The sequence below is a fragment of the Hylobates moloch genome, unplaced genomic scaffold, assembly GCF_009828535.3.
Source record: "Hylobates moloch isolate HMO894 unplaced genomic scaffold, HMol_V3 SCAFFOLD_12, whole genome shotgun sequence".
Classification (NCBI taxonomy): Eukaryota; Metazoa; Chordata; class Mammalia; order Primates; family Hylobatidae; genus Hylobates; species Hylobates moloch.
Window position 1 is genome coordinate 63295838 of NW_026652287.1, and position 128064 is coordinate 63423901.

The window sequence follows — 128064 nt, forward strand, 5'->3', positions numbered from 1 at the left end:
GTAATCAGGAAAATGTTAGAGATGAGCTATGTCGTGTGCTGGCCTTACATTTCTTTCTCATGCAAACTTTTTGCTTTTCTTTACAACTGTAGTTAAGATTTGTCCTTTTCCCCGCTTTGAATAATTTAAACTCCAATCTCTGTCCTTCTGCTCCAATCTATACTTTCTTTAAGCCAGCTGCATGATTCTCCTGCTGGGACTTCACTTCACCATCTAGTCATGTTGGTCCTCCATTTTCTCTTTCCTAGTTTACTCCCTTGTTTAGGGTGAAAATATCTTCCAGGAGCTTCCTGAGAAAGATTGGGAGGAAATTTTTTGAGACGTTGTTTGTCTGAAAATGTCTAACCCTGTTTCCACTGGACTGATAATTTGATAAAAGTCTAGGTTAAATAGTGTTTTTTCCCCAGAGTGTTCAATGTCCTCCCACCTATGATCCTTTGACTGTGATCTGTTTGGCTTTTTTTTTCCTCTCTGGAAACCTCTAGAACTGATGTTCTGAAATATTATTACCATATTTTAACAATTGTGGAGCACGCTGCAGGCACCTCAAATTTCTTTCAGTTGTGGGGACATTTCTTTAATACTTTCTTCACTACTGGAGTTTCTGTTTTCTCTTTTTTGGAATTTCTGAATTTATCCTCTAATTTTCTTATATTTTCTCTTATTATCCACTTTTGTCTTTTATTCTACTTTCCAGAAGTTTTCCTTTTAGTTTGTCGTTTTTTAGAGACAAATTCTCAGCGGCTGGGCACGGTGGCTCATGCCTGTAATCCCAGCACTTTGGGAGGCCAAGGCGGGCGGATCACAAGGTCAGGAGATTGAGACCATCCTGGTTAATGCGGTGAAACCCCGTCTCTACTAAAAATACAAAAACTTAGCTGGGCGTGGTGGTGGGCACCTGTGGTCCTAGCTACTCAGAAGGCTGAGGCAGGAGGATGGCGTGAAACCGGGAGGCGGAGCTTGCAGTGAGCAGAGATTGAGCCACTGTACTCCAGCCTGGGCAACAGAGCGAGACTCCATCTCAAAAAAAAAAAAAAAAAGAGAGAGACAAATTCTGGCTCTGTCACTCAGGCTGGAGTGCAGTGGCACTATCATAGCCCACTGCAGCCTCAAACTCCTGGGCTCAAGCAATCCTCCTGCCTCAGCCTCCCAGATAGCTAGGACTGCAGGCTTGCACCACCATGCCCTGTTAATTTTTTAATAGAGATAGGGTTTCACTATGTTGCCCAGGCTGATCTCAAACTCCTGGCCTTAAGAGATCCTCCCACTTTGGTCCCCAGTGTGGTGGTGTTGGGTGATGGGACTTTTAAGAGGTGATTTGGTCATTAAGAGAGACTGATGCCATTCTCTTGAGACTGGGTTAATTCTGGAGGCAGTGAGTTCTCACTCTTTTGGGACTGGATTGGTTATTGCAAGGGCAGGCTGCTATAAAGTAAGGTTCCCCTTATGTTTTGCCCCTTTGACACACACCTGCTTCTCTTCTGCTTTTCCATCATGTTATGATGCAGCACTAGCCCCTCCTCTGAAGCCAACCAGATGCCACCCACTTGGTATTGGACTTCCCAGCCTCCAGAACCATGAGCTAAATACATTTCTGTTCACTATAAATTACCCAGTCTATAGTATTCTGTTATACCAACAAAAAATGGACTAAAACAATCACTGTCCATTTAGATTTACCCACACATTTATCATTTTCATTGCTTGTTATTCCATCTTACAGCTCATATTTTCCCTCTGATATTGCTTTTCTTTCTTCTGACCTAATTTTTTAAGAATTTCCTTTAGGGGGATATGTTTGTAACAAAGTATTTCAGTTTTTCTCTGCAAGTGTATTTAGTTCATCTTCATCCTTGAATGATTCTTGGGCCTGCAGCTTTAGACTGACATGTGTTTTCTCCCAGCACATCAAAGGTATTGTCCCATTGTCTTCTTGTTCCCATTTTTGCATTGAGAAATCAGTAGAAAGTCTAATTTTGTTTTCATATATGTAATCCATCCTTTATTTCCAGCCACTTTTAAGATTATGTCATTGTCTTGGGTATTCTGTGGTTTCTAGGTATGCTTTTTAAATTATTCTTTTAAAAAGTGAATTGAGGCCGGGCACGGTGGCTCATGCCTGCAATCCCAACACTTTGGGAGACCAAGGTAGGTGGATCACCTGAGGTCAGAAGTTTGAGACCAGCCTGGCCAACATGGTGAAACCCTGCCTCTACTAAAAATACAAAAATTAGCTGGGTGTGGTGGCACATGCCTGTAGTCCCAGCTACTCAGGAGGCTGAGACAGAAGAATTGCCTGAATCCAGGAGGTGGAGGCTGCAGTGAGCCGAGATCACGCCACTGCACTCCAGCCTGGGTGAGACAGAGTGAGACTCCGTCTCAAAAAAAAAAAAAAAAGTGAATTGAACTAATGTTTAATTTTATTTAATTCCTTTTTTATCTATTTTATTCTATTTATTTATTCTTTGGATTTGTTGGGCTTCCTAGACTACTAGCATTTTTCAGTGGCATATTCTTCATCTGATTTTTTTTTTTGAGACAGAGTCTTGCTCTGTCACCCTGGCTGGAGTACAGTGGCATGACCTTGGCTGACTGCAACCTCCACCTCCTGGGTTCAAGCCCTTCTTGTTCTTCAGCCTTCTGAGTAGCTGGGATTACAGGCATGCACCACCACAACTGGCTAATTTTTGTATTTTTAGTAGAGATGGAGTTTCACCATGTTGGCCAGGCTAGTCTCGAACTCCGGACCTCAAGTGATCCACCCGCCCTGGCCTCCCAAAGTGCTGGGATTACAGGTGTGAGCCACTGTGCCTGGCCTCTGAATTTTTTTTGTTTCGTTTTGTTTTGTTTTTTTGAGACAGAGTCTTGCTCTGTCACCCAGGCTGGAGTGCAGTGGCGCGATCTCGGCTCACTGCAAGCTCCACCTCCCGGGCTCACGCCATTCTCCTGCCTCAGCCTCCCGAGTAGCTGGGACTACAGGCGCCCGCCACGACGCCCAGCTAATTTTTTTGTATTTTTTATTAGAGATGGGGTTTCACCATGTTAGCCAGGATGGACTTGATCTCCTGACCTTGTGATCCACTTGCCTCGGCCTCCCAAAGTGCTGGGATTATAGGCGTGAGCCACCGCGCCCAGCCTGAATTTTTTTTAATGTTGCTTTTATCCTTTTTCTTTGATAACTTTGTTCAGTTTCTTTGTATACTCTTTCTTCTCTATCTTTTTAATGAAACTTTCCAAACACAGAAAAGTCAAAAGAACTATACAGCAAATATCTGTATACATACCACCTATGCCCTTAACATTTCACTGTACTTGCTCTATATGACTTTTTTATGTGTCTAAAGTGAGTTGCGGACATCAGGTTCCTACCCCTAAATCTGCCGGTTATGCGTTTCTCTTTTAGCTACCTTTGACTTGGGGGGAACTCTTCCTGTGCCAAGTAATTTGAAGACATTCGCACAGAGTAGGGGGAGGCTTTCGATTCTGCCTAGCAGGAAGCATCTCCAGTTTCCAGGAACGTTACTAATTTAGAGGAATATGTGTATGTGTGAGTTGCTTAAACTTCCTTTGCCCCAGCTGGCCAAGAACAGCAGCCGGAAAGCCACTTACAGTGCAGCAGCTCAGCCCCACCTCCTCCTGGCAAGCAGGCAGCATCCTGTCCAGACAACTGTGTGTTGATCCCTCCTCCAGTACTGCTTCCCTGACCCCAGATATCAATGGCAGCAAGTGCCAGGAAGGTTCCAGCAGCCAGGCTGTGTCTCTCACTCTTTGTGTTCCAAACAGGTGACTGCTGGTTTGCCTATCACAATGAGCCTCTTGTGCCTTGTAGGCTTAGTCTAAGATCAGAACCATGGGCATTCCTTCTTGGCTTCCTCCTGGACTCACTTGACTTTTCCTGTGTTGGTAGCTCTTCCTCCTCTGACCTTTCAGATACCCCCTAGTTATGCCAGAAGTGCAGAATGCATTTATGTTTCTGAATCCTCCTTGCTGGTCTGGTGTAATTCCTGAAAGAAGGCATACTGCAGTAATTTTACTTGTGATTCTTTTTGCTACTAGCAAGATCAACCAGGTATTTATTTATTTTTATTTTTTAGAAAATTTTAATATAATTTTAATGTTGTAGGGAGCATGAGGAATATGGAGAAGGGCAGGAAGACTTTTGTGGGTGATGTTGGTTAGCTTGATTGTGGTGGTGATTTCATGGATATATACAAATGTCAGTATCAAAGATCAAAATTGTATAATTTAAATATGTGCAGTGTATCATATATCAGTTATACTTCAATAAGCCTGTTAAAATAGTTTTAACAATGATGATATATTGCAACTTATCGTTAACATTTTATTTATTTTAAACTAATTGAGTTTTTACACATGAAATTGTACATGTAATTGAGTTTAAAATACATAAAATTTGAATGACAAGTTAAATTTTATAACATACATGCAGTAAAGTGCATAAATCTTAAATGCATAGTATAATTAATTTTTCATATGACTACCACTACCACTCAGATGAAAATATAGAATACTGGCTGGAAGCAAATGGCTCATACCTGTAATCTCAGCATTTTGGGAGACCAAAGCAGGAGGATCATGCATGGCCAGGTATTTGAGACCAGCCTAGGCAACATAGCGAGACCCCATCTCTATAAAAAATAAAAAGTAAAAATATTAGCCAGATGTGGTGGCACATACCTGTAGTCCCAGCTACTCGGGAAGCTGAAATGAGAGGATCAGTTGAGTCTGGGAGGTTGGGGTTACAGTGAGCTATGACTGTGTCACTTCACTCCAGCGTGGGCTACAGAGCAAGACCCTGTCTCTAAAAGAATAAAAAAAATATACAGAATACTTCCAACACTTCAGAAGATCCCTCGTGCCCTCCTAGTCATTATCCCCTGAGGGTAAGCACTATTCTGACCTCCATCCCCATGGATTAGTTCCGACTGTTCTTGAACTTTATATTAATGGAGATGCATTCATGCTGATACTTGTGGCAATAGTTTGCTCATTTTCGTTGCCATATAGTATTCCACTGTATGAATATATCACAATTTATTTATTCATTCTCTTGTTGATGGACATTAGGGTTGTTTCAAGGTTTTGGCTGTTATGGATAAAGCTGGAATGATCATTCTTATTCAGGACCTTTAATGGACATCTGTGGTCTTTTTACTTGAGTGTTGTAGTAAGTAGTATAATAGCCCCCCAAAAGATATGTCCACGTCCCAACCCTCGGAACCTGTGACAGTGACTTTACTTGGAAAAGGAGTCTTTGTACATGTAATTTTTTTTTTTTTAAGATGGAGTCTCACTCTGTTGCCCAGGCTGCAGTGTGGTGGTGCAATCTTGGCTCACTGCAACCTCTGCCTCCTGAGTTCAAGCAATTCTCCTGCCTTAGCCTCCCAAGTAGCTGGGATTACAGGCATGCACCACCACACCCAGCTAATTTTTTTTTTTTTTTTTTTTTTGTAGAGATGGGATTTCACCATGTTGGCCAGCCTTCACCATGTTGGCTAGGCTAGTCTCCAATTCCTGACCTCAGGTGATCTGCCCACCTCGGCCTCCCAAAGTGCTGGGATTGTGGGTGTGAGCCACCGCAAACAGCTTGTACATGTAATTAAATTAAGGATCCCAAGATAAGATCAGCTTGTATTATCTGAGTGGGCTGTAATGACAGGGGTCCTTGTAAGAGACACAGGGAGTAGGAAAAGGCCATGTGGAGACAGAGGTGAAGATGAGGGTTATGCAGCCCCAAGCTAAGGACTGTTTAGAGCCCACAGAAGCTGGAAGAGGCAGGGAAGGATTAGCGCCTTCAGAGGGAGCACGGCGCGGCTGACACCTTGACTTTGGCCTTCTGGTCTCTAGAACGCTGAGATAATATTCTGTTGTTTTAAGCCACAAAGTTTGGGATCATTTGTGACAGCAGCCAAAGGAAATTAATAATACAAAAGTTCACTTTATTAATACCCGTTTATATTTGTTTGTGATGTGCACGACACTCCAATGGAAATTTTAAAACTGTTTGGAGTACAGACTTTCCCAAGCCTGGCTAACTTTTTCTTCCTTCTCTGGGAACGGATGTTTTGCGCGGTGTACAGAAGTGTGGAGAGTGACCCCAATGTCCTTGTCGATGTGTGTCTGCAAATCTTACCTGTCACAGTGTGGGCACTCTGAGAGCCCTGTGTCCCCGCCGGAAGCATCTGTTCCTTATGCAGCCGGAGCGTACTCTGCTAGGGTAGCTAATTCCCCTCCTCCTGCCCCGCCTTTTTGCAGGTTCACAGGTGCAAGACTGGCTGTTTTCTGTTAATATTAACTATACTTGAATTTTCAAGGATTTTTTTTAAGAAAAAAATGTATAATGCCAATACAAAAAAAAAAACACACACAGGAAAAAAAATTAACCTTACTAAACTAAACCTGCCCTGATAGGAGGGTTCTTCTCACAAACCTGACTGCAGAGCAAAATGGAATTGTTCCAATTTCTCCCTTTGCAAACAGGCATGCATCAACTTCTCATTTTAACAACTTTGTTTCTTTCTCTTTCTTCTTTCTTTCTTTCATTCTTTCTTTCTTCCTCTCTCTTTTTTCGTTTTTCTTTTTTTTTTTTTTTTAGACAGTCTTGCTCTGTCACCCAGGCTGGAGTGTAGTGGTGTGATCTCGGCTCACTGCAACTTCCATCTCCTGGGTTCAAGTGATTTTCCTGCCTCAGCCTCCTGAGTAGCTGGGAATACAGGTGCATGCCACCACACCCAGCTAATTTTTTGTATTTTTAGTAGAGAGGGGGTTTCGCCATGTTGCCCAGGCTGCTCTTGAACTCCTGGCCTCAAGTGATCCACCCGCCTTAGCCTCCAAAAGTGCTGGGATTACAGGCATGAGCCACCACGCCCAGCCTTTAACAACTTTCTTAATAAGTGGTGTGGGAAAACACCCAGAGCTAAACAAAACCAACAGGGAGAAGTGACAAGCATTTGAGAATTCTTACATTTCTCTTAGCTGTATTCCCCCAGAATCTGGTTTCCAGCTTTTTTTTTTTTTAGTCTGGAGACAGGTTGGAGTGCAGTGGTGTGATCAGTGCTTACTGCAGCCTTGCCCTCATGGGCTTCAGCAATCTGCCTGCCTCAGCCTCCCAAGTAGATAGGTCCACAAGCATGTGCCATCAGCTTGGCTAATTTTTCTATTTTTTGCTGAAGATGAGGTCTTGCTATGTTGCCCAGGCTGGTCTCAAACTCCTGGGCTCAAGCAATCCTCCTGCCTCCGCCTCCCAAAGTGCAGAGATGATAGGCAGGAGCCATTCCAGCAACTCGTATGATGTGGTTGTTCAAACTGACCCTCTCGGGAACATTCAACAATAGCTAAAACAGTGAGTGGGCACTGGGTGTGTGCTCCAGCTCAGGCCATTACTTATCTGGTTAGATTCTCTCCAAACCCTTGAAGGTGGGGAATTTCCTTGCGGTGGGGGTTTTCCACGCTTTCCAGATGAGGGCTGTACGCTCATTGACTAGAGGCACCATGTCTAAGTGTCTGAGGCTTAATTCCCACTCTCTAGAAGAGCAGCTGACTATGTATATGTCAGTGGGAGAGGGGAGAGCCCAGAAAATCATTGCAGTTTATCACAGCCACCCCCATCCCCTCCATCACTGCAGAAACCGAGCCTCCACTATCTTGGAGTTTCCTTGAAGAGTTCCCAGTCTTGGTGAAATATGGGATGGATGGCCAGGCGCAGTGGTTCACGCCTGTTATCCCAGCACTTTGGAAGGCCAAGGTGGGTGGATCACTTTAGGTCAGGAGTCCAAGACCAGCCTGACCAACATGGTGAAACCTCATCTCTACTAAAAATACAAAAATTAGCCAGGTGTGGTGGCGCATGCCTGTAATCCCAGCTACTTGGGAGACTGACGTAGGAGAATCTCTTGAAGCCAGGAGGTGGAGCTTGCAGTGAGCCAAGACTGCGCCACTGCATTCCATCCTGGGCAACAGAGTGAGACTCTGTCTCAAAAATAAGAAGAAGAAGAAGAAGAAGAAGAAATATGGGATGGAATTTCCAGTGGATGTTAAAGATCCTTCCAAAACAGGTATTTTCTACAGAAAATGTTACATTTGGTCTGACAACGTCTTGCAAAAATGAACTCAAATGGTCAGAAATATTTGTTGCTCTAGGTTTTCAGAAGCAGAACGGGCATCCTTTCTTAGAATACATCCTGGGCCCCTCAGGGTGTTCAGGGTGGGAATAAAGTATATAAAATGAGAAGTCAAAATAGGGAAGAGGTACTAGGGAGGAAGCTGGGCAGAGGAAAGTAACCCTTGGGAGGCCCAAACTTTAATGCTCTGGTTCATAAAATGCAAAAAAAAAAAAAAAAAATCCATTCTCATCCCTCCTGTCCTGTTATTGTCAAGATGCTAGCTCCTTGGACAATTCAAGATACACCAAGCTTCCTCCCTGGATAGCCCCAAGTTTAAGGGCAGGAAATGGCCTTGGACTGGGTGTCTTTGCCGAGAGAACAGCAGCACTTTGATCCAAGATGTCCGAAAGACAAACAGAAGTTCATGAGAAACAGAGGCCCCAGCGTCACTTGGGGTGGCGGGAGGGACCTGTGCAGCTTGCGCCATGGACACCTCGTTAGTGCATAGGAGCACATCAGTTTTACAGAAACGGGGCTCCATCTAGCCCAAAGGGAGAACGCCCAGGCTGTGATCAAAGGATTGAGGGTAGGACATCAAAGGTTAGGGACTTTCCAGAGTGGAAAATATGGGAAGGGATTGGGTCAAAACCAGTCACACGTGGGGAAGAAACATTAAGCCTTACAGAGAATGTGGGCGAGATTTGGTAAGACGTCAAAACTTACCAGACCCAAGTGGGCATATTTAGGGGAAAACCAGAAGTCATAGTTCATTGGAAACAGACAGATACAGTCAACAAATCTTCATGTATCTGGGGAATGCAAATATCACGTTATTCCTTATTGTGTGTCAGAAATACACAAGCCCACACTGTGTTGAGTACCTGCGTGGGAGTGGGAGATGTTCAGGCCTGCACACAACTTATCTGCGCCTCAGCTCTTCTTGTGGAAAAATGCTATAGAAACAGCACAAGATCTGGACCATCCAACTCACCAGCCCATCCCAGCTGGAATTCAGTGGGCAGTCCCCTGACCCTGTTATTCCTCTGAATATGAGAAAGGCAGAGACAATAGAATAGGAGGGCGATGGTTTCAATCCACAGGGCTCTTTGGATGAGAAAACATGGGGGTGTTGTTAGGTAGCCCTGGTCTGCTTGAGATTTCATTTCTGGCCAGGCGCAGTGGCACATGCCTGTAATCCTGGCACTTTGGGAGGCTGACGTGGGTGGATCACTTGAGGTCAGGAGTTCCAGAGTAGCCTGGCCAACATGGTGAAACCCCATCTCTGCCCAAAATACCAAAATTAGCTATGTGTGGTGGTGCACGCCTGTAATCCCAGCTACTTGGGAGGCTGAGACAGGAAAATCACTTGAACCCACGAGGCAGAGGCTGCAGTGAGCTGAGATTGCGCCACTGTGACAGGCGTGGGCCATAGCACAGAGCCTGGTAACCACCATTCTATTCTCTGTTTCTATGTATTTGAGTTTTTTTCAGGTTCCACATATAAATGAGATCATGCAGTATTTGTCCTTCTGTGTCTGGCTTAGTTCACTTAGCGTAACATCCTCCAGATTCATCCAAATGGCAGGGTCTCCTCCTTTTTGAAGGCTGTATAGTATTCTTTTGTATTGTATACCAAGTATCTTTATCTATTCATCACTGATGGACACTTAAGGTGTTTCTATGTCTTGGCTATGGTGAATAATGCCACAACGAACCTAGTCCAAAATGGGAAGTCCTCAAATATCCATCAATGTTAAATCATTAAGTAAATAGTGGTATTTATTCACAATTTATTTCATAGGTGGAATGCTACACAATGGTAAAAATGAACAAAGTTTAGCCATACACAAAATGGTAGATGATTCACAATCATAATGGTAAATCAGAGCAGCTGGGCTGGGCACAGTGGCTCACACCAGTAATCTTTGGGAGGCTGAGGTGGGAGGATTGCTTGAGCCCAGGAGTTCAAGACCAGCCTGGGCAACATAGCGAGACTCTGTCTTTTAAAAAAATACAAAAATTAGGCAAGTGTAGAAGCACACCAGAGGCTTAGGTCGGAGGATTGCTTGAGTGCAGGAGTTCGAGGCTGCAGTGAGCTGTGATTGTGCCACTGAACTCCGGCCTGAGCAACAGGGCAAAACCCTGTTTCAAAAAACAAAAAAAGGAAGAAGAAGAAGAAGCCTAAACAAAAGAATTCTAAGTGTATTGTTCTATTTGTATGATGTTCAGAAACTGGCAAAACTAGAGCTTTTGGGAATATGCACTCAAGTGGTAAAACTCTAAAGAAAAGCAAAGGGGCTGGGCGCAGTGGCTGATGCCTGTAATCTCAGCACTTTGGGAGGCCAAGGCGGGTGGATCCCTTGAGGCCAGGAGTTCAAGACCAGCCTGGCCAACATGGTGAAACCCCGTCTCTACTAAAAATACAAAAATTAGCCGGGCGTAGTGGCATGTACCTGTAATCTCAGCTACTCAGGAGGCTGAGGCAGGAGAATCGCTTGAACCTGGGAGATGGAGGTTGCAGTGAGCCGAGATTGTGCCACTACACTCCAACCTGGGTGACAGAGCTAGACTCTGCCCATCCACCCCCCAAAAAAAGCAAAGGAAGGGGAGAGGGCAGTGCTTGTCTTCAAGGGGAAGAGTGTTTGGTGGGAAGACACTTGTGTTGTCTAGGGGTGCTGACCACATGCTTTTTCTTGATCTTAGTGGTGGTTGCAAGGTGTATACTTTATAATTACATATTAAGCTGTGCATTGATATTTTAGTCCCTTTTCTGTGTGTATCATCTGTCATAAAAAGGTTTTAAAAAACATGAAGCAACAAAGAAAAAATTGCTGATGGACACTTACGTGTCTTCACACAAGATATGAAAGAACTTTACAAGCAAAACTTAAAAAAAGAAATGAGATGGGATCTCACCATCTTGCCCAGGCTGGTCTCAAACTCCTGGGCTCAAGCAGTCCTCTGACCTCAGCCTCCCAAAGTCCTAGGATTACAGGTGTGAACCACCATGACCAGCACCCCCCACCAAAAAACAAAAAAACAAACAAAAAAAACAAACAAAAAAACCCTTTACTTTAAAAAATGCCTAAATGAGGCTGGGCGCAGTGGCTCACACCTGTCATCCCAGCACTTTGGGAGGCTGAAGCAGGCAGATCACGAGGTCAGGAGATCGAGACCATCCTGGCTAACACGGTGAAACCCCATCTCTACTAAAAATACAAAAAATTAGCCGGGCATGGTGGCGGGCGCCTGTAGTCCCAGCTACTCAGGAGGCTGAGGCAGGAAAATGGCATGAACCCGGGAGGTGGAGCTTGCAGTGAGCCGAGATCACGCCACTGCACTCCAGCCTGGGCGACAGACCAAGACTCCACCTCAAAAAAAAAAAAAAAACAAAAAAAAACCCTAATGTTTACACAACAGTGTGAATGTACTAAGTACTACTGAACTGCACATTTAAGAACGGTTACGATGGTAAATTTTGTCGTGTGTGTATTTTACCACAGGTTTTTTTTGTGTGTTTTTGTTTTGTTTTGTTTTTTGAGACAGTGTCTCACTGTCACCCAGGCTGGAGTGCAGTGGCCTGATCATAGCTCACTGCAGCCTCTACCTCCCAGGCTCAGTTAATCCTCCCACTTCAGCCTCTGGAGCAGCTGGGACTGCAAGTGCGTGCCACTATACCCAGCTAATTGTTTGTATTTTTTTAAAATGGGGTCTTGCTATGTTGTCCAGGCTGGTCTTGAACTGGCCTCAAGCCATCCTCCAACCTCAGCTTTTGAAAGTGCTGGGATTACAGGTGTGAGCCAACACACCTGGCCCCACAATTTTAAAAAATACCTGAACACACAGAGTGACATTAAAACATACCTAAATACTTGGAGAGTGACGCCACGTAGTCACTTTGGAAAACCCGGTATTGTAAAGATATCAATTGTTGGTTATAGTATAACAATGAAATTCTCACTGTCGATTTTCCTGGCTTTGGAGCTTGACTAGCTGACTCTGTGTAAGAAGAACAACATAAGAACACTTACTTTATCCAATATGAAGAGGTACTATAGAGCTAAGTAATTGAAACAATGTCAGTTTTTTTTTTTAGAGACAGTCTTGCTCTGTCACCCAGGCTGGAGTGCAGTGGTGGGAACACAGCTCACTGCAGCCTCAAGCCTGGCCTCAAGCAATCCTCCCACCTCAGCCTCCCAAGTAGCTGGGACCATAGGCATTCGCCTCCATGCCCTGCTAATTTTTTTTAATTTTGTAGAGATGGAGTTTCTCCATGTTGCCCAGGCTGTTCTTGAACTCCTGGCCTCAAGTGATCCTCCTACCTTGGCCTCCCAAAGTGCCGGGTTTACAGGCGTGAGCCACTGCACCTGGCTATAAGCAACACTTTATAGGGTTAGGGCTAGACAGTAGATCCACAGACTCAACCTGGGCACTCAGAGACAGACCCACAGACAAGGAAGGGGTGGCTGGACTATTGGTGGGCCCCTGGCTTACCCAGGAGCATTCATGACAGCTCCGTTCATCATAGCACAAAACTAGAAACAACCCAGTGTCCACAGGCAGGAAAAATGGATAAATGAACTGTGATGTGTTTCCACAATGGAGTATCATGCACGAGTGATATGGTTAGGCTTTGTGACCCCACCCAAATCTCCTATTGAATTGTAATTCCCAGGTGCTTAGGGAGAGACCTGGTGGGAAATGATTAGATTATGGAGGCAGTTTCCTCTATGCTGTTCCCGTGATAGTGAGTGAATTCTCCTGAGACCTGATGGTTTTAAAAATGGTAGTTTTTTCTGTGCTAACATGCACTCTCTCTCACCTGCCACCATATAAGACGTGCCTCCTTCCACTTCCACTTCCACCATGACTGTAAGTTTCCTGAGGTCTCCCCAGCCATGGGGAACTGTGAGTTAATTAAACCTCTTTTTTTTTTTCTAATAAATTACCCAGTCTCAGGTATGTCTTTATAACAGTGTGAAAATGGACTAATACAATCAGCAAAAATTGATGAAGTGTAGTTAACCTGCAGCCATGTGGATGAATCTTAGAAATAATGTGAATGAGAAAACCAAGTCACAGAAGATGACACGTTATGATTTTATTTTTAAAAGCTCAGCTAGGTGCAGTGACTCATGCCTGTAATCCCAGCACTTTGAGAGGTCAAGGCAGGCAGATCACCTAAGGTCAAGAGTTTGAGACCAGCCTAATCAACATGGAGAAACCCCGTCTCTACTAAAAATACAAAATTAGCCGGGCGCGGTGGTGCATGCCTTTAATCCCAGCTACTCAGGAGGCTGAGGCAGGAGAATCACTTGAACCCGGGAGGCGGAGGTTTCAGTGAGCCAAGATCACACCATTGTACTCCAGCCTGGGCAACAAGAGTGAAACTCTGTCTTAAATAAATAAATAAATGCTCAAAAGCAAGGAAAACTAAAAATCATATTGTTTAGAGATACATACCAATATGATAATAACTATTAAAAAAGTAAGGGACTGGGCTGGGCATGGTGGCTCACGCCTGTAATCTCAGCACTTTGGGAGGCTGAGGCAGGAAGATCACTTGAGCCCAGGAGTTTAAGATGAGCCTGGGCAATATGGCAAAACCCCATCTCTACAAAAAAAAGAAAAAAAAAAAAAGTAGCCAGGTGTGGTGGTGCATGCCTGTAATCCTAGCACTTTGGGAGGCTGAGGTAGGAGAATCCCTTGAGCCCAGGAGTTCAAGAGCAGCCTCAGCAACATGGCAAAACCCCACCTCTACAAAAAATTTTAAAAATAGCCACGTGTGGTGGTGTGTGCCTGTAATCTCATCACTTGGGGAAGCTGAAGCAGGAGAATCACTTGAGCCCAGGAGTTGAAGACCAGCCTGGGCAATATAGGGAGACCTCATCTCTACCAAAAATTTAAAAATTGGCCAAGTGTGGTGATATACACCTGTAGTCCCAGCTACTCAGGAGGCTGAGACAGGAGGATTGCTTGAGTCCAGGACTTGGAGGCTTCAATGAGTATGATGGCAGCCTGGGAGAGTGAAACCCTGTCTCTAATAAATAAATAATAAAATTAAATAAAAAAATAAAAATGTAAGGGAATGATAACCATCAAACAAAGGGCAACAGATACTTCTGAAAGGAAGACAAAAGTGGAATGGGGAGGGGCCCAAGGCAGTCACAGGGTACTTCCCAGTGATGTGCTGGTTCTCAGACTGAGTTGGTGGATAGAGTTAGGGGGTCGTTTTATTGTTATACACCTCATATCTTATAACATTTTATTGTTATACATTATAACCCACATCTATGGGTATATGTCAATTCTCATATAATAAAACTGGCACGGTGGCTCATACCTGTAATCCCACCACTTTTGGAGTTCGAGGTGGGAGGATCACTTGAGGTCAGGAGTTCGGGACCAGCCTGGCCAACATGGTGAAACCCCGTTTCTACTAAAAAAATTAGCCGGGCATGGTGATGCATGCCTGTAATCCCAGCTACTTGGGAGGCTGAAGCCGAGAATTGCTTGAACCTGGGCAGTAGAAGTTGCAGTGAGCTGAGATCGTGCCATTGCACTCCAGCCGGGCAACAGAGTGAGACTCCATCCCCCTCCCGAAAAAAAAAAAAAAAAAAAAAAAAGAAAAGAAACTGGAAAAGTAAAAGTTCCCAGACCTCAGCCTTGGGGAACGCCAGCTTTTACGGACCAGGGAGAGGGGCAAGAGTTGTGCACCAAACGAGATGGAGCTGCATGAGGTGGGAGAAGAAGAAACTGTGACATCACAGTGGCCAAGGGAGCCTTCCAGGAGGAAGAAGCCTCTCCCAGGGTCAGGGCCTCTAAGAGCAGCTGGGGAAGATGAGGACTGGAATTTGGATTTGGTCACCTGGGGGTGTTTTCTGAACTTAGAGGAACATTCTTGGGGAGTTGGAGTTGGGGGACGCCCCTATGATGCTTGCAGCGGCTGAGGACTCCAGACTTGCAGAGTCTGTCCTGAGACAGGTCAGACCTCGGCGGTGGGACGGGAAAGGGGGCCTCTCTGTCTAGGGACTTGCGCTCCGATGTAGTTGGAGGTGCTACACTGCGGCTGGCCACAGACCAACACGAGCAATGGACCACAAGAGGCCTGGGGTAGGTAGCCTTTCCTTCCTGTGCAGCCAAGAACGGAAGGATGAGAGGGGTTCCTTCTGCCTCCTCCTTGGTATGAGCACCTCCACCTCCATTCCCACTCTGTCCTTTCTCCCAGGAGCAGCTGGCCGGAGAGTAACACGACTCCAGCCGGACATGGTCATGACTATTCCAGCCTGCAAGGTCATGACTCTCTGGCCCAGCTAGGACTCCTGGGGGAAAGGAAGTGCCTGGTCTACCGCCCTTCCTCTGCAAGTCTGAACCCTGTGTGGACAGAAGGAGGAGGACCCCATAAGGTAGGGGTATTGGGGTACTCAGGTGCCTGGGAAGATCCAGGCCTGGCCTGTAGGGGTCAAGGTCTTTTCCAAAACAGGGGAAACCCTTTCTGGTTCCCGAAGGTCCTCCCTTCCCTATTCCCTGAACAGGTAGGTGCCAAGAAGCCCCTGTCTTGAGGACAGAGACTGCGGTCTGGCCTCCCGAGACGCAGGCAGCCTCTAACATCACAGCCGCAGCGCAGAAACTGGCCTGGCTTCCTCCCAGGCCCAGAAGGCCCCAGCTGGCCACCTCCCTTTGTTTGTCTTGGGAGGGGCGACTGCTAAGCAAACAGGGAAGGGGAATCCCGATTCTGCCTCTCTGTCTGTCCGGCCAGCCATTACCCAGGCCTGGGCCTCTGGTACCCACTGAGGCCAGGCTCCTTCCTGGCCCTTTGTGTGGAAGGGACACAGGGCAGGAGTGGGTACAGAGAACACCCAGGGCTTTCCAAAAAAAAAAATAGCCCAGGCCACCCACAGATGAGATAGGAGCTATGTGGTTCTGTAAACCTCAGCTCCAGCTACAGGCAAATGATATTAACTGAGCACTTACTGTGTTGGGGCCCTGGCCTAGCGACTTGCATGTCAGAGCCCTCCAGATACTGCCTGGCCACCCTACGGGGTCCTATCAGGATCTCGAGTTTCCAAAAGAGGACACAGGCTTGGGGTCATAAGGGAATGAGGTTAGCAGGGGTGGTAATCCCACCCAGATCTCTCTGACTCCCAGATCATACTTTTTTTTTTTCTGAGACAGGGTCTCCCTCTGTTGCCCAGGCTGGAGTGCAATGGCACAATCATAGCTCACTGCAGCCTCAAATTCCGGGATTCTCATGTGATCCTACCACCTCAGCCTCCCGAGTAGCCAGAGCTATAGGGACGTGCCACCATGCCTAGCTAATTTTTAACTTTTTGTAGAGATAGGGTCTTGCTATGCTGCCCAGACTGGTCTCAAACTCCTGGCTTCAAGTGATCCTTCTGCCTCAGCCTCCCAGAGAGCTGGGATTACAGGCATGAGCCACCGTGCCTGGCCCCCAACTGTGCTCTTAATCATAGCTCATTTCTCTTAGTGGAGCCACGGGGGAAGGTGGTAAGGGGGCTTAAGCAGGAACTCTACCCCCACCTCTCTTTTCTCTTTCCCAGAGACCACGCCGCTGTTCCAGACCCTCGCCATGGATGAGATCCTGCCCCTGATGCCTTGGGAGACCCTGTTGGTACAGGGCAGTCCCCAGGGCTCGCCTGACCTCCCAGCTGGGCAGAGGAAGCAACAGCCACAGGGTGACAGGGCCCAGGGCCTGGCCTCTGAGTCCTGGAAGCTCCTGGAGGTGCCCATCATTCACATAACGCCATCCAGTGATGGGGAGTCCCCCGCCTGCACCCCGATCCCCCGACGCCGGGAGCAGCTGAGGATGCCAGACCCGCAGAGTCTGTCCCAGGACAGGTCAGACCTGGGCAGTGGGACAGGAAAGAGGGTCTCTCTGTCTAGGGAGGGTTCTCTCTGTCTAGGGTGGGTTCCTTGTGGCTGCAGATCACAGCGCAACCTTAGCCCCACAGAGGGCTGACTCAAAGCCACGAAACAGATGCACAAACAAAAGGTAAAAACTGAGGGTGTGCATTGGGACAACCAGCTATTAGTGAGCCCAGCTGAGCTCTGCCTAGTAAGAGTGGCGGGGAAGCTGGGCACGGTGGCTCATGCCTGTAATCCCAGCACTTTGGGAGGCCGAAGCTGGTGGATCACCTGAGGTCGACAGTTTAAGACCAGCCTGGCCAACATGCTAAAACCCCATCTCGACTAAAAATACAAAATTAGCCAGCAATGGTGGTGGGTGCCTACATATAATCCAAGCTATTCAGGAGGCTGGGGCAGGCGGTTCGCTTGAACCTGGTAGGAGGAGGTTGCAGTGAGCCGAGATTGCACCACTGCTCTAGCCTGGGTGACAGAGCAAGACTCTGTCTCAAAAAAAAAAAAAAAAAAAGAGTGGATGGGTGGAGAGGGACCCCACCCAGTGTTTTTCAAACTATAGGTCAAGAACCGTTTAAGGGCCACAAAACTAATATAGTGAATTGCAATCAGCCCTTGTTTTTTGTGTTTTGTTTTTTTTTTCTTTTTGAGACAGCATCTCTCTCTGTCACCCAAGCTGAAGTGCAGTGGCACGATCTTGGCTCACTGCAACTTCCATCATTCCCCCCTCCACCCAGTAGCTGGGACCACAGATGTGCACCACCACACCCATCTATTTTTTTGTATTTTTAGTAGAGACGAGGTCTGACCATGTTGCCCAGGCTGGTTTTGAACTCCTGAGCTCAGGTGATGCACCCTCCTCGGCCTCCCAAAGTGCTGGGTTTGTGAGATGCGGCGCCCGGCCGCGATCAGCACTTTTTTATCCAAATCAGAAAATAGAATTGCAAATAACACTATGCGTGAGGCTTAATGAGGGTATGTGTGGTTTCTTACAACTTCTGTGGCATTACACGTATTTCTAAGTACGTGCTGGAAGCCCATGTGAAAGATATTTCCTGCTGTAGATCACAGGCCAAAAAAAAGAAGAAGAAAAACAAAGAAGTAAAGAAAGTTTAAACAAAACTTCTGCAAAGAAACACTACCTGCAATACAAGGAGACAGGAAATGGGAGGTTCAGGGCCATAGGCGGAAGAGGAAAGAACTCTACTGACCTTGAATAGAAGAAGTAGCCACTGTGGTTTCTTCCAACAAGGGATACTCGATAAGAGTTAAAGTTTATGAAGCAGAGCTTTGTGCATGGATGTGGAGAAATCACAGAAACAATGATGATGGGGGACAGCAAGTTGCAAATGAAACAGAGGGAGCCTAATTGTGTATCTTTTAAAAAAGACACTGGATAATAGGCGATAGTGTTGGTGGATGCCTCCTGATGTAGAAAAAGGACAGAAAAGTGCACAGGGGCCAGGCGTGCTGGCTCACGCCTGTAATCCCAGCACTTTGGGAGGCCAAGGCAGGCAGATCACCTGAGGTCGGGAGTTCCAGACTAGCCTGACCAACACGGTGAAACCCCATCTCTACTAAAAATACAAAAATTAGCCAGGCATGGTGGTGCATGCCTGTAATCCCAGCTATTCAGGAAGCTGGGGCAAGAGAATCACTTGAACCCAGGAGGTGGAGGGTGCAGTGAGCCAAGATCGAGCCACTGCACCACTGCAGCCTGAGCGACAGAGCAAGACCTTGTCTCAAACAAAAAAACAAAACAAAACAAAAAAACACAGGAAGGAAACACCAACTGCACGGCAGGCAGAAGGCTCCTTGGGGGAAGGGAAAGGAGGGATGGGGAGCTGGGCCTTTGGTTGTAAGTGTAATCATTTATTTCTTTTAAAAAAAGGACCTGAAGCAAAATGGCAAAATGTCCACATCTGTTCTATATAGGTACAGGGCACATAGAGGACCATTATACTTTTTTCCTTTTTTTTTTTTGAGATGGAGTCTTGCTCTGTTGTCCAGGCTGGAGCACAGCGGTACGATCCTGGCTCACTGCAACTTCCACCTCCCGGGTTCAAGCAATTCTCCTGCCTCAGCCTCCTGGGTACCTGGGATTACAGGGGCAAGCCACTACACCTGGCTAATTTTTTTTGTATTTTTAGTAGAGACAGGGTTTCACTATGTTGGCCAGGCTGGTCTTGAACTCCTGATAGGTGATCCACCCTCCTTGGCCTCCCAAAGTGCTGGGGTTACAGGTGTGAGCCAACGCGCCCAACCTGAAATAAATATTATTTAATTAAAAAAGTAAAAGCATTACACTAGAAGAAACAGACCAAAGAGAAATCTAAAGAGATCAGTTGGACAGAGGAAGGTGGTGGGAGGAGGGCCTCTCTTACATTGGCCGGTGGGAGGCAGCAAATGTCAGATGGGGGATGGGGGGTTTTAGAGGTGGGGGGTAGCATGAGAGGTAGGGCATGGCAAGGTGGGGGTGCTGTCCGTGCAGAGGGAATAGCCAGTGCAAAGGTCTTGGGGTAGGAGGCAGGAAGATGCCTGGTGAGTTAGAAGAACAGCGCGGGAAGGCTGGATGGAGGGTGTGAGCCAGGGGGAGATGAGGAGCTGAAATCAGAGAGCTGACAGAGGCCTTGGGTGCCAAGGTGAGGACTTTGCTTTTACCTGGAGTGAGGTACAGCTGGGGCAGGGCTCTGAGCCAGGAGGGTAGTTAACTGACTCAGGTGGTTCCAGGCTCTCTCTGGCTGCAGGTGAGAACAGACAGTAGGGGCAGGGATGGGAGCAGGGAGATCAGGCAGGAAACTGCTGGGATATCCAGGCAGGAGAGGATGGAGGCTGGGCCAGGGCGTGGGCAGCGGAGGAAGAAGAGTTTAGAATCTGGAGCGATTTGATTTTATAGGTGGAGCTCACAGAGTTTGTGACAGATTGGATGTGGTGTGAAGGAAAAGAGAGGGTCAGAAAAGACTGAAGTTCTGGGCCTGCCATTCATCAAAATGGAGAAGTCAGGTGGGGTTCTTTTGCCGGAGGAGGGGAAGGGTTGATGGAGAGGGATGGGAAGGGAGTTTTTTCAAAAGAGGCCGGGACAGCGTACCCTGGAGAGCGCTGGGGAGCCACAGCCCTGGAGCTGTGAGGTGGGACTCGCATTTCTGTGTGGTTGGGCCAGGAGTCCAGGACACCACCTGACTCTGACCTCTTGCAGACGGGGGGGGGGGGGGGGGGGGGGGGGGGGGGGGGGGGGACGCAGGTTATGGCGTCAGAGGAGGATCGAATCCAACTCTGCTGCCTACCTACCGGGTGACCCCAACAAGTCACTTCCCATCTTAGAGGCCGGGCTTCTCCTTCCGTAAAAGGACTGATTTTGCCCGTTCCTGCGCTGTCCCCGGGAAAAGCCCTTACCACCGAGTTAGTGGGACTCCCGGCACCGGGGTGATGAGCGCAAGGTCTCAGCACAGATAAGAGCCAGGGAGGCTGGATTCTGACTTGGTACTTGGCCTGGCTGACCAAGACTGGGAAGTCCCTAGAAACGGAGGCACGGGACCTCTTGGGACCAGGAACCCGGGCTCAGAGACTGGGAGAGGGAAGGAGGAGGCGGCCAACCGGCCCCACCCCTTCCCGCCAGCTTCGGACCCCCTCCGCTATACACACACCTCGGTTTCCCAGCATCTCCAGTCCTCCCCCACCTTCGCCCCGGCTCTCAGGTTCCTCCCTGGGAGGTCCAGGAGCTTCTGGCCAGGGGCATAGTAGTTGCTAGGGACCCTTTTTTAGGTACTAGGGGAGGGGGCTCCCCAACCTGCGGGCAGGCAGCTGTCTCCACGATGTTTGGTTTTAATAAAGTCTCTTTGTTTCCTTCTCTGTCTCTCTGCCCCTCTGTTTTCCCTTCTCTGTCCAGTCCCTCTCTCCCCAGCTTCTCCCTCCTTCTAGGCCTCTGCGGCCCCTCCCGGCCTTCCCTCCCGGGCGGGGGGCGGCGCCGTGACGCGGCGGGGCGGGGGAAGGAAGGGGGTGTCGCTGACGCCGCGGCGGCCTCCGGCGGCTCCGGCCTTTTGTGCGGGCGGCTGGGTCTGGTGGGGGCGGCGGCCGCGGAAGGCCAGGCCGGTGCCCTGCGGGGACGCCCAGCGCAGCCCAGCCCCGCGCAGCCCAGCCCTGCCCTGCGCCCGGGGCGCGCCCGCCGCGCCGCATCCATGTTCGAGTAAGGACCAGGCGACTAGAGCTCAGGGACCGGGCGCGCGGGGGAGGCCACCGGAGGGAGGGGGCGCCGCGGGCTTGGGGAGGGGGCGGCGCGGCAGCTGCAGAGGTCGGGGGCCTCTGCACGTGGCCCTAGCCGGGGCGATCGGGGTGGGGGCGGGGCAGGGGGCCCCCGGGCGAGGGGTGCAGCTGGGGGGTGGGGCGCGGACGCAGGACAGGGCCCGAGGTCTGGGTCGCCACTGCCGGCCCGCGACGCACTGGGTTGCGGGATTTGGCTGGGGGCCCGCGGGCTCATCTGGCGGGGAGGGCCTTCAGGCCTGGCACCCCTCTGCCTGGTAAGCGAGGGATGAGCGCGAGGCCGAACTGGGGCTCCGGCCTGGGATGGAGAGAGGATCCGGACCAGCCCAGGCCCACAGGCCGCAGAGCCCTGGGCCTGCCCGGAGCAGCCAGCCCCTTCCTGGCTGGGCCCCCTCCCACCGTCCTTGGCTGTTGCGGGTCTCGGGGCTGCCGGGGGTGGGGGCTTCCTGCGTCTCCCCAGGACCGCGTGCTTGAGATCATGGGGGGCGGGGGGTCCTGTGTGCTCGGAAAGGACTTCTTACTCCCCTTCCGGTCCAGGTGGGCGCATGTGCTTCCAACTGTGAATTGTCTTGCAAGTTTGTGTACGTGCGTCTGGGGCTGCTAGCCTGCAGCAGCTTTGGGCCTCTGATAGGGTTCCTGCGTGTAACTTAACCATTAATTCCGACCGCGGCTGTGTGTGTTACTGTTACCTGCGTGTGTCTGGGGCTCCAAGTCTGTGGCTGTGAGCAGGTGGTTGTGTGCGTGTTGTGTCTCATTCCATCTGTAGCTCCCTGTGCAAATATAAATTACCCCTGTGTGTCTGAGTGTGACGTTGGAGTGTGTGTACGTGTGTCTGGAGTTACTGTGTGTAGCAGCTCTGATCCTTCTTGGGCTGTGTGTGTTTTACCATTAATTCCATCTGTAGCTCCAAGCGTCGCTGTAAGTCACCAGTGTGCATCCCATTGTGACTTAGTGGTGTGTGTACAAGAGTGCCTGGGGCTCTGGGTTCTACCATGACCCTCTGTGCCTGCATATGCCTGTAATTTAGCTCTGAAACGCTCTTTTCTTTTTTTTCTTTCTTTTTTTTGAAATAGAGTCTGGCTCTGTCGCCCAGGCTCGTGCAGTGGCACGATCTTGGCCCACTTCAACCTCCTCCTCCTGGGTTCAAGCAATTCTCTTGCCTCAGCCTCCCGAGTAGCTGGGATTACAGGCGTGCGCCACCACGCCTGGCTAAGTTTCGTATTTTTAGTAGAGATGGGGTTTCACCATGTTGGCCAGGCTGATCTCGAACTCCTGACCTCAGGTGATCCACCTGCCTCAGCCTCCCAAAATGCTGAGATTACAGGCTTAAGCAACCGCACCTGGCTTGAAACTCTCATTTAGCTCTGTGTGCCAATGTAAGTTACATTTGTGACATTGTTGTGTGTCTGGGGCTCTGCGAGTGTGGCTGTAACTTAATCTGATTCCATCTTTGTGTGAACATTCCCTTGTGTATTCCTTTGTGACAGTGTTGAGTGGTGCCTAGGCCTCTCTGTGTACAGCTGAGACCCTCTGTGGTTTTGTGTGTGTGTGTGAACAGTGTGAGACCCCTTGTGGCTCTCTGTGGGCTTGGAACCCTCCCTTCTAAGACCCTGGGAGTACCCAGGGCACTTTGGAGGCAATAATCATAACTGACATTGTCCACCTGTTACAGTTAGTATAGCCTGTGCCACGCATTATTCCACTACCTGGCCACTGTGTCCTCGAGATCCACGCCCCGCTAGGCTGCATTATTCCCAAGTCCTGCTTGACTGTGTGAGCGTCAGGGCTCTCCACCAGCGACAGCCACTGACACCTCCACCCCTTGCCACTTTATTTTTTCTTTTCCTTTCTCTCTCTTTTTTAGACGCAGTCTCGCTCTGTAGCCCAGGCTGGAGTGTAGTGGCACGATCTCGGCTCACTGCAACCTCCGCCTCCTGGGTTCAAGCGATTCTTCTGCCTCAGCCTCCCGAGTAGCTGGGATTACAGGTGCGTGCCACCACACCTGGCTAATTTTTGTATTTTTAGTAGAGATGGGGTTTCACCATGTTGGCCAGGCTGGTCTCGAACTCCTGACTTCAGGTGATCCACCCGCCTCGGCCTCCCAAAGTGCTGGGATTACAGGTGTCAGCCACTGTGCCCACCCAGCCCCTTGCCATTTTAGAAGTAGCCTTTGCTCAGTCTTCCCTGCCAGACAGTGAACCCAGTGCGGGCACAGGAACAACTCAGTGGGGATGTGTTGGCTGACCGTGGGACCTGATTTACCTGGGACTATGTATGTGTCACCCGGGGTCTTTTGGGACCAGTCTTTCACTGTATGGCTGTCTTTGGCTCTTTGCTGAGACTTCCTCGTGGCTATGTATGTGAATATAATTTATCCGGGACTTTCTGTGGGTCGCTGTATGTTTCTGTGACCCTCTGCAGCTCTTTGTCTGTGTGCACACATGCATGTGTCTGGATAACTTTTCTGGGAAATTGCCATGTGACTGTAGCAGACTAGCAATGCTGCAGGTGTGTGTGTGTGTGTGTGTGTGTGTGTGTGTGTAATTACTCTGTGGCTCTCTGTAGCATACTTGTGATGCTGTTGCTCTGTGCGTGTGTCTGTGCATATGACACAGAGAGAGAGGAGACTCCTTGCAATTGTAGGGAAATGCAGTTTACCCCTGACACCTACTGTGTGGCAATCATTGAGTTTCCCTTTTATGCACACCTGTGGATGCATCTGCCCTTTTCTGACCAGAGGCAGCTCTGGGTCCATTGGGGCCTAGGAAGTTGGAGGTCAGGTGTCTGCGGAAGCAAAACAACATCCCTTCCGAGTCTCCTTACCCCTATAACAGTCCCCCAGGCTCCTCCCTTCACTCTGCCTTCAGCTAGCCTGGTTGGGCAGCCACAGGGCCCGCCCTTGAGTACTTCCTCTTTGCCCAGCCCTGGAGCAAAAACTGGGGGCATGGTCCTTGCCCTGTCTGTGTGCCTTGAGCCTCTGTTCAGGATTCCTGCCCCCAGGCCCTGCGCCTAGATCTGTGGCTGCGGGAAAGTAGGGCAGGTCTGTGTTTCAGGCTAGACGGCTGAGAAAAGCAGGCAGGGGAGGATGTGGTCCCTGCTACTTAAGAGTCCCTCCCTGCTCACCAGTGCCGTCTGGGTGAAGCCAAACTCCTGACTAGGGTCACCAGGCCTGTGCACCTCCGCTACTCCCCAAGCCCCACTGGCCACCTCACTCACGCTCAGACCTGCCAGGCTCAGTCCTGTCCCTGAGCTTGATGTTCTCCACCTGGAACAGCCTTCTCCCAGCCTTTGCCACATCTGTTCTTTGTCCTCAGGTGAACAAGTGGGCTTTGTTCAGGAAGGCTTTTGCTGACTCTTACTAAAGAAATTGGTTGGGCACGGTAGCTCATGCCTGTAATCCCAGCACTTTGGGATGCCAAGGTGGGAGGATCACTTGAGGTCAGGAGTTTGATACCAGCCTGGGCAACATAGCAAGACCCCATCTCTACAAAAAAAAAAGTTAAAAATCAGCTAGGCATGGTGATATGAGACTGTAGTCCCAGCTACCAGGGAAGCTAAGGCTGGAGGATCACTTGAGCGCAAGAGTTCGGGCCTGGAGTGACCTGGGAGGCTGAGGCTTGAGAATTGCTTGAGCCCAGGAGTTCAGAGCTGCAGTTAACCATGATTTTGCCACTGTACCGCAGCCTAGGTGACAGAGTGTGACCGTGTCTCTAAAAAAAAATTTAAAAAGCATCTCTGCCCCCTAGTTTTCCCATCCCTTACCTCTGTGGTCCTCAAACTTGAATGTGCGTCAGAATCTCTGGCCCCAGCCCAGTTCTGTTTCAGAAGGTTGGGAGTGGGTCCTGGACTCTGCCTTTTGAACACTTTCCAAGTCCTGCTTGCTGCTCTCTGGGGCCCATACTGAGCAGCATTGTTTTATGGCGTTCACCAGGGTCTGAGGTTGCCATCCCTGCTCACTTGTTTTCTTACTGACGGTCTATGTTTCCCTGTTTCAGCGTCAGGTCCCTGCAGGCAGGGGCTTGTATGGGCTTTGCTCACTTCCTTGTGGCGGGTGCAGGGTATTTAGAGGTGAAAGGCTGGAGTTGAGGGTCAGTCATGGAGGCTCCTAACATCAGGCGTAGTGCTTGTGAGGTCCCTGTCAGGGTCAGCAGAGCGTCATGGACAGTGGTGCACTGGGCTGGCAGCTGGGCTCTACACTCCATTTTAGTCCACCAGTCCCTGCCAGAGGGAAAGCAGCGTAGTTAAACCAGGTGCCCTCCAGGTACTGGGCTTTGTGGATCTCACCTCACCTCCATCTCTGTGCAACCCTAGGAGGTGGGCACTAATTCCCATCATACCCAAGAGGAAACTGAGGCACAGGATGGTTCAGACACTGGCTCAGGGTCACACGGAAAGGACGCGGCTGCACTTGACTGGAAGCTCCTTGGACTGTGGGGCCCACACTCCAGGCTGCTGCCCTGGAGACCTGCGGGGTCCAAGAAGTCGTGCACCTGCTGGAACCCAAGTTCTATGAGGGGCGGGGGAGGAGGGCCGATCATCCAGGCCATCCCCAACAGTATGTGCCCACGGAACACCTCCTGTGCGCCAGGCCCTGCTCTAGGTGATGGGGACACTCACATCGTGGGTGGGGGTGGGGAGAGAAGGATAAGAACTAGGGGGAAATACTGAAGGTCCCCGGAGGCAGCAGGCAGACGTGCTTTGCAGAAAGAAAGCAGGAAGGGGGATCAGGAGGGTGGGGTAGGGGGTGTTAAATAGGGAGGTAGGGAAGGTGTCCACTGAGCAGAGACCTGAGGGAGGTGGGGGGGGGCCTGTGGATGTGGATGTCTGGGAGGAAGGGCATTTTGAGCAGAGGCGCCGACCAAGGCAGGAGCTGGGAGAGGGAGTGCAGGGCTGATGACGGCAGAGAGGGACCACCCAGGAGGGCCCTGATGGACTCAGGTGATCCCAGGCTCCCTCCCACTACAGGTGTGGGCAGGGACGGGAACAGGGAGACCAGAGAGGAGGCTGCTAGGATGGCCCAGGGGAAAAGCAGTAGCCTGGGCCGCTGGCTGTTTAATTATTTTATTCATGTATTTTATTCCACAAATTTATTTTACAAGTGTTACATGAATGCCTACCCTGTGTCCTGTCCTGCATTGTGCTGGGGACAGAGCAGTGACCCACAGACCCGTGAGGGACTTGGACTTGTCATCAGACAGTGACAGCCCAGAGTAGTCCAGGATGGGAGCTGCCCAGGGGACTGTGGGGTCACGCATGAGCCAAAGTCCTAAAGGACAAATAAGGATTTGCTAGGCAAAGAAGAACTACGACCTGGACAGACAGAATGGCATATGTTAAGGCTTGGAGTTAAGAGAGACAACTTTGAGTTGCCCCAGGTGGTGGAGGGAATCCCACCTGCACCCCAGAATACATCGAGGCCCCCAAATGGGAATCCTGCCTTGAAATAAACCAAGCCTGTGGCCAGGTGCAGTGGCTCACACCTGTAATCTCCTAGCACTTTGGGAGGCTGAGGCAGGTGGATTGCCTGAGCTCAGGAGTTCGAGACCAGCCTGGGCAACATGGTGGAACCCTGTCTCTACTAAAATACGAAAAATTAGCTGGGCATAGTGATGGGTGCATGTAATCCCAGCTACTCGGGAGGCTGAGGCAGAAGAATCACTTGAACCTGGGAGGCGCAGGTTGCATTGAGCTGAGATAGTGCCACTGCACTCCAGCCTGGGCGACAGCGCGACTCTTTGTCTCTAAAAACGAAGGAAAAAAGAAATAAACCAGGCCCATATCCTATGGCAAGTGGTTTGCCACTTCGAGCTAGTTTCCTCCTCTGTAAAGCAGGGATGGTTAATCGTATCAAAGGCACCGGCTTGAGAAATAATACAGTTAATCATACGGAGAGCTTGACATAGTTCCTGATAAGGAGTCAACAAAGAATGTCCTTTTAAAGTTCCCGACACCATCCCCACAGTCCTTATTACAGTTCGTGTTCGCACAGTCAAGTTGGGAGTGTCCTGTTTGTTCAGTGTCTGCCTCCCCACCAGAAGGCTCATTCCCCAAGGGCAGGGGCCGTGTCCTGCGGGCTCTACTGATGCCAGCTCCAGCCAGCGTGCAGATTATTCCTTTAGCCTCTGGTGGTTATTGAGCATTCGCTATGTTACTAGAGTTTTGGGCTCTAGGGACCCCGTGGTAACCAAGATCTGAAGGTCACAGTCTGGGTAGACAGTAAACAAACAGTAAACAAGCAGGACACTCCAGATAGCCCAGGGTGTGGCAACAGAGGTGCCTGCCTTAGGCTGGATGACGGGGAAGGAGAGCATTTGAGCTGAAGGGGACAGAGCTGGTGATGCCGGGGCCATGGAAGGACATTGAGGCGGAGGGACTACAAGTGTGGAGGCCTTGGCATGGGAATGAGGTTGGAGAGCTTAGGGACAAAAGCAGGCTGGGATGGCCAGGGTGGAGGAAGGACAGGGAGAGGGAGGACGTGAGGTCAGCGAGGTTCCAGGGCCAAATCACCACACCAAGGTGAGGTCTTTGCTTTTACCTGGAGTGAGGTGCATCCAGGGCAGGGCTCAGACCTGACTCAGACGGTCACTGGCCCCCTCTGGTTGTAGGACACCAGGGAAGAGGCTGCCGGGGTGTCCAGGCTAGAGGTGATGGAGGCTGGAGCAGGGAGAAATGGGTATAATAAAAATAATGCATGCCGGGTGCGGTGGCTCACGTCTGTAATCCCAGAATTTTGGGAGGCCGAGGCGGGCAGATAACCTGAGGTCAGGAGTTCAAGACCAGCCTGGCCAACATGGTGAAATCCCGTCTCTACAAAAAATACAAAAATTAGCTGGGCATGATGGCGGGTGCCTGTAATCCCAGCTACAGGGGAAGCTGGGGCGGAAGAATCGCTTGAACCCGGGAGGTGGAGTTTGCAGTGAGTCGAGATCGTGCCATTGCACTCCAGCCTGGGCGACAGAGTGAGACGCCATCTCAAAAAAATAAAAATAATTGAAATAGAGCTGGGTGCAGTGGCTCACACCTGTAATACCAGCACTTTGGTAGTGTCCGAGGTGGGAGGATCACTTGAGGTCAGGAGTTTGAGAACAGCCTGGGCAACATAGCTAGACCCCATCTGTACAAAAGTTTTTTAAAAATAAAAAAGCTGTTGCAGTGGCGTGTACCTGTAGTCCCAGCTACCTTGGAGGCTGAGGCAGGAGGATCACTTGAGCCCGGGAGCTCGAGGCTGCAGTGAGCCATGATTGTGTCACTGCATTCCAGCCTGGGTGACAGAGCGAGCCCCTATCTATAAAAATAAAAATAAAAATAAATAATGGAAATAGATTTTGAAATGAGAGATGAAGAAAATAAAGAAATTAAGAAAGATGCTTAGGGTTTTAGCTCCAACAACTGAGTGGAAAGTCACTGTTCAATAAATATTTGTTGTATGAATTAGTAAGTTAATTTAAAAAATAGCAGGTATAGGCCAGGCATGGTGACTCACGCCTGTAATCCCAGCATTTTGGGAGGCTGAGGTGGGCAGATCACTTGAGGTCAGGAGTTCGAGACCAGCCTGGCCAACATAGTGAACCCCCATCTCTACTAAAAATACAAAAATTAGCCAGGTATGGTAGTGTGATCCTGTAATCCCAGCTACTCAGGAGGTTGAGGCAGGAGTATCTCTTGAACCCAGGAGGCGAAGGTTACATTGAGCTGAGATCACACCACTGCACTCTAGCCTGGGTGACGAGCGAGAGACTCTGTCTCAAAATAAAATAAAATAAAACATAGCAGGTGTCGTCGAGAGCTTGCTATGTGCCATGCTCTGTTAGAATTACTTTACATGGGCTGGGCATGGTGGCTCATGCCTGTAATCCCAGCATTTTGGGAGGCTGAGGCCGGAGGATTGCTTGAGGCCAGGATTTTGAGACCAGCTTGGGCAACTTAGGAAGACCCCGTCTCAAAAAAAACTAAAGTAGGCTGGGCACGGTGGCTCCCACCTATAATCCCAGCATTTGGGAGGCCAAGGTGGGCAGATCATGAGGTCAAGAGTTCGAGACCAGCCCGGCCAACATGGTGAAACCCCATCTACTAAAAATATAAAAGTTAGCCATTCATGGTGGCAGGAACCTGTAGTGCCAGCTACTCGGGAGGCTGGGAGAATCAGTTGAACCCAGGAGGCAGAGGTTGCAGTGAGCCGAGATCATGCCACTGACTCCAGCCTGGGCAACACAGCAAGACTCTGTCGCAAAAAATAAATAAAATAAAGTAAGATAAAGGAAGTGCTTTACATGTCCTGACTTGTTTAAGCCCCAAAACAACCAGATGAGGACATGTATTTATCATCCCCGGGTTACTGATGAAGTAACTGTAGCACAGAGACATTAAGGAGCATGTTCTGAGTCTCACTGCTGGGAAGAGGAACAGGATGGCTGGGTGGATGGGTGTGTATTCGGGGATCAATGGGTGGGCCTCTGAAAATAGGCCTGTCCCCGAACCCTAGCCTGTTTTTTCCAGTTAACACTTCCCTTCCTCTTCCTGCCCCCAGCACCACACCCCACTCTGGCCGGAGCACGCCAAGCAGCTCCCCATCGCTCCGGAAACGGCTGCAGCTCCTGCCCCCAAGCCGGCCCCCACCCGAGCCAGAACCAGGCACCATGGTGGAGAAGGGGTCAGATAGCTCCTCAGAGAAGGGTGGGGTGCCTGGGACCCCCAGCACCCAGAGCCTAGGCAGCCGGAACTTTATCCGCAACAGCAAGGTTGGTGCAAGCCCAGGTGGGGTGGGGAGAGGGCTGGGGGGGAGCTGGCCGGTGATCTAGGGGCTCATCCTGACTCCTCTCCTTTTCTTTACAGAAGATGCAGAGCTGGTACAGTGTAAGTGTCTGGGCAAGGGGCTTGCTAGAGGGCTGGGAGGACAGGGTGCTGGGCCAGGAGCCCCAGGCTGCAACAGTCAAGGAGTGCATGCTGAGATGGAGTGGGTGCAGACCTAGGGTCACCTTGTATGCTATTATTTATGTGCTGTGTGACCTTGGGTGAGTTACTTAACCTCTCTGGGCCGCTCTCTGTCCTTGAGAAACAGCCCCACCTTACAAGGCTGAAGGGAACATTGAATGAGTCAGTGATGCTGGTGGGTGCTTGGTACAGGGCCTGGCTTACATAAGAAATCTGTAAATGGCAGCTGTCATTGTGGCTACTGGTTTGTTGTGTGCATTGGAATCTGTCAGGGACTTAAGAGACTGAGGGGGTTCCAGGAGCTTTATAGGGCAGAATTGGGAGTGTGAACCCCCATCCAAATTCTCACCTCCCAAACTTCCTCAGATGCTGAGCCCCACTTACAAGCAGCGTAATGAGGACTTCCGGAAACTGTTCAGCAAACTCCCCGAAGCAGAACGCCTCATTGTGGGTGAGTCCCAGACCACCAGTCCCAGCTCCTAGCCCAGCCCTGTGACTCCCCGCCAGCCCGCGGGCGCCGGCTGAGCCTCGTGACTTGGGTGTCCTCCTATCTCTCCCTGGCCACTCTCAGATTACTCCTGCGCCCTGCAGCGTGAGATCCTGCTCCAGGGCCGCCTCTACCTCTCCGAGAACTGGATCTGCTTCTACAGCAACATCTTCCGCTGGGAGACCACGGTGAGCCCACAGCGGGGCAGGGTGCAGGGGCGGGGGCCCCCATGGCCAGGCCCCACCCCGCTCCTATTGACCCTCCTGCTGTCCTCAGATCTCCATCCAGCTGAAGGAAGTGACATGTCTGAAGAAGGAAAAGACGGCCAAGCTGATCCCCAACGCCATCCAGATCTGCACGGAGAGCGAGAAGGTGACGGAGGACCTGGTGACGGGACCAGGAGGTCCTCCCTCTCAGCAGGCTGCCTCCCGCAACCACGCAAAGCCCCGTTTGTTCTGCACCCTGAGTTCTCTCCGAGCTGTCCCCTTCTTTCTGTTCTCCCGGCCCAGGCGCCAATCACCCCTGACCTGATCCCCGCACCAGCCTCTCCTCTCTTTCCCTGCAACCTGTCACCTCACACAGCTGCTCAGCAACAGCAGAAATAGTAAAACTCTCCCATGTATGTGGCACTTCAGCCGCCCCTCCCTTCGTAAGTCTCCCCGATGCTGTGTCCTGTTCCTGTCATTGTGGCCGCATGTCCGTTGGTTGCAAGATGGCTTTCTCACCAACGGTCCAACAAGAAGGGGGACAGGTGTGGGGGACACTTCCCAGCAGACTTCTCTTTGTGTTTTGTTGGTTAAAAGTGGATCTGGCCAGGTACAGTGGCTCATGCCTGTAACCCTAGCATTTTGGGGAGGCTGAGGCAGGAAGATTGCTTGAGCCCAAGAGGTCGAGGCTAGCCTGGGCAACATAGGGAGACCCTGTCTCTTAAAAAGCAAAAAATGAACCAGGTGTGGTGGCACACACCTATAGTCCCAGCTACTCACTCAGGACGCTGAGACAGGAGGATGGGCTTGAGCCCAGGAGGTTGAGGCTGCAGTGAGCTGTGATCATGGCCACTGCACTCCAGCCTGGGTGACAAAGCCAGACCTTGTCTCAAAAAAAAAAAAAAAAAAGGGATCAACTGACCATTCTTAGTGGCAAAGGAGGCTGGGCAAGTTCCCTGGGCTTCCCCCATCACATTCCAGCCCCTCTGGGCTGACCCTGCCTAGAGATGCATCTGCCCCTCCGTGGACTGGAAGCTCCAAGGACAGGGCCAGGGGCCGTCTCCCCAGTCCAGTGATTCTGGCATTGTACAGTGCAGGGCCAAGCGCAGGACAGATGTTTTGTGGAACTAATGCAGGGGTGAATTAGTGGATTCATGGGGACAAAGATGTGGCGTCAACGCAGATGAGGGTGGCGCTTCCCCACCTCTGTCCTGGTCGCTCCCCGACCTGCTCACACCTCTCTCGCTCTCTCCCTGACAGCATTTCTTCACTTCCTTTGGGGCCCGTGACCGCTGCTTCCTCCTCATCTTCCGCCTCTGGCAGAATGCACTGCTTGAAAAGGTGGGCCTGGGTGGGGATGGGGTGTTCCCAGGGGGACCATGGAGCCAGGGACCCCAGAACTTGCGGAGCTGGAGGCAGTCCTGGCTCTTCCCCATGGGCACCAGGCCCAGTGCCCCTGCAGCTCCTCCCTGGGCCCCACCTGATCCTGAAGCTGAGTCTCTGGCAAAGGGACATGAATTGGTGTAAACCATCGTAATTGTTCCCTGGGGCTGGGAATGATTTTCACCCTGAAGGAAATCCGGGTTCCGCTGGCAGTGGGGGAGCGTGGATAGAGGTTGGGTGGTCATCACAGGATACCGGCTATGGCTGGCCCACAGCACCTCAGAGAGCCCCAGCCCCATCCTCCGGCTCAGCGGCACTCACGCGCTGCCTTCTCAGAGGCTCCGAAGTCCCTGGAGGAGGCAGGAGTGCTGAGGGTCCCATTCAGCATCCTGAGAGAGGGACAGCGCACAGTCAGGCCCTAAGGAGGACAGGGCAGAGCCCCGGGATTCCAGCCCCATCCCCTGGGGCAAGTGATTGAACCCCATCTGTCAAATGGGGGCCATCACCACTTCTCAGCACCCAGAATTTTGCCCAGAATAAGTACTCAGTCATGTCAGCTCTTATGAGCAGAGTAGCCCAGTGGTTAGCTCCCTCGCCACCCCCTCTGCCCCCTGGCTGTAGACCAGCTCCCCTGGGGGGTCACATCTCAGCACTGCTACTTCCTGGCTGGACCTTGGCATGTCACCTTGCACTTCTCAGCACCATTGTCTTAAAAGGATGATGAGGTTAGCACCTCCTTTCCAGATGGTTTTGAAGATACAGTGAGTTAGCACATCTGTAAAGTGGTTAGAAGAATGCATCTAGTTGACAAGGTGGCAAATGTCTGCTGCTATCATCACTTACTGTTATCTGTCATCACTGTCATTCAGCCACTCTGACCATGGGTGGCTGAAAGCTCAAGGCTCCCGAGGACACCTGGGAAAAGATTCGGGGGGCCACGATGGCATAGACGTGGGAGACTCAGCCCTGGAGTCTGGCAGGGCTTGACCAAGTCACTTGGTGACCTTGAACACATGACTTTCCCTACATAACTTCCCCTTCCTGGGCCTCTGTATTCTCTGTAAAGATGGGAACATTCATGTCTGGGCACGGTGGCTCATGCCTGTAATCCCAGCACTTTGGTAGGCTGAGACGGGCGGATCGGGGTGCCCACGAGGTCAGGAGATCGAGACCAGCCTGGCCAACATGGTGAAACCCCGTCTCTACTAAAATTGCAAAAATTAGCTGGGCGTGGTAGCAAGCACCTGTAATCCCAGCTCCTTGGGAAGCTGAGGTAGGAGAATCGCTTGAACCCAGGAGGGAGAGGTTGCAGTGAGCTGAGATCACACCACTGATCTTACCAGCCTGAGCGACAGAGCCAGACTCCACCTCCAAAAAACAAACAAACAAACAAAAAAAGTTATAAAAAATAATGGGAACATTCCCTGGCCAGAGTATTGTGGGGACTTGGGAGGCGGGAGGTTTGAGTCCTGGGCGCAGGCCCTGGAGGGGCTGTAGCAGATTTCCTGCGTGCTGGGGCCAGGTCTGGTGCGGGAGATCATGGCTGCCTCCTTGTGGAAGCCAGGGGAACTGCGGAGGCCGAGGGCTGGTGGGGAATCTGGCGGGCCGGGCTCTGGCTGGGGTGAGATGGAGGCCAACCCCAGGTCCCGCCTCCCCAGACGCTGAGTCCCCGCGAGCTCTGGCACCTGGTGCATCAGTGCTACGGCTCAGAGCTGGGCCTCACCAGTGAGGATGAGGACTATGTCTGCCCCTTGCAGCTGAACGGTCTGGGGTGAGTTGGAGGTCAAAGGAGGTGGAAGGGTTCGGGGGAGAACAGGACGGTCGGCGTGCAGAATTCCTGGAGTGCTGGGGGGCCTGAGGTGGTCGTATGAAGTCTGGAGGATTCAGGAGGGTGTGTGGGGTCTCAAGGACAGCAGTCCTGCTTCTTCCCCTTCTGCATAGGACCCCCAAGGAAGTGGGAGATGTGATCGCCCTGAGTGACATCACCTCCTCGGGGGCAGCTGACCGCAGCCAGGAGCCAAGCCCAGTGGGTTCGCGCCGTGGCCGCGTCACGCCCAACCTTTCCCGAGCCAGCAGCGACGCAGACCATGGGGTGAGTGGTGGGGTGGAAGAGGGGTGGGATACTGATAGGAAGAGAGAGGAGGGCTGGGGGTGCAGTGGGAGAAGAACAGCCTGACAGATTTGGAGGGGAATGGATAGAGGGACAGGGGAGGCCTGGATGGAGAAACAGGTTGGGGAGGGGAAGACGGACATGCGACAGATAGGGAAAGAGAGACAGGGAAGAGAGGGGACAGACAGAAAGGATGAGAGACAGAAGGGGTGGGAGATGGGTGGATAGATGAAGCAGCAGACAGACAGATGGACAGGACAGGTAAGAAAGCTTATGGCTCAGGCATCTGAGACAAGCCTGGCAGGGGCTGAGAGGGGTCCTCATCTGGGTGGCCCCAGGCTGCTCGCAGCTCAGCCGTGAGCCCTCGGTGCACACACCACCCAGGGTCTGCACAGGCTCTGGAATCCTTGTGGCCAGTGTGGACTTGGGAGCCCTGGGGCTGGGATGGAGGTGGCCAAGGCTGCATCGGGCCTTTCTCCACAGGCAGAGGAGGACAAGGAGGAGCAGGTAGACAGCCAGCCAGATGCCTCCTCCAGCCAGACAGTGACCCCGGTGGCTGAACCCCCGAGCACAGAGCCCACCCAGCCTGACGGGCCCACCACCCTGGGCCCCTTGGATCTGCTGCCCAGCGAGGAGCTATTGACAGACACAAGTAACTCCTCTTCATCCACTGGGGAGGAAGGTGAGGCAGCCGGGCCCAATTCATTCGCCTCCAGTACTTGCAAGCCTCGCTCAGTCTTAAGCAAGAGGGGATGGATTTGCCCGCAGCACTGAGAATCCAGGGGCAGGCAGGATGGCGTTCAGGTGCTGTTGCTAGAAATCTGTCTTTACTCTGTTTTGAAGGCAGCATGGCAGGGTGAACACGAGCACAGACTGAAGGCAGCTTGCCGGGGTTCACATCCTGGTCGCACCACTTCCTGACCATGTCACGTGGGCAAATTATGTAACTTCTCTGAGCTTTGCTTTCCTCCTCTGAAAATGGGGTTAACAATGATAATACCTACTTCATAGGATTGTTGTTAAGAGACTATAAATGAAGCTGGGTGTGATGGCTCACATCTGTAATCCCAGCACTTTGGGAGGCCAAGGTAGGAAGGATTGCTTGAGGCCAAGAGTTGGAGAACAGCATGGGCAGCAAAGCAAGACCCCGTTTTGTACAAAAAAGAAAGAAAAAAAGGAAAAAACTAGGTGTGGTGGTGCATACCTATAGTCCCAGCTACCTGGCAGACCAAGGCAAGAGGATCCCATGAGGCCAAGAGTTTGAGACAAGCCTGGGCAACATAGTGAGACCCCTGTCTTTACAAAAAATTTAAAAATTAGCCAGGCATGGTGTCATGCACCCTGTGTAGTCTCAGCTACTGGGGAGGCTGAGGCAGGAGGATCGCTTGAGCCCAGGAGTTGGAGGCTGCAGTGAGCTATGATTGCACCACTGCACTCCGGCCTGAGCAACAGAGCGAGACCCTGTCTCTAAAACGAACAAAGGGAGAGAATTAAGTGATTTCATACATCTAAAGCACTTGGGCCAGTTAGTAAGCGTTGACTATTAGTATTTCTATTATCGTTATTATATTCATTTTCTCTCCACTAGTTTTCAGCTAGCGTCTACTCTTGTCTCTTATGGGGCAAAGATGGTCTCAGCCCTGCCCCAGACCAGCCCAATGAGAGAGAGGAGCCTATTTTTCCCAGTGTCTACAGTGGACACCCTAGGGTTAGCTCTGATTGGCCCAACTTGAGAGCGTGCCTGCCCCTGAACCAATCACTGTGGTTGATCGGATAGACCTGGGCCACCCACTCACCCCTGAACCAATTGCTGTGCTCCTAGGTTGATGCTCCCAGGAGCACATGCTATCTGGTAATGAATCCCTGTAATTTAAATCTCAGGGCCTAGGGGTGTTCTCCACCCAGAACCAAGCACAGTGGCGCTGACTGTCTGGGCGGAGCAGATGCCCACCCTCAACCCATCCCTGAGTCACAGGAGGGCTCTGTGTCAGTGTCTAGCTCTGCTCCAGGAGGTTGGGTCTGCCCATGCACACTACAAGGCCTGGGAGTGGGGAGGCGTGGCCCGCAGAGGGAGGGAGGAGTGGAGGCAGTCATCATCCTCGGCTCTCCTCTGTCTCCAGCGGACTTGGCTGCCCTGCTTCCCGACCTCTCCGGCCGCCTCCTCATCAACTCTGTCTTCCATGTGGGCGCTGAGCGGCTCCAGCAGATGCTCTTCTCGGACTCACCCTTCCTTCAGGGCTTCCTACAGCAGTGCAAGTTCACAGGTCAGCGGGTGCATGAAGGAGAGGCTGAGGTTACCCAGGTTCAGGGGAGGGGTGAGGAAGGGTAGCCCAGGGCAGGGTGGGGTGGTGAAAAGCAACGTCTGTCAGACCAGAAGCAGTTCTGCCTCTTACTAGCTGGGTAGGCTTGGGCGGAGTTCTGAGACTCTCTGTGCCTCAGTTTCTCCTTCTGTATAATGGGGGTATGATAATAGTACCTGGCTTATTGGTTATCATGAGAGCTAAGTGAGTTCATACTAGAAAAGTGCCTAGAGCAATACCATATAGTAAGCGTTTAATAAATACAAGTTAAGAGGCTGAGGTGGGGCTGGGTACGGTGGCTCACACCTGTAATCCCAGCACTTTGGGAGGCCGAGGTGGGCAGATCACTCAAGGTCAGGAGTGCGAGACCAGCCAGAGCAACGTGGTGAAACCTTGTCTCTACTAAAAATACAAAAATCAGCTAGGTGTGGTGGCGCACGCCTTTAGTCCCAGCTACTTGGGAGGCTGAAGTGGGAGAATTGCTTGAACCTCGGAAGCGGAGGATGCAGTGAGCTGAGATCACACTGCACTCCAGCCTGGGCGACACAGCGAAACTCTGTCTCAAAAAAACGGGGGCTGGGGGTGGGGTGCTGGGCGCAGTGGCTCACGCTTATAATCCCAGCACTTTGGGAGGCCGAGGCAGGTGGATCACCTGAGGTCAGGAGTTTGAGACCAGCCTGGCCAACATGGCAAAACCCCATCTCCACTAAAAATACAAAAAAATTAGCCAGGCATGGTGGCGGGCACCTGTAATCCCAGCTACTCAGGAGGCTGAGGCAGGAGAATCACTTGAACTCGGGAGGCAGAGGTTGCAGTGAGCCAAGATCGTGCCGTTGCACTCCAGCCTGGGCAACAGAGCGAGACTCTGTCTCAAAAAAAAAAAAAAAAGCGGGAGGAAGGCCAAGGTGGGAAGATCACATCAGCCCAGAAGTTGGAGACGAGCCTGGGCAACATAATGAGACTCAGTCTTTACAAAAATAAAAAAAAAATTAGCTGAGCATGATGCTGCACACCTGTAATTCCAGCTACTCTGGAGGCTTAGGCGAGAGAATTGCTTGAACCCAGGAGGTGGAAGTTGCAGTGAGCCAAGATCATGCCACTGCACTTCAGCCTGGGTGACAGAGAGAGACTCCATTAAAAAAAAAAAAAAGCTCCTGAGGCCTCCCCAGAAGCCGAGCAGATGCCGGCATCATGCTTCCTGTACAGCCTGTGGAACTGTGAACCCATTAAACCTCTTTTAAGTTACTGAGCCTTAGGTATTTATAGTAACGTAAGAACGGCCTAATAGAGAGCTCCTCAGCCTGACACGCCAGCCCTTTTAGGACATAAGCATAGTTTTGGGGGCCTTGTAGCCCCCCAACACAAGGCACCATCTTCCTGACCGCAGGGGATACTACATGTCTCATCAACACAGAAAAAGAAACAGAGAAACTCCCATCTGACACGCTCCTCCCCTGCTTGAATCTCTTTCGTAGCCTCCTAAGTTCCTTGGCTGGTCTCATGTCAACCCTTCAGCCTCACCCAGTGCTGTGGCTGCCCCTCTCCATACCAGGCTGCCCCATCCCAGCCTCAGGGGACTTCTCCCAATATTGGCCTCAAGCCTCAGGGCCTTTACTGGTACCACACCGGCCTCCTGGGCTCCTCCGCCCCCACCCCCTTCCTTCCTCAGTTCCTCCTTCAGGCCTTGGTTTTGATTTCACATCCTCCTGGCAGCCTTCCCTTACCTTCCTCAGATCCCAGATACCCCCAGATACTCACAGCCTCTGCCCTTAACTCACACCATGCCGGTAGTGTGTGGTTTTTATTTATAGATATTTCCTGTTGTTCTCAAGAGATTCTGGGTGCTAAGGACAGGAGTTCATCTATCCTGGTCTCCCACTGGCCTCCAAGCCCTGCATAGGCCTGACAGAGTGGACATTATAACACGTATTTATTTATTTATTCATTTTTGAGTCAGGGTCTTGCTGTCGCCCCAGCTGGAAGGCAGTAGCACGATCTTGGGTCACTGTAGCCTCTGCCTCCTGGGTTCAAGCCATTCTCCTGCCTCAGCCTCCTGAATAGCCAGGATTACAGGCGCCCACCACCACGCCCAGCTAATTTTTATATTTTTAGTAGAGACGGGGTTTCACCATGTTGGCCAGGCTGGTTTCAAACTCTTGACCTCAGGTGATCCTCCTGCCTCGGCCTCCCAAATTTCCCAAGGTGCTGGGATTACAGGCGTGAGCCACCATGCCCGGCTGCCTCAGGGAGCTTTTGATCATGGTGGAAGGCAAAGGGGGAGCAAGTGAGAGAGAGTGGAGGGGAGGTGCGACACACTTAAATGACCAGATTTCGGAAGAACTCACTATCATGAAGACAGCAGCAAACCATGAGGGATCTGCCCCCATGATCCAAACACCTCTCACCAGGCCCTACCTCCAGCATTAGGGATTACAATTCAACATGGGATTTGGGTGGGGACAAATATCCAAACTATACCAAACTCAGACTCTGTTCTAGGGGTACTGGGGAGCCATGGAGTGTTCTAGGCAGAGAAGGGACAGAGTCAGGCTTGGCTTTAACAAGATGCCCCTGGACCAGATGGGGAGACTGAGGCCAGACACTCAAGGGAAGGCTGGGAGGGGCACTGGGCAGGCAAAGATGGGCTGAACCAGGAGTGACGCTCAGTAGGTTTGGTGAACACACAGTGTAGGTAACCATTTAGGGGTCTGACTAGGGGGTGTCCAGGGCAAGGCCTACCGCTCCAGTGGGAGCCTGGGGGACCCTGGGCCACCCCTGAGTGGGGGCCTGGGAGATGCAGCAGGTTTGGGGAGGTGCTGAGGCTGTGTGGAGCTCGGTGGGTTCAAGGGGTCCAGGGACCTTCCAGGGGAAGGTGTTCAAAAGATTGCAGGTCCAATGCTCAGGGCAGAAGCCAGGATGGGTGCAGAGGGGGAAACTGAGGCTGCAGCAGTGGATGTGATGGCCCTACCCCAACAGCTAAGGTTTTAGGCTCCTGGAAGGAAGGTGGGGACACAGAGGAGTGGTGGGGATTGGGACAAGTCCCCAGAGAGACCTCCCAGAAGGCTGAGTCTCCTGCGGCCTGTGGGCAAATGACTGGGGTGTGGCCTCCTCATGCTGCTCCTCCCTCCCCTAGATGTGACCCTGAGCCCCTGGAGCGGGGACAGCAAGTGCCACCAGCGCCGGGTGCTGACGTACACCATCCCCATCAGCAACCCACTGGGCCCCAAGAGCGCCTCCGTGGTGGAGACACAGGTGGGCCAGGTGGGGCAGCCGGGTGGGTGGGGCAGCTGGGTGTGTGGGGTGGCTCTGACTCCTCCGGCTCTGTCCCTGCAGACGCTGTTCCGGCGCGGCCCCCAGGCCGGCGGGTGTGTGGTGGACTCCGAGGTGCTGACGCAGGGCATCCCCTACCAGGACTACTTCTACACTGCCCACCGCTACTGCATCCTGGGTCTGGCCCGGAACAAGGCGCGGCTCCGGTGAGTGGTGGCTGGACCCCTCCACCCGATGCCCTGGTGGCCCCAGGGCCTCCTGTCCACTCCTCAAGTCAACAGCAGAGCCTTGGTTCCCACCCTGGTGTAGGAACAGAAGCGTGGGGTTCCTGAGGCCCTTGTCCTCCGAATAGTGGAGGGTAGAGGAAGAGTGGCCCTGGGATGGCTCCTCCCATCTACAGAGGGTGTTTGAGCCTCAAGACTCGGAGGATACAGCAAAGCCAGGCAATATCACCTCTCTCAGGGAGCTCATAGTCTAGTGGGGAATTGGACAGTAGAGAAATAATCAGGAAAATCTGCAGAACATTCACTGGCAGTTAGGCCTGTGGAGAAAAATGAGGAAAACATGGCAGGCTAAAGAAGCAGAGCGTGGAGGCTTTTACACCCGACACGCTGGTCAGGGAAGGGCCCGCTGGGTAAGAAATGTTTCACCAAGAACCTGAAGGAGCTGAGAGCAACTCATTTGGGACAGCAGGTGCAAAGCCCTGAGGCAGGGTTGTGGGCATTGGCTGGAGTGGAGTAAGATTGAGTGAGTAGGAGCTGAGATTAAAGTGGTGGGCGGGGCGCGGTGGCTCAAGCCTGTAATCCCAGCACTTTGGGAGGCCAAGGCGGGTGGATCACGAGGTCAGGAGATCGAGACCATCCTGGCTAACACGGTGAAACCCCGTCTCTACTAAAAAATACAAAAAAAATTAGCCGGGCATGTTGGTGGGCGCCTGTGGTCCCAGCTACTCGGGAGGCTGAGGCAGGAGAATGGCGTGAATCCAGGAGGTGGAGGTTGCGGTGAGCCGAGATCGCGCCACTGCACTCCAGCCTGGGGGACAGAGAAAGACTCCGTCTCAAAAAAAAAAAAAAAAAAAAAAAAAAAAAAAAAAAAAAAAAAAAAAGTGGTGAACCGGGGGCCCAGCACAGTGGCTCACACCTGTAATCCCAGCACTTTGGGAGACTGAGGCAGGAGTATCACTTGAGCCCAGGAGATCAAGAGTAGCCTGGGTAACGTACAGAGGCCCTGTCTCTACAAAAAAAAATTTTTTTTAATTAGCCAGGGGCCAGGCGCAGTGGCTTACGCCTGTAATCCCAGCAATTTGGGAGGCTGAGGCGGGCGGATCACTTGAGGTCAGGAGTTCGAGACCAGCCTGGCCAACATGGTGAAACCCCATCTCTACTAAAAATACAAAAATTAGTCGGGGGTGGTGGTGCACGTCTGTAATCCCTTGAACCTAGGAGGTGAAGGTTGCAGTGAGCCGAGATCCGGCCACTGCACTTCAGCCTGGGTGACAGAGTGAAACTCTGTCTCAAAAAAACAAACAAACAAACAAAAAAACAAGTTAAAAAATTAGCCAGACATGGTGGAGATTTCAGTGAGCCATGATCACACCGTTGCACTTCAGCCTGGGTGGCAGAGCAAGACCCTGTCTCAAAAAAAAAAAAGAAAAAGGTGAACCAGATGTGGCTCATGGTGAAGACTTGACTTTGCCTGGAGTGAGGTGCAACCAGGCAAGGGCTCTGAGCCAGGAGGGCGCTGACCTGACTCAGGTGGTGCCAGGCTCCTTCTCGCTCCCTCTGTTCTGGTGGGAACAGACTGCAAAGACAGGTACAGGACCAGGGAGGCCGGGGAGGAGGCTGCTGGGACATCCAGGTTGGAGGGGACGGAGGCTGAATCAGGGTGGGGAAATGGAGGGGGAAGAGTTTAGATTCTGGAGAGATTTTGTAGGTTTAGCTGACAAGATTTGCTGAGAGATTGGATGTGGCGGTGAGGGAAAGAGAGCTCAAGGAATACCCCGAGGCATTTGGCCCAAATCACTACAACGTTGGAGCTGCCCTTGACCCAGATGGGGGCGGCAGGGAGGCATGGGTTTGGGGAAAGACCAGGAGGTCAGTTTGGGACTGATCTGTCTATGTTGAGCTGAGCCCATGTGGAGCTGGGGTGCAGCAGCTGAATGGAAGAGGTTCAGGGGCATGGTCTGGCTAAGATGTCAGTCTGTGAGTGGACAGGGCTCAGGCCATCGGGAGCATTGCCCAGGTAGTGGGCATAGGTGGAGAAGGACCGAGGGCTGAGTTGGCTGGCATTTGGGCTGGGCGGGGTGGTGTATGGGATATCCAGGGAAGCCATGGGGGGTAGGGAACCTATCTGTTTTGTCTGTGAGTGACAAGGTGCCCTCTCTGAATTAGGGGAAGGAAAGAACTCAGCTTGGGGGACGGGGCAGCCAGGGCTGGAGTCAGACCCTTACCTCCTTCCCCTGATCTCCCAACCCCAGAGTGTCCTCTGAGATCCGCTACCGAAAGCAGCCGTGGAGCCTGGTGAAGTCGCTCATTGAGAAGAACTCGTGGAGCGGCATTGAAGACTATTTCCACCATCTGGGTAGGGACAGAAGGCCAGCCGGGGCGCAGGTTGGGGGATGGCCTGGCCAGGTATGGACATCCAGAGCCCCCTCTCTTTTACGCAGAGCGAGAGCTCGCCAAGGCTGAGAAGCTGTCTCTGGAGGAAGGCGGGAAGGATGCCCGGGGCTTGCTATCCGGCCTGCGGCGGCGGAAGCGGCCCCTGAGCTGGCGGGCTCACGGGGATGGGCCCCAGCACCCAGATCCTGACCCCTGTGCCCGGGCCGGCATGCACACCTCGGGTGCGTTCCGTTGGGGCCGGGTTGGGGTAGGCGGAGGATCGGGGGTCCTGGACTGGGCCATCTGACTCCAAGCCGCTCTCCTGCAGGCTCCCTCAGCTCCCGCTTCTCCGAACCGTCTGTGGACCAGGGCCCCGGGGCAGGCATCCCCAGTGCCCTGGTTCTCATCAGCATTGTGTGAGTAAGAGACAGGAGCAGTGGCCACACAGGCCTGAACCTGCCTCCTGGCTGTGTGACCTTGGGCAAGTGTGTGGCCTCTTTGAGCTCCCTGCTTAAGTGGGAGTGTGGGTTTGCTCACAGCAAGGATTAGACGAGGCGATGTTTGGGATGTGCCGGTTTGTCATGGAGAAGCCTTCCCTGCTAGAACAGCAGAGCCCGGGGGGGCTATGGGAGATCAGAGGGGCCTGACCTCACCCAAGGATCAAGGGGGGCTTTCTGGAGGAGCAGGCACACAAGGAGTCTGGAATTAGGTGCACAGGGAGAGGTGTGCCTAACAAATGAGGTCATTTATGCACATTATGTTCTCTGTGCCCACCCCTAAGCTGGGCGATGCTGAGGGCACAGCAGTGACCTTGAGGAAAAGATAGACCTCACACCAGACCAGAGTGATCCAGGCTGGGATGGGGGAGGTATGGGCAGAGGAGTCAGGGCTGGGAGTGGGGAAGCCCTGGGAGGCCAGCGGCAGCTTCCTCCCAGGCCACAGGGGGCAGTCAGGATGGGCGTCCTGAGAGAGTGGAGACCGCATAGGCTAAGGGCTTGGGCAGGGAGAACCCACACTCCTGCCCAGAAGCCTGTAGGAGTTGGCAGGCAGGACGCTGGGAGGAAACAGAAGCAGGATCCCGGGGTTGAGAAGACCCTGGGAGGTGAGGGTCAGGCCGGCTACATGCTCAGCCTCTGAGCCTCAGCTCTCGGCTCTCATCCAGTGAGGGGGTGTAGTGCACTCAGCCAAGAGCTGCCCAGGGTGAGGAGGGCTGGGGGTGGCGGGGCCAGGCCAGGTGACGCTCATCTCTCTGTCTCCCCTCACTGCTGCTGCTGCAGGATCTGTGTGAGGTAGGGTCCTGAGTCCTCCCCCTGCCCTCCCCTCCCTGCACCCCACCCCTGCTGCAGCCTCTTCTCCCCACCCCACGACCCCCAGCTCCCCCAAGGAGGTGGCCTGGCATGGCAGTCAAGGGTATGGGCATCAGACAGACCTGGATTTGAACCCTGACTTTCCTGCTATAGACTGTGCAACCCTAGGCATTTCTCTCACCCTCTCTGAGCCTCATTCTCCTCCTCTGCAATGGGGGATAGAGGTGTCCCTACAAGGTGTAGTTGTATGGGGGGGTTCAGAGCATCTAGACCCCAGGAATCCTGACCTCTGACCCCTGTCCCCAGCCTTATCATCCTCATCGCCCTCAACGTCCTGCTCTTCTACCGTCTCTGGTCCCTGGAAAGGACAGCCCACACCTTTGAGTCCTGGCACAGCCTGGCCCTGGCCAAGGGGTGAGTGGGTAGCCTGGGGAAATGGGGGGGCTTGGGCACATCGGGGGAGGCCAAGGCCCTGCTCAGGCCTGCCATCCCCACAGCAAGTTCCCCCAGACGGCCACAGAGTGGGCCGAGATCCTGGCGCTGCAGAAGCAATTCCACAGCGTGGAGGTGCACAAGTGGAGGCAGATCCTGCGGGCCTCCGTGGAGCTCCTGGACGAGGTAGGAGGCGCCACTCGGGCAGGGCTGGGGGCTGCAGGGCTGCAGGGTCCTGTGTTGAAACCCCACCATGCGGCAGGCACTTCCCCTCTTCGGGTCTCAGTGTCCTCCTCTGTAAAATGAGGAGGCCACTCAGAGTCCCCACCCCACAGCATTGCCCGGGAAAGCATGGAAGCATGGATGGAAGAAAGAACTGATTGGCTCACGTCCTGGAGAAAAGTCCAGAGGCGTCTCACATTAGGCACAGCCGGGTTCGGTCACTCAATGGCAATAAGAGTCAGTCTCTCGTGCCCACTCTGCCCTGTGCCCATCTCCAGGGTTGGCTTCATTGGAGGCCACCCTTTTCCCCCAACGGGACCACAGAGCTTACTCTCATTGGCTGCCGGGGTCCCAGGCCCACCCCTGACACATCACAGCAGCCAGGGCAGGCCAGGTGTGGTCCCTCTACCCACTACCCCCCTCTGGGGTAACTAAGGGTCTGAAGGGGAGAGACTCTCCAAAGGACCTGAGGTCTCATCTCCGAAACGGTGTGGACCCAGACACCCAGTGTAGTTCAGGGACAATGTCTACTCAGACAATCAGGTTCCAATTCCGGTGTGTGACCTCATGCAAGTGATTTTGCTATGGTGGCCGTGGCCTCCTCTGTGCACAGAATAATGACTGATGCTACCTCAAAGACTGTTGTGAGGATGAGACAAGTTGACATTGGGAGTGGTGCCAGGCCTGCAGGAAACACTGGATGTGGGCTGGCTGTCCTGAGTGTGAGCCTAGTGCCAGGGACAAAGCAGATGCCCAATAAATGTGATGTCATCACATGGCAATGCCCTCAGGCCCCAGTAGACTCAGGCCAGCAGTTGCGGTGTGTCAGAGCAAGTGTCAGGCCAGCAGTTGCGGTGGGTCAGAACAAGTGTTAGGGAAGTTGTGGGTGACTGTGAAAATCTTGTCTCGTCGGACCCTTCCATATCAGAAGGCTCATCTTTAGGGGTCTCATTCCCCCCCGAAATCAAGCTTGGGAGAGGCTCACACTGGAAAGGGCGGGGCAGGACGGGGTGGGGAGGGGATGAAAGCTGAGGCCCCATCAGTCATAGAGAGGGTGGGCAGGGCCCCCCATCCTGCGTTATTTTATTTTATTCTTTTGAGACAGGATCTCATTCTGTTGCCCCGGCTGGAGTGCAGTGGCACAATCATGGCTCATCACTGCCTCGAACTCCTGGCTCAAGTGATCCTCCTGCCTCAGCCTCCTGAGTAGCTGGGACTATAGGCATCCACCACCACGCCTGGCCAATTTTAAAATTTTTTGTAGAGACCAGTCTCACCATGTTGCCCAGGCTGGTCTCAAACTCCTGGCCTCAGGCAATCCTCCCGCCTCAGCCTCCCAAAGTCCTAGGATTGCAGGTGTGATCCACCATGCCTGGCCCTGAGTTAAATTTTTATCATTTTCCTCTCTCTCAAACTGCCAAGGATGCAGAGTTGACGTCACAGATTGCTGCTCACAGTAGATGTAGACTGAGCACTTACCTGCAGCCGGGCTGTCCTAAGTTTTAAGCATGACTGCTTTATCCCCACAGCCAGCCTTTGAGTAAGATGCTCTTGTTATCCCAGTTTTTTTGAGACAGTCTCGATCTGTCACCCAGGCTGGCATGCAGTGGTGCGACCTCTGCCTTCCAGGTTAAAGCGATTCTCATGCCTCAGCTTCCCAAGTAGCTGGGATTACAGGCACCCGCCACCACACCTGGCTAATTTTTGTATTTTTAGTAGAGACAGGGTTTCACCATGTTGGCCAGGCTAGTCTTGAACTCCTGACCTTAAGTGATCCACCAGTCTCAGCCTCCCAAAGTGCTGAGATTACAGGCACGAGGCACTGTGTCCGGCCGTTATCCCGGTTTTATACGTAGGTAGGCGATATGAGGCACCCAGAGGTTCGAGGAGCTCAGGAGCTTGCCCGAGGTCACAGAGTGGGTAATGGTGACAGCTAACATGTGCTGAGCACTTAGTGTACACCGGGTTCTCAGTGCTCCTCAGAAGCCTGAAATAATCCCGTGGAGCAGATGTGTTACAGACCCGTATTTCAAATGAGGGGATTTTGGCTCAGGGTGGTTACGGGACTTGCCTGAGGTTAACTGAGGTAACAAGCAGCAGAGCCGGGATTTGAACCCAGGCCATCGAGGTCCCAGGCACACACTAAGCCCCTTCCGCTGCTGCCTCTGAGAAGTTAAACTGGGTGCAGTGTGGCTGTGCTCTTTTCACCAAGGGACGCTGGGGTGGGGCAGTATGGCCTCTAGACTGTCCTCAGTTTCTCAATGGCAGGATGGGGTGGGCGACATCACCCCCCAGCCTCCAGCGTTCACCCCCGACCCTGCTCACCTCCTCCCCGCAGATGAAATTCTCGCTGGAGAAGCTGCACCAAGGCATCACAGTCTCAGACCCTCCCTTTGACACCCAGCCCCGGCCTGATGACAGCTTTTCCTGAGGACCCTGGCCATGCAGCTGTTCCCCCACATGGACAGATGGACACACAGAGCCTCGGCGGCCACTGCTGGCACGGTGTGAGCGCCAGGCATCTCCCACCCACCCCTCCCGACAGCCCAACCAGGGGCTGTGCAGACGTGGGGGCCACGGAACCGAGATGCACTTTAGACCAGGGAGCTGGCCCGGCCTCTGGCAGGCCCCCCACTAACTTATTTTGCCCGGCTGAGGTTGTGGGGGGCGCCTCCTGGGGTGCACGTTTCCCTCAGCTCTGGGTTTAATGTATTATATTTATTTGGGGCCAACAGTGCCCCAATAAAGGGTCAGAAATGGCTGTGGCTGTGCCTGTGCCTCTGGGGCCTTGGGAGTGGGTGGGAGCCTCCTGTTGCACTCAGATCCTGCCGTGGTGGGGAGGGGACGTCTGTCTGTGTTCCCGGGCCATAGTCACTGAAACGATCTGGAAATCCCCCAGCATCTTACACAAGCTTTACATCATCTGAGGTCAACCCAGGAACTCCGAGGACAGACTCTGGTAGCCGGAGTTCAAATCCTGCTTCCTAGCAGTGGTGTAACTGCAGCAGGTCAACCCCTTGGAGCTCCAGTACCCTTTCCTGTGCAATGGGTAGAATGGCAGTACCTGTCTCTCAGGATTGTTAGAAGGGAGTGGTTCTCAAACTTGAGCTGCATTAGAATCTCCTGGAGGGCTTGATGAAAAACAGACTGTAGGCCCCTCCCTCCAAATTTCTGGTTCAGTAGGTCTGGGGCAGGGCTGGGATTCTGCCTTTATAATGAGTTCCCAGGAGATGCTCATGGTGCCATCCCAGACGACACTTTGTTTTTTTGTTTGTTTCAAGTTAGGGTCTCTGTTGCCCAGGCTGGAGTGCAGTGGCACAAACATGGCTCACAGCAGCTTCGACCTCCTGTGCTTAAGCCATCCTCCCACCTCAGCCTTCTGAGTAGGTGGGACTACAGGTGTAAGCCACCATGCCCGGCTAATTTTTTATTTCTGTTTGGAGATGGGATCTCACTATGTTGCCCAGGCCGGTCTTGAACTCCTGGCCTCCAGCGATCCTCCCGCCTCAGCTTCCCAAAGTGTTGGGATTTCAGGTGTGAGCCACCATGCCCAGCCCCAGACCACACTTTGAGAACCACTATTATAGGTTCAAGGAGTTCATAAATGTGGCTACTTATAACAGGGCCTGGCACAGATGGAATGGAGTAAGTATTCAATAAATGTTACACTTATTGCATAAAAATAGAGGGAAAAAAGTAACTCATGTAGTGAGTACCAAGTACGTACGTACCCAGCTCTGTGCCAAGATCTGATGTTCATTTTATTCTCACAGTGATTCCATGGGGCGGAGACAAAGATGTACACGCCCGAGGCTACCCAGCAGGGAGGCAGACTCCAGGCCTGACCCCTGGGGTCTCCACATTTACATGCAAGGTCCTAACCCCCTCAGGACCCCACCACAGCCCATTCAGGCTGACTTTGGTTGGATTCCTGTTTTACAGATGAGGAAATGAGCTTGGAGGCAAAGTCCCTGGTCCACAAAGAACCCAGGTCCACCTCATGCAAACCTTGTCCTGGTTCCAGAGGGAGTGTGTGGGGTGGAGACACCTTTGGCATGTCACACCCCCGGCTATAAGAATCATCGTAACTGATGGCTTGGAGCAGGGGACTGGAGGAGGGATTGGAGAGTGGATCAGGAGTGGCATAGGAGGCAAAGCCAGCTTCTCCTATGCTCTAGCTGTGTGATCATGGCAAGGTACCCACGCAGAGCCTCAGTCTTCTATATCTGTAACATGGGTATAATAATAATATCACCTATAGGAAGAGTTAAATGAGCTAATGTTAGTAAAGTGCTTAGAATGCTTAGAACAGCACCAAGCCCATACATAGTAGGTGCTCACTGAACATAGCTTATAGGGCTGCGAGGTGCCTCCTGTCCAGTGCTGAGGCCTGTCCTCACTGTGCCGTCACCTACCATCCCCCACCAGTGGAAGGGCCCGGAACAGCAAGAGGGTTATTCTCTGCAGGGGAATTTCACAGCTCAGGAGGTGCTGGCGTAAAAGTCTAGACCACAGAGGTGTCGGATGTCCCTGGCTCCCTGCCCCTCTGCCATGGTCCTGCCCCACACCCTGGCTCCTCTTGCCTGGCAGGGCTGGGCCAGGGGGATTCTGAGACCTTACCCCACCCGGAATTGGAGTCTAGGATCTGGGTAGTGACCCTTCAGCCGAGAGTCTCACTCCCACCCTGGTCCTGACAGCCCAGAACTCCCACCTCCATTCTCTCCATTTGGCAGAACCTACTGGTAGGACAGGCCACTCACCACTGCTGGGGCAGGATTTCACATCCATCCTAGGCCAGCTACATGACTCTGGGCAAGGGCACGGCCCTCTCCCAGCCTCGGTTTCTTCATCTGTAAAATGGAGATAATAGAACTTGCTGAAGGTTTGGGGCAGTAGAAGTGGGTTCTGCAAATCCCAAGGACTTAGTGAACATTGGCATTCATTTATTTGTTTGACAAATGTTGATTGAGTACCTGCAATGTGCCAGGAACAGTTCAAGGTGCAAGAGACATGGTGGTACACAAGACAGTAGCCTCACCTGGGAGATTTTTTTTGCTTGTTTTTTGTTTTTTTGTTTACATGGAATCTCACTCTGTCACGAGGCTGGAGTGCAGTGGCGTGATCTCGGCTCACTGCCACCTCTGCCTCCCGGGTTCAAGCGATTCTCCTGCCTCAGCCTCCCGAGTAGCTGGGACTACAGGCATGCGCAACCACGCCCAGCTAATTTTTGTATTTTTAGTAGAGATGGAGTTTCACTATGTTGGCCAGGATGGTCTCGATCTCTTGACCTCGTGATCCGTCCACCTCGGCCTCCCAGAATGCTGGAATTACAAGCGTGAGCCACTGCTCCCGGCCTTTTTTTTGAGATGGAGTTTCGCTCTTGTTGCCCAGGCTGGAGTGCAGTGACATGATCTTGGCTTACTGCAAACCTCTGCCTCCCGGGTTCAAGCGATTCTTCTTCCTCAGCCTCCCGAGTAACTGGGATTACAGGCGCCCACCACCACTCCCGGCTAATTTTTTTGTATTTTTAGTAGAGACGGGGTTTCACCATGCTGGTCAGGCTGGTCTCGAACTCCTGCCCTCAGGTGACCTGCCCACCCCCCCGCCTTGGCTTCCCAAAGTGCTGGGATGGCGGGGGCGGGGGGAGCGGCTCACACCTGTAATCCCAGCATGGTCAACATGGTGAAACTCTGTCTCTACTAAAAAATAAAAAAATTAGCCAGGCATGATGGTGCACACCTGTACTCCCAGCTACTCGGGAGGTTGCGGCAGGAGAATCGCTTGAACCCGGGAGGCGGAGGTTGCAGTGAGACGAGATTGGCCACTGCACTCCAGCCTGGGCGACAGAGCCAGACCCTGTCTCAAAAAAAAAAAAAAAAAAAAAAAAGAGGAAGAACATAATGTCAGGTAATGAGGCTGCTGTGGAAAACACTCAACAAGAGTAAAGGAGGTCAAGTTAGGAGCGGGGGAGGCAGTTTACCCTGAAGGGACACAGAAGACCTGACGAAGGTGACATTGGAGCCATGGAAGCCCGGGGGGGGGGGGGAAAGGGGGGAGAGCAGGGGCAGAGGGGAGAGCTGGGGCCAAGGCCCTGAGGCAGGAATGGGTTCCCTGTGTTGGGAACAGCAGGAGGACCTGAACAGCCAGAGTGGAGTGGGAGGAAAGAGGGGTAGAAGGTGACATCAGGGACATAAAGGGGTGCAGGGGATCATGAAGGGGTCCTCCTCCTGAAACAGCACCTCCATATTCCCGGGGCTGCTTCTCTCCAGGGTGCCCCGCCTGCTTGGGTGAGGTCTGGATTGTAGCTGTAGTCCTAGCCTGACGGCCCCCTACCCTGCTCTAATGCCTACTTGGGGTCCCTGCACGTTGACCCCCAGGCCTGGATATCAGGGCTCAGGGGAGATAACTGGGAGGTTCGCCCTCTCGAACTCCTGAGAATGACCTCCATCATTTGAAGTCGGAAACCCGGCCCCCAAACTGCGCTCTAAGTCCTCCTGTGATTCTGGGGGTGACCTTTCCAGACTCCCTGGGAAGGTGGTGGGGTGGTCCTCAGAGCCCCAGCGGGGTCGGAGACACCCAGACCACCCTCCCCGTTCCCAGAAGTCGCGGTCCCTGCGCCACCCGGAGAGGCCGGTGCAGCGGGCGCCTCCCGGGCCGCTGCGGCAAAGGCTGGGCGGCCGCGCCCTCCCCCCGTGGTGATTCATCCCGCCCCCTCCCTCTCCTCCCTCCTCCCTCCCTAGGCCGCCGCCGCCGCCGCCGCCGCCGCCGCCGCCGCCGCCGCTGCAGTGCGCAGGAGACCGCGGTCCGCGCCCGAGCGCGCCCGAGCCGGAGCGGGACCGGGGTCGGTGCACCTAGCGGATGTGCCCGGCTGCGCGCGCCAGCGCAGCAGCCCGAGCAGCGGCCGCCGCCCGCGCGGCGGGGATGCCCGGACGCCGGGTCCCGGGGCTGGGCCCCCGGCGGTAACTGGAGCGGGGGGGCCGCGCCCCCCCTCCTCCCCCCCTCGCCGGTCCCAGAGCCGCAGCTGCTGCGCCCGCGCGCTCCCGGGGACATTCTAACCGCCGCCGGGTCCCGCCGCCTCTCGACCCGCTATTAATACCGGCGGCCCGAGAGGGGGGCGCAGCACGCGCCGCGCAGCCATGGGGAGGCTGCTGGCCTTAGTGGTCGGCGCGGCACTGGGTGAGTGCGCGGGGGGTGGCGAGCGGCCGGGGGCACCGCGGGGGCACTGGCGGGGCGGCAGGAGTGGCGCTCGGGACTCGGGGCAGCCGCGCTAGGGCCACCCCCGGCCCATCCCCGGGCCCCGCCAAGTCAGCTTCAGAAGTTGTGCGCGCGGGAGCCGGGCTTGGGGAGGGCAGTGGAGGTGAGGGTGGGCTCCAGCGGGGCGGGGGGGCCGAGCTGGCACAGCCTCGCGGCTGCAGGCGCCCAGCCGGGGGCGAGGAAACGCGGAGTCAGCTGCTCCCGGAGCCCCGCAGGCTGCAATGTGACACCCACAGCCGCGGGAGGGGGGTGGGGGGAAGGCGGCGCCCGGAGACTGGGACGGGAGAGACGGAGGGACAGGGAGAGATGAAGACGGGAGGAAGGGGGCGAGAGACAGAGAAGGACTCGGAGCGCACCGGAGTGGTCCGCTGGGAGGCTGGGGACATGGGGGTCAAGGGGGAGACGGAGACAGAGAGGGGGGTATTGGAGAGAGAGAGAGAGAGAGAGAGAGTTAAGAGACTGAGCGCGATGGAGAAAGGGAAACTTGAGAAAGGCGGAAGGAGATGGAGAGAAGAGGGAGATGGGGGTGCCCGTGAACACTGGGAGAGAATCTGGCATGGAGTTTGAAAAGGGATAGACATGGAAAGGTGGGAAGAGATTAGGAGAGGTCTCCTTCTGAGCCCAGAGAGTGGACAAAAAGTGGAGGGACCTTCAGAGAGACCCCTGAGAGGGACAAAGATAGGAGGAACTGAGACAGAGGCCCTCAGGGAGTCTGAAAGGTACCGCAGGGGAGGCGGATGGATGAGAAGTCCTGAGGATCAGGAGACAAGGACAGCACGGGGCTGCAGCAGAAGAGACACAGCGTTAGCTACAGAGTGCTGGGAGGCAGAAAGGAGGTGCCAGGTAAGAGAAGGAATTCTAAGACTGGAATTCAGTGGGGTGCAAAAGCCCTGGGGCAGGAGAGAGCTCAGGAAAGCTTTGAGTAGTGGATGGGTTTGGGGTGGGAAGAGCTCTAGAGGCGAGGAGCCTGGGGAAGAGGGGACGATGGAGGCAGGAGAGGATGGGGAGGGGATGGCTCACAAAGGGGCTTGTGGGGCTGGGGAGAGGGGCTGAGTGTGGGTCAGCCCCGGTTTCAGTGCCCGCCTCCCCACAATCCTCCACCCCCAGACCTTCTTTTCTCCCAACCCATTTCTCCTGGAACTAGCTGGTTTTGCAATTTAATGGTGAAAATGACTGCCACCTTAAACTTCTAACTTAGCTGGAATTCTCATTCTACCACCTAGATGCTTGGGTTCCTCCAGCAAGGGACTTCTGAGGAAGGGGCACTCGGGTAGCAAAAAGTCTGAGTTACTGGCAACGCTGACAGTCCCACTTATGGGGTCTCCCATGTACAAGGCCCTACCTAATGTATGAAAATGGACCCAGCCATTGCTGGAAGCAAAGGACCATTTCTTTCAACAAGAGAGAGGGAAACTGAGACTCAGAGATGAATGACTTGCTGAGGTCACGCAGTGAGTGACAGGGCTCAGCCTGGCATCCAGTCCTGTCTGCTGGTAATCATTGAGCGGGGAACAGATGGTTTCTGAGGGGTCTGGCATTGCGTAGGGCAATGGGTGCCTCTGCCTGACCTGAGCCTGCTGTCCCCACAGTGTCCTCAGCCTGCGGGGGCTGCGTGGAGGTGGACTCGGAGACCGAGGCCGTGTATGGGATGACCTTCAAAATTCTTTGCATCTCCTGCAAGCGCCGCAGCGAGACCAACGCTGAGACCTTCACCGAGTGGACCTTCCGCCAGAAGGGCACTGAGGAGTTTGTCAAGGTGTGCGGGTGCCGGGCACGGGCATGGGCATGGGAGGGCAGGGGTCCACGAGTGGGAGGCGGTGGGGCTGGATCTCAGGGAGGGGGCTTATTTGTTTAATAATATGCTGTGATTGCTGACCTGGATTCAGATTCTGGCTCCACCAGTGGCCAGCTGGTGACCTTGGCCAAGTCAGTGAGCCTCTCTGAAAGTCAGTTTCCTCCTCGGTAAAGACGGGATGGCGGTGGTCTCTAGCCCATAGATTTGTGTGAGGACTGAATGCATTGACGCACCTGGCACATGGTTGGCATGAAATAAATGTCAATGGACTTATTTGGCACCAGCAAACAATGTCTCTGATAGGCATTACGGAAGGAAGATAGAACTTTTTTTTTTAACCTCCTTTAAAATATGTGTGTATTTTGCATTACATATCGGTGAGGGAACCATAAACTTCTATGATGTGCTGGAGAGTTGGGGTCTCCAGCTGCTGGAATCAGGCTGCCCTGTCTCTGCTGGAGGAGTGTGTCTGGTGGCTGGGAAAGAACTGCAGAGAATGATGGCCTAGAGGCCAGATGGGGCTTGGGAGGATGACTGAGGAACGTGTGTGCGCGCGTGTGCATCTCGGCTAGAGGCAAAAGCGGGGTCTGGATGACTCCAGGCATGATCCTAGCCCCCCACCCCTGTGCCCTCCCTGCCTGAGGTCAAGGCATCTGAGCCCATCTGTGTGCCATCTGTGTCTGTGGGTGTCAGGGCAGGGGACAGAATCAGGGTCAGGTGAGGGAAGAGAGGCCCAGGCAGTGACACCTTCCCCTCCCTGGCTACCCCTAGATCCTGCGCTATGAGAATGAGGTGTTGCAGCTTGAGGAGGACGAACGCTTCGAGGGCCGCGTGGTGTGGAATGGCAGCCGGGGCACCAAAGACCTGCAGGATCTGTCTATCTTCATCACCAACGTCACCTACAACCACTCAGGCGACTACGAGTGCCACGTCTACCGCCTGCTCTTCTTCGAAAACTACGAGCACAACACCAGCGTCGTCAAGAAGATCCACATTGAGGTAGTGGACAAAGGTGAGTCGGGCGCTGCCTGCCCCTTTACTGTCACCCACTGGTGAGCCAGATGGAGGGACAGATGGCAGGTAGCGGACAGGACAGGCTGGCTCTGTGCCTGGTCAGCCAACCGCCCACAGCAGCAGGCTGGGGGGGAGGGGAGCAGCCCCTCTCGCCCGCTCCAGCTCTGGCCTCTGTTTCCCTCCAGCCCACGGAGAGGTCAAAGCATGCCTCTCCCCCACAGACACTCCGGGTGTAGAACCCAACTCTGTCACCTGTGCTGTATGACCTCTGGCAGGTGCCTTCTGTCTCTGAGCCAAAGGGTTGTCCTGGGCTCGCCCAGGATAATAATCCGATGTGTTTCTCGGGGTGTGGTTTGAGCCATTCTTCCGTCATGGGGATCATGAGGATTGAGCAGCTGCAGGCACATGCCCGGCTTCCAGCAGAGCCTTGCAGGTGGTGGCGAGGGTGGCGGTTCTTATTGTTTGAGTAGTTCAGCCCTGCTGCCCTCTGTCATGATGAGGCAAGAGAACGTGCCACCTAGAGCAGAGTTCCGCACACCCCTCTGCACTCCTGCCCCGGGGGAGCCGCGCTGGCCTGCAGAGTCTCACTCAATACCTCTGGGGCGGGCCCAGGGGTCCTTTCTAAAGCTCTCAGGTGAGGCAGTGAGGGGCCACAGTTGTGGGGCCCACCCTCTGAGCAGCAAGGGTCTACAGCGCTTTCGAACGTCTCATCATTTTGCCTCAGCCACCCTGGACCCCTTTTTTGAGGGAGGCCTGCCCCTTCTCTGATCCATCTTCTGCTCAGCATCAATTGCAATTGTCCAGGGCCCTGTGGCCACTGGCTTAGAGTCGGGGAGACAGCCCAGGCTTTGAAGCAGCTACAAGCTGTGGCACGAAGGTCTCTCAGGGCCACGGCACACACATCCTCATGGGCAACACGCGCTGCCCGTCTTTTCCGTGAGACGGGTCCTGGCCTCAGTGCCTTACACGGAGTCCCTTAGTGAATCCTCTCCCCACCCTCTGGGGTAGGGGCTCTTCCTATCCCCATTTTACAGATGAGAAAACCAAGGCTCAGGGAGGGAAGGTTATGTGGCCAAGGTCATGTGATTGGGAGCTGGACTTGAATCCAGAGGAGCTTGGGTGACTGTGTTTCTGTTCTTGGTATGATTCACTGTACTCTGTGATCAGCCAGAGCCTGTGGGTTTCTTTTTATAATTAGCATTTTTACGTTTATTGTCAAATTAGTGTAGCAGAATGCAATTCAGCAGACATGTCTGAGCCACTCTGGTGTTTGTCACGATGCTGGGGGGTGGGGGTCACCCGCAGACATGGACGATGGAGCCCCACCCGCGGAGTTGCTGTGACAAAGATGCCCGCGGTACTGGGGCTTTACAAAACCTGTGTTACTGCTCTTGCAAATCTGCAGAGGTGAGATGGGGAGAGGGTGGGAGGCTCCAGGGCACTGTTCAGCCACCCAGGTTCTTTCCATCTTGTTGTTTGGCAGTTGGCCAGGGTGTTGTGTCCTCTGTACGCCATGACCCAGTAGAGCCTCTTTTTTTTTTTTTTTAATTTAAATTTTTATTTTTTGAGACGGAGTTTTGCTCTTGTTGCCCAGGCTGGAGTGCAATGGCGTGATCTCGGCCCACTGCAACTTCCGCCTCCCGGGTTCAAGTGATTCTCCTGCTTCAGCCTCCCAAGTAGCTGGGATTACAGGCATGTGCCACCAAGCCCAGCTAATTTTTGTATTTTTAGTAGATATGGGGTTTCCCCACATTGGCCAGGCTGGTCTTGAATTCCTGACCTTAGGTAATGATCCACCTGCCTTGGCCTCCCAAGGTGCTGGGATTACAGGCGTGAGCCACTGCGCCTGGCCTGAGCCTCTCTGTTTTAGGATTGTCCACTGTATCACACTACATCCCAGAGCCCGTGTTTTTACCAGCATTTACCATCGTATGCAGTTCCTTATGTTGGCCCTGCAGAGTTTGTGTTTTCTGCATTATCCACCCAGTTCTAGTGTTTTTTATCCACCATATGTAGTATTGCCTTTTAAACATTATCCACTATATTATAGTATTTTATATTACCCACTATAGTATATTTTATATTACACAATATATTATGCTATCATAATATTGCCAAACACAACCGTTTTTTGTTTTTTGTTAAAGAGAGACCAAGTCTTGCTCTGTTGCCCAGGCTGGGACCCCACTGCAGCCTCGAACTCCCAAAATCCAGCGATCCTTCTGCTTGAGCCTCCCAAGTAGCTGGGACTACAGGTGTGAGCTACTACACCCGGCTATTTTTTTTTTTTTTTTGTAGCGACTGGATCTTGCTATGTTGCCCAGGATGGCCTCGAACTCTTGGCCTCAAACAATCTTCCCTCCTTAGCTGCCGTAAGTGCTGAGATTACAGGAGTGAGTCTCCACGCCTGGCCTACAGTATTTTTATTATAATCCATCATACTAGAGTATTTTTAACATTCCCCACCATGGCGGGTATTTTTATTATCCACGATGCTATGCTATAGTATTTTAAAAATCAATCCTATTGTAGCATTTAAAAACATGCCATTCTATCCTATACTATATTCATCATTACCCCTGATACTACAGTATTTTTAACACGACTCACTGTGCTACTGTATTTTTTCATTACCCACAATACCACAATATTACTGTATTTGTTAGCACTGCCTGCCATTCCTTATTGTTATTACTTTTGCAATGAAGTCTCGCTCTGTCACCCAGGCAGGCTGGAGTGCAGTGGCACAATGTCGGCTCACTGCACCTCCCGGGCTCAAGCAATTCTTCTGCCTCAGCCTCCCAAGTAGGTGGGATTACAGGTGCACGCCACCATGCCCAGCTAATTTTTGTACTTGTAGTAGAGACGGGGTTTTACCATGTTGGCCAGGCTGGTCTTGAACTCCTGACCTCAGGTGATCCACCCACCTCAGCCTCCCAAAGTGCTGTGATTACAGGCGTGAGTTACCATGCCTGGCGTATTATTATTATTATTATTTTGAGTGAGAGTCTCCTCTGTCGCCCAGGTTGGAGTGCAGTGGCACGATCTTGGCTCACTGCAGCCTCCACCTCCCGGGTTCAAGCGATTCTCCTGCCTCAGCCTCCGAAGTAGCTGGGATTACAGGCGAGTGCCACCATGCCCAGCTAATTCTTTTGTATTTTTAATAGAGACAGGGTTTCGCTATGTAGACCAGGCTGGTCTCGTACTCCTGGCCTCCAGTGATTCACCCACCTTGGCCTCCCAGAGTGCTGGAATGACATGTATGAGCCACCACACTGACCTTTTTATTATTTTTATCCACCATCTCGCTGCAGTTTCAGTATTGCCCTTCGACCTATATTGCCTCCTGGTAATGACCCCTGAGGAATGAGCCATGCCATTTCCATAGGTGGAGGCGACGGGTCATGGTGGTGAGAACTTCACTGACCTGGAAGAGGTGAAGAAGATGCTGGGAAGCTGCTAGGGGCTGCCCACTTGTGGTAGGAGCAGGCAGATAGGGACCCATGGGGACAGTAATACTATTTTGGATCCACACAACATGAGTGGAAAATGTCTTGAGGCACAGCAGCGTCTGAGGCGGGTGAGAAATCTGGCCTGCAGAGTTGTGGCTGGCCTTCAGATCTGCGGGCTGCCTGTGAGATGCCGTGTTACCTAAATCCGTTTGGGCACTGAGTTCCAGGAGTGGGGGCAAGAATTCCGATGACGGGGCTTTATCCGGTGTGCATCCAGCTCAGAGTGGTTCCTGAGACCAGCCACTATGGGCAGCCAGGATGTGCTCGTCCTTGAGGCTTTCCGAGGCATCAAGGAGATGGTTGGATAAAGAATTTAGCACAGAGCTTGACTGACAGCAGGCGCCCACTACATGAGACACATTAATAATGTCTGTGGAGGCCAGGTGCAGTGGTTCATGCCTGTCACCCCAGCACTTTGGGAGGCAGAGGTGGGAAGATTTCTTGAGGCCAGGAGTTCAAGACCAGCCTGGGCAACACAGTGAGACCTCATCTCTACCAAAAAAAAAAAGGAAAAAAATTCACCTGGCCTGGTGATGCACACTTGTAGTCTCTGCTACTCAGGAGGCTGAGGCAGGAGGATTGCTTGAGCTCAGGAGTTCCAGGCTGCAGTGAGCTATGATTGCATCACTGCACTCCAGTCTGGGCAATAGAGCAAGACCCTGTCTCTTAAAAAAATAAAGTCTGTTGAAAAAAATGAATGAAGGAAGGAAGGAATGAGAAGGAAACCCTATCTCAGCTCCTCCCAAAGGGAAGCTGGGGCAGGGCAGGCAGGGGGAGCATCCAGCCCCGCTCCCTCCCTCACTCTGGCCCAGAAAGCACTGGTGCCATCTGCACAGGGTGGAGCCAAAGAAAGTGCCCCACTCACAGCAGAGGGAGGCCATTTGAGGACAGCAGGGAAAATGGGATCTCAGCCATCTAGGAGGGGGCCAGAGATGTGGGATGGACACCTAGGAAATCCAGCCGAGGACACCAGAGTGGCTTTTGACTCTGGTCCCCTGGCTGAACGCGTTCCCTTTACAGTTTAAATTTAGGCTCAAGGAGAAGAAGCTGGCAATTGGCAGGGCCAGTGCTGTAGAGAGGATGTAGGGTTTCCGGAAAATAGCCAAAACTTCAGCAGTGCTGGCTGCGTGCTCCTCCAAGCATGTTACGGATGTTAACTCATTTCCTCTCCAGCAACCCTGTGAGAGGGTCTGAGTGTTCCCATCTCCATTTTACAGAGGCTCAGAGAGGTGCAGTCCTTTGCCTGAGGTCACACAGCTAGTAAGAGGCAGAGCCGGGATTCGAACCCTGGCAGTCTGGCCCTAGAGCCCTGGCTGTTAACCATTAGGCTTTACTGCTCCAGTTAGAACAATAATAATAATACTAATAAAACTGAACCTTCATTGAGTGCTATTATAGATCAAGCACTATTCTAAGGATTTTAAAGCATATTTAATTCTCACAGCACTCTGATGAAGGAGGTATTCATTTTACAATTGAAGAAACAGAGGCCTAGAGACATTGAGTCACTTGCGCAAGGTCACACAGCTGGCCAGTGGCAGAGCCAGCCTCTGAACCTGAGCCTTCTGGTTGCAGAGCTAAGGCTTTTAGGCACTGTGCTGAGGGCCTCCAGAATGACACAGATGTGCCCTCGAGTTACACAGGGAGATAGGTTGAGGGTGACCCCCACCAGGCCTACCCAAGGCTGGGTATTAATAATCACAGTGCATACACCAGGCCCAGGGAGGTTGAGCCACTTGTCCAAGCTCACAGCACACTCAGGCTGTCATGCAGCCTGGGCTACCCCCTTAACCCTGCCTGGCCCCTGCAGCCAACAGAGACATGGCATCCATCGTGTCTGAGATCATGATGTATGTGCTCATTGTGGTGTTGACCATATGGCTCGTGGCAGAGATGATTTACTGCTACAAGAAGATCGCTGCCGCCACGGAGACTGCTGCACAAGAGAACGCGTGAGTAGAGTGGCTGGGAGGCGGGAGGGCACCCAGGGCACCATCACACTTGCCAGAGAGGAACTCCGGAGCCCGGGGCGGGGAGGAGGCAGCGGAGCGGCCCAGGGCGCCATCTCTTAGTACTACCCAGAGGGGAGCGCTCCCTGTCAGACACAGGATGGGGTTGTCAGACCGAGCCCCTTCCTCCCTCTAACTCAGGAGCCCAGGCTCCCAGCCAGATTCCTCAAAGACCCTGAGGAGTCCACCCACAGACTCCTTCTCTCTCTAACTAAGGAGCCCTGTGTTCCTGGGGTGGAGACTGCTACCTTCCCTCATCCCCTGGGGGTTGGGTCGGTCTGATGATGGGGTCACTGTATACCTGGCCTTTCCCCCACAGCTCGGAATACCTGGCCATCACCTCCGAAAGCAAAGAGAACTGCACGGGCGTCCAGGTGGCCGAATAGCCCTGGTAAGGTGGATGGGCAGGCAGAGGGGAAGGGGATTGGGAGGGGCCGAAGTCCCCCAGGTCCCTAATTCCCCCTCTCTTGCTCCCCTTCAGGCCCTGGGCCCCGCCTCAAGGAAGAGCCAGCCCTAATGGGGACTCTCCAGGCACCGCCTGCCCCCAGTGTGGGGGTGGCCACTCCTGGGCCCCAGAAAGCCTCAGAGTCCTGCCGACGGAGCCGCTGGGGTGGGAGGGGGCAGGGGGCTTGGCTCGCACCCCCACTTTCGCCTCCTCCAGCTCCTGCCCCTCCGGCTGCGCACCGCCATGCATGATGGGTAAAGCAATACTGCCGCTGCCCCCACCCTGCTTCTGCTGCCTGTTTGGGGAGGGGGGCGGTGAGGTGGGGGCAGCGGCCCCGCACCCCTCCTCCTTGCTGATTTGCACACATTGGCCGCTTCAGACACGCACTTCTGGGGCCAGCCCCTCCCCGCCTCCTCCCTGCCTGGCGGCAGGGGTCGCGATGATGGGCTGGAGCAGTTTGGGGCAGGGGGTTCTGGGACCCACGCCGACTCCCCCTCCCCAGCATCATTTCCCCTCCCGCTTCCTCCGGCTGGACCTGGGGTCCCCCGTCCCTGTAATGCACTCCTGCCCCAGCCCAACCTCGCCCTCTCTCACCAGCCTTGAACTGTGGCCACCTAGAAAGGGGCCCATTCAGCCTCGTCTCTCTTTACAGAAGTAGTTTTGTTCATGAAATAAAGACTCTTGGACTTGATGCATAGTTTCGATTGTGAGTCCCGTCACCTTCCCCCCATTCCCGTCCCAGAATCTTACAGCCAGCTTTCCAGGGACCCTACCTGAGGGCCCACAGGTGAAGCCACTTAGTGCCTGATCTGTGTCGGGGTTGGGGGAGCCATTCGCTCAGGGGTGAGGGAGAGTGGAATGGAGCCAGGAAGGGAGGGGGTGCCAGGGAGGGAAGAGAATCGAGGCTGATGCTGGGGTGCAGGGGTGGCATGGGGTGTGCGGTGTGCCCAGCAGAGTGGGTCTCTGGAGAGGTGGGCACTGGGGAGAAGGAGAGGGAAGGAGAGACGGGTATGGATGGAAAGGGAGAGGAAGCCAGGCTAAACCAGCGTGTCCCAGTGAGGGGCCCTGGGCTGAGTGGAGGAAATGGGTGCGGTGGAGGTGGGTTTGGCTGGGCACAGCCGGCACGTGGGGTAAGCGGGTGGGGCCGGTTGTGCGGGAGGCCTATCTGGGGCAAGCAGCCGAGGCCGACTGTGTCAGGCGTGTGGTTGAGCACGGGCAGGTGTCTGGCGGTGACCCTGCACGTCTGGTGTTTACCTGGCCCTGGGTCTGACGTGGACCGCGCCTGGCTGCTGGCGGGACAGTGTGTTATCTGCCTGCGGACACTTCCGGCCACTTGGCCTGGGCCTCTGCCCTTAGCGCTGTGTTTTCCGGACCAAGCCCCCCATCCCCCCTATCTAGTGCTAGGACTTTCTGGCTCCAGAGGTCACCGTGGCCGGGCAGAGGCTGCCAAAGCAAACCAGCCCCGTGACTTGTAGGAAGCCAGCGGGGGAGGGGCTGGGGCAGGATGAGCAGGGCAGGCGGGAGAGGCTGGGGCTGGGGTTGGGGCCCAGGAATTGGGCAGGGAATTAGCAGAGGTGCAGCAAGTGGTGGGCACAGCCAGGACCTGGGGCTGGAGGATGCAGAAAGGGCGGGGGGAAGGGGTCGCTGGGCGAGGGTGGAGTGGGCTTAGGGCAACTGGGGCCCTCCATCTGATCTCTTCTGGTCAGACCCCCACCCTTCAGCCTGCACTTTCTCCCTAAACCCCCATCCTCCAGCCAGACCTGTCCCTGTTCCCACATCCCCGCAGACAGGCACACCTGGGTCCCCCTGGAGGTCCAAGACGAGCCCCGTAGCGGGGCCCGCCTGGTCCAGCCCCCGCAAGCCCAGCCCCATCAGCCAGGTGGCCTCCAGCGCTGCCAATCGAATGGTCCGGCCCCTCCCCGCCCCTTCGCCCGCCCCTTGCCCAGCCCCCTCCTCCTCAGGTGAGGCAGCCTGGCCTAGCAGGCCCCACGCCACCGCCTCTGCCTCCAGGCCTCCTGCTGCTGCGGGGCCACCATGCTCCTGCCCAGGCCTGGAGACTGACCCGACCCCAGCACCACCTCAAGGCTCCGCCCCCACCTGCTGGACCCCAGGGTAAGGACAGGGGGCCCCAGACTCACGGTTCCAGCCCTGAGGACAGGGGTTCCCTCATCCCTCCACGCAGCCTAATGCCCACCTCCTAATAGAGGGGTTCCTGGGGACCTGAAGAGGGGGCACTGTGACGTCCCCCCAAGTACCTAGGTGTTCAGGCCTGCTCTTCCTTCAGACTCAGTGGTTGGGCCCCAGGCCTTTCCTCCCCAGACCCAGGAGTTCCAGCCCTCAGGCCCCTCCTCTCTCATACTAAGGAGTCCTGGCCCCCAGATTCCTCCTTTGCCAAGACTTATGATTTCAGGTCCTCAGCTGTCTCCTCCCTCAAACCCGGATCCTCAGTCCCCTGCTCCACCAGGCTCAGGCATGGGGGTCCCCATCCCTGCAAATCCAAATCCAGGCTTCCCCCCACTGCTGGTCAGACACTGACCCCATCCTTGAACCCAGCCCAATCTGCGTCCGTGATCACGGCGTGCTCTGGCCAAGGCCCAGTCCCTACAGCCTGCCTGGATGGACGCCTGGGACTGGGGGCGCCAGGACTGGGCTGGGCTCCCCCAGGCCCTGCCTCCCCGTCCATCTCCTCACAGGTCCCACCCTGGCCCAGGAGGTCAGCCAGGGAATCATTAACAAGAGGCGGTGACATGGCGCAGAAGGAGGGTGAGTCCCCTTCCCTGAGCCCCAGCTTTGGCTCTGCCTGGTGCCCCGCCCTCTGTGCTCTCTTCTCTACCCTCTACTTTTCGGAGCCCCCTCTCTCCGGACACCCCTCCCAGATGCATCCCCACCCCCTCTTAGTCCTCCTCCACCTGATTAACTATTAACCACATTTTCTGTGTAGCTGTGCCACCACCAGCCTCCCTTCTACCCTATATGACCTTCCTGGCATGCTGCCTCAGTTTCCCCTCATCCCCCAGTGATTTCTCAGCTAACTCTGGACTTGTCCTCTACTGGGGCTGAGGCGGGGAGGCTGTAGCTGTCATGGTTAAGGACACAGATTTGGGTTCAAACACACAGGCTTGCATTTGAATTTGCTCTTGCTGTGTGATCTTGTGCAAGTGACATTATTCTCAGGGCTTTGGTCTCCCTCTGGGTCAAGCATGGATCCCAGTCCTCCCTCTGTGAGGTTGTTGAGTGCATGACACACACCAGGCACTGGCCTGGGGCTCTGCATATAAGACGAATGCCATCAACCAGAGCTGTCGTGACAGAGGTTGGCAGACTCAGAGTCCCAGAGACCCAGGACCCCCACCGATTCTAGACATTCCTTCACCTCCTGGCTCTGTGGGCAAAAGAGCAGAGGGAGGACTTTGGACTGGGCCTGGATGGATGGAGAGGGGAGAGACGGCAGAGAAACCACCATAAGGATGACAGAGAGAGACTGCGTCATGGAGTTGCTGGCCCTTGGGAGGCTCCGGGCAGCCCCTGGCTAGCCTGGCTTCCTTTCTACCTCTCACACATGGGACCCAGCTGGAGGGGCGCATGGAGGGGTGGCCTGTTCTTTCTGCCTTCCCCTAGCTGGGGCTGACTCCCTCTCTTCTTCCTGCAACCAGGCTAGCCGGGCTCAGTCCTGGGCAATAGCACTTTCTAGCTGTGTGGCCCTGGGCAGATGGCGTGTTCTGTCTGGGCCTCCATTCTCTCATCTGTGAAATGGAGAGGGTGACAGTGCATGTCCGACAGCGTGGGACGAGGCCTGAAATGCCAGGATGGGCAGGAAGCACTGAGTGTGTTGGCTGAAATGATTAGTTCAGATCTCTGGCCTCCTCAGGTCTCGGCACAGCTGGCAATTCAGACCCCAAACCATTCAGCTGTGGTCCAGAGGGAACTCAGGCTCCCAGTTACTCAGGAGATGGCATTGCACCCCAGCTGAGCAGGCGGATGACGGAGTCCAGCTCCTTGGGGACAATCTCTTTCCTGGAGCTGCCAGAAGGACAGCACCTGGGCTTGGGCCCATGGGTGAATGAGCCAGGGAAGAAAAGCAGAAAATGCCCAGATGGACAGAGATGGCCTGGGTACACAGAGAAACAGACACAAAGTGGGCTCTGGTGCCTCCCTGGCAGCTCCGGGCTGGTCTCGGAGGGGAGTCCTGCTGTCAGGGCTGGGGGTGTGGGGGTCAAACCGGGACACAGATGCTGAAGGGTTCCGATTCTGCACTTACTTGCCGGGTGACCCGGGTTTGGTGGCTGCCAGACTTTGGGCCTCCTTTTCTCATCTGTAAACTGGGGGTGATGGCAATGGCGCCTTCCTCGTGAACAGCTGCAAGGATTTAAGGATGCTGTGCGGGACTGGACGGGGTTAGGGTAGGGCGGTGCGTCCGTGTGTGATTTGGAGAGCCGTTGTGGCTGCAGCGGCTGCTGTTGTTGGTGTCACTGTTATTGCTGCTGGCTTCTTGGTGCTGCCTGGGAACTTGGAATTAGAGGAGGTGATACTGGAGTTGCAATTCCAAGGATGCCAGGCAGAGGGAAGAGCAAGGCTCTTGCTCTTCTCTGGGAAGCTGGGAGGTGACACAGCGCTGGTGTGCACATAGCCAGTTGTGGTATTTCTGGAGGTGAAGTTGGAAATGGAGCTGGGTGGGAGAAGAGGTGTGCAAGCTGGACCAGGGGTGGGACTGTTTTGGGGAAGAGCCGGCCAATTCCTCGCAGTGCCAGGTCTCTCCACAAGGTGGCGCCAGTGGTTAGTCCCTGCGTCTCTTGTCTAACTTGTATTTTACAAGTTCTACTCTTTGGGTTGCTTTTTGGAAGCTCTCTCTGGTGCCTGTTAATGACCCACTTGGTTTTCTGGGAATTGGGGGAAACATACTCCCAAATCTCTAAAAAGCCATGCTTATACCCTAGTGGGGCTGGAAATGCCAGGCTGAGGGACTTAAGCTGTCCGGGGGGTACTAGGGAGTCACAGAGGGTTCTATAGGTAAAGAGGGGACAGGTTGGATTTGGTGTCTCAGTAGGTTCCCCAAGCCTCCGTGTGGATGGTGCGCTAGAAGGGAGACTGAGCCCAGTGGTTGGATGGGGCTGGAGCAAGGTGCAGATGGACGGAAAGAAGGAACCAGGGGAAGGAGAGTCACTCAGGAGGATTGTCAGGCTGTGGAGGGAGGGGAATGTTATGCAGATGGGGATGGTCCTAGGAGTGAGGGCCTCTGAGACAGGACCTGGGAGGAAGAACATACTTGGGGAGACATTGAGGCCATTCTGGGACCTGGTAGGGCCAAAGGGACTAGGAGTTCCCAGGGAAAGGTATTTAAAAGGTATTTAAAGGACTGCAGGAGCCCTGACCTGGGACCTGGAAGAGGGTCTAGGGCTGGGGACAGAGGGGAAACTGAGTCCACAGAGGTGGGTGAGACAGACTTAGGGGCAGGGAGGAGTAGGGGAGGCTGCGGCCAGCCCTACAAACTCCGGATTTTACGGAGTAGATAGAGGGTGGGTGGAGACAGCAGCCTCAGAGATGGGAAGGAAAATCAGGTGCGCGTGGTGTCCCAGAAGTCCAAAGAGGAGAGCATTTATTCAGGAAGCTGCAGTCATGTAAGATGAGGCCTGAGACACGGAGCCACCAGTTGAATGGATTTTCAGAGCCAGGGAGCCAAAGGTGTTACGTGTGGGGGTCTTTGCAGCCAAATGGTGGAGGCGGAAGAACTGACCTATGAGAAGACCCAAGGCATCCAGAGGGGCCTGGAGAAGCAGGGGCAGAGAGTCTCAGGGAGACGTGGGGGTGGGGGAGGTCTGGCTTACCAAGGGACATGGCCCTGCTGCTGGGATCAAAGAATTGATGATGACATGCCGCCTATCCCAGTAGACACGCAGGGAGGATGAAGATGCATCCCACACCCTGGGCCAGATGAGGATGCTGCCTGTCCCAATAGAGACATACAGGGAGGATGCCTCTCATACTGGGGGAACCCCAGGATGCAGATGCTTCCTGTCCCACTGAAGGCGCTGAAGTCCTCTGAACCACACAGCATGGAAGGAGGTTCTTCCTCTCACCCTAGGAGACACATACATAGTGGCATTGCTTCCTGTCCCACCAGATGTGCCAAGGCCTCTAGGCTGCATTCTGCGTGGCCTAGAGCCCTGGCAGGCACAGCTGAAAACAAAGGAAGCAAGACCCGCCCAGTGGCTGTTGGGAGCCAAGACCTCCTGCTGGAACCTGGAGAGTGGTCCTGGGCAGAGTTGGGGGGCAGGCCTGAGAGCCCCTCGCAGGACAGGCAGGGGTCAGCCAGCAATAGTTGGGCTGGTCTGGCCCACTGGGGCCTCTTTTGGGGAAGAGAGTGTTTCCTCATGCCTTGATGGGAGCTACTGAGCTTTCAATTTTTTTTTTTTTTTTTTTTAGACAGAGTCTCGCTCTGTTGCCCAGGCTAGAGTACAGTGGTGCAATCTTAGTTCACTGCAACCTCCACCTCCTGGGTTCAAGCGATTCTCCTGCCTCAGCTTCCCAAGTAGCTGGGACTATAGGTGCCCGCCACCACACCCAGCTAATTTTTGTATTTTTAGTAGAGGCAGGGTTTCACCATGTTGGCCAGGCTGGTCTCGAGCTCCTGATCTCAAGTGATCCACCCGCCTCAGCCTCCCAAAGTGCCGGGATTACAGGCATGAGCCACCATGGCCAGCCTGAGCTCTCAAATTCTTAAGACACCCAGATAATGGCCACCCCAGGAAGGTCCTAGACCACTCTCTGCTCTGTTCCGGGTGCTGGCCTGGTGCGGGGCTCACCAGCCACACCACCATGGGTGCAGATGGGCGAGCTGGGAGCTCCTGCCGCCTTGGGGGTGCTTTGCAGCTGCCAAGGGCAGTTGAGCCCAAGCCAGGCCTAGCTGAAGGCTTTCAGCAGCCTTTACTCTTTGGCCCTCTTATAATCCCTAGTGAAGATGTTGGCTTTTATTTATTTATGTATTTATTTATTTATTTTTTGAGACGGAGTCTCGCTCTGTCGCCCAAGCTGAAGTGCAATGGCGCGATCTCGGCTCACTACAAGCTCCGCCTCCCGGGTTCACGCCATTCTCCTGCCTCAGCCTCCCGAGTAGCTGGACTACAGGTGCCTGCCACTGTGCCTGGCTAATTTTTTGTATTCTTGGTAGAGATGGGGTTTCACCGTGTTAGCCAGGATGGTCTCAATCTCCTGACTTCGTGATCCGCCCTCCTCGGCCTCCCAAAGTGCTGGGATTACAGGCTTGAGCCACCGAGCCCGGCTAGGGGTTGGCTTTTAATCTTCAGGACCTCTTTGCCCTGGGAATAAAATCCCTTTTCCTGTGCCACCAGGCCTCCCCAGCTGGCCCCAGCCTTGGTTCCCACTACCTTCCCCAAGCTCCGGCCATCTGGCCGTCTCGATGGCCTCTCCAGCCTCTGACGTAACAGAGCCTGCTTATTCTTGCCTCAAGGCCTTTGCCTGTGCTGTTCCCTCTGCCCACAGTGCTCTTCCTTGCGGTCTGTGCATGGCTGGCACCTCACCTTTCAGAGCTTAGCTCAGAAGTCTCCTCTAGGGGAGGCCCTGTGATCCCTGATCCCCCTGCAGAAGCCCACCTGCTGCCCCAGCCTGCATGGTTTTCTTCACAGCCTCTGCCACAATCTGGAAATTATCGGGTTCATTTACTTGTTTCCTTGTTAATGTCTCCCACTCCCCACCTACACGCATGAGAACGTGAACCCCTGAGAGCCGTAACCTTATCTGTCTTCTTTGGGTTATGTTCCCGGAACCTAGAAAGGTGCCAGGCACACAGTGGATGTTCAGTAGGATGGTAAACAAATAAAGCTCCATTAAGCTGATGAAAAAACTGAGGGTCAGGCACAGTGGATCACGCCTGCAAACCCAACACTTTCTTTGGGAGGCTGAGGCAAGCAGATAGCTTGAGTCTAGGAGTTCACGACCAGCCTGGCCAACGTGGCAAACCCCGTCTCTACCAAAAATACAAAAATTAGCCAGGTGTGGTGGTGTGCGCCTATAATCCCAGCTACTCGGGAGGCTCAGAATTACCTGAGCCTGAGAGCTTGAGACTGCAGTGTGCCATGATCGCGCCACTGCACTCCAGCCTGGGCAGCACAGTGAGACCCTGTCTCAAAAAAAAAAAAAAAAAAGAAAGAAAGAGAGAAAGAAAAGAAAAGGAAAAACTGAGGCTGAGGCTCAGAGAGGGGAGGGGAGTTGCTCAGGCCCACACAGCTCTAATGATTTATAAAGCGTTTATAGAGAACTTGCTATGTGCCAGGCACTTCCGCACAGTGAGAGCCAGGATGGCTTCGTGGCTGTACACAGGGGACCTGGCATCAAACCTGCCCAGGGTTCTGGACGCTGCTCTGCCTCTTCCAGGCTGTCACTGTGGGCACGTGACCCCATTTCTCTGAGCTATCTGAAAAACAGGAATCATAGTTGTAGGACTGAAATAAGGACTAAATGAGCTGATGTATTTAGAGTGGTGCTTAGTACCTAGGAGGCATCAATACAATTTGGGCTATTCTTCTTCTTGAAAATAACTTTAAATTATTATTTTTAGAAGTAGGTGCTCAGTGGATGCCCATTTAATAGATAAGAAAGTTGAGGTTCAAAGATATGATGGCACCTGCCTTAGGTTCCAGCTAGGAAGGGGTAGGGTCAATATTTTTAAATGAGGCTGGCCAGGCGCAGTGGCTCACTCCTGTAATCTCAGCACTTTGGGAGGCTGAGGAAGGAAGATCACTTCAGCCCAGGAGTTTGAGACCAGCCTGGGCAACATAGCAAGACCACGTCTCTAAAAAAATTAATACATAAAATAAAATCAAATGAGGCTGGCAGATTTTCAAGTGGAGGGGCAAATTTGACCTTGCAACTGGGTACCACGAGAGAGGTCTGATTTAGGGGGTATCTAGGGGCAAAGCATCTAGAACAGCAGAAACAACTGAGGCAGCGAGGAATGCCAGCGGCAGGGAAGAGAGCTACCAAGAGGGCAAAGGTTGGGGGTCACAGTCCCAAGAAGAGATGGCCCAAAGCAAAAACAGAAATACAAAAGCACAGTGTCACTGGGGAGGAGACATTCCCTAAGTGCCAGGAAAGTGCAGGGTGGAGGCGGAGACCGTGGCAGGTGGCCCGGCCATGCCCCCTCCCAGCTGGAACCCTGGGGGAGCTGGGCACCTGGTTGTTCACACGGCAGGGGAGGAACAGCCCTGTCAACCGCCGGCCCCGGGTAACTGGGCCTGGGGAGGGCATGCTTGGGCATAATAAGTTAGCCCTGGGGGCAGGGCAGAGCTGGCCTCGGGCCCAGACCCTGCCGCAATGAGGACAGGCCTGGCTGTGGCCCCAGCATGGTGTCTGTTGCAGGTGGCCGGACTGTGCCATGCTGCTCCAGACCCAAGGTGGCAGCTCTCACTGCGGGGACCCTGCTACTTCTGACAGCCATCGGGGCGGCATCCTGGGCCATTGGTGAGAGCGATTCCTGTGCCTCTGACCTCCCCTGGCCCCTGCAGCCTCCAGCCTGCCTGCCCTCACCCCTCCCTTCTCTGCAGTGGCTGTTCTCCTCAGGAGTGACCAGGAGCCGCTGTACCCAGGTGAGTGGAGCAGGCTGGGACCCTCTGGGGGAGCCCTGGAGGACGCGTATATCTGGCGGGAGCTCAACAAGCGTATTTGTTGAATAAATGTACAAATGCATGCAGAAATGCTAATCATAATAGTGCATTTGTATCAAGTGCCTGCTATGTACCAGGCACTATTCTAAGCACCCCACATGTCTAACCCAGACTCTTTCAGACACCAGTGTATCACTCATGAGTGCCTCATAAAATTAAATTAGTGAGTTGGAAAAGCCATGTTTGTTTTTTTTTAAGTATGAAATAGATTAGATTACAGACTATCACAGTGCATCTCTCAGTAAGTAAAGGTTATGCTAATTTTTTTTTTTTTTTTTGCACCCATATACATATAATCCCACTGCATCCTCACACTGTGAGGGTGGGACTGTTATTCTCCCTGTTTTACAGATGGGGAAACTGAGGCTTTGAGCAATGAGGTAGTTTGCCCCAGACCACAGAGCTGTGGGCTACATCAGGATGTAAAAATGTGTTTCTTACTGTGGGGCATGGTGAAAACATGTTGGGGAGGCATGGTATAAATTCAGTGGGCCCTTCTAACTCTCCTAGGAGGTAGTTTTTTTATTTGTTTGTTTAAAAAAAAAAAAAGTCTTGCTCTGTCACCCAGGCTAGAGTGCAATGGTGCAGTCTCAGCTCACTACAACCTCTGCCTCCCAGGTTCAAGTGATTCTCCTGCTTCAGCCTCCCAAGTACCTGGGAATACAGGCATGTGCCACCATGCCCGGCTAATTTTTTGTATTTTTAGTAGAGATGGGGTTTCACCATGTTGGCCAGAACGGTCTCGATCTCCTGACCTTGTGATCCACCCGCTTCGGCCTCCCAAAGTGCTGAGATTACAGGTGTGAGCCACCGCGCCTGTCCCTGGTATTAGCTGCATTTTACAGATGCGCAAAATGAGGACCAGAGAGGACATGCAGCTGGGGAATGAGGGGCCAGGAACAGCTCTTAGACTTATCCACTGTAGGTGTGTCTGCAGGCATGTGGAATGAATGGCCACACAAATAAATAGATAAAGAAACTAACTGTGGGATGAATGAATGAATCTTCCCAAATGCCAACTTCAAGCTGCCATTCCCTGATGCAGGACAGCAGGAAAAAAGGGGAAGTTGGGTGGTGGGATGTATTTTTCGTGTCTATGAGCCTCATCTAACTCCATAAAGGATTCAGCTCACACTAAAATCAAAAATGAAAATCCAGACAAGAAAAGCCAACATCAACATTAATCATCATTACCAGCACTTAGCATTTGTATGCACCAGGCAAGGCCTTGGGACCTTATGGTATCAACTCATTAAGTCTTCACAACAACCTGTTTTTTTCTTTTCTTTTTTTTCTATCTTTTTTTTTTTTTTTTTTTTGAGATAGGGTCTTGCTCTGTTGCCCAGGCTGGAGTGCAGTGGCACGATCTTAGCTCATTGTAACCTACATCTCCCGGGCTCAGGCAATCCTCCCATCTCAGCCTTCTGAGTAGCTGGGACTATGGGCTAATGCCACCATGCCTATACAAAATTATTTTGTCAATAACAAAATTATTGTTATTTTTATCTTTTTGAGCCGGAGTCTTGCTGTGTCGCCCAGGCAGGAGTGCTGTGGCGCGATCTCGGCTCACTGCAATCTCCATCTCCCAGGTTCAAGCGATTCTCCTGCCTCAGCCCCCTGAATAGCTGGGACTACAGGCACGTGCCACCACGTCCAGCTAATTTTTGTATTTTTAGTAGAGACGGGGTTTCACCATGTTGGCCAGGATGGTCTCGAACTCCTGACCTCAGGTGATCCACCTGTCTCGGCCTCCCAAAGTGCTGGGACTACAGGCATGAGCCACTGCACCCAACCTCATTTTTAAAATTTTTAGTAGAGATGGGATCTTGCTATGTTGCCCAGTCTGATCTTGAACTCCTGAGCTCAAAGCAGTCCTCTCAGATCAGCTTCCCAAAGTGCAAGGATTACAGGTGCACACCACCACAACCCATTTTCCTACGGGGACGCTGAGGCACAGAAAGGCTGAGTGACTTGCCCCAGGTCATGGAGCTAGTCAGTGTCAGGGCTGGGATTTGAACCCAGGCAGCCTGCGTAGTAACTGTATATGATGTCTACACTTGATTGCTTGTTAAAAAAAAAATAAAAATAAAAATAAAAAGAACAGCTGAATTCATTGCCATAGTAAAGACAAACATATGCCAGGCCCTGGCGGCAGCCTTAACCCAGTAGGCCTATGAAGTTAGGGCTGTTACATCCCAACATTTTGCATTTGGGGGAAATTGAGTCCCAGTGAAGCAAACTGACTTCCCGAGACCACACATCAGATAAGAGACAGAGCGAAGGGATCACGCCCCTGCCAAAAGCCCCTCCATGACAACACGTGGCATTGAGATAAAATCCCAACCCATCACAGGCTCCAAGGCTGCTAGTGTGGAGGCCCCTCTCCACCCCCACCTCACACTGGCTTCTAGCACCCTCGGGGCCCAGTCCCTCACTCAAATGACCTGCTCACACAGAAGTCTCTACTCACCCACTTCTTTCTAGCTCACACCTAGAGGCAAATTTCAGTTCTGCACAGTTCCTTCTGAGCTGTGGGGCCTCCCACCAGTCCCTACCCTCTCCGAGCCTCAGTTCCTCATCTGTGAGATGGGGGTAAGAAGAATCAGTGAGAATAAGAGGAGATAAAAATCTGTGCAGTACTTGGACGGGGTGCGGTGGCTCACCCCTGTAATCCCAGCACTTTGGGAGGCCGAGGCAGGCAGATCACCTGAGGTCAGGAGTTCAAGACCAGCCTGGCCAACATGGTGAAACCTCATCTCTACTAAAAACACAAAAATTGGCTGGGTGTGATGGTGGGCGCCCGTAATCCCAGCTACTCAGGAGGCTGAGGCAGGACAACTGTTTGAACCCGGGAGGCGCAGGTTGCAGGTTGCAGTGAACTGAGATCACACCACTGCACTCCAGCCTGGGCAAGACTCTGTCTCAAAAAAAAAAAAAAAAAAAGGCTGTGCAGTGCTCGGCTCTTAGCCAGCACAGTGGACATTGGCTTTTGTTTCTCACTCTTGAAATTCTTTCTTGAAATTTCTTGAGCAAGATCTTCCTGGACTTCCAGACTCTATGGCCTCTCACCCTATGGTGGTGTCCCTGCCACCCCAGTAAAACCCTCCTCACTCACTGTGAATTATTTACTCCTGGCGAACTCCAGGAGGGCAGGGACCTTTTGTGGTCAGACAGTGCCTGGCACATAGTAGGTGCTCAGGAAATCCTTGAGTTATGAATGCACCCAAAGCCAAAACACTGAGATGAACTAGAGAGCCATGGGCCTCCAGCTGGAAAGAAGTGAGGTCACCACTCACACCTGGCTCTGGCCAGCGCCACACCCCCGCCCTGCAGAGGTACTTGGGTTTTTCAACAACTCAGGGAAATGATGAAACAATCAAACAAACAAAAACAACCCCAAGCTTGTATCCCCACCTCGCTTTTTTTTTTTCCTGGGATTTTCACACTTCTAAATATATCCAACAACTTGGCAGGCACACCGGGTGACCCAGAACATCCTCTTTGTGTTGCCTGAAATGATAGGAACAAGAATAAAGAATTTAAAAGTGAGAAACAGCAGCAGAGAGTGTGACTTTAAAAATAGCCAGAGGGGACATTTGATGTTCTCTCCCCACTCCCATCTCCCCCAACACACATCTATAAAGTGATTTTTTCCCCCCTAAAACCTCACACTTTCTGGAAATCACATTTCCAGAGCAGTTAACCGTCATTTTAAAATAAGAATCCACCCCTCTCCCCGCCCCAGCTGGTGTTTCAAATTCCAAGCCTTGGCTTTCATGGGGTGATGAGGACCCCCCAGCTAGAGGTGCCAGGCATTCCCTGCCCCAACTCCAGAGCAGGAGACTGTAATTAAGGCAGGCCAGGCCGGTGTGGTAGTTCACGCCTGTAATCCCAACACTTTGGGAGGCCCAAATGGGCAGATCACTTGAGGTCAGGAGACCAGCCTGGCCAACATGGCAAAACCCCATCTCTACTAAAAATACAAAAATTAGCCGGGTGTGGTGGCTGGTGCCTATAATCCCAGCTATTTGGGAGGCTGAGGCATGAGAATCGCTTGAACTCAGGAGGCAGAGGTTGCAATGAGCTGAGATCGTGCCACTGCACTCTAGCCTGGGAGACAGAGCAAGACTCCATCTCAAAACAAACTTAAAATAGAATAAAATAAAATAAGAATCCACCCCCCTCCCTGCCCCAGTTGGTGTTTCAACCCCGAGCCTCGGCCTTGGAATTCATGGGGTGATGAGGACCCCACAGCCAGAGGTGCCAGGCGTTCCCTGCCCCAACTCCAGAGCAGGAGGCCATCATTAAGGCAGGCCAGCCAGGTGGCTTTTCAGTGCTGGCTGTAGCTGAATATATTAGGCAGGGAGACAGGCAAGGGTTTATATGAGACCCACAGAAGGAACAGGGAATATGCAGGTCTGGGTTCAAGTCCCGGTTTTGCTGGTTAGCCGTGTGCCCCTGGGCAAGTTTATTCCTCTGAGGCTTAGTTTTCCCATCTGTAAGGTGGGCATAGAAGTGGTCACTATTGGCTGGGCATGGTGGCTCACGCCTGTAATCCCAACACTTTGGGAGGCTGAGGCAGGTGGATCACCTGAGGCCAGGAGTTTGAGACCAGCCTGGCCAACATGGTGAAACCCTGTTTCTACTAAGAACACAAAAGTTAGCCAGGCATGGTAGCACGCGCCTGTAGTCCCAGCTACTCGGGAGGCTGAGGCAAGAGGATCGCTTGAACCCGGGAGGCAGAGGTTGCAGTGAGCCGAGATCACGCCACTGCACTCCAGCCTGAGCAACAGAGCAAGATTATGTCTCAAAACAAACAAACAAACAAACAAACAAAACAGAAGTGGTCACTATCTCCAAGGATGGTTGTGGGATTCAGAGAGCCACTCGGATAGGATGCATAGCATGGGGCCAGCCCACTGACACCCCCAGTAAACGTAGCCAGTGCTATTATTACTGTGCTGTTGTTTAACCCTTCAGAGGGGAAGTCTCTTGAGAGGCTGTCCAGGGCAATGTTAAAAGCTTGGGGTTTGAAGTCACTCAGACCTGATTTCCAATCCTCTCTCCCTGCTTCTCGTGCACTTGGTGATGTTGGGGAAGCCACCTCACCTCTCTGAGCTTCAGCTTCCCCGTCTGGAAATTGGGGATGATCTTTGTGGCTCCTGGGGTGTGCAACGAGGCCTTGGTTGATGGTGGGGCAGAGGTAGCCCAGCCCCGGGCACACAGTAGGTCCTCAGCTGGGGAGAGTTCTACTTGGAAGTCCTGCTTCTCCTTGTCCCGACCTGCGGGGCTGTGGGAAGACACCTCAGCTGGTGTGTGGCCTCACCAGGTTCCTTCTAAGAGGATGCAAAAGCAAGTTTTCATTTGACTCAGTTTCCCAGAATGTACTCTCAGAGCCCAGGCCAGGCAGGAGGCTCCTGAGAAAAGGACAAAAAGGTTGGGCACAGGCCGGGCGCAGTGGCTCACACTTGTAATCCCAGCACTTCGGGAGGCCGAGGCGGGCGGATCACGAGGTCAGGAGATCGAGACCACGGTGAAACCCCGTCTCTACTAAAAATACAAAAAAAAAAAAAAAAAAAGGTTGGGCACGGTGGCTCACACCTGCCATCCCAGCACTTTGGGAGGCCAAGGTGGGAGGATTGCTTGAGGCCAAGAGTTTGAGACCAGCCTGGACAATATAGCAATACCCTGTCTCTACAGAAAAAAATAAATTTAAAAGGTGTTTTTAGCTCAGGCTTTGCTGGGTTCTAACCTGGCTATTGTCACTCAGCTTTATCCTAACATAAAAAGGTAAACAAATTAGCCGGGTGTGGTGGTATGCCCCTGTGGTCCTAGCTACTTGGGAGGTTGAGGCGGGAGGATCGTTTGAGCCCAGGAGGTTGAGGCTGCAATGAGCTATGATTGTGCCACTGCACTCCAGCCTGGGTAATGGAGTGAGACCGTGTCTCAGAAAAGAAAAAAAAAAAGGTGGCAGGGAGAAGGAAAGGAAAGGACAAAGAGGTTCACAGCTGATCTCTCCCCGAACCTGCTCCCTCCGTCCCAATCTCTGTCAGCCCCATCTTTTCAGGCTCAGGCCAAACCCCTCGGTTACCCTCCCAGTTCCTCCAGTCACCCATGAATCAGATCTTGCAGGAAACCCTGTCAGCTCCACCTACAGAACCTCTCCAAAATCTGAACTATTCTCCCCCTCCACTGCCCCCACCCTGCTCCAGCCCCCTTCCCCTCTCTTCTGGACATCCCAGAGCCTCCTTCCTGGCCTCCCTGCTCCCATCCCTGCCCCCCAATCATATCCCACAAAGGGGATATGACTCACTCACTTAACCAGCAATTCTGGAGGGTCTTAAAACCTGGCTGCCTCAAGAGGCTTTAAAATGTTATCGGCTAATTTTTTTGTATTTTTAGTAGAGACGGGGTTTCACCTTGGTCTCGATCTCCTGACCTCGTGATCCGCCCGCCTCGGCCTCCCAAAGTGCTGGGATTACAAGCGTGAGCCACCGCGCGCCTGTAGTCCCAGCTACTCGGAGAGGCTCAGGCAGGAGAATTGCTTGAACCCGGGAGGCGGAGCTTGCAGTGAGCCGAGATTGCGCCACTGCACTCCAGCCTGGGCCACAGAGCGAGACTCTGTCTCAAAAAAAAAAAAAAAAAAAAAAAAAAATGTTATCGGATGGGGGCCAGGTACAGTGGCTCATGCTGGTTCCCCACTTGCAGCCAGAGGGAGCTGGTGACCACCTGAGTCAGGTCAGGGCCCTCCCCTGGCTGCACCTCACACCAGGTACCAGCAAAGCCCTGATGTTGCTTTATTTCTAGCTCCCACCTCATCTCCCCCGCTCTGGGTCACTCTGCTCCAGCCTCCCACTGTTCCTGGAGCATTCCCCCCAGTACCCCACACCAGCCTTGGTATCTTTGCACCTGCAAGTCCCTCTGTCTCCGTGCTGATCTCACACACCTCCTGACACTTTCTCACCTCCTGCAGGTCTTTGTTCCTGCACCACCTTCCCAGGGACGCTCTCCTTGCAGTGATTGAAAAGTGCAACCTCACCCCACCCTCCATGCCAGCACTCCCCTCCCTCGATGGCATTTTATTTTTCTCTGTGGCCCCTTCCTATCTTGTGACACATAATATATCCTACTTATTTGTCCCATTCTTGATTTGTCTCACCTACTGGGCTTTGAGCTCCACAGGGGTCGAGATTTTTGTCTGATTTGTTCATGGCAGTGGTGATTTGTTCACTGCCTAAAATAGAGCCTGGCAGGTACAAAATGTTTGGTAAATAGAAATCAATACCCCAGGGTCTGTGACCTGACTTAGGTGTTAACAGGTTCCTCTGAGGTGTGTGGGGAGCAGAGTGAGGGGTTTCAGGGGACATCTGTTCTCACCACAAATTGCCCCCCAACCAGCCCCAGACATGAACAGTCTCCCGGGAGCTCCCTCTAGCCTTCTCGTATATCCCAGCCCTGCCTCATGTCACAATTTTTAATGATGTGTTTGGCTGGGTGACATTTTATGGCCATCTGTCTCCCTATCCCCCATAATATGGTTTGCCGAAAGCAAAGCCCAGGACTGTCTTGGCCATCTGTGTCTCCAGCATCACCCCTCACTGGGCATGGAGTACATGTCCAGTTAACGCTTGCTGAGTGAATGAATGAATACTCCATCCTCTGCTTGGAGAATTATGCACTTTAGCATATTCAAGGCTCTGACAAGTCCTGCATAAAAGATCATTATTGTTTTCTTTCTTTCTCTCTTTCTTTCCTTCTTTCCTTCTTCTTTTCTTCTGACTGTAGGATATTGATTATCAATCTGGCAATAGTCAAGATTGGCAATCTGGTATATTAGTCAAAGGTTTTCTGCCTACAAAAGACAAAAAGAAAAAATAAACTGGCTAAAAACAAAAGGGGAGATGATTAACTCGCTTAACCGACAATCACAGAGGTTCTTCAAACCTGGCTGCATCGAGGGGCTTTAAAATGTTATCAGATGGGGGCCAGGTGCGGTGGCTCACGCCTGTCATCCCAGCACTTTGTGAGGCCAAGACAGGCAGATCACTTGAGGTCAGGAGTTTGAGACCAGCCTGGCCAATGTGGTGAAACCCCATCTCTACTAAAAATACAAAAAATTAGCCAGGTGTGATAGCACGTGTCTGTAGCCCCAGCTACTCGGGAGGCTGAGGCAGGAGAACGGCTTGAATCCGGGAGGTGGAGGTTACAGTGACCCAAGATTGCACCAGTGCATTCTAGCCTGGGTGACAGAGCGAGACTCTGTCTCAAAAAAAAAAAAAAAAAAAAGTTATCAGATGGGAAATGAATTCCGATATTAAAAATTGATGTTTATTTATACTATATTATTAAAGTCATTTTTCATAAAACACAGAAGGGTAAGTTTAAGAAATGAGAAGTATTTATACCAAAACTATTAAATATTATTTAATTTAAACATATGTCTTGTTGGACAAAGAATTCAAAATTTCCATTAGACAGGAAAAATAAGTTCAAGAGATATATTGAACAACACCCATCTCGATTATAGTTAATAACAATGTATTATATACTTGAACATTGCTAAAAGATATTTTAAGGGTTCTCACCACACACAAAGGGTAGTGCATGTGTTAATTAGCTTGATTTAGCCGTTCCACAACGTATACATATTTCACATCATCTTGTACACCATCAATGTATATAATTTTTGTCAATTAAAATAAATATATATTTTAAGGCTGGGTGCAGTGGCTCACACCTATAATCCCAGCACTTTGGGAGGCCGAGGCAGGCAGATCACCTCAGGTCAGGAGTTCGAGACTAGCCTGGCCAACATGGTGAAACCCCGTCTCTACTTAAAATACAAAAAAATTAGCTGGGCATGGTGGTGCATGTCTGTAATCCCAGCTGCTCAGGAGGCTGAGGCAGAAGAATCGCTTGAACCTGGGAGGCAGAGGTTGCAGTGAGCTGAGATTGCGCCATTGCACACCAGCCTGGACAACAGAGTGAGACTCTGTCTCAAAAAAATAAATAAATAAAAATAAAATAAATACATATATATATATTTTTGAGATGGAGTCTCACTCTGTCGCCCAAACTGGAGTGCAGTGGCATGATGTCGGCTTACTGCAACCTCTGCCACCCGGGTTCAAGCAATTCTCCCGCCTCAGCCTCCCGAGTAGCTGGGATTACAGGCACCTGCCACCACGCCTGGCTAATTTTTGTAGTTTTCGTAGAGATGAGGTTTCATCATCTTGGCCAGGCTAGTCTTGAACTCCTGACCTTGTGATCCACCCATCTCAGCCTCCCAAATAAATACATATTTTAAAAGATAGAAATCACTCTGGAAGGAGAGTTAATCTGTTCGATATAATAATAATAATACTCCATATAGCTATGGAAAAGTTCATATGAAGAAACCAGGCTATGATCTACAGACTGGCAACAAATTTGTTCTTCCATTTTCCATATGCTGTCTGTGTACATATAAAGTGAGAGGTCTTTTTATATGAGTTAAGAGCGTGGCCAAAGACAAATGTAAAGACAAATGACAAACATACTAATAAACAGCTTCAGTTTCTCCACAAAAAATACAATAATAAAATGCTATCAGAAATCTCTTGGCTCTCCTCCACGTTAGCTTACTTTTTCCCTCAAGAGGGTGAAGATGACCCTTAACAGATCCAGCCTCATGTGCTGGATTCTCTTGGGAACTTGGTTAAATGGTTTTTTTTCTTCCCAAATGTCCAAGTTACCTTCCAGACCTGCAGCTCCTGAGCAGCCAATTTAGGACTTCTAATGGAGAGTGAAGTTCCCCTGGTTGGCAGAGGGGCCGGCCACAGCCCCAGGGCTGCTGTTCATTGGTCCGACCTGAGTCCTTGAGTCTGGCAGAGTGCCATGGCGCTCTGTAATCCCACCTGTAATCCCAGCATTTTAGGAGGCTGAGGCAGGAAGATTGCTTGAGCCCAGGAGTTCGAGACCAGCCTGGGCAACATGGCAAGACCTGTCTCTACGGGAAAAAAAAATACAAAAATTAGCCAGGTGTGGTGGTGCACGCCTGTGGTCCCAGCTACTCAGGAGGTTGAGGTAGGAGGATTTCTTGAGTCTGGGAGGTCAAGGCTACAGTGAGCCAAGATCACACCACTATGCTCCAGCGTGGGCAACAGAGCAAGACCCTGTCTTAAAAAAAAAAAAAAAAAAAGTCCTCAAGTCATGATTCCAGATGCAATCGCAGATGTGGGGGCTGCAGCCCTTTGATGGGCTGGGGTTCACGTCAACACCACATGGCTGGAGCACAGGCCAGGAGGGGCTCTGGCTGGGGAAGCGCATGGGGAGCCTGGCTGTGGGACCCAGGCGGCCCCGGGCCCTGTCGCCCTGCAGTGCAGGTCAGCTCTGCGGACGCTCGGCTCATGGTCTTTGACAAGACAGAAGGGACGTGGCGGCTGCTGTGCTCCTCGCGCTCCAATGCCAGGGTAGCCGGACTCAGCTGCGAGGAGATGGGCTTCCTCAGGTACTGGGGGCCCTCGGAGGGGTGGGAGCCGGGAGGGGTGGGGGAGCAGGCCTAACCCCTGCCCCGCCCAGGGCACTGACCCACTCCGAGCTGGATGTGCGAACGGCGGGCGCCAACGGCACGTCAGGCTTCTTCTGTGTGGACGAGGGGAGGCTGCCCCACACCCAGAGGCTGCTGGAGGTCATCTCCGTGTGGTGAGGAGGGCAGCGGGCAGATGGGGCAACACCTCGGACCCCCAAGGCACTCCCTCTCCCCGTTTTCCTTCCACCTGTCTTAACTGGTCTCTATTTCCTTTCTTTCTGTGTCTCCAATCCCGTCTCTCCCAGTGATTGCCCCAGAGGCCGTTTCTTGGCCACCATCTGCCAAGGTGAGACCCTAAAACTCAGAACCCTCTCCTTTAGGCCCTTGGGGAGGCCACGTCCCCTCAAGCTCCCCAGGATGGGGCCCGTGTACTTTCAGACCCCCTAGGGCAGGGCCAAGCCTGGGCTCTGGGGACCTGGGCTCCAGTCCTCTGTCGCCGCCCCCGGCTGACCCCTGTCCCACAGACTGTGGCCGCAGGAAGCTGCCCGTGGACCGCATCGTGGGAGGCCGGGACACCAGCTTGGGCCGGTGGCCGTGGCAAGTCAGCCTTCGCTATGACGGAGCACACCTCTGTGGGGGGTCCCTGCTCTCCGGGGACTGGGTGCTGACAGCCGCCCACTGCTTCCCCGAGTGAGTGCCCCCCATGGCGCTGATGAGGGGGAGGCAGAGGAGCGGAGAGACGGTGGGGAGGGGGACGGATTGTGCCCAGGCAGGTGGCCACCCTTCACCCCTTTCCCTGGTAGGCGGAACCGGGTCCTGTCCCGATGGCGAGTGTTTGCCGGTGCCGTGGCCCAGGCCTCTCCCCATGGCCTGCAGCTGGGGGTGCAGGCTGTGGTCTACCACGGGGGCTATCTTCCCTTTCGGGACCCCAACAGCGAGGAGAACAGCAACGATATTGCCCTGGTCCACCTCTCCAGTCCCCTGCCCCTCACAGGTAAGTCTGAGGGCTGAGCCTTGGGGCTTGGGGACCCGAGGCCAGGAGGACAGAGGAGGGGACCAGGGGCACAGGGGAATCAACTTATGGTTCAAGCATCCCTGGTGATAAGGGGAATGATCTCGAGGGAGCACAAAGTAGGCCTTAACTATCAACAATCAGTGCAGCCAATTTGGAAAACTTGCCAGCATTTCCCCAAGAAGTAAACATAAACTTACCATTGGACTCAACACTTCCACTCCTAGGACAGGAGGTATATACCTAAGACAAATGGAAACTGTGTCTGCACCAAAACTCGTACATCAATGTTCATAGCAGCATTATTCATAATAGTCCAAAGATGGAAACAGCCCAAGAGTGTTTCATCGGACAAATGCATAAAGAAAATGTGGTATATTGGCCGGGCGCAGTGGCTCATGCCTGTAATCCCAACACTTTGGGAGGCCGAGGTGGGTGGATCACGAGGTCAGGAGTTTGAAACCAGCCTGGCCAACATGGTGAAACTCCATCTCTACTAAAAATACAAAAATTGGCCTGGCGTGGTGGCACATGCCTGTAATCCCAGCTACTCGGGAGGCTGAGGCAGGAGAATCACTTGAACCCGGGAGGTGGAGATTGCAGTGAGCTGAGATCGCACCACTGCACTCCAGCCTGGCTGACAGAGCGAGACTCCATCTCGAAAATAAATAAATAAATAACAAAAAAAAATGTGGCGTATCCGTATAACGGGAGAATATTGTACCATAGAAATGAATGAGGTACTGATTCATGCTACCACAAGGATGAACCTTGAGAACAGTGCTGAATGAGACAAGCCAGCCACAAAGGCCACCTGCTGTAGGATGCCACTTGTATGAAATGTCCAAGGCTGGGCACGGTGGCTCATGCCTATAATCCCGGCACTTCGGGCAGCTGAGATGGGAGGATTGTTTGTGCTCAGGAGTTTAAGAGCAGCTTGGGCAACATAGCAAGACCCCATCACTTAAAAAAATGAGCTAGGTGTGGTGGCGCATGCCTGTAGTTCCAGTTACTCAGGAGGCTAAGGCAGGAGGATCACTTGAGCCCAGGAGTTTGAGGCTGCCGTGAGCTAGGATTGTGCCACTGCACTCCAGCCTGGGTAACAGAGCAAAACCTTGTCTGTTATAAAAAGAAGAAAGAAAGAAAGAGAAAGGAAAGAAAGAGAGAGAGAAAAAAAAGAAAGAAAGAAAAGAAAGAGAGAAAGAAAGAAAAAGAGAAAGAAAGAGAAAGGAAAGGAAGAAATGTCTAGAATAGGCACATCGGTAGAGATAGAAAGTTGATTGATGGTGGCAGGGTGGGATGTGGGGATGGGAGATTGGGAGGTGACTGGTGAAGGACACAAGGTTTCTTGTCTGGGTGATGAAAGATTCTAAGTCGATCATGATGATGGTTGCACTTGTCTGTGACTATACAAAAAGCCAGTGACTTGTGCCTTTAAAAGGAATTGCGTAATATGTAAATAATAGTTCAATCAAGCTGTTACCGAAAAACTAATAAAATGAAAAGAAAATGTGTTAAAAAATGAATGAATCAGATTTAGAAAGTAAGTTAGGAGTCATTCCCTCTGCAATTCCCTGGAGTATTCCCTTGGTCTTACTGAGACTCACTTGGGTGCCAACGTGTCCTTAACACCTCTCCAACACGTACATCTTCCTTTTGGATTAAAAGCAGGCCCTGGGCTTCAGAGTTCAGCAGGCCGCAGTGTAATAATAATAAAAATAGGCTGGGCATGTAATCCCAGGCCAAGGCGGGGGTATCGCTTGAGCTCAGGAGTTCAAGACTCGCCTGGGCAACATAGCAAAACCCCATCTCTACGAACAATAAAAAAAATTAGCTGGCCGTGGTGGTGCGCGCCTGTGGTCCCAGCTACTTGGGAGGCGGAGGCAGGAGAATCACCTGATCACCCCGGAGATCAAGGCTGCAGTGAGCCATGATCGCACCACTGCATTCTAGCCTGGGTGATAGAACGAGACCCTGTCTCAAAACATAATAATGATAACGGTGATAATGATGATCATGAAGTAGTAATAGCGAGTAGTATTCGAGTTCATGATCGAGTATTCGAGTATAGCAAGTTCATGATCATGAAGTGGTAAAGGGAGTAAGGGAGTACATGATGAGTGTACACAACACAGTAAAATAATCTGGTAAACATAGCAGTGAACACCAATGCTGGCACGCAGCCTCCTGTGTGCCAGGCACCATTCCAAATATGTCCTGTGTATGGACTCGCTTAGTTCTCACAGCAACCCCAGCACACCCTGGTAAGGGGGGTTCTCTTAAGATCCTGTCTTCCACCCGGGAAAAGGTCCCAACCCAAAGAAGGCAAACAATGCCCCAAATTCGTACAGCTGGTGAACGGCAAAGCTTTGTGCCCAGGTGGACTGGCACTGGGATCTGTGCCTGTGGCCCCCACGCTGTGGTGACGGAGAATCCAGGGCCATGTTGGGGTTGGCATTATGTTTATTTTTATGTTTATTTTCTTTTTCATGATCTGTGGTACTGGTTTCCTATTGAAGGGAGTGATACATGCTTTTCTTTAAAACCAAACCCTGTCCTGACACGGTGGCTCACGCCTGTAATCCCAGCACTTTGAGAGGCTGAGGCGGGCAGATCACTTGAGGTCAGGAGTTGGAGACCAGCCTGGCCAACGTGGTGAAACCCCATCTCTACTAAAAACACAAAAATTAGCCAGGTGTAGTGACATGCACCTGTAGTCTCAGCTACTCTGGAGGCAGAGGCAGGAGAATCACTTGAACCCAGGAAGTGGAGGTTGCGGTGAGCCCAGATCGTTGCCACACCCTTCTCCTTAGTGAAAAGAGTGAGAGAGTTAATATTGAAATAAGGACGCGTCTTTGAGAACACAGGTAGACAGGTGGAAGCGGCTGGGGTTTCAGACACAGGGCTGAGGAGGTCACAGCATGGGCTTCGGGGTCAGATTCAGGTATTTGCCAACTGTGTGATCTTGGACACATGGCTTCACCTCACCGTGCCTCAGTTTCCCTTATCTGTAAAATGACTTCCTAGGGTTATTGAGACAATTAAAAGGGTTAATATGAGTAAAGAGCTTAGAGAACTGTCAGCACATAGTGAACACTGGTAAATGTTAGCAGCAATTGCTACTGTTGTTGTTTAATACTTGTACTAGTTATATGAACACTTGCTGTTTGCCTGGCATGCAACTCAATGACTCACCAATTTCTCACTACAACTTCTGGGGATAAGTGATTATTATTTCCACTCTATATCTGAGAGCTCTAAGACTCAGGCAGGTGGTGTCATCAGCAGGCAGCAGGCAGCAGGCAACAGGCAGGGCTGCCAGGAACCCTTTGCATAGGTTGTGCACTGCACAAGGACACCACATCTCAGGGTTACCATTCTCTCTGTAGACCTGTGTATTTATTATTATGATTTTCCGCCAAGTGGAAGTCAAATGTCTCAAGATAGGAGTGTCTCTCTCTCTCTCTTTCTTTCTTTGTTTCCTCTTTCTTTCTCTCTCTCTCTTTCTTTCTTCTCTCTCTCTTTCTTTTTTTTGAGACAGAGTCTTGCTCTATCACCCAGGCTGGAGTGCAATGGTGCAATCTCGGCTCCCTGCAACCTCTGCCTCCCAGGTTCAAGTGATTCTCCTGCCTCAGCCTCCTGAGTAGCTGGGATTACAGGCACCTGCCACCTGTACTACCAGTGCTTTGGGAGGCTGAGGCAGGAGGATTGCTTGAGCCCAGGAGGTCGAGGCTGCAGTGAGCCATGTTCCCACCATTGCACTCTGGCCTGGGTGACACTGCAGGCTTAGAAATGAAAACAAGCTGTGTTAAAACATATTTGTTATGAAACTTTGGACACGTCACTTGGCCTCATTTTCCCCCTCTGTAAAATGAGATAATATAGACCCTACATCTCTGGGCTGATGAAACATTAAAGAAAATGGTGCAGGAAGGCGCCTAGTATGCGATGAGCTCTCGGTACATGGCGACTTCTGTTGTGGCTTTTTTGTTTGTTTGTTTGTTTGTTTGTTTGTTTGTTTTTGAGACAGAGTCTTGCTCTGTCGCCCAGGCTGGAGTGCAATGACGTGATCTCGGCTCACTGCAACCTCCACCTCCTGGGTTCAAGTGATTCTCCTGCCTCAGTCTCCCGAGTAGCTGGGATTACAGGTGCGTGCCACCATGCCTGGCTAATTTTTGTATTTTTAGTAGAGATGAGGTTTCGCCATGTTGGCCAGGCCGTTCTCAAACTCCTGACATCAAGTGATCCTCCTGCCTCGGTCTCCCAAAGTGCTGGGATTACAGGCATGAGCCACTGTGCCCGGACTATTGTGGTTGTTTTAAAAGAACAGAGGGCAGGGTGTATTAGGGGCCATGGTAGCTGCTGGACAGAGGTTTGTACCAGGTGGGGCGGGCCAGCGGGGGCTGGACCAGTATGGTCTCTCTCACAGAATACATCCAGCCTGTGTGCCTCCCAGCTGCTGGCCAGGCCCTGGTGGATGGCAAGATCTGTACCGTGACGGGCTGGGGCAACACGCAGTACTATGGTGAGTCCTGTCCTCTGCCTCCGATGCCACCGTTTGGGAGACTCTGAACTGGGCTGGGGTTGGGCAGTCTGGCTGGTTGGATGAGTCTTGACCATGAGGAGTAGGGATGCTGAGGGGAATGGGGTGCGCACCAGGAGGGAAGGGAGGTGTGTACACCCCCCAGCTCTGGCCAGCCTTGCCCGCACACCCCTAGGCCAACAGGCCGGGGTACTCCAGGAGGCTCGAGTCCCCATAATCAGCAATGATGTCTGCAATGGCGCTGACTTCTATGGAAACCAGATCAAGCCCAAGATGTTCTGTGCCGGCTACCCCGAGGGTGGCATTGATGCCTGCCAGGTGAGGGACTCTGTAGGGGCAGCCCCCTGGCTGCTGCCACCCCAGGGATGGAGACGCAGGGGAGTGGGTGGTCGGGCTTCCTATCTAAAAGCTTGAGGATTCTGGGGCCACAGCCCATGTCATCCCGGGGGGTCCTCCTGTCCAACCACCTTGGCCTCCAGCCAGACCTCCCTCTCCCCTCCCAGGGCGACAGCGGTGGTCCCTTTGTGTGTGAGGACAGCATCTCTCGGACGCCACGTTGGCGGCTGTGTGGCATTGTGAGCTGGGGCACTGGCTGTGCCCTGGCCCAGAAGCCAGGCGTCTACACCAAAGTCAGTGACTTCCGGGAGTGGATCTTCCAGGCCATAAAGGTGAAAGTTGGGCCCAGATGGGAGCCAGGGTGGGGATGTTTGGGTGTCTCATGGGGTAAGGGAGGCAGAGATTTGTTTTAGGAGACCTACGCTCAGGCCTAGAAGAGGGCCCCCCTTGGGAACAGATGGACTTTGAAGGGTTCCTGGAGAGGGGAAGCCAGTGGTGGGATGTGGAAGAGCCTCTCAGACCTCGGGAGCCCCCAGCTGTCTTTCCCCAGACTCACTCCGAAGCCAGCGGCATGTTGACCCAGCTCTGACCGATGGCTTCTCGCTGCGCAGCCTCCAGGGCCCGAGGTGATCTCGGTGGTGGGATCCACGCCGGGCCTAGGATGGGACGTTTTTCTTCTTGGTCCTGGTCCACAGGTCCAAGGACACCCTCCCTCCAGGGTCCTCTCTTCCACAGTGGCGGGCCCACTCAGCCCCGAGACCACCCAACCTCACCCTCCTGACCCCCATGTAAATATTGTTCTGCTGTCTGGGACTCCTGTCTAGGTGCCCCTGATGACAGGATGCTCTTTAAATAATAAAGATGGTTTTGATTAATGTGGCCTCCAAGCTTACAAATGTACACAGCAATGAGGACATTTTGGCAGGAGGGAAGAGAAGAATTAGGACCTGGCACAAATCAGACAGAGAGTGTGGGTCCCTCAGTTCCCACTGATTTGAGATTTAAGATTTTAATTGGTTCACTTAACTGGAATTTTCCTGGAGCAAATTGGCTTCAGGTACAGCTGGATCCAGCTGCTCTCTCAAATCTGCATTACTCTGTGCTAGCTTCATTTCCAAGCAGCCTCTCCTACAACCAGAGAGAGAGATGGTCCCTTCCACACAAACTCTTTCCCAATCACTGCAGAAAAAGTCCCAGGCAACAAAAAAAAAACCCCAGGCCCAGCTCCCATTGTACAGATTTGGGTCACGTGATCATCCCTTGGCAAATCACTGTGCACCGGATGTATGGGGTAGGGGTGGAGCAGGGTGGAGTGGGAGGAGCTAGGCCTTCAAGAACGATGTGACCTGAGTATGGGAGTCCCAAAGGAAAACAGGGTGCTATTTCCAGAAGTGGAAATAGATGCTCAGTGAGCAAAAAAGACATCTACCTTGAACCAACACGGAAAATGGGGCCCTGTAAGGTGGAGACAGGGGCGCTAGACGCTGGGAACACAGGCTGAGACCCTTCCCCCCACCCCTTTCTCCCTCTGGGCAGCTTCTGGGGAGGGAACCCCATTCTTTAGAGCCTCTACAGAGCCTCATGCAGCCCTGATGGCCACAAGGGGGCACTGCTGCCTCAACATTGTGACACATTACGGGGTTTCCTGCCTGAAGTCAGCCACGTGTTGCTGAAACCCTGCTGTTCTGCCGAAGAAAGGCTCAGCGGGGGGGCCTGTTCACCATGACTTTAAATAATAGCAATTATAATACATCACCCATCGACCACCGCTCCCAAGCAATTTCCTTTTTTTTTTTTTTTTTTTTGAGACGGAGTCTCGCTCTGTCGCCCAGGTTGGAGTGCAGTGACGTGATCTTAGCTCACTGCAACCTCTGCCTCCCGGGTTCGAGCGATTCTCCTGCCTCGGCCTCCCGAGTAGCTGGGATTACAGGCGGTGCCCCACCACGCCCGGCTAATTTTTGTATTTTTAGTAGAGACGGGCTTTCACCATGTTGGCCAGGCTGGTCTCGAACTCCTGACCTCAGGTGATCCGCCCACCTCGCCCTCCCAAAGTGCTGGGTGTCACGCGCGTCCATATGAAGAGACCACCAAACGGGCTTTGTGTGAGCAATAAAGCTTTTTAATCACCTGGGTGCAGGCGGGCTGAGTCTGAAAAGAGAGTCAGTGAAGGGAGATAGGTGTGGGGCCGTTTTATAGGGTTTGGGTAGGTAGTGGAAAATTACAGTCAAAGGGGGTTGTTCTCTGGCGGGCAGGGGTGGGGGTCACAAGGTGCTCATTGGGGGAGCTTCTGAGCCAGGAGAAGGAATTTCACAAGGTAATGTCATCAGTTAAGGCAGGAACCGGCCATTTTCACTTCTTTTGTGATTTACTTAAGGCCATCTGGAGGTATACGTGCAGGCTTGGGCTCAGAGGCCTGACACTGGGTTTACAGATGTCTGCCGCCACACCTGGCTAATTTTTGTATTTTCAGTAGAGACGGGGTTTCACCATGTTGGCAGACTGGTCTCGAACTCCTGACCTCAGGTGATCCGCCCACCTTGGTCTCCCAAAGTGCTGGGATTACAAGCGTGAGCCACTGCACCCAGCCCAACCTCCTAAAATGTAGACGATCTACAAGAGCTCCTTTGAGAAACTGACAAACCGTGCATTTGGAAAATGATCCCAGCGTCACTCCCCGATCCCCACACCCCTGGCAAGGTTGAGCCCCACCACTGCTTTGTTGGTCAGGAGCCCCCAGGCCCACATTCTGTTAGCAGAGCCTCAGTGCAGTTTCCCCAAACGTCTGCCTCTGGCTGTGGTGTTCTACGTATGGGATGTGGGATGTAATTTGAGACCTGACCTACGGCTTGCTTTGTTAGAAACGTATTGAGTTACAACAGGGAGTGACTGAATTTTCCTTTGTAATTGCCAGCTGAGAAATGTACTGTACCTGTGTTTTAGGAAGTTTGGGGACTCTGAGAGAACATGGTCCACCCTGGGGGTTCTGAACCAATGTGACCATGTCCTGGAGGGACACAGTTCGCCCTGGTGAGGAGGAGGGCGGGTGTGAGGGGCACTGAAGAAGGCATGGCCCTGCCCTGGGAAGTCTGGGGGGATGTGGCCTTATTCTAGGGGATCTGATGGAAATTTGGTCATTAAAAGCCAACAGGCAGCTTGCTGGAAAAATAAAAACCAGGTGGCCATGTTAATGGAAAGGGGTCCCAATCCAGACCCCAAGGGTTCTTGGATCTCGTGCAAGAAAGAATTCAGGGTAAGTCCACAGAGTAAAGTGAAAGCAAGTTGATTAAGAAAGTAAAGGAATAAAAGAATGGCTACTCCATAGACAGAGCAGCCCCGAGGGTTGCTGGTTGCCCATTGTTATGGTTATTTCTTAATTTAGTCTTGATTTATTGTTTAGTTATGCTAAACAAGGGGTGGATTATTGACGCCTCACCTTTTTAGACCATATAGGGTAACTTCCCAACATTGCCATGGCATTTGTAAATTGTCATAGCGCTGGTGGGGGTGTAGCAGTGAGGGCAATCAGAGGTCACTTTCGTGGCCGTCTTGATTTTGGTGGGTCTTCCCGACTTCTTTACCGCAGTCTGTTTTATCAGAAAGGTCTTTATGACCTGTATCTTGTGCCGACCTCCTATCTCATCCTCTGACTTAGAATGCCTTCATTTACTGGGAATGCGGCCCAGCAGCTCTCAGCCTTACTTTACCCAGGTCCTGTTCAAGATGGAGTTGCCCTGGTTCAAACGCCTCTGACAGCCGTTCTGAGTTCTGTCTGCGTTATTGCTTTGTTGGAGGAGTGGAGGGGCTGGGGAGATTGTGATTCACCCAATAGCCATTCAGTAGTTTCCCTTTATGCCAGGGGTCAGTGAGCCTCAGTTTCTCCTCCTGCTCCCAGCAACCTTGCCATTCACCCCAAGGAGCCAGGAAGATATTTAAAAAGAATAATAACAGTCACAAGGTTGCTTTCAGGTCCTGCCAGGGTCTCAGTCTTCAGAAAAGCTGAATATGAAAATTACTTCCATGTCATTGCAGTGCCGCTCAGAATCAGAAACATTTGACCCATCTTACAGAATTAGTGCAACTACATCAGGAACCCAAGCCAAGTTTTGCATTCCTATTTAGCATTTATATCTACATAGTCCTTTTCAAATATAGAAAAGCTTTCTGGATGTTACTTGGAACAGACAGCTCCGTATGTGGTTATAAGTTGGCATTCTCCCAGCCAGGTTGAAGGAGAAATGTACAGCTACTCTGCCACAACAGTTATTTCATACATAAAATCACGGCCATGATTAGCAATGATGGTGAAGGCTATTCATTTTATATTCAGAAATAATTATTGTGAACATTCAGATAGCAGCATAAGTAGGGAGATGGACTTTAGTTTCTGCATAAAAGGTAACACTGTTTCAATCCCGCAGTTATGAGGTGAGGAGCTGTTTTGGCTCTTGCAGCAGGACAAACCACCCAAAGATAGTGGGTACAGTAAATGCTCATGGATTCTGTGGCTCAGAAAGTTGGACAGGGAACAGCAGGCACAGCTTGTCTCTGCTCCATGATGACCAGGTCCTTAGCTAGAAAGCCTAAAGGAACAGGGAGTGGAATAGGGAGGCTTCTTTTGTTTGTTTTGAAACAGGGTCCCACTCTGTTGCCCAGGCTGGAGTGCAGTGGCGTGATCATGGCTCACTAAAACCTCTACCACCTGGGCTCAATTGATCCTCCCAATTTAGCCTCCCAAGTAACTGGGACTATGGGTGTGTGCCACCATACCCAACTAATTTTTTTTTTTTTTTTGGAGAGATGGGACTGGTTGCCCAGGCTGGTCTTGAACTCCTGGGCTCAAGTGACCCTCCTGTCTCCATCTCCCAAAAGAAGGCTCTTTACTCACCAGTCTAGTACCTGGGCTGGGATCACTCAAAAGCTGGGCTCAGCTGGTACTCTGGACTCATTGTCTGTCTGGCTAACTTGGGCTTCCTTCCAATATGGCTACCCAAGGACATTTGAACTTCTCACGTGGTGGCTCATGGCTCCAGAGTGAGCATTCCAGCAGACACTGCCCTTTATACCCCAGCTTCATTTCTGCTCCACTCTGTCAGCTGAAGCAATCACAAACATGTCCAGACTCTAGAGGAGAAGATGGAGACCCCACCCTTTGGTGGTGGAAGGCAGGTCAAAAACTTTGGGGCCACATCTTAAAACTGCCCTAGGAGCTTATGGACTATCGGGGCAAATTAACAGCTGACAGAGCAGAGAAATGATCCCTCAGTAAGGTGTTCAACCTGAAATATTTCCCTGCTAAAATTGTGGATAATAAAATTATGATAGTAATAACTTTTTAAAACACTTTCACATTTGTTCTTATATTACAGAAGTTCATTCTAAGAAGGTGATATTCAGCTTTGGACAAATCTTTAATTTAACACTTTACTAATTAGCATTTGGCCACAATGCCTGTTTCACTTCTAAATAATAATAATAATTTATATTAATAAACATATCCATGCATATTTTTGAGCACTTCCTATGTGACAGGTACTGTACTGAGAGTTTTATACATGTTACTTCAGTATTTCCCCAAATTCAGACATTTGAAAGTGGCTGTCTTAATTTTTGCTATTCATTCATTCAAATAATATTTATTAAGCACCTATTATGTGCCAGACACTGTTCTAGGAATTAGAGAAATATAGGGGACAGGACAAACCAACATCCCTGCCCTTATGGAGCTTAGGGGCAAACAGACAATGAACAAATACCACTGGTGCTACTTGTATTATTTTATTCAAATTATCTCTTTTCCTTTTTTGCGTGTGTGTCTTTTTTTGTAACTTAGCCTTGACTTCATTTTTGTATTATTTTTATTGATTTATTTATTTTGAGGCTGGGTTATGAGACTGGCTAATTTTTGTATTTTTGTTAGTGATGGGGTCTCGCTATGCTGCCCAGGCTGGTCTTAGACTCCTGGGCTCAAGCGATCCACCTGCCTTGGCCTCCCAAAGTGCTAGGATTACAGGCATGAGCCACTGTGCCCTGCCAGCCTTGACTTTAACAATAATGTTTATGCAACTGTGGGTTTGAGGCCGGGTGCGGTGGCTCACGCCTGTAATCCCAGCACTTTGGGAGGCCGAGGCAGGTGGACCACAAGGTCAGGAGATAGAGACCATCCTGGCTAACACCGTGAAACCCCGTCTCTACTAAAAATACAAAAAAATTAGCCAGACATGGTGGTGGGTGCCTGTAGTCCCAGCTACTCAGGAGGCTGAGACAGGAGAATGGCGTGAAGCTGGGAGGTGGAGCTTGCAGTGAGCCGAGTTCACGCCACTGTACTCCGGCCTGGGCGACAGAGCAAGACTCTGTCTCAAAAAAAAAGAAAGAAACTGTGGGTTTGATGTGGCAGTGGCAGATATGTTTTTCAATATAAATCAAAACAAATGTATTAAATAAACAAATACTAGTGAAATAATAAATAATAACAATTCCTTCTTCACTGCCATCCTATACTCTCCCAGGGTTTCCTGCCAGCAGCCCATGTGCTGCCCTTTGGGAAACACTTGTTTCATCCCCATGCACGCTGGGAAGGAGAGTCTGCAGGGTTTGCTGTCCTACAGAGGGGCTGCATAGCCCATCCAAGGTCCACATCCGAGGGGCAGGGCTGGCGCTGGGGCCTGGGGCTGGAACAGCTCTGGATATGGCACTGAGCTCTCATTCCCAGCCTCTCTCTGCTGAGCAGGTTTGGATACTTTCTCCCTGGCGGGGTGGTGGGGGGTCCCTGGGCCCCTAGGGAAGTGCATGTCTCCAGATGCTGGGGGTGTTCTGGGGGAAAAGATGGGATGCCTTAACCCAGACACTCCTTGGACTGGTGGTGCAAAAAGGAGCCTTTGAATCAGGACTGGGCCCAGGTGTGGCAGGCCAGATCTCACTAACGCAGGCCTCCATTAACAACTGTTTCAGCACCGACTGAGTGGCTAAGTTAAATATTAAAAGCTGATAGAGCCAGTGCCCTATACAAAAGCTGGAACGTAAAAAAAAGCCTACCAAGAGTTTTGCTCAGGCCTTTCCTGGGCTTTAAAGCATGACAAGATAAAGAAGGAATTCTTAACAGGACCCTTTTAGGATTAAACAAGTTTAATTGGGGGTCTGAAGAAACTCCCCAGGCCTCCACAAACAAGTTCACTGGGAGTCTGAAGGAACTCCCTAAACCTCCATGAGTTAGCAGGAAACAAAATAAGGGTAATCACCCCAGCACCTGGACCCATTTAGATTAAGTAAATGTACTGAGGCTCCAGAGGAAGGTCATCAGGACTCAGATCTTAGTAATAGATTACAAGAAGTTGATCACTTATGTCTTTAGATGAATGCACACTTACACGCAGACGTATAGCTTAGAAGGTATATAAGCTCTGGAAAACTTTGTAATTTTGAGTTGGTCTGGGGACAATTTCCAGGCTTTCGCCCTGTAACCAGTTACAGAAATAAAAACTTCTTTTTCCCCGGATGTGGTGGCTCATGCCTGTAATCCCAGCACTTTGGGAGGTCGAGGTGGGCGGATCACCTGAGGTCAGGAGTTTGAGATCAGCCCGGCCAACATGGAGAAACCCCGTCTCTACTAATAATACAAAAATTAGCCAGGTGTGGTGGTGGGTGCTGGTAATCCCAACTACTTGGGAGGCTGAGGCAGGAGAATTGCTTGAACCTGGGAGGCAGAGGTTGCAGTGAGCCAAGACAGCGCCATTGCACTCCAGCCTGGGCGATAGGGCGAGACTCCGTCTCAGAAAACAAAAACAAAAACAAAAAAACCTCCCTTTTCTCCCAGTTCATCTGCATCTCGTTACTGGGCCATGAGAAATAGCAGCCCAATCCTCAGTTTGTTCCAGGAACACAGGTGACCCTCTGTCCCACCTGGTTTGACCAGGTGAAGGGCTGTCTGGGGCTTGAGGGTCTGGAGCACCCCTTTGGGACACTGCTTTGAAGATGGAGTCCCCAGTGCCTAACTCTGAGCCTCCTTCACCAGGGTGGCCCATGAATCTCACAGGTGCACAGTACCGAGCCCCCTTGCCTGTATGCTCCTCCTCCCCATCTCCCCGTTCAACTCTCCAGGTGAATCTCCCCCTCTGGGTCCAGTAACACTCCTAAATGCCTGACCTTGAGTATCCACCATGGCAGCCCCAGCCATGCCCTGCAGATGCCCACCCCTGGGCCCCCGGGGCTGGCCTGCAGCCCATGAGTCTCCCCAGCTGCACATCTTGGCCCCACTTGATGCACACGCACTCCGTTCCCAGACGCTGTGCGCTCATCTCTAACCCGCTCCAAGAGAACCAGCAAGGCCCCATGGGAAGAGGCTCCCTGCTTGTTCAGCTGTCTGTCAGCAGCGGCCCCTCACCAAGCAGTGGCTCAGCTTCCCCACTGTGGATTGCTTGACTTGTGCCCAGCTCTGCTAATGGGTGGGGGGTTCCTCCAGGGTCTGGCAACCCGGCCCCCTGGGACAGCCCTGGAAGATTTCCATCCCCTCTTTCCTCCCTTGCCCTGCCCACCACTCCCAGGACTGGCCCAGCCTCGGGCAGACTGGATGGGAACCAGGATCCCTGGGAGACTCTCAGGCCCCCTGGACCCTCGAACAATGGAAGCTGAGCTCCAGCCGCCCTGTCCCCACCCTGGCCCCACCTCTGCCTTGGTATAAGCCTGCCTGGCCCGCAGCACCTGCAGCCACCATGGGGATGCTGTGGCTTCTGCTGGTGGGTGAGTAGGAGTGGGGGCTCCGGAAGGGGGTTGACTGTGGCACGTGGGCCCCAGCCCTTAGCTGACATCCTTCCCCTCAGTCCTACAGAACCAAGTGACTTGGAGCGAGGAGATCAGAGGTGAGAATGGACGTGCTCCCTAACCTGGAGAGAGGACAGGGCCATGGGGACAGGCAGGGAGGGCTCTAGGGATCTGAGGAACCATGGCCCCATCCTGGAGTCCCTCAGGGGACCTGGAGCTTTCTCTTGGGGACTGAGGGGACACAGCCCTGCCCTGGGGCTCTGAGGGGAGCCTCAGTGGTCTTGTGTCCCCAGCCTCGCTCCTGTACCCCTACGGGCTGGAGCATGGGGATCAGGCCCTCCCTGCAGAGGATGATGACTTCTCGGAGAAGCTGCGGCTGCTGGAGCCCTTCCTGCTCTTCGAGGCCACACACAGGACGGCCTATGTGAGTGCCCTGGCCCTGACCGTGCGGTCCCTGGGCTCTCTCTCTTCTCCCCACCCCACTCTTGACTCGGAGCCTGTCTATCTATAGCTCCTGGCTCCTTCTGGCTTCGTCCTCTGTCTTCCTGGGGCGGCCCTGTCCCTGTTCTGCCCCCCGCCCTGCCAACACCCCCCTATGGGTCTTGTCCTTCCTCACTTCCCCCAGTTCTGCACCAATGGGCTGGTGTCCTTCGGGGAGCCTGTGGCTCTGTTCACACCGGAGGCGTTTCCCCTGGAGATGGGCCAGGCCTTCGCAGTCCCGTACTGGGCCGATGGGTCCACACTGAGCAGGGGCCGGGTGTGGTGCCGGCAGAGCTGCCAGCCAGAGCTGCTGCAGCAGGTGGCCCGAGACCTGGCCTTGGCCTTCCCCCATGCCCCGCCCACCCGTTGCGCCCTGCTGGTGGCCATGTGGGACCAAATTCCATTTTACGGGGCACTTGATCCCCAGGTGAGGAAGCGGGTGGCAGAGAAGGGCCCAGGCTGAGGCTTTTTGGCCCAGCCCCTTGGGAAGAAGGGCTTGGATTCCTGGGCAAGGAGGAGACACCACAGAGGAGAGACGGAGATAGGGGAATGTGGGAGAGATAGAAAGAGGGGGAGAGAAGAGAGAGACAGAGAGACAGAGGGAAGCATGGAGATGCAGCGAGGGAGAGAAAACAGGTGAGAAAGAGGAGGGAAGACACGAACAGGGAGAGAAATGGCGAGAGAGAGGAGGCAAGACAGCAAGCGAGAGGAGTGAGATGATCAGATGGAGAGACAGAGAATAGGAAAAGGAGAGAGAGACGGAGAGAGAGGGGATGAGAGCAGAGCAGAAAGATCGGGACTGGGGGATGTGAAAGGGAGGCTGGCACGGGTGCCAACGGAGGCAGCTGTGGACATGGTGTGGACGGGGGCCTGGGAAGGGGCATGGATGGGGGTCTGGGATGTGGCATGGGTAGGGGCCTGGGAGGTGGTGTGGACAGGGGCCCAGGATGTGGTGTGGACAGGGGCCCAGGAGGTGGCACAGCGGGAAGCAGCCAGCTTAGTGGTGCAGATGGAGCTCGGTTGAGGACTGGGCAGTGAGGAGGGGCCCTGGGTGGGTGCCCCTGGACCAGCCCACGACACCCTGGCCCCTGGCACTTGCCCTGCAGGTGAACACCTTCCAGGTGGTGCTGGCCCTGGGCAGCGGCCCCTCCTGGGTGCTGTTTCACTACAAGGACATCCAGTGGACCATGGGGGTGGCCAGCGGTGGGAGCCCCCACGACGGCCTGGGGGGCATTGTGGCCCAGGTGAGTGGGGAACCCACAGGGGCCTCCCTGGGTCCTCGGGGAGGGTGAGGACGCAGCTGGGCTGACCCTGTTCCGAATGACACCCCCAGGCGGGCTTCAACAGCGGCTAGCAGAGGGACTACTTCACCCTTCCTGGCTGCAGGACCTCAGGCATCCTGAATGTGGCAGACACCAGCAATGTGGGCATCGCCAGGCACTAGACCTTCCACATCAACAGCTTTGCAGTCCCCAATGGCTGCACCTACAATAGTGAGGGGTGGAGAACGTGCCCCAGACCTGCCTGCTCCCAGGGCCCAGCCACAGAGCCCAGGAGCCCAGGCCCCACCCTCTCCTCCTCCAAGACCCAGGAGTCCAGGCAGCCCTCAGTCCATTCCATCCTTAGATCCAGGAATCAGAGGTCGGGCGGAGTGGCTCATGCCTGTAATCCCAGCACTTTGGGAGACCGAGGCAGGCGGATCACCTGAGGTCGGGGGTTCGAGGCTTGACCAACATGGAGAAACCCTGTCTCTGTTAAAAATACAAAATTAGCCAGGCATGGTGGCACATGCCTGTAATCTCAGCTACTTGGGAGACTGAGGCAGGAGAATTGCTTCAACCCAGGAGGCGGAGGTTGTGGTGAGCCGAGATCACGCCATTGCACTCTAGCCTGGGCAACAAGAGTGAAACTCTGTCTCAAATTAAAAAAAAAAAAAAAAATCCAGGAGTCAGAACCCCCAGTCCCACCTTCCTCAGGACCTGAGGTTCAAGCCTCAGCCCCAGACACCCCCACCGCAGCCCCACTGTCTCCACAGCCCAGTTCCTGCCCCTCGGTGACTCTTTTTGGAACAGCAGTGCCTGCAGCCACCATTGCCACTGTGGGCAGGAAGGCTGGGTGTGGTGCTGGCCAGAGGGCTGCCAGGCGGGGCAGCAGTGTATGCCTGCACACCCCTTCCCACACTGCTGGGCCCCTCGTGGCCCTTCCTGCCGCCTGGGCCCCCAGGCCACCTGCATACACTCTCCAGATGGCAGCTGCGGCTCCAGCCCTGCCACTTCATCCTGGCCCTGCTTCCTGGCATCCGTGTGGAGGTGGAGTTGAGGAGGGGAGGCCCGGTGGCAGAGGCCCTGGTGCGGCTGGTCATCCACGGCTGGGATGTGGTAGTGAGATCGCATGGCCCAATAGAACACGTGCTGGTGAGTGGGGCTGGGAGCTGGGCTGGAGGATGGAACCCGGACAGCCGTGGAGTCACAGACACACTAAGTGCCCATAGCCCCAAAGACCGCCACAGAGACTGGCGGGCAGAGTCAAATGTTAGATGGATGGGCAGGCAGACAGACAGACAAAATGAACAACAGGCAGAGAGACGGACAGGAAGACAGACCAGCTGGCCGATGGACAGGAAGACAGGAGGGTTGGACAGATGGACAGGTTGATGGAAAGACAGACAGAGTGACATTGGGATGACCAGAGCAGGTGGCGAGACAGACAGCAGAAGGGGGCTAGATGGACAGAAGGACACGTGGCTAGCAGATGGCGAAGCACTTGGTGGACTCGCTGAGGCTGACAGATGGTCGCAGGCAGACAGAGCCTCCCGGGCTCTCATCCTAGCCATGGACCTCGCATTGCCCACCGATGCAGCACTCCGGGGCCTCAGTGCCACCTGTCCCCCTGACCCCACCTTTCTGTGTTACACAACCCAGTTTCTGCCCCCCACCCTCTGCTTTCCTGACTGGTTGACCTCACTGGCCGCCCCATCTGCTGAGCCTACTGAGCCTATGGTGCTTCCCCACTTCTTACCTTCTGGGACATCAGGCTCCCTCTCGAATCCCTACTTGTCTACACTCATACCTCCTGCGCCCCTTCCTCCAATACCCCACAGGTGAACCACACCTCTCCATTTGCACTCACCCCTGCATGTAGGCAGCAGAGCACACCTGGGCTGGTGTTGCACCTGTGACTGTGAACTTGAAGGGCCCTTCCTTCCACCTCCCTGGCACCCTCACTCACCTCCTCTCCCTGGCCACCTGTTCACACCTTCTCCTCTCCCTTTAGACCAAACCTCCTCCCTGGAACTCATTCTCAGCCCATGAGCTCACTTCCTACTTCACTGGTGGCATCAGCTGGAACCTGCACTCCCCAACCCTCCCCCTATAGTCCAGGCTGCCATGATGGAGGGTGGTCTGTGCTCCTTCCAGGCTGGGCCACCTCTGTGACAGTTCCTGCATCTCCCAGCAATGCTTCCTCTCCCTCTCCTCTATATCCGTGCTTCTCAAAGTGCAGCTATTAGGCCAGTAGCATCAGTAGCACCTAGGAATGTGTTTGAAATGCAAATTATTGGGTCCCACCCCAGACCACCACTCTGGGTAGGGACATGCAATCTGGATTTTTTTTTTTTTTTGAGACAGGGTCTCCGTCACTCAGGCTGGAGTGCAGTGGCACGATTTTGGCTCACTGCAACCGCCTGCCTTGGCTTCCCTGGGTAATGGGATTACAGGGAGCGCACGCCAGCACTTCCGGCCTGCAGTCTGTTTTTGCCAGCCCTTCCGGGGATTCTGATCTGATGCATGCTGAGCTTCAGTGAGCTTCACCATCAATTTGCTCTTTTTTTTTTTTGAGACAGAGTCTCGCTCTGCTGAAGTGCAGTTGTGCAATCTCAGTTCGCGGCAACCTCCGCCTCCCAGGTTCAAGCGGTTCTCCTGCTTCGGCCTCCCAAGTAGCTGGGATTACAGGCGTGTGCCACCATGCCCGGATAATTTTTGTATTTTTAGTAGAGATGGGGTTTCAACATGTTGGCCAGGCTGGTCTCGAACTCCTGACTTCAAGTGATCTGCCCACCTCGGCCTCCCAAAGTGTTGGGATTACAGACATGAGACCCTGCGCCTGGCCAATTTGCCCTTTTCTACCAGATCCTTCTTACTGCATTCCAACAGGCTACAATTTGTGCCATCTTCAAAAACCTTTCTCCTCAATCCTTCCTCCGCCTCTAGCCACTGCCTTGTTTCTCAGATACCCTGTACAAGAAAAGCATGCAGAAGAGTTGTCAGGCTCACTGCCTCCAATTCCTCTCTTTTCTTTCTTTGAGAGACAGGGTCTCACTCCATGGCCCAGGATGGAATGCAATAGTGCAGTCATGGCTCACTGCAGCCCTGACCTCCAAGGCTCAATTAATCCTCCCACCTCAGCCTCCTGAGTAGCTGGGACCACAGGCGCACATCACCACGGTTGGCTATCAGTTCCTCTCTTTTCATTCTCTTTCGGACCCTCTGTAGTCAGGCTTTTTCCGCCTTCAACTTCATGCAGCCAAAACCACTCTTGATGGGGTCCCCCCAGGACAGTGGTCAATCTTCAGGCCACATCCTGATTGACCGCCAGTTATGTCTGACACAGCCCTGTCCCTCCCTTCTCCATGAGACACTCTTCCCAACTTCCAAGACCCCACAGTCTCCCGGTTTTCCTCCAGCTGTGCCTCCCCATCAGCCCACACGCTAAACACTGGAGAGAGCTAAACACTGGAGAAAGCCCAGGGCTCAGCCTGCCCTCCTCTCCTCCCCACCTTCACCCATTCCTGGGCATTCACCCAGGCTTTCTGCTGGAAACACCCCAATCTGCTCCTACTTTTCCTCTTAAGAATTTTACCTGACCGGGTGCGGTGGCTCATGTCTGTAATCCCAGTGCTTTGGGAGGCTGAGGTGGGAGGATCGCTTGAGTCTAGGAGTTCCAGACCAGCCTGGGCAACATAGTGAGAACCCATTTCTACAAAAATTTTAAAATTAGCCAGGTGTGGTGGCCTGTACCTGTAGTCCCAGCTACGTTTCGGAGCCTCATGGCATCTTCTCCTTCTTGCTGACAAGTGCATTTCTATCTGAATGCCTCTCGCTGGGAGCCTGCGCCATCACACTCACCCCACGCCAAGGCCCCGACCCCACAGCAGGGCCACATTCTGCACCTAGGGCCGCAGGAGCTGAGCCCCAACTGCCGTGAGCTATGTGAGTGCAAGGAGGCTGGGCAGCCACCCCACTGCAGCCCCCAGGAGTGTGAGGACGGGGAGGCCTGCCTCCTGCTCACCGGGGCCTGGTACTGTGGGGTCCGGAGAGGTAGCAGCTGGGTGTCAGGTGACCCCCATTACCGCACCTTCAACAGCGCAGCCTGCACAGCCCAGGGTGCCTGTCAATATGTGCTGAGCTGCACCTGTCAGGCCGGTGTGGGGGCACCAGCTTTCACAATGTGGGTGGACAATGAGTACCTAAGCCCCACGGCCCTCATGACTGGGGCTCGGCGGATTGAGGTGGACGTGCATGGGGTGAAGGTGATGATGGAGGCTCAGACCCCCAGGAGGGTACAGGTGAGCTTGGGGAGGGGCTGGGATCAGGCCCCAGAAGGGCGGGCTTAGACTCAGGAGTCCAGGGAGGACCTAGTCACATCCTAGGAAGACTTGAGGGGACACAGCCTCACCCCAAAGGTTCTCAGAGATTCCCAGACACACCTAGGGGTGTTTGATGTGGACATGGCCCCGGGTGTGTCTCCAGGTTAACAGGATCCAGGCCCACCTGCCCCTACGCCTGGCTGGCGGCCAAGTGCACTTCTATTTCAGCGATTCTGGGGCCGTGCTGGAGACTGACGCTGGCCTCTTGGTCTCCTACGACTGGAGCCACCACGTATCCATCGTGGTGCCTGAGACCTACGCTGGGACCCTCTGCAGCCTGTTTGGGGACTTCAACGGGGACCCCCATGATGACTTCCATGCCCCTGATGCCTCCCTCCTGCCTGACCCGGAGGCATTTGCACTCAGCCGGAAGGACCTGGATTCCCCAGCCAGCTGCTCCATCGTGGGCACCACCCCTCTGTGCCCCCACAACCGAGAGGGCCGGTACCAGTCACTGGCTTTCTGTGGGCTGCTGGGTGCCCATGACGGGCCCTTCCAGGCCTGTGATGAGCTGGCCCAGGCCTAAGTCCACATGGAGAACTGTATCCGTGACCTCTGTGCCACAAGGGGTTCGCGGCAGATCCTGTGCGAGGCTCTGGGGAGCTATGCCCAGCAGTGCCAGCGGCATGGCCTCCTAGTGAAGCCCTGGAGACACCTGGTAGACTGCAGTGAGTGGCGTCCTCTCCGTGCCAGCCAGCATGTTCTGCCGGCCAGGTCCAGAAAACCAGTTCCGCCCATTTTGTGGGGTTGCATAATTAATGATCTCAGAGCAGCTACTTCAGGCCTGGCCCAGTGAGGCACTCGACATCACTGGCCTTGGTTTCATGCTTCCCACCAGATTGCCTCTGCATCCAGACAGGCTCACCCTGATCACAGTGGCTCCACACCTTGCAGCCACTCAGGTTTCTCAGCCCAGCAGGAAAGAGAGCTCCGTGGGTCTCAGAAGCTCCAGCATGATTTGCACTGCGTCTCTGTGGCTTCAACTGACTCCTTCTTGTACCTCTCACTTTGGCCAGGGGAATGTGAGTCTTCGATTGACTTCCGCCTGACCTCGGGCTCTGCCCTTGGGGAGACTGCCCAGGCAGAAGTTGGGATGAGGTTAGCAGTGGGCAGTAGTACTGGCTGGTGACCAAAGGACAAATGTCTGCTGCCTCTCATCCTTGTCCTGCTGCCAAGCGATCTTTGTCAAGAGCATTAAGCAGTCTTTCGAACGTTTTTGTTGGAGACCCACAATACAAAATATAGTTCATTTCAGGATCTAATTCTATTAGTTTTCTATCTCTTGCTGCTGTAACAAATTGCAACAAACTCAGCAGCTTAAAATAACACTTTTTTTTTTTTTTTTTTTGAGACAGGATCTCGCTCTGTCAGCCCAGCTGCAGTGCAGTGGTGCAATCATGGCTCACTGCAGCCTCCAACTCGTGGCTCACGCGCTGTTTCTGCCTCAGCCTCCTGAGTAGCTGGGACTACAGGCACACACCACCACCTGGCTATTTTTAAAACTTTTTTTGTAGAGACAGTCTTCCTATGTTGCCCAGGCAGTTCTCAAACTCCTAGTGTCAAGCGATCCTCCTGCTCAGCCTCCCAAGGTGCTGGGATTACAGGTGTGAGCCACGGCACCCAGCTAATTTTTATTTATTTATTTATTTTGAGATGGCGTCTCACTCAGTCGCCCAGGCTGGAGTGCAGTGGCGCGACCTCAGCTCACTGCAACCTCCACCTCCTGGGTTCAAGCAGTTCTCCTGACTCAGCCTCCCGAGTAGCTGGGACTGCAGGCACCGGCCACCACAGCTGGCTAATTTTTTGTATTTTCAGTAGAGATGGGATTTCACCATGTTAGCCAGATGGTCTCGATCTCCTGACCTCATGACCTGCCCACCTTGGCCTCCCAAAGTGCTAGGATTACAGGCATGAGCCACCCTGCCCGGCCCAACTCCAGCTAATTTTTTGAAAATGTTTTGTACAGATGGGGTCTTGCTATGTCAAATTTTTTCTTACAATTCCAACACAGTTCTCACTGGCCTAAAAATCAAGGTGTCTGCAGGAGTGCATTTCTTTCTGGAGGTCCTAGGGGAGAACTGTTTCCTTAATTATTTAAATTGTTGGCCGAATTCAGTTTCTGATGGTTATAGGACTGAGGGCCCTGTCTCTCTGCTGGCTGTAACCTGAGGGTTGGTGTCTGCTTCTAGAGGCCACCCACATTCCTTGGCTCATGGCCCCTTCCGTCATTTTCAAGGCCACTAACAGCAGGTCAAGTACCCATCACGCTTTGAAATCCCCTGCCCCTTTCTGATGGACTCTCTGGCCTCTGTCTTCCACTTTTAAGAGCCCACGTGATTACACTGGGCCCAGCCAGATAATCCAGGTTAATCTCTCCCTTCCCAAGGTCTAGAACCTTAATCACATCTGCAAAGTCCATTTTGCCATGTAACGTAACACAGGATACAGCGATTAGACTGTGGACATCTTTGAGGGGCTGTTCTTCAGCTGACCACACCAGTATATGCATACACAGCGCACAAAGTGTCACCAAATAGGAATATGCACTCAATACTTTGCATTACACATTACATTCTTTTCTATTCTATTTCATTTTTCAGAGCAGGGAATGCTCCCACTGATCTGTATAGCATTGAGATTGAGAACACAGATCCCAAAGTCAGGCTGCCTTGGTTGGGATGCCAGTACCACCACTTTCAGCTGTGTGCTCTTGGGGAAGTCACTTAACCGCTCCGTGCCTCAGTTTCCCCTTTAACAAGAGAAAGAATGGTGATAATAACACTTCTCTTGTGGTGGTGTTGTGAGAGCCAAACAAACAGTAGCTGGCAATATAGTGAATATAGTGAATGCGCTACAAGTATTAGCTGTCATTATGAAATCGATTTTTTTTTTTTTTTTTTTTGAGATGGAGCCTCACTCTGTCACCCAGACTGGAGCACAGTGATGTAATCTCGGCTCACTGCAAAATTCACCTCCCGAGTTCAAGCAATTCTCATGCCTCAGACTCCCAAATGTCTGGGAGTACAGGCGCACGCCACCATGCCCAGCTAATTTCTGTATTTTCAGTAGAGATGGGATTTTGCCGTGTTGGCCAGGCTGGTCTTGAACTCCTGACCTCAAGTGATCCACCTGCCTCTGCCTCCCAAAGTGCTGGTGAGCCACCGTGCCCAGCCTGAAATTGATTTTTAACCTGTGTTAACATCACTCTGTCCCGAGATCAAAACCACAGGGCTCTGCTGTTGGCAGGCCTTGTCCCAGAGTCTGGGTCTGCCTGTCCTGGGGAGGGCTTGAGATCAGCTGGGCCCACACCCTCTCCAGTCCAGCAGGCAGCTGAGATGGGTCCTGAGCCATCGTTTTATCCCTTTGGTGTGAATGGGACAATGGGACCATTTTACAGATGAAGAGCAGACACAGAGCCGCACAGCTGGGGAGTGGCAGGGAGGGGTCCCCCTGGGCCTGATCTTGCCCTGGGTGATGCAGGGGCCAGGGCAGGACTGAGAAGTGCTGGGTCTCTGACCTCGTAGGGCTCACACGCTGCCAGAGTGGCCGGGTCTGTGGTGGCAGAGTGATCAGGGCTCAGATGAGGGAAGCATAGGGCCACATGGGAGCACAGAGGAGGGTCTGGCCCAGCCTGGAAAGTCAGGCCAAGTTTCCCAGAGGAAGGGCCACGCGAGCCGAGGCCTGAATGACAGGTCAAAGCCAATAGGTAAGCGAGGAGAAGCCAAATGTTCTAGGGAGAAGGAACAAGGTTTTCAGAAGCCCAGAGGCTGTGTAGAGTTGAGCCAGAGGTGGGGGAGCCTGGAGAGAGACGTGGTCCTGGGCTGTGTCTGTGGGGCCTTGAATGGCAGGCACGAAGTGAGGACTTTATCCTCTAACTTCCAGGACCCCGAGGCACAACTCCTTTTCTCTGCCCCTAGTCCCTCACTCCTCTCAGAGCAGGAAGCAAGTTCAGCATCCTGCAAACAAAACCTCTCTTTATCCAAAGGAAACAGCCCACTGCAGGCTCCGAAGGCCAACACAAGGGACTGGTGGTGGGTGCTCTGGCCTCTAGCCTGCCTGGCCCACCCCTCCTCCCAAAGCCAGAGACAAGCCCCAGGGGCATCACACACTTTGACTAAGGTTCACTGAATACCTACTAAGCGCCAGGCAGCATTCTAGACACTGCAGACACAGCAGTGACCCAAACAGACAAAACCTTGCCCTCATGGAGGCGACATTCCAGTGGAGAAGACAGAAAGAGTGCCAGTAAGTAGGTGATTAAACAGTAAGTCAGGCGGGGCAGGGCTGGGGAGTGCTGGAGAAGGGGCATGCAGTATTAAACTGGGGGGTCAGGGTTCCCTGGGGTGCAGGGAGGTGCCCTGGGAATGGAGACTGAAGGGGGTGGGAAAGGGAGCTGAGCTGGCTGCGGGGACATTCCAGGCAGTGAGAATCCAGGAAACCCATCCAGGAAGGGTGCAGGCGTCTCCCCAGCCCCTAGACTCTGGGTGCCCAAATCAAGATGAACTTTGAGCTGGAAAATCTCCCACGTCCCACCCCAGGACATTTCTCCTTTTCTGACTTTCTTTATTAATCCTGAGACTGGGGGACACCCCCCCAGCCAGTGCGCGCGCACACACACACACACACACACACACACACACACACACACACACAACCCTTCTCAACAATCTCTCCTCCAGTATGTTTTTCCCCTGATCTGTGAAACCCCCAAAGACAAAGGTTGGGGATGGGGTCTCTCTTGGTCACCAGTGTGTCACCAGAACCTACCATGAGGTATTTAAAAGCATAGGTCAGGGCCGGGCACAGTGGCTCACACCTGTAATTCCAGTACTTTGGAAGGCCGAGGTGGGTGGATGACTTGAGGTCAGGAGTTCAAGACCAGCCTGACCAACATGGTGAAACCTCGTCTCTACTGAAAATACAAACAAAAAAAAAAATTAGCTGGGTGTAGTGGTGTGCGCCGGCTGAGGCGGGAGGATTGCTTGAACCCAGGTGGAGGTGGAGGCTGCAGTCAGCCAAAATGGTGCCACTGCGCTCCAGCCTGGGTGACAGAGCAAGACGCCATCTCAAAAAAATTAAAAAAATGAAAAAGCATAGGTCAGATCTCATCAGATTCCTGATTAAAAGCATCCCTGGGTCCCCCTTGCCTCTGGGATGAAAGCTGACTTCCAGGCCTCCTCCTAAGAGGCCCCCACAGCAGCCTTTCTCTGCTCACCCTGCCTCCTCCTACACTGGCTTTGTCTAGCTCACTCCACACCAAGGGTCCAGCCACACTGGCCTCTCTGCTGTCCCCGGACCATGCCAGATGCCTTCCCACCCCTAGGTCTTTGCATCTGCTGTCCCCCCAGCCTGGAATGCTCTTTCCCAGACGTACACACGGCTGGCTCCTTCCATTATTCAGGCCTCGGCTCCAATGTCCCCTCTGCAGAGAGGCCTCCCTAGCCACTGTCCTCAAATCAGCCCATGGGGCTCGGCCACTCTGCGCTACCTAAAGCTGGGTAACACAGATCTGACCCAGTTTCTCAATGCGAAATTATCTTTTATTTATTGCTAGTTTGTTGCCCATTTCCCCCCTCTAGAATAGGTCAGCACACTTTTATGATAAAAGGCCAGATAATAAATATTTTAGGCTTTCAGGGCCACACTCTGCCACAACTACTCAAAGCTTCTGTTGTAACACAAGAACAGTCACAGACAATACACGAACCGACGACGAGCTGGCTTCCATGAAGACATTATTTATAGACACTGGAATTTGAATTTTACATGATTTTCACACCTCACAAAATTTCCTCTTTTGGTTTCTTTTTTTCTAACCACTTAAACATGTAAAGACTATTTAGATTGTAGGCTGTACCAAAACAGGTGGAGGGCCAGATTTGGGCCCAGGGGTGAAGCTTGTCAGCGTCTGCACTAGAACATCTGTTTCATGAGGTCAGGGATCTCTGTCTTGGTCATTGCTGTGTCCCCGGGCCCTGGGATGTTCCTGGCGTGTAGGGGATGCCAAAGTTGAACAAATATGTGTTATAGAAAAGGCTTCAACACATTCATTAATTCTTCCAACAAATATCCATTGAGGTTTGCTGTGAGCTGGGCTCTGGGGAGACAGCAGGGAACATGATTTGAACGTGGGGCAGTGAGTTGACATCCTTGCATTGAATGACTTGTGTTCCTCCAGAGCTGACCTGTCCCCCCGACAGCCACTACGAGCTGTGTGGCTTCTCCTGTCCCAGCTCCTGCACCGAGCCTGCCCTGCCCGACAGCTGTCTGACACCATGCCAGGATGGCTGCCAGTGTGACCCAGGATTTGTGCTCAGTGGCATAGACTGCGTTCCCCCCATCCAGTGCAGCTGCTCCACGGGGGACAGGTACCACCTGGCCAGGGAGGCATTCTGGGCTGGGGAGCACTGTGAGCAATTCTGCCACTGTGAGGCTTCCACCCATGCTGTGTGCTGCTCCCCCTCCTCCTGTGGGCCGGGGGCAGAGATGTGGGACCCTCAGGGGCATCTTTGGGTGCCACCCGCTCTCCCCTGGCACCTGCCAAGCAGCCGGGCACTCACATCATCACCTTTGATGGGAAAACTGTTGAGTTCTTGGGTACCTGTGTGTCCGTCTTTGCTGAATCCTGTGGCTCCTCTGGCTCACTGCCGTTCTTCAGGGTACAGCTGGGAAAGGAGAACAGATCCAGCAGCCCCGTCATGCTCATCTCAGAGGTGTCTGTCCAGGTTAATGGGACCCAGGTCCACCTGCGGAGGTACAGCCCAGGCATGACTCAGATAAGCACCAGCTTTGGGGACATGTCATTTCTAGGAACCCCAACCCTTTGCCCAAACCCATAGCCCCAAGGGAAAAACTTATTCTGTCTCCATTATTTCTACATTTTACCTCTATTTTCTGATTATACGCCCATTTTTGACTATATCCATCAGATGCATTCAGCTAAAATAACAGAAACACTCTCAGACCAGCTTAAGAAAAAAAAAGAATTACTGATTTACACAATTGAAAAAAAAATCCACAGGTGTATGGATTCAGGCATAGCTGGACCCAGGTGCTTGAACAATGTGTCTCAAATCTGTCTCAATTTCTGGGTTCTCCTTTCCTTCATTTTCAGACATATGCCATCCCATCCCACCTTGTAGGGACAGGGACAGCTGCCAGGTTAGCAAATGTCACTGGAGGAAAAGTGTCCCTCACTGGCCCAGCTTGAGTCATGTGACCACCACTGAATCCCTGGTGGACTAGCTGATTGGCTGGGCCTGGGTAATGTGCTGGAAGTTAGGATAGGATTGACTTTCTGTGAACCACATGGATTGATTTTGGTGGGGTGAGTTCTCAGGGAAATCCAGAGAAAGGAGAAATGAATGCAGAGCAGGATAAAAACAAGAGATGGTCACTATTATAGTTATGTCTTTGTTCCTTCATTTAAAAATGTTTTACATGTGTTTTACATGTACTGGGTGCGGTGGCTCACATCTGTAATCCTAACACTTTGGGAGGCCAAGGCAGGTGGATCCCTTGAGCCCAAGAGTTCAAGACCAGCCTGTCTGAAGCAGGCAATATAGCGAGACCTTGTGTCTAAAAAAGAATTAGCTGGGTGTGTTGGCACATGCTTGTAGTCCCAGCTACGTAGGAGGCTGAGGTGGGAAGATCGCATGAACCCAGGAGTTCGAGGCTGCAGTGAGCCATGATCGTGCCACTGCATCCAGCCTGGGGGACAGAGTGAGACCCTATATCAAAAAAACCCAACATTTTTACATGTATTTGAACACCTACTATGTGCCAAGCAACACTGACCCACCTGTGGTCCTATGCTCCCGAGCCTTCCTTTGATTCTGCCTGCTCCTTAGGTGAATGGTGAGACAACAGCCTTCCCCGTAAGCCTGAGTGGGGGCAGCCTTGCCGTCCACTGGAGTGGCCTCTTCTCCCTGCTGCAGTCAGACTTTGGCCTCTGGCTCAGCACAGATCTCACCTACAGCCTCACCCTCACCCTGCCCCACCTCTACGAGGGTCACACCTGTGGGCTCTGTGGCAACTTCAACGGCGACCCCAGTGATGACGCTAAGGCTGACATTACCTTGGAGAAGCAGAGCAAGGCTTGTAGGGACAACTGTGGGGCTGCCTGTCCGGTCTCAGTCTGCAATGCCCAGGGGCAGATTGTGTCAGCCAGGAGGCAGTGCTGGCTCCTACAGGACCCCCAGGGACCCTTCAGCCACTGCCACCGGGAGATCAACCCAGACCCATATGTTTCCAGCTGTGTCAATTATTTGTGTCTTGCTGGGGGACAATGACCACATCCTCTGCCTGGCCCTGCAGACATATGCCGCCATCTGCCAGGGCGCCAACATCACCGTCAGGCACTGGAGGAATTCTCCCTTCTGTGGTGAGTCATGGTTGAGCAGGGCAGGAATTCATCCGTGTGCTCTGTATGGCCACACACAGACTGACATCCTTCTGTACTCCTGGGCTGCCTGAGTGCCCCAGCCACTTCCCATGTTCCCAATTCCAGCACAGGAAGGCCTTCCAGGTTCTCCTCCTAGGCTCCAGCTGGATGCATGTGGATTGGTAGGGGGCCTGTATGCTACCAACTGTTGTTTTTTGTTTGTTTGTTTTTGTTTTTGTTTTTGTTTTGAGACAGGGTCTCACTCTGTCACCCAGGCCGGAGTACAGTGACTTGTTCTTAGCTCACTGCAACCTCCTCCTCCTGGGTTCAAACTATTCTTCTGCCTCAGCCTCCCGAGTAGCTGGGATTACAGGCGCCCGCCACTACGCCCAGCTAATTTTTTGTATTTTTGGTAGAGATAGGGTTTCACCATGTTGGCCAGGCTGGTCTCGAACTCCTGACCTCAGGTGATCTGCCCACCTCGGCCTCCCAAAGTGCTGGGATTACAGGCATGAGCCATGGCACCCAGCCCGCTATGTATTTTGAATACCACCCTGGGCTGACATGATCCCTGGCTCCCGGTCAAGGGGCTGTCCTTTTCCACCCTCAGAAAGCCTGACCTGAGATGCCACAATAATAATCCCAACAACCGCTAATACTTATTGAACATCTACGACGTCCCAGGCATGGGCGCCACTGTCTCAGAAACACCCTGCAAGTGAGAGGCAATGACTGTTATTATTCCCACTTTACATTTGGGAAAACAGAGGTAAAGCCATTTGTCCACAGCTAATCACAACAGACAGAGTTGAGACTTGAACCAAGACTTTCTTTCTCCAGAGACAGAAGAAGTTTTATTAATAGCCATATCCTCCAATTCTTTCTTTCTTATTTAACTATTATGGAAAATTTGAACATAAAAGTAGAAAGAATAGCCTATTGAATGCCCCCGTACCCAGAAGGCAGCCTCAACAACAGCCAAGTTGTGGCCGACCTGTGTCCACCTCCACCCCTCCCTTGTTGATTTATTTTGTGTAAAGTAAATCCCAGACATCGTGGAAACCTTTAAATACTCCAGCATGATTTTTTTAATTGATTAGGACTTTTAAAAAGAAAAAAACCTGCTGTGGCCGGGCATGGTGGCTCATGCTCACACCTATAATCCCAGCACTTTGGGAGGCCGAGGCAGGCGGATCACCTGAGGTCGGGAGTTCGATACCAGCCTGACCAACATGGAGAAAACCCGTCTCTACTAAAAATACGAAATTAGCCAGGCGTGGTGGTACATGCCTGTAATCCCAGCTACTCAGGAGGCTGAGGCAGCAGGATCGCTTGAACCTGGGAGGTGGAGGTTGCAGTGAGCTAAGATTGCGCCATTGCACTCCAGCCTGGGCAACAAGAGCAAAACTCCGTCTCAAAAAACAAAGACAAAACAAACAAACAAAAAAACCTGCTGTGATTTGCTCACACCTAACAAAATAAGCAATAATTCCCAGATATCATGAAAAGCCTAGTCCATGTTCAGATTTTTCTGATTGTTCCTAAAACATCTGGCTTTCCTCCCTTGCACCAAAGCTTTGCTGGCCCCTAATGCTTGCCCATTAAGGGTTCCTAGCTGGTTCCAACATTAGGGGCGCAATCGGGGCAGGTCATGTTCTATGGAGTGGGGGTGGAAGGTGCCGCTTTGTTGCTCAACCAACAGGCAACAAAAGCCTGTCCGGTACCATCCTGGGGATCAGGACACCCCTAAAACCAGGCTCTAACCCACCTATGTTAGATCCAGATGTGAATCTCTGACACCTGGGCCATAGGGAACCCTCAAAGGGTTTGGAATGGGGGGGGCAGGGGGGTAAGACAGTGTTCATGGAGTGAGAAAGGTGGGCCACCTAGGGGCTATTTCTGGAATAACAATAGGTCGCATTTATCCAAGGTTCCCAGGGTGCCAGCCGCTGTCCCAACCACTGAATTTATTTTAACTTGCTTAACCCTCAAAGTCAGTTTGAGGTCAGTACACTTTTTGGAGAGATGGGTACGGAGTCCTGGAGAGGTTAAGCATCACGACAGAGCCAGGATTTTAAGCAGTCGATCAGGGAGTTGGGCAAATGTGGCCTGCAGATCCTGTTTCCTTACCCGCGCTTTTTCTCCTCCCTGCACAGCCGCCACGTGTCCGAAGCACAGCAGCTACCAGCAACGCTTGGACCCTCGCCGAGTGCAGCTCTGCGTCCCCGCGGCGGCCCTGCCTGCTCCGAGGGCTGCGCCTGCGACAACGCGCACCTGTGGGCAGGGGCCAGGTGCGGGCAACCGAAGGAGTGCGGCTCCTCGCACGGCGGCCCCTCCTACCAGGTGAGCTGGGGGCAGGGTCTTGCTGTTGTGAGGGGGTCGGCCCATCATGGGAGTCAGGGAGCCCCCAAAACATGCCAGGGATGGGCGCCCAATCCGGGACACCTATATTCAATTGTGCGGATGGCACATTGTGGGTTCACAATGTGTTGACCTGCTTTATTATTGATGATTCCAATACTGCTGCTTGTTACTAAGGTCATTCCCTGTGTGCTAAGTGCTTAATATTATTGGCTGGGTGCGGTGGCTCACGCCTGTAATCTGAGCACTTTGGGAGGCCGAGGCCGGCGGATCACCTGAGGTCAGGAGTTTGAGACCAGCCTGGGCAACATGGCGAAACCCCATTCTACTAAAAATACAAAAATTAGCTGGATGTTGTGGTCCACGCCTGTAATCTCAGCTGCTTGGGAGGCTGAGGCAGGAGAATCGCTTGAGCCCAGAAGGAGGAAGCTGCAGTGAGTGGAGATGGCGCCACTGTACTCCAGCCTGGGCAACAGAGCGAGACTCTGTCTCAAAAAACATACGTATTATTATTACTACTGTCAGCACTATTGACTTTTTAAAATATTAGCCATCATTTATTGAGTGCATGGCCCCCACTACACACTTTGGCAATGTAATAGTAGTAACAATCAAAACAGCTCATTTTATTTATCATTAATAGGTACAAGACTCTGTCCTAAATGTTTTAGCATTGTGGTCAGTGCTATTTTTTATTTTTTATTTTTATTTATTTTTATTTTATTTATTTATTTTTTATTTTTTTGAGACAGGGTCTTGCTTTGTTGCTGGGGCTAGAGTGTAGGGGCACCATCTTAGCTCACTGCAGCTTCAAACTCCCTGGCTCAAATGATCCTGCCCCTCAGCCACCTGAGTAGCTGGGACTTCAGTTGTGTGCCAACATGTCTGGCTAATTTTTTAATTTTTTGTAGAGATGAGGTCTGACCGTATTGCCCAGGCTGGTCTCAAACTCCTGGCCTCAAGGGATCCTTCTGCCTCAGCCTCGCAAAGTACTAGGATTACAGGCGTCAGCCACCACACCCAAACCGTTTGTATTATTTTGATGGCCAGCATCTGAGTAGTGATCACACATCAGGTCTCATACTGCTAATAATAATAATTAAAATGTGGCCAGGCGCGGTGGCTCATGCCTATAATCCCAGAACTTTGGGAGGCTGAGGCGAGTGGATCACCTGAGGTCAGGAGTTCTAGACCAGCCTGGCCAACATGGTAAAACCCAGTCTCTACTAAAAATGCAAAAATCAGCTGGGCGTGGTAGTGTAGCAGGACAAGCTGCAGACAAAATCCCTCAGACACCGAGTTAAAGAAGGAAGGGCTTTATTTGGCCAGGAGCATCGGCAAGACTCACGTCTCAAAAAACCAAGCTCCCCGAGTGAGCAATTCCTGTCCCTTTTAAGGGCTCACAACTCTAAGGGGGTCCGCGTGAGAAGGTCGTGATCTATTGAACAAGCAGGGGGCATGTGACTGGGGGCTGCATGCACTGGTAAGAACAGAACAGAACAGGACAGGGATTTTCACAGTGCTTTTCTATACAATGTCTGTAATCTATAGATAACATAACTGATTAGGTCAGGGGTCGATCTTTAACTACCAGGCCCAGGGTGTGGTGCCGGGCTGTCTGCCTGTGGATTTCATTTCTGCCTTTTAGTTTTTACTTCTTTCTTTGGAGGCAGAAATTGGGCATAAGACAATATGAGGGGTGGTCTCCTCCCTTAATGGCAGGCGCGCCTATAATCCCAGCTACTCAGGGGCTGAGGCAGGAGAATCGCTTGAACCTAGGAGGCAGAGGTTGCAGTGAGCCGAGATTGTGCCATTACACTCCAGCCTGGGGGACAAGAGTGAGACTTCATCTCAAAAAAAAAAATTTTAAATGTACTGGGGGCTGGGCACAGTGGCTCACACCTGTAATCCCAACACTGTGGGAGGCCAAGGTGGGTGGATCACTTGAGGTCAGGAGTTGGAGACCAGCCTAGTCAACATGTCAAAACCCAGTCTCTACTGAAAAATACAAAAATAAGCCGGGCATGGTGGCACATGCCTGTAGTCCCAGCTACTTGGGAGGCTGAGGCACAAGAATTGCTTGAACCCGGGAGGCAGAGGTTGCAGTGAGCTGAGATAACACCACTGCACTCCAGCCTGGGTGAGAGAGCAAGACTCCATCTCAAAAAATAATTAAATGAATAAAATAAAATATATTGGGTATTTACTTCGTGTTCATGCCTGGGCTAAGCATTTTATGAATAGTAATAATAATAATAATGGCTAATATATTAAGAGTTTGGGCATTTACAATGTGCCTTGTGTAAGCATATTAAAACAATGATGATATTAACAATAATAATGGCTAGTATGTGCCAGGCATTTGCTGTGTTCCTGTGCTAACCATTTAATGATATATAGTGATAACCATTGTGAACACATTTTGGTCATTTGCTGTGTGTGTAATCCTGTCATCAGGATAAAAAGTAATATTTTCTGAGTGCTTATTATGCCTTGAGCACTGGGCCAGCATGTTATTAATAATGGTATCAGATATATGTCAGGAACTTGGTTACTGTAGGCCAGCTGGGTGGTGAGATCCTCAAGCGTATGACCGCACTGACCTTCAAACAGCCCTTTGATTGCCCCCAATGTGCAGAGGGGAAAACTGAGGCTACAGGATGCACAGAGATCTCAAGGGACAGAGCTAGGTCTGGACTCCAGGTCTCTCTGACCCCAAAACTGTGCTGCTAATCACTAGGCTGTGCTTTCCACTGAGAGAAAACAGGTGTCACAAGTTTGCTGCCCTCTGGGTAAGGCAGTAGCCTGTCATGATGGTCAGACCCCCAGCTGTTGAATCTGGGCATGGCATTCCTGCCCATCCCATGCTGAGCCGGCCCCTGAGCCTCTGCTCTTCTGGGTCAGCTGCCAGGCCAGCCTCGGGCCTCCACCAGGCCCTGTTTGGGTCCACCTGGGCTGGGCTGGGCAGGGCATGCTGATCTGGCCTCCCTCCCCAGGTTGGGGACCTGGTCTGGCTGAACCAATGCACCCGCCGCTGCAGCTGTGACGGAATGGGGCATTTCCGCTGCAGCCCGGCGTGCTGCCCCACTGGGGAGATCTGTGGTCTGCAGGGTGGCCGGCTGGGCTGCCAGAGCCCCCTGGGCACCTGCGTGGCCACTGGAGATCCTCATTACTTCACCTTTGATGGGGCCGCAGCCCACTTCCAGGGCACCTGCACCTACCACCTGGCCCATGCCATCCATCCATTCATCCATCTATCATCCATCCACTCATCCATCCTTCCATCCATTCATCCATTCATCCATCCATCCATTCATCTATCCATCCATCCATCCATCCATCCATCCATCCATCCATCCATCCATCCCATCCATCCATCCATCCATCCATCCATCCATCCATCCATCCATCCATCTATCCACTCATCCATCCTTCCATCCATCCATTCACAAAGTTTTTCTGAGTATCTACTTTGTAGCAGGCCCTGTTCTAGGTTCTGGAGACACAGCAAAGAACAAAAGAGACAGGTCTCTTCTCTCCTAGAGTGCACATTATAATAGTGAGAGACAAACAGTAAAAAATAAATACATAATATTTCAGATGGTGATAAGTCCTAGAAAAATAAAACTAGAAAGGAGAATCAGGAGTGCTTGTGAGTATGGGGTGGGAGTTATAATTTTTAAACAGGGTGAGCAGGAAAAGCCTCATTGGGGAGGTGACTTTGGAGCAGAGACTTGCTGGAGGGAAGGAGAAGCCTTATGAGCAATGAGGGAAGAGCCCTCCAGGCACAGGGAACCTTAGGTGGAAAGTCCAGATGCAGAAATGCCCTTAGCATTATTAAGAAAGAACAGGGTAATTCTAGCAGTTTAGGAGGCCAAAGTGGATCACTTGAGGCCAGAAGTTCAAGGTCAGCCTGGGCAACATAGGTGAGACCCCCATCACTACTAAAAATTAAAAATTAAAAAATTAGCTGGGCATGGTGGCAAGTGCTTGTAGTCCCACCTACTCGGGAGGTTGACGTGGGAGGATCACTTGAGCCCAGGAGTTGGAGGCTACAGTGAGCCATGGTAGTACCACTGCACTTCAGCCTGGGGGACAGAGTGAGGCTCTGTCTCTAAAATAAAATAAAATAAAATAAAATAAAATAAAATAAAATAAAATAAAATTTTAAAAAAGAAAGAAAGAGGCTGGGCACAGTGGCTCACGCCTGTAATCCAAATATTTTGGGAGGCTGAGGCGGGCAGATCACGAGGTCAAGAGATTGAGACCATCCTGGCCAACATGGTGAAACCCCGTCTCTACTAAAAATACAAAAATTAGATGGGGGTGGTGGCACACGCCTGTAGTCCCAGCACTTGGGAGGCTGAGACAGGAGAATAGCTTGAACCCAGGAGGTGGAGGTTGCAGTGAGCTGAGATCGCGCCACTGCACTCCAGTCTGGGTGACAGAGCAAGACAAAGAAGGAAGGAAGGAAGGAAGGAAGGAAGGAAGGAAGGAAGGAAGGAAGGAAGGAGAAAGGAAAGGAAAGGAAGAAGGAAGAAGGAAGGAAGGAAAAGAAAAGAAAGAAAGAACAGGGAGGCCAGTGTGTCTGGAGTGGAGTAACCCAGGGAGAGTAAGGGGTGAGGTTGGAGCGTTAATGGGGACAGATCCTGTAGGGCCTTGTGGGTCACTGTGAGGACTTTGGCTTTCACTCAGAATGGGCTGGGAGTTCCAGGGATTTAAGGGGAGGGCTCTGAGCCCAGGAGGCCCCTGATCTGACTCAGGTGTTAGCAGATCCCTCTGGTTTCATTCATGCAGGGGACAGATGGCCGAGGACCTGGGGGGAACAGGTAGACTGGAGAGGAGGCTGACATGATTGTTCAGGCAGAACGTGGCAGTGGTTGGAATCAGGAAGAGGGCGGTAGAGGGAGTGAGAAATGGTTAGATTCTGGAAATATTTTGAAAGGATCAGCTGTGGGATGAGAGAGAGGGCAGGTTCCAACATGATTTGGTTTTTGGCCTCCGCGTCCTGGACAGAGCTGCCACTGCCTGAGATGGAGAAGGTGGGAGAGGAGGCTTGGGGTAAAATTAGGAGTTCAGATTTGTTTTTGGTTTTTTTTTTTTTTTTTTTTTTTTTTTGAGACGGAGTCTCGCTCTGTCGCCCAGGCTGGAGTGCAGTGGCGCAATCTCGGCTCACTGCAAGCGCTGCCTCCTGGGTTCACGCCATTCTCCTGCCTCAGCCTCTCCGAGTAGCTGGGACTACAGGCGCCTGCCACCACGCCCAGCTGATTTGTATTTTTAGTAGAGACGGAGTTTCACCGTGGTCTCGATCTCCTGACCTCGTGATCCGCCCGCCTCGGCCTCCCAAAGTGCTGGGATTACAAGCGTGAGCCACCGCGCCCGGCCTAGGAGTTCAGATTTGAACGTGGGGAGTTCGAGGTGCCTCTTTTCTCCCAGAGCTGGGACACGGCAGGAGGCGGACACCTGGAGTTCTAGGACTGGTGAGGGCTGGAGGTAGACATTTGGGAATTGTCAGAATACAGCTGGGGTTTAAAGCCAGGCAAGTGGATGAGAAAACTAAGGGAAGGGAAAAATGAAGGGGATGGGGCTAAGTTGAGCTTGGCAGTGTGAGGTGTGAGGTCGTTGGTGGCATGGAGCAGACAGCTGGGCTTGGAGATTCATGCACCTTACCTGCTGTGGGGTCATGAGGAGTGTATGGATGGCACTAGGGGGTGGGAGGTGGTAGGGGAAGATGGATCCTGGGCTCTTCCCCTGCACTGCAGGTAGACGGCCAGGTGGTGAGCAGGGCCTGGTGCTCCTGCAGGTGGGCACCCGGCTCCAGGTGCAGTTCAACGGCCACAATACGCTGTTGGTGCGCGTGGGGCCTGAGTTCCGGGGCCACCCATGTGGCCTCTGCAGCCTCTGCGGCAACTTCAGTGGCGACCCCAGTGATGACAAGGTGCTCCCCAGCAGGGTGCCCACCCTCAGTGATGCCATCTTTGGCAACGCCTGGCAGACCCAGGACAGCTGGCCTGGGTGGGTGGCTGCCTGGGACCAGGAAGGGCCCGGGTTGGGGGAAATACAGGGCTCGGGGAAAACAATGGGCAGACAGGCAGGCTTCGAGAACAGACAGGTGGAAGAAGAGGGCGTGAATTGCACACACAACCCTCAGGAGATTCAGGTAGAATCTCCTGATTCAGGTAGAATCAGGAACAATGATTATACCCATTTATGGATGGGGAAGACTGAGGCATGGAAGGGAGAAGCATCTGCCCAAGTTCCCACAATAAGAAATGACGGAACGGGCCGGGCATGGTGGTTCTTGTCTGTCATCCCAGCATTTTGGGAGGCCAAGGCAGGAGGATCACTTGCGCTAAGGAGTTTGAGACCAGTCTGGGCAACATAGCAAGATCTCTCTACTTAAAAAAAAAAAAAAAAAAAATTAACCAGGCCTGGTGGTGGCGCACACCTGTAGTCTCAGCTACTCTGGAGGCTGAGGCAGGAGAATCTCTTGAGTCCAGGAGTTCGAGGTTGCAATGAGCCATGCTGGCACCACTGCACTCCATCCTGGGTGACAGAGCGAGACCCTGTCACAAAAAGAGGGGAAAAAAAAAGGTGGAACAGGGATTTGAGTCCAGGCATCCTGGCTTCAGGGTCCCTGATCCTAAATACTCCACCCCAACACCTCTCACAGGGGAAACAGGAAGCACTCCTCACAGAGACCTTATTTATTTATGTATTTATTTATTTATTTTTGAGTCCTGCTCTGTTGCCCAGGCTGGAGTGCAGTGGCACAATCTCGGCTCACTGCAACTTCCGCTTCCTAGGTTCAAGTGATTCTCATGCCTTAGCCTCTCGAGTAGCTGGGATTACAGGCACACGCCACCACGCCTGGCTAATATTTATATTTTTAGTAGAGACAAGGTTTCACCATGTTGGCCAGGCTGGTCTTGAACTCCTGACCTCAAGTGGTCTGCCCACCTCAGCCTCCCAAAGTGTTGGGATTACAGCCATGAGTCACCGTGCCAGCCTCCCTTCACTGAGACCTTAGTCCTGCAAAGTCCAATGTACCAACCACACGTGCTATTTAAATTTATGTGTAAATTAAATTAAACATCTTCCGTCACACTGCCTACATTTCAAGTACTCAGTAGCCTCTGGTTGCTAGTGACTGCGGTATTGGATGGCACAGATTTGGGGATTCATCCAAGTAGCAGAGCTGGGATCTGAAGCTAACAAAGTTGGTTCCAGAATCCATGATCTAACTAATAACTATCCTGGCCGGGCGTGGTCACTCACACCTGTAATCCCAGCACTTTGGGAGGTCAAGGCGAGCGGATCACCTGAGGTCAGGAGTTCGAGACCAGTCTGGCCAACATGGCAAAACCCCATCTCTACTAAAAATGCAAAACTTAGCCGGCCGTGGTCGTGGGCACTTGTAATCCCAGCTACTTGAGAGGCTGAGGCAGGAGAATCGCTTGAACCCGGGAGTCAGAGGTTGCCAAGAGCTGAGATTGCGCCACTGCACTCCAGCCAGGGTGACAGAGCGAGACTGTCTCAAAAAAAAAAAAAAATTAATGACTTCCTCATGTTGAGTAACTGTATGAAAATCATTTGTTACTATGGGGTTGAGGTTTTTAAACGTGTCTAAAACTGCACCAGGAGCTGTCAGCAGGTGGGAGGGAGAGCCTGGCAGGGGCAGAGGAGGAGGACTGGCCAAGGGTGGCCAAGCAGGAGGCAAGAGGAGGAGGAGGCTTGGAGGTGGCGGTGTTGAGTCCTGTGATCCCCCAGCTGCCGGCGGGACCCTGGCGGCACTGAGCCCTGCCAGGACAGGCCCCAGGTGGAGCAGCTCTGCAGCGTTCTGACAAACCGCTCCGGGCCCTTGGCCAAGTGCCACTGGTACGAGGGCCCCGTGTCCTACCCACAGGCATGTGTCTCTGATCTCTGCCAGTATGGCACGGGCAACCGCATGCTGTGCACCGTGCTGGAGGTCTATGTCCAGCTCTGCGCCCTGTGCCGTGTCGCCCGCCCGTGTGGCGAGCCAGTCTGGGATGCAGTTACATGCACCTTCCCTTTCGCCGCCCCCAGCTCCAATGAGGGCCTCCCCACTTGGCTAGCTGGGATGCCTCCTTCCCCGGTGGATCGGAAGCCCTCATCCCCAGGGAGACCCCAGCCCTGCCTAGGATGTTAACTCAAGCTTCAAGCCAGACCAGGGCTCCCCTTGGGCTCTTCCTAATCCTACCTCTCACCTGCCAACACTGGACCCTAAATTGTCCAAGTTACTCACCGTGTGCTGCAAGTTTGAAGTGGCCTGTGGGCGTGACATGCATAACAAACCACGTGGTTAAAAGTTTCATCAAGAACAATCGGGACGCTGCAGTGAGCTGAGATCATGCCATTGTACTTGGCCTGGGCAACAGAGCAAGACTCTGTCTGAAAAAAAAAAAAAAAAAAAAAGAACAGTGGCAGTTTGGGAATCGCCCTGTGGTTCATTCCTGCCCGTCCCTCCCCTGCACCCACCCTGATTTTTTTCTCCCTTTAATTGAGGAAGTAAGGGTTTCAGGGTTGTGGCCTCTGGGCCATCTTTCCCCTCCCCCAGGTGTGGCGTGTCCAGCCAACAGCTACTACGACTTTTATGGGCTGCCCTGCCCAGCCACTGTGCCAGCCTCAACTCCTCCGTGCCCTGCACCCGCCAGTGGACAGTGGGCTGCTTCTGCCTCAAGGGCTTTGCCCTGGAGGCGGGCATCTGCATGCCCCACGCTTGCTGCGGCTGCCACCTGCAGGGCCGCTATATCCGCCTGGGTACTGAGGTGCTGCCTGCAGCCAGTTGTGACCAGAGGTGCGTGTACCATGGACCTGGATGCCCGCTCAAGTGCCACCCTCATGCCTGCAGGCCCTGTGAGCTGTGCCGCCAGCACAGGGGTGTTTGGGGTTGCCACCCCAGGGACACTGTGGCTCCACGGAGACCCCCACCTGTGCACTTTCAATGGGACCCGCCACCAGGTTCCAGGGCCCGGCTGGGAGATATTGGCTAGAACATGCTGGCCACACCACACCGCCTATGCCATCTGGGTGATCGGGCGCCAGGAGCTGTGGGATGCCACGTGGGCCCAGCAGGTGGACGTGGATGTGGCAGGATGGTGGCTGTCACTGCTGGCAGGACAGTTTGGAGCCATCCAGGTACGTGTCACCCAGCTCTGGTCCTGGGCCTCCAGGAACTCTAGTGAGTAATGAGCATGAAGCACAGCAATGCCGGGCACAGGAGCTCACACCTGTGATCCCAGCACTTTGGAAGGCTGAGGCAGGAGGATCACTTGAGGCCATGGGTTCAAGACTAGCCTGGCCAACATGGCGAAACCTTGTCTCTATAAAAAATTTAAAAATTTAGCCACAAGAGGTGGCATGTGCCTGTAGTCCCAGCTACTCAGGAGGCTGAGGTGGGAGGATCATTTGAGCCCAGGAAGTCGAGGCTGCAGTGAGCTGAGATCGCGCCACTGCACTCTAACCTGGGCAACAGAGACCCCATCTCAAGGAAAAACAAAAACAAAAACAAACAGGCTGAAGAAATGGTGATGGCCCAAGGGCCTTCTCTTTGGAGAAAGAGCTGTTGGGACTCTGTCACCTTTAGAAGTGGGCAGAGGGCCCCAGCCCTGAGCTTCAGAGGATCCACCCACTTTGGCCTCTTCTGGCTGCGTCCCACTCCATGGGCTTTGGAGTCCTCTGGGAAACATCCCTGACCCCTAGAGCCTGGAGCCTGCATGGCCCTCCCCTTCTAGACCATGCTCCAGGAATGGGAATTCCCTGCCTAAAAGGCTCAGAGCTGCTTCCAGGGTCCACGCCGGCCTCGTCCCCAGGTCCATCCTCACAAGAGTGGACCATGCGGCCCACATGACGCATTCTAGGCACCATTGCAGGAAGCCAGTGTGGACCACGCTGGGCAGAGCGGCACAGTCTGGGTGTGTGGGGATGCAGTGCCTCTTGCAGTGAGGGCCAGAGCTGGGGCTGCACAGAGAAGAGACGGGCCCAGGGCAATCTCTCCTCGGATGCCAGATCCTGTCCAGGAAAAGTTGGAAATTCTGATTTTGCACCTGACCACCAGGACACTAGGGAGGTTTATGCATCAAGGCAGGAGGATAGACCGTATTCCATGTAATAGTGTGGCAGCTTGGTTTATAATCTTAAACGTGAATATGTGTAAGGTATGCGCCTCCATTTCTACTCTTGTCTGGGCCCCTCAGGGTTGATGCATGTTGGGTCCACCTGGGGCTTGGTGGATGCTTTAGCTGGCGGCACGGTACACGGTGAAGCCTGTGGTGATGGGCCCAGGGGGCCAGGACTGAATCCCACTGTGCCATTTGCTAGCTGTGGACCTGAACCTAGTGGCTTTACATCTCTGTGCCTCAGTTTCCCATCTGTAAAAGGGAAGTGAATGGTACCTACCTGTATGTGAGGATTAAGAGGTGTGAATTGCCTAGGAGAAGGCATTGAGTAAGGGCATAAAAGCATTTGATCAATAAATAACACAGGCGAGGTGTGGTGGCTCATGCCTTTAATCCCAGCACTTTGGGAGGCCGAGGCCGGCAGATCACCTGAGGTCAGGAGTTCGAGACCAGCCTGACCAATATAATGAAACCCATCTCTATTAAAAATACAAAAATTAGCCGGGAGAAGTGGCGTGCACCTATAATCCCAGCTACTCGGGAGGCTGAGACAGGAGAATTGCTTGAACCCAGGAGGCAGAAGTTGCAGTGAGCCGAGATCGCAGCACCATTGCACTCTAGCCTGGGCAATAAGAGCAAAACTCTGTCTCAAAAAAAAAGAAAAAATCTGAACTCAGGAGCCAGGTATGGTGGTTCATGCCTGCAATCCCAGCACTTTAGGAGGCCGAGGCAGGCAGATTGCTTGAGCCCAGGAGTTTGAGACTAGACTGGGCAACATAGTGAGACCTCACTCTACAAAAATAAAAAAACTAGGCCGGGCGAGGTGACTCACGCCTGTAATCCCAGGACTTTGGGAAGCCAAGGCGGGTGGATCATCTGAAGTCAGGAGTTGGAGACCAGCCTGGCCAACATGGCGCAACCCCGTCTCTACCAAAAATACAAAAAATTAGCTGAGTGTGGTGGCGGGCGCCTATAATCCCAGCTACTTGGGAGGCTGAGGCAGGAGAATTGCTTGAACCTGGGAGGCGGAGGTTGCAGTGAGCCAAGATTGTGCCATTACCCTCCAGCCTGGGCAACAGAGCAAGACTCCATCTCAAAAATAAAATAAAAAATAAAATAAAAAAATAAAAAATCAGCTGGGCATGGTGGCGCATGCCTGTAGTCCCAGCTACTCAGGAGGCTGAGGCTGAGGTGGGAGGATCAGCTGAGCCCAGGAGGCAGAGGCTGCACCATGCACTTCAGCCTGGGCTACATACAGAGGAAACCCGGGCCTCAAAAAAAAAAAAAAAAAAAAAACAGAAAAGAAAAGAAAAGAGCAAGAAAAGGACTCAGGTCACATTCCTTCTGTCTCAACGCCCCCCCATGGCTCCACCTCACTCACTTTGCGGCCTATGTGACCCTACAAAACTGGTTTCTGTCACCTCTCTGCTCTCGTCCCCTCCCATCTGCCCCTCACTCACTCTGCTCCAGCCGCAGTGACCTCCTAGTGTCCTCCCGTACCCCAGGCAGTCTCCCACCTCAGGGCCTTTGCACAGGCTGTTCCCTCTGCCTGAAACACTCTTCCTGGAGGTCCTCATATAACTGATCATTCTCATCCTTCAAGTCTCAGCACAAATGTCACCTTCTCCGAGAAGCCCTCCCTGACCACACACATGAAAAAAGCCACCACTCCCAGCCTCTCTCTATTGTAACCCTACTCGTTTTCTTTCCTTTGAAGTATCTGTCAGTCTCTTAAATCATCTTTTCTGTCAATCGTTTCTTTGTTTATGATCTACCTTTTGACAGAATAAGTATTCTTCAAAGGCAGGAACTTAATTTTGTTGAAAAATAGACAAAAATCCCTGGTAGAAAGACAATAAACAAATACAGAAGTAAATTTCTGATATGTCAGAAGGTGACAGCTGGTTCTGGAGAAGAAAAAAGCAGGAAAGGGGTGAAGGGCCAGTAAGGGTGTTGCCCTTTAAGACAGGGAAGCAGGCCAGGCACGGTGGCTCATGGCTGTAATCCCAGAACTCAGGAAGCCAAGGCAGGAGGATCGCTTGAGCCCAGGAGTTCAAGACCAGCCTGGGCAACATAGGGAGACCTCGTCTCTACAAAAAATCATGTAAATTAGCCGGGCATGGTGATGTGTGCCTGTAATCCCAGCACGTTGGGAGGCTGAGGCAGGAGGATTGCTTGAGCCCAGGAGTTCAAGACCAGCCTGGGCAACATAGTGAGACTCCCTCTCTACAAAAAACAAGTACATTATCCAGGTGTGATGGTGCGTCTGTAGTCCCAACAAGTCGAGAGGCTGAGGTGAGAGTATCACTTGAACCCATGATGCTGAAGCTGCAGTGAGCCGAGATCATGCCATTGCACTGTAGCTTGAGTGACAGGGCAAGATCCTGTCTCCAAAAAAACAAAAAAAAAATGGGAAACAGTGAAGTGTGGAGCAGAGATTGGAAGGAGAGACCGGGAATCATGTAGATACATGGGGAGGGTGTCCAGGCAGAGGAGCAGAGGCTGGAAGGGTGCCTGGTGTGTTGGAGGAGTGGTGGGGAGACCCGGGGAGCTGGCGCAGAGTGAGCGGATGAGTGAAGGGGTGAGTGAGACAAGATGAGGACAGAGGGGACAGAGGTTCATTTTGTGGGACTGCCCAGGCCACGGTGGCGAGTTTGGGTTTTCTCCAAGTGTACTAGGGAGCTATGGAAAGGTTTTGAGCAAGGGAGGGATAGGACCTAATGTGTGGTTTCAAAGAGCTCCTTGGGTGCTACGTACAGAGTGGATCTCAGCAGTGGCAGGAGCAGGGGCCCAGGAGGGGCAGGTGTCTGGACGTGGTTGCCTGACGCAGCCTGGGTGTCTGTGTTCCAGATGAACAGCTGCCAGGCTGGCCTGCCCCTGACCCTGGCTGGGGGGCACACTCCAGGCCTTCTCCACGCCCTTGGCCATCCCAGTCCAGGTGGCACCCGGCCTCTACGTGACCTTTCACGAATCCCATGCCCTCTGAGTGGCAGTGCCTGAGACCTACACCAACACCCTCTGTGGCCTGGGCGGGGACTTCAGCATGGATACCCAGGATGACTTCAGCGGCTCTGATAGCATGTGGCTCTCTGATGCCAACAGCTTAACGGGGGCCCAGCCCCTCTGTGCCCACCAGACAAGGCAGCCCTATACCAGGCCTTCTGTGGCTTGCTGGGCACCCAAGATGGGCCCTATAGGGCCTGCAGTAAGGACGAGGATCCCTGGGTCCATGTGGAGAACTGCGTCTATGACCTCTGTGCCACGGGGGGCTCAAGAGCGACTCTGTGTGCCGTACTGGGGAGCTACACCCAGGAATGCCAGCAGCGCAGCCTTCCCATGCAGCCCTGGAGACACCTCATGGCCTGCAGTGAGTGGGTATTCCCAGGGAGGGTCTTTCTCACTGATCTCCCCAGCTGGCCCAATACCACTTCCAGGATGTCCTCCTAGGTCAACCCCACCCAAAGTGAACCACTGCGTGCCTTGCTGGCTAACTGTTCCCCCAAATAACCTACCTGCTTAAAACTCTGCAATAACAATGACAGATGACACTGAGTGCTATTGCATCAGTCAGGATGGTCTGGGTTATGCTGAAGTAACAAACTAACCTGAGCATGACCCAGCATGACCAGGGTTGTTTCTCCATCACTATCTTCATCACCTTTGTCACCACTGTCACTATCATCATTACCATCACCATCACCACCACCACCAGCATCACCATCACCACCACCACCATTATTGTTGCCACAACCATCATCACCACATCACCACTACCATCATCACCATCACCACCACCACCATCATTGTTGCCACAACCATCACCATCGCCACCACCACCATCACCACCAGCATTACCATCAACACCACCACCACCATCACCACCATCACCATCATCACCACCATCACCATCATCATCACCACCACCACCATTACCATCAACATCATCATCACCATCATAACCATCACCAGCAGCTTCACCATCACCATCACTACTATAATCACCATCACCATTATCACTACCACCACCATCATTGTTACCACAACCACAACTATCGTCATCACCACCACCACCATCACTATTATCACTGTCACCATCACCACTATCATTATCATCACCATCAACACCATCACATCACCAACAACATCACCAGCACTACCACCATCATCACCATTACTATCACCACCACCACCACCACCATTATCACCATCATGATCACACCACCACCATTATCACCACCATGATCACACTGCCACCATTATCACCACCATGATCACGCCACCACCATTATCACCACCATGATCACGCCGCCACCATTATCACCACCATGATCACGCCGCCACCATTATCACCACCATGATCACGCCGCCACCATTATCACCACCGTGATCACGCCGCCACCATTATCACCACCGTGATCATGCCGCCACCATTATCACCACCGTGATCATGCCGCCACCATTATCAGCACCGTGATCATGCTGCCACCATTGTCACCACCATGATCACACCATCATCATTATGCTACATCCTGATGATGCCTCCACCTTCCCTCCTTTGCGTTTATGACTTACCCTTGGCCCCCACAACCCTCTCTCTGCTCCCTTGGTCCTCTTCTGGTTGGAAATGCTCCAGAATAGTAATGCTTGCTCAATTATTTAACTCCTACCTGTTTTCTTACAGAGCTGGCCTGTCCTCCCCACAGCAATTACGAGCTCTGCGGCTCCTCCTGTCCCAGCTCTTGTGCCGAGCCTGCCCTGCCCGACAGCTGCCTGACACCATGCCAGGATGGCTGCCAGTGTGATCCAGGCTTTGTGCTCAGTGGCATGGACTGTGTGCCCCCCATCCAGTGCGGCTGATCCATAGGGGGCAGGTACTACCCGGCTGGGGAGGCCTTATGGGCTGGGGAGCGCTGTGAGCAATTCTGCCACTGCCAGGCTTCCACCCATGCCGTGTGCTGCTCCCTGTCCTCCTATGGGCTGGGGCAGAGATGTGGGACCCTCAGGGGCATCTTTGGGTGCCACCCACTCTCCCCTGGCATTTATCAAGCAACCATGCACTCACACGTCAGCTCCTTTGTCCGGAAGAGTGTTGAGTTTCCAGGCACTTGTGCTTCTGTTTTTACCAAGTCCTGTGGCTCCTCCAGCTCACTGCCCCTTTTCAAGGTGGAACTTGGGAAGGAGAAACAAGTCCAGAAGCCCCGCTGTGTTCATTTCAAAGATGTAGGTTCATGGGACCCAGGTTTGTCTGCAGAGAGAGCCCTGCCCTGACGAGGTAAGCACTCATTGGCATCTGGAGACTCTTGAACCAATTGAAGCCAAAAGAAATACATTGGCTCAAACTAAGTAAAAATCATGTGATAGCCTAGTGAAAATGTAGAGATTCTGGGTCCACAGAAGTTCTCTATATACCACTTTGGCTGTTTTGATTACAGAAAGCCTCATAAAAAGTAACTCAAACCAGTCACAGACTGTGTTTTATGATTTTTAGATTAATTACATAACTGAAAATTCCAGAGGGAGATCAGGCATGGTTTGATCAGGGTGCTAACTCGGTTTCTCAGCATTTCTCTTGGTCTGTGGTTCTCTATAGCATTAGCTTTGTCCTCAGGCTGGCTTTTCTTGTGATGGCAAAATAACTGCCAATTTTCCAGTCATTAAATGTGTATTCCCCATTGTCCAAAACCCAAATCT

The 128064-nt window shown here is 52.7% G+C and overlaps 3 protein-coding genes and 1 long non-coding RNA gene across 12 annotated transcripts in view; 3 read left to right on the forward strand and 1 right to left on the reverse strand.

The window, feature by feature from the left end:
- Window positions 1-4640, reverse strand: part of LOC131380725 (uncharacterized) — a 14714-nt gene extending 10074 nt beyond the window's left edge. The window contains exon 1 of the long non-coding RNA XR_009208845.1: window positions 4557-4640. This is a non-coding gene — a long non-coding RNA (uncharacterized LOC131380725). The remainder of the gene's footprint in view (window positions 1-4556) is intronic.
- A 10331-nt stretch (window positions 4641-14971) lies between these two features.
- GRAMD1A (GRAM domain containing 1A) lies at window positions 14972-47264 on the forward strand. 6 transcript variants are annotated; one of them, XM_058424805.1, is made up of 20 exons: window positions 14972-15236; window positions 16685-16982; window positions 29788-29998; window positions 30093-30113; window positions 30558-30642; window positions 30763-30866; window positions 30955-31050; window positions 32145-32225; window positions 33926-34038; window positions 34209-34359; window positions 34861-35059; window positions 36498-36641; window positions 39811-39929; window positions 40011-40153; window positions 42424-42527; window positions 42613-42786; window positions 42873-42960; window positions 44158-44265; window positions 44349-44469; window positions 46844-47264. In XM_058424805.1, exons 2-20 carry the CDS (start codon window positions 16714-16716, stop codon window positions 46934-46936), a joined length of 2424 nt encoding a protein of 807 aa, XP_058280788.1. In that variant the 5' UTR covers window positions 14972-15236; window positions 16685-16713; the 3' UTR covers window positions 46937-47264. The 6 variants fall into 6 exon arrangements, with proteins under 6 accessions (XP_058280788.1, XP_058280789.1, XP_058280787.1 ...); XM_058424806.1 differs by lacking the exon at window positions 14972-15236 and adding an exon at window positions 15395-15529; XM_032170451.2 differs by lacking the exons at window positions 14972-15236; window positions 16685-16982 and adding an exon at window positions 21017-21186.
- A 4002-nt stretch (window positions 47265-51266) lies between these two features.
- Window positions 51267-61225, forward strand: SCN1B (sodium voltage-gated channel beta subunit 1). 4 transcript variants are annotated; one of them, XM_032170455.1, is made up of 6 exons: window positions 51267-51681; window positions 53349-53515; window positions 54326-54566; window positions 59891-60032; window positions 60409-60480; window positions 60571-61225. In XM_032170455.1, the coding sequence occupies exons 1-5, from the start codon at window positions 51642-51644 to the stop codon at window positions 60473-60475; spliced, it is 657 nt and encodes a 218-aa protein (XP_032026346.1). In that variant the 5' UTR covers window positions 51267-51641; the 3' UTR covers window positions 60476-60480; window positions 60571-61225. The 4 variants fall into 4 exon arrangements, with proteins under 4 accessions (XP_032026346.1, XP_058281379.1, XP_058281380.1 ...); XM_032170456.2 differs by lacking the exon at window positions 51267-51681 and adding an exon at window positions 52110-52602; XM_058425396.1 differs by lacking the exons at window positions 59891-60032; window positions 60409-60480; window positions 60571-61225 and adding an exon at window positions 56867-59884.
- A 404-nt stretch (window positions 61226-61629) lies between these two features.
- HPN (hepsin) lies at window positions 61630-87487 on the forward strand. The gene is made up of 12 exons (XM_032170459.2): window positions 61630-63297; window positions 69907-70008; window positions 70092-70133; window positions 80571-80700; window positions 80772-80894; window positions 81027-81067; window positions 81246-81411; window positions 81525-81715; window positions 86163-86258; window positions 86452-86594; window positions 86780-86944; window positions 87163-87487. The coding sequence occupies exons 1-12, from the start codon at window positions 63282-63284 to the stop codon at window positions 87199-87201; spliced, it is 1254 nt and encodes a 417-aa protein (XP_032026350.1). The 5' UTR covers window positions 61630-63281; the 3' UTR covers window positions 87202-87487.
- The last annotated feature ends 40577 nt before the right edge of the window (window positions 87488-128064 follow it).

What these genes read in the sequence shown, in the direction of transcription:
- GRAMD1A (XM_058424805.1), top strand. Translation starts at nt 16,714, where the DNA reads ATGGATGAGATCCTGCCCCTGATGCCTTGGGAGACCCTGTTGGTACAG. An exon ending in ACTTTATCCGCAACAGCAAG is followed by an intron (nt 29,999 to 30,092) that starts GTTGGTGCAAGC and finishes TTTTCTTTACAG; the next exon opens with AAGATGCAGAGCTGGTACAG. An exon ending in AGACTATTTCCACCATCTGG is followed by an intron (nt 42,528 to 42,612) that starts GTAGGGACAGAA and finishes TCTTTTACGCAG; the next exon opens with AGCGAGAGCTCGCCAAGGCT.
- SCN1B (XM_032170455.1), top strand. Translation starts at nt 51,642, where the DNA reads ATGGGGAGGCTGCTGGCCTTAGTGGTCGGCGCGGCACTGG. An exon ending in AGTGGTCGGCGCGGCACTGG is followed by an intron (nt 51,682 to 53,348) that starts GTGAGTGCGCGG and finishes CTGTCCCCACAG; the next exon opens with TGTCCTCAGCCTGCGGGGGC. An exon ending in ACTGCTGCACAAGAGAACGC is followed by an intron (nt 60,033 to 60,408) that starts GTGAGTAGAGTG and finishes TTTCCCCCACAG; the next exon opens with CTCGGAATACCTGGCCATCA.
- HPN (XM_032170459.2), top strand. An exon ending in GCCGCCCACTGCTTCCCCGA is followed by an intron (nt 81,412 to 81,524) that starts GTGAGTGCCCCC and finishes TTTCCCTGGTAG; the next exon opens with GCGGAACCGGGTCCTGTCCC. An exon ending in GGGCAACACGCAGTACTATG is followed by an intron (nt 86,259 to 86,451) that starts GTGAGTCCTGTC and finishes GCACACCCCTAG; the next exon opens with GCCAACAGGCCGGGGTACTC.